The following is a 136650-nucleotide window of genomic DNA, read 5'->3' as shown; positions in this document are numbered from 1 at the left end:
GTATATATATCAGGGGTGGGGAACCCATGCTCCTGGAGGGCCACTGTTCTGCATGTTTAAGGTTTCTCTAACACACCTGAGTCTAACAATTATTAAACCCCTGACAAGCTTCAGCTGCTTGATAACGAGCAGAGCATTATAATCTATATCTATAATTATATCTATCCATCTATCTACAATACATACAACCGAATATACACAGAAAGTGCAAATATTTCATTTCAAACTTCGGATCTATCTTTCTTTCTATCTATCTATCTTATATACAAGTTCCTTAGGCTCTCCTGATGACTTCAGGCACTCTCATGGTCTTTTACTGCCTCGACTTTAAAATTACAAGTTCCCACCACCAAATTGTTTGTTTTGTGTTGTTGTTTCTTTTGCGCACATGCAGCAATCCAGGCAAAACATGAAAACATATTTGTGATCAAACACAGGCCATCCATGACCCGTCAGCCATTTGGCGTTCAATTTTCTTTTCTTTGTTTCTCTGTCGATATCCTCATCCCCTGCCTCTTTCCTCTTCTCGCCCCCGGGAGCATTTAGTTTATCTTAACTTTTGACTTTACTTTACTAACGTTAGCTAACTCCCCCCTCTTTAGTAATTTAGTTAAATCTGAACTTTAATTACTTTACTTTACTAACATTAGCTAACTCCCTCTTCTTTAGTCATTTAGTTTAATCTGTATGTTTTACTTTACTTTACTAATGTTAGCTAACTCCCTTCTCTTTAGTTATTTAGTTTAATCTGAACTTTTGACTTTACTAACATTAGTTAACTCCCTCTTCTTTAGTCATTTAGTTTAATCTGAATGTTTTACTTTACTTTACTAACATTAGCTAACTCCCTTCTCTTTAGTTATTTAGTTTAATCTGAACTTTTGACTTCACTAACATTAGGTAACTCCCTCCTCTTTAGTCATTTAGATTAATCTGTACTTTTGACTTTACTTTACTAATGTTAGCTAACTCCCTCCTCTCTCAGTCTATTTTCCTGCTTCGGCTCCATTCTTCGTCTTCTTATTTGTGTTTTCCGTTTTTCTGTTTCCCTTTGTTTCCATGGTTTTTCTTGTAGCATTACAGCACAACATTTATGGGAAATGTAGGAAGTTACGCAACAGGGATAAATGACAGAGAACAGAGCCTTGTATCATGCTTGTAATGCCACATATTCTACATTACTGGCCAAACTGGCTAGTAAGTTGTTAGATAGATAGATAGATAAATAGATAGATAGATAGATAGATAGATAGATAGATAGATAGATAGATAGATAGATAGATAGATAGATAGATAGATAGATAGATAGATAGATAGATAGATAGATAGATAGATAGATAGATAGTAATAATAAGTCACTTTGAATAATGTGAGTTTATTCCCTGAGCGTTGTTCAGCGTTGCTGTGAAGCGTTGTACAGTCAGTTATTAACAACCGGCAAAATTAATTTTACCCGCATTTGGCGGGTTAGTGGGTGTTAATTTAGAATCCTGACTATCACTGATCAGCTGTACACTGGCGATCTAAACCCATTCAGAGTGTTATGTGACCTCCAGAGTCTCCTCAATGGAAAGACGGCGAGTGAATGGCCATTTCAGAGGGCGTGGACTGAAACTCTTCAGGAGGCCGCTCTACAGGCCACTTATAGGCGTGTTTCCATTAGCTCCATTAGCTCCAAACAGAGTGTTTCCAGGGTGTGTGGATCCCTGAGTATGTTACGGCTTTCTTACTCAGTCTACTGACATATATGGTGTCAAGGTTAGGGAGCTTCAGCCCGATGATACGCTGGGTTGCCTTCACCACCCTGTGCAGGTCCTTGCACTCAGCAGTTGGCATACCAAAGAGTTATGCAGTTGGTTAGGATGCTCTCAGTGACAGACCTGTAAAAGTATAGTCTCTGTTGAGCCCTTTTGACCAAGCATAAGGTGTTGGAGGTCCAGTCAAGCTTGTCTGATATGTTGACTCCGATGAACTCCACACGTCCCACTGCTTCTCTGCGTAAGTGGAGGGGGAGGTGTTCAGTTCCCTTTGTCCTCCTGAAGTCAATGATCACCTCTTTTGCCTTAGAGGTGTTAAGGACAAGGTTGTTGTCCCCACGCCACTCAGTCAGATGTTTCACCTCATGCCTGTACACTGTTCCTTCATTGTCTGAAATCAGTCCGCCCACTGTGGTGTCATCTGCAAACGTCATTATGGAGTTTGAATTGTGGATGGGGTTCCTGTGTTCAGGATGAGTGTGCAGTGCGGAGGAGGTGTGGTTACCTGTTCTCAGAATCGGAATCAGAATCAGAATACTTTAATTATCCCAGGGGTACAACAACATATTTAACAACAACAATATTATACAGATAACATATATTTGTAAAAACAGAAATATAAAATTATATATATATATATAGACTATGTGGGCACATGGATGTAACCCATATGCATATATATATATATATATATATATATATATATATATATATATATATTTATATATAACTACATATATATAAAATATAAAATTTACAATGGAAATATATTTAGATCAAAATGACTGTAATAATGTGCAAAGTACTGTAAAAATGTGCAAAGTACCGTAAAAATGTGCAAAGAACAGATTGTTTATGATTGAATCCATATTACAGAGAGGGCGTGACAGGCTCTCCTAGGGATGCATTGTATAGTTTAATGACCACAGGCAGGAAAGATTTTTGGTGGCGCTCTGTGGTGCGTCTGGGTGCGAGGAGTCTTCTGCTGAAGGTGCTCCTCTGCTGGGCCAGTGTGTCGTACATAGGGTGGGAGACATTGTCCAAGATAGACCGGAGCCTGGACAGCATCCTCCTCTCAGACACGGTCGTCAGGGTGTCCAGCTCCTCCCCCACGACATCATCGGCCCTCCTGATCAGTTTATTTAGTCAGTTGGTGTCTGCGACCTTCAGTCCACTGCCCCAACATGTGACAGTGAAGAAGATCGCTCTGGCCACAACAGACTCATAAAACATCCACAGCATCGTCCGGCAGATGTTAAAGTACCTCAGCCTCCTCAGGAAAAAGAGTTGACTTCGGCCCTATTTGTAGACAACCTCTATGTTTCTAGTCCAGTTTAACTTATTATTAGTCCACCCCCAGGTTATACTCCTCCACAGTGTCCACAGGGACCCCCTGAATGGAGACAGGGGTCACAGGTGTTTTCACCCTCCTCAGATCCACTACGAGCTGCTTTGTTTTAGTCACGTTGAGCTGCAGATGATTCAGCTCACCCCAAATGACAAAGTTGCCCACAACAGTCATGTATTAACTTTCATCCCCCTTTACGATGCAGCCAACTATTGCTGAGTCATCAGAAAACTTCTGAAGGTGGCAGGACTCAATAGTTGAAGTCTGAGGTGAAGAGGGTGAAGAGAAAGGGAGCAAGGACAGTCCCCTGTTGGGCCCCAGTGTTGCTGACCACTCTATCAGACACACAGTTCTTTAGGCGTACATATTGTGGTCTGCTCATCAGGTAATCCAAAATCCAGGACACGATGGGGGGTTCCACCTGCATCGCAGCCATCTTCTCACCCAGTAGAGCCGGACGGATGGTGTTGAATGCACTGGAGACGTCAAAGAACATGACTCTCACAGTGCTCGCAGGCTTGTCTAGATGACTGTAGACTCTGTTCAGCAGGTAGGTGATGCAGTCCTCAACTCCCAGGCGGGGCTGGTAAGCAAACTGTAGTGGATCAGTGTAGGGCCTGACCATAGGCTTTAGCTGCTCCAGGATGAGTCTCTCCATGGTCTTCATGATGTGGGACGTCAGGGCCACCGGTCTGTAGTCCTGAGGGCCACTGGGATGCGGCGTCTTCGGTACAGGCACGAGGCAGGGTGTCTTCCACACCACAGGGACTCTCTGGAAGTGAAGGCTCAGGCTGAAGACTTGACTTAGTACTCCACACAGATGGGGGGCACAGGCTTTAAGTACCCTGGGAAACACACCATCGGGGCCTGCAGCTTTGCCGGAGTGGAGTCTCGTCAGCTGTCTTCTCACCAGGTCAGGCCTGAAGTGGGGGAGGGCTGAGATCTTCAGGTTGTGGAGGACATAATGTAGAGCAGGGGGGAGTGGAATAGGTAGGTGTGAATTGAGATGGTGAGGGGTAGTCAAGGGGTCTGTAGGGAGGAGGAGTGGGGGGGATGTAAAGTGGCATTAGTTAAAGGGCAGGCAGCAGCACAGTCATGTGGGGGATGGGCCGCACTATCAAACCTATTGAAAAATAGGTTCAGTTCATTGGCCTGGTCCACACGGTCCTCCAATCCTGTGCTACCAGTCTTCTGGCAAAATTTATGTAGTCCGTGTTGCATTCAGTGAGCCCATCCATGTCCTCCTCGTGCGGCTTACAAAGTGCAGGCCAGTCATTCACCTCAAGATGGTGGATGGTGGTGTGTATGATGCTGCAGGCAGATGTCGGTCGAGGGAGGGATGTACAGAACAACAGTGATGACATGGGGGATCTCTCTACAGTATGGACCAACGGCCAGCAGTTGTGGAATCCAGCCATGGAGATGTTTTGGTCCGTGATGTCCATTTGCAGCCATGACTCCGTGAAACCCATCAGACTGTACTCACGGTACTTCGGGTGGCTCCGCGTTATCGGCATTAGTTCATCCATTTTGTTGAAGAGAGACCTTACATTTGCCATCACAACAGAACCTAGGGAGACACGGCTTTAATCTTCTCCTCTCCATAAGCCCCTCCCATCTTGATCCTCCTCTATTGCCCCAATGTTGCTTCCCACCTCTGCATCCCCGGTGTGTTTTTCTCCAGAGTTTGGGTGGAATTGCAGCTGGTTTGGCCGCTATGCTGGTCAGAATTAGCGTGAGCAGCTGTTCTCCAGAGTAAACAAAGGCAGCGTGTCCCGGTGATAAAAACAGCACGAAAAAAACCCACAAAAACTAGCGAAAGTAACCTCTTGTAGAGGGCAGAACTTCACAGAAGTTAGGGGGAACAAACAAAACAAACAAAAGAGAATAAAAGTCAGGAAAGATTAAAGCCAACTCAAAGGCTGGAGTAGTAACAGGCAGCATGCCTGTCTGTCTGTGAGAGCACAGACTGTTCAGCGCAGAACCCAGGCTCAGAGTGTTCAGTGGTTCAACTGGTTGAATGTAGTAGAGCTCCATCATAGATTTTTTTTAATCGTCAATACCGAGATACAGTTTTGTGGCTGCATCTTGCACAGCTGTGGTGCTATATTTGACAACGCAATCGTCAAATCCTCTTCTGTGGTAACTACCACTGCCGTAGATGTTTCCAGACACATTTTCCCGTGAAGACACAAACACACACTCACACACACACACACACACAAACCCAAACACACACACGCACGCACACACACGCGCACACACACACACGCGCACACACACACACACACACACGCGCGCGCACACACACACACACACACACACACACACACACACACACACACACACACACACACACACACACACACACACACACTCACACACACACACACAACCTCAAAGTGAAAATAAAACTAGTGTTGCTGTTGTGGCTGATAAAGGTTATATTTTTTGGTACCACTTAAGGGAACTCAAAAAGGAAATATATTTTTAAAAAGTGAATACTTTACCAGATGCCTGTACTCCTTTGATTAAACAAGTCAGCCTTTCAAGATTTAAACTCTGTTAAATCTAACCTTGACTCCAAACAGGACATCTGAGAGTGGAAAATGGTTATTCCAGAATAAATTACTTACTTGTGGTGACTCAGCTGATAATGATACAAGTGATCCTGGATTACAAGTGTAAGTGTGACTTAGAAACCATCTTGCGATCGAATCACACAAACCGCATTGCCATATTGGGCCAGGGGCATAAAATGGACCCTTCCCTACTTCTACTCCCCCATAGACAGACATAATAAACACCACTTATTTTTTATTAAACCTCCTGTGTGTGGCTTCGACAGTTGTTTCTGGGTCCTCATAGCTGCTAAGGGGAATCCCCAAAGAAATTTAAGTCAAAAGCATCTGGACTTGGTTGTTGTTCACCTCTCATCCAAGAGGCTTCATCAGTTCATGTACGCATCTGACCAGGCTGGTACTGGTCCAACTAACTGGCGTGGACATCCAGGTATTTAACCTTTCACAAGGCCGAAGATGTCACTGGAACCCTTTGTGCTCCAAGTGCCAACGGCCGTCGTTGGAGTGACAGTCGTTGATGAGAAGTTGGTTTCGACTTTGTTAGTGCTCTATTGAGTCTTAACGATGTCACAGGAGGCCCTTTGGGGACAAGTTAGATTGTTGAATCTCTTGGTAAGAGTTTGTAAATATCAGATAAATATCAGAGATGCGATTATAATCCACTTTTAATGGATAAAGCCTTGGCCCGGACAAGAGGTCCTCAGGTGGTCCCCAACTATCATGGGGCGTTTCGACCCTTAACCACAACACCCTCAAGTTGGCGAGTCCGCAGTGACTGGCCAGGTCACTGCGCCTCTCATCCAGGCTTCCAGCTATTGTCCTCTCTCTTATGCCAGCCAACAGGAGGCTCTCTCTGCCGCTTCACCCAGCCTACGAATGGCTGTTTTCCTCAAGTAGCCTCTCAGTCCCACCTTTGTCAGCAGGTTCCACACTGATTGTGCTGGAAATCCTCGACACCCCACTTCCACTGTCATCAGCCATGTTGTCCACTCCTTGTCCCGGCAGTCCCGGACAAGCTTCTGGTACTTGCTCTTCTTTTGCTCTGCCGCTTCCTCACATCCCTCCTCCCACGGGACCGTTAATTCCACCAGGATGATCTTCTTTCCCTCCGGAGACCAAATAACTATGTCTGGTCTCAGAGTGGTTGACAGTACCACTTCTGGGAAGTGGAGCTTGCGCCCCAAGTCGACCTCCATCTTCCATTCTTGGGCCGACTGTAGGAGGTTTTGCTTGGTTTGGCCTTGGCCGACAGATCTGTTGCCCTCTTTTACAAAGGCGATGTTACTCAGCTGTGGTCTTCTCTTGGCTGGGTATTTCTTCCTCCTCTCTTGCTCCAAGATGTCTGCGAGCAGTGCCAACACCTTGTCATGGCGCCACCTATATCTCCCCTGGGTCAATGCTGTTTTGCACCCTGAAAGAATATGCGCCATGGTTCCTTTACCGCCACACAACCCACACAGTGGGTCCTCCCTCATTCCCCACCTGTGCAAATTGACTGGGATCGGTAAGGTGTCGTACACTGCTCGGAGCAGAAACGAGATCCGAAAAGGCTCCAGCCTCCAGAGTTCACTCCACGTAATGGTCCTCTTGGGGAGGTCCCACCTTGTCCAGGCACCTTGAGATGCGAGCTCGATGGATTTAGCCCTTCTTTTTTCCTCCTCAAGGTTTCGGACTTCGTCCTGGATCATTGTTATTTTCTCCCTTGGAGTGGACTTTGACCACTGCTGGAAGTGTAATGTTCCTGGGCCCTGTCTACCAGTGCAGGGGTTACCAATGGCTTCCTTGGTCCTGAGAGAAGCTTCTGCCTGGTGAACTGCAGTGCTGGCGGCCCACTTCCATCCGGATCTTGTTTGGATTCCAGCTTCCCTGATTAGTTGATCTTGGGAGTCCCTATATGTCAGGGAAAGCCTACACTTGGCCACTTTGAACTCCTCCACAACAGAGGAAAGGGGGAGCTGGAGCTGACCCGACCTTATGTAGAGCCCCACAGAAGTAAAGCTTGGGGGTATTCCCAACCATCTACGAAGGTGCTTGTTGAATTTCCTCTCCATCCCTTCAACTGCTGTTAAAGGCACTTCATACACAGTGAGAAGCCACATAAGTCTTTGGAGCAGGCCGTGTTGGTAGATCCAGCACTTGTACTTTCCAGGCAGACCAGACTTGTCAATCCTCTTCAACCACTCTTCAACTTCTTTTTCGGTGCTGGAGATGCTGTTCTTGTCTGTCAAGGAATCATCATACCAATTTCCAAGGCATTTGATAGGGTTTCCCTGGATGTTTGGGATCTCTTCCCCTTGAACAAGAAGCTTGAACCGTTCAGTTGTTTTGCCCTTCTGGATCACCAAACTCCTTGATTTCTTGGGCTTGGGCTCATCTTCGCTCAAGTAGCCATACGGTCCAATTCCGCCAGGATCCATCTTGCTTGCACGTGAGTTGTTGTTATCACGGTAAGGTCATCCATGAACGCCCTGATTGCCGGCTGTTGACTTCCTGCTGCAGTCTTTGGTCCTCTTGACTTTGTAACTGCTGCAGAGATGATCAGGTTCATTCCCATGACAAACAAGATGGGAGAGATGGTACACCCCGTTACTATTCCCTTTTCCACTGGCTGCCACTTTGTTGTAAACGTGGAAGATTGGAATTGTAGCTTGATGTCTCCCAGGTAGTTGGTGATCATTCCCTGGATGTGACGAGGGATGTGGTAACGGTCCATGGCAACTTGAATCAAGTTGTGGGGAATCAACCCATAGGCATTCGCAAAGTCAAGCCATACAACTGTAAGGTTGCCTTTCTTCTCTTTTGCTTCTTGGATAAGTCGGCTGAGGACCCCTGTGTGCTCCAGGCACCCGGAGAACCCTTCGATGTCGCCCTTCTGAATCGAGGTGTCAACATATCCGTTGCGAGTCATGTAGGAGCTCATTCTTCTGGCCAGTACGGAAAAGAAGATTTTTCCCTCTAAACTGAGTAAGGAAATAGTTCGGAACTGACTGATCTGTGTGGATCCTCGTTCTTTTGGTACAAAGCACCCCTCTGCCCTTCTCCAGCTTGTTGGAATGGCTCCTTTGGACCAGATTACCCGCATAAGCTTCCACAGCCTTCGGAGGAGCTTGGGGCATTTCTTGTATACTTTGTAGGGTATACTGCAAGAGATGAAAGGGCAGCATTGTAAATTGGAGATAAGTGGTGTCTCAGACCTCCTCCTCTGTTTAGCGATGGTTTCTCTATTTTTTCATAGATGGCTTCTTTTACTCCTCTTTCAAACCATCTGTCCTCTCTGTCCAGGATGTGGAAATTGTTGTCATCAAAGGAGTGGGCTTTCTCCTTGAGATGTAAGTGGACAGCGGAGTCCAGGCCTGAGGAGTTAGCTCTCCTGTGTTGGACCATGCGTTTATGCAGTGGTTGTTTTATTTCTCCAATGTAGAGATTTTTGCCAGATTGCATTTGTGGGTGTGGGTGTGTGGTACAGAACATCACACAACCACAAAAGCAATCTGGTTTATGCCATCCAATTGCTAATATTGCCAGTCACATGAAACATCTATATACTCTAATAGGCACACGAAATATTCAGAGTTTCCATTAAGGTTTCAGTAATATTTTGGAGAATATTAATGACAGGTTTCCATTAACATATTGGAAAAATGTGACTTAAAAATAATAAGAAATTTAAATTTTTAAAAAGTCTATATTATTCATGTGTCAACAAACATTACTCATGTAAACAAACTAGAGAGGCAGCGATTGTTACATTGTGGTTTAATACAGATACCAATATTTGAAATAACAATTCTGCCCGGAGCCATTACCAATGTTATTGGTAATTTTGAAAATTGATTTTTATTCCCCCCTTTTGTGCCAGGGAAACAAAGAAATCTTTATTCTAAAAAATATATAATAGATAATAATTATAACAATAACTGTTTTAAAGCAATTCAGTCTTTCATTACACTACATTTGAAATAACACAAATTAAATCATACAAACAACTTTAACATAACCTTTGTTGACATGTAGGGGAAAATAACTGCTTCAAAAGCCCTTTTAACTGTTCAACACAACATTTAGGGACACCAGGGTCCAAATCAAACTTCTGAAATTTGGAATTTTCTAAAGTGGGGTGACCCTTTTTTACATTTGGATTTTTAGCCCTTAACATACAGCATAAGATCAGACAACTGATAAACAGAAATACCTTAAAACATGAAAAGGCTTACCCTGACACATGCCAGCAGCACATGCAGAGTACTTTTAGCTAGTACTTTGGTACTTAGCAGCTTTTAACTAATTATTCCGCCTCCTCGGAGAGCCTTTTAGGCACTTCATGATATTCATTGATGTAAATGTAGGATGTACGGTGTATGTAAAATATATTCCTCTGATATCTTACAAATTAAAAATAAGTGTTTTTCTTTAAATGTGGAAATGTTATCAGAATGAGTCTTAATTGGCTGAAACCAGGGAACAAGACATTATGATGCAAATGTATTTATGTTGGACCATATCAGGTGTGCTTGAATGGCAGGTGTGCTTAAATGTGATTATTCAGTCATGTGAATATCCAGAGGTATTTCTGTGCAATAATTAGATTTTTCCTGGTTTGGAGGATGCAACCCCCCAAGCGTTTGGCCAGTTAAATAATTTCTTAGTAATAAAAAAGACTCTTTCAACATGTCAAAACAATTCAGTAACCAGGTTTCCCCCACAGAGGAGGTTGAGACCACTTTAATAGTTGTATGGTATTTATCACAGGAAGTGTCACAGAATATGACATGCTTTTGTAATAGGCTGTCATCTGTTTTTATCTCTGTTCTGTTTTTTTAAGGTAAAATGATTAAATTATGTTTTCACTATTTATTATTTCTTTTCTTACCAGTGTCACAACTGAAACCTTAGAATGCAAGTAGCTCAAACTACAGTATTTCAGGGGTCAATGGAATAAATGTCATGGACAATCAGTCTGTTTCCATTCATTGTGTTATGTCTGATTAATTGAATTCATTCAGCCAATGATAAAATTATGCAGCTCTACCTTGCCTTTTCCAGACAGAAGTCTTGACAACGAATGAGTAGATAATAAAACACCACAGGATATGAACTACTGTACACTAAATATGCAAAGTGGATATAAATAACACAGACACATATCAGATGAATCTGATACAATGGACTTAAAGTCCTCTTCCAGCACAGCGCGGTGACCACAGAAAAAGAATAAGAGTAGAACCGGCATTTACATTAAAATCAACATAGCAGGATAGGCAGAATGGCGGCTAATACAGTACAGCCATTGCAAAGAATTATGACTGTTGTAATGAACTTCTGCATAAACTTCCTATAAACCAAGCTGTGACCTCACTGAGGTAAGGTTTTAGGACAAATGAGCAGTATGGTACAATACAATACAAGGAGAGGTGTATTTTGTTGACTATGTCCATTGCCTTGCTGACAAATTGAAGATTTCTGGATTTAATTTCTTAGCCTATTTCTATTTGTAAGGCATCAAGAAAACGGAGTTCTCAAATAGTGAGTGTGACAGATGTTACTGCCATTGAAGTGTTGTAACTGTAACAACTAACAACAATTGTAATTTTCTTCTGAACTAGTCAAGCGACCACAGCAAACAGCTCAATGTCCGTTCTTCTCTCATACTATTTCTATGGCTGAGAATTTTCTGATTGGTTTGGAAAATGGGAATGTTTAATCAGTGCATGCTCAGCCAAGTAGCTTAGGAAATTATATGCTTATATTAGCAAGGTGACATTATGCACCGAATGCCTGTGAGACTTGGATTATGTTTACACAGGATCTATTTCAGTCAAGGACTTTTAAATGTTCTTTTCAGTGCAGGGTTGTATTACGGATTCTGTGTATTTAAGGATTGTCTACAGCACATTAAAAGTTTTCTGGTATTTTGTTGAACTAAACCTGCCATGAAGTTTTTATTATTTTAGTTGTTTGTCAGGGCCTCTTTCTAACGCTTACCTTACATGAAGAGATATAATTATGATACACATAATATCAAGATATTCCACCATTATTTCCAAAAGAGCTGGAGTATCTGGAGCCTACTCCAGTCACCCTTGTAAGTTTAATTTTTTGGCCAAACTTTAGTCAAACATTAGAACCTACTGTACTTCATTCTTCCAAGCTGAATAACTTTACAAATATGAAATCATTATTCTTTTTGAACATGAGAGACAAATTCAATCAGTAATCTTTAGGCTTTTTATAGAAAAAAAAGTTGTTGAGTACTTCTTAGCTTTGGATGAATTTATGTGTTGACTTAAAGCAGGGGTGGGGAACCCATGCTTCTAGAGGGCCACTGTCCTGCATGTTTTAGGTTTCTCCTCTAACACACCTTAGTCTTAAGATTATTAAACCCCTGACAAGATTCAGCTGCTTGATAATGAGCAGGTGTGTTAGAGCAGAGATAAACCTAAAACATGCAGAGCAGTGGCCCTCCATGAGCAGGGTTCCCCACCCCTGACTTAAAGGTAAGTGTTTGATTTTAAAGTTCAAACTCAAACAGACCCATGGGAGTTATGCAGAACCATGAGCCAGAGCAGCATCAGTGTAACATGTCCCATGAGGGGGACATTTGCGGGGCAATTTTGTTCAGTGTAGCATGTGTAGCTCATGTAACTGTATGTAATGTAACTGAGGTTCGAGGTTCATGATTTTAGATTTCAGATATTCAGATATCTGTATTTTCTCTACACCACATTTGTAGCACGGAGTACACGACATAAGATAAAACTAAACAAAATACAATGGTACAAAGGTAAATAGTCAGAACAAACTCACAAATGAATAATTTAAAGTAAATAATTTAAAGAGGGGCAGAACATTTCAGAAAGGCACCCAATCCATGTATTATCCTTGGTAAGTTCTGTCTGTAACAACAGTTTAAACACGATGTCTTACTAAGTATTTTGGCAGTTATCTCTTCTCTTTTTTACAATACTTTTAAACCCCCAGGCAGTTGTTATATTACAAAACCTAGTTCCTTTCTAGACCTTTGTATCTTCTTTGTATCTTTTATTCTCAACGGTTACAAACTACTACTGAAATACTTTTCAAACTTAAAGTCCTCTTTAGACTCAAGATTAGACATAAGTCACATTAATGCATAGACTGGAGTTCACACTTTTGCAGGAACTGATGTTTTAACGTCTGCTAAACTGATAGCTTCAGCCTTTTGATATTATCACACCTCTGTTCCGGCCACAGATATGAACAACCACACTCATCTAATATATGCTGGACCTTTGCAGTCAGTGGTAATATGTTCCAGTGATATACAGTTTAAATAACAGTTATAAATCGTACGGCTGAGCTTTGTGTCCTTCCCTTTCAGCAAACTTTAGGTAGCTTTGTCGTGGCTTGTTGCTACCAAAGCAAGTTCCTACACACACAAAATAACTGCAGCATATTCATTAATTTTCTAATTCCCAGGGATACTCATGTATAATGCAAGTATCATTATGATTCACTCATCGCTCATGCCATTGCAAAATAGCTGCATGTGAACATAAATCCTGTGGTGTAAGGCTACATAGCTTCAGATTCGGTCAATTGGCTAAGGTGAATTGGTGGTTAATATGTTAATGATCCTTAATGGGTCTTTGTCTGAAAAGTCTGCACCGTGACATTTATGGTGTCAAAGGACTGTGCTGTGCTTTGCCTTATCGGTGTTATAGGCCGAGTGTTATCTCTTCTCCACATCTATAATGAGATCCTTTGCTGATGAGCCATCTAGCCCTGCGTTACAGTGCACCCGTCTGGGATCTTAACAACTGGCAGCAGGAAAAGATAAAATAACAGATTGAACCCAAAAGGTTGTCGCTCGTGTTTAACAATGGACTTTAACACGCCAGATATAACTTTGTCTTTGAATATGCTGATGACTGTCTGTTTTAGGGATTAATAGTTTAATAGTTGGACGTGCCTTGCCTGCCCAAAAAAGGGCTTCGGTTTCATGTAGCAGGAGGCAAATAAGCATCAAAAATCCCTTTCAGACAGTGGAAAGAACTTGCAAAGACCCCGATCCACGTAAACATGAAGATTAAAATATGTGTGCTATTCCTTCCTTGTTCATACACATTCTAGTTCTGACACTTTTAATGTTTACTGCAGTATGTTTTAGATAGTAACATGGACTGTTTTGGGTCCTGGATTTCTATTTTATTCTAAAGTGTACTGTAATCATTTTAGTAGTTTAATTGTTACTCATCATGTCACATGTCCTCTGCAGTTGAATTTAACCTGAATTAATCACCTGGGACTATAATTCACAGAGGCAAATATTCTTATTAGAAATTTTACATTTACATAATGTATTATACAGCATACATGGATATTGTTACCCCAGATGCCCGCTCACTTATTGAGCTGATAGATCTGCAGACATGTCCCTTATAGCTGCAGGTGCACTTAATTAAAATGTTGTTAGAATTAATTGCTATAATGTGTTTTTAACTGTGGACTGTTGATTAAATAATATAAGAATATTTAGTCTACAGCCAACAACTAAACTCATCGTATTAATTTCCTGATCACGAATTCATGGATGAATGGCGCAGTGGAGCATGGTGAATGGAAAAAGTAAAATACAACATCATAAATCTAAATTTGGACAGCAGCTTTCTCCATAACAGAAACTATAATAAATCATTTAGCAAGATGTATTGTTGTGATATGGGTATTGTGTGATGTGTATTGCATTTCCATATTGGTAGTGCATTCTGGGGTTATGATACTGAAAGCTGTATAGTTATATAGTAGTTTGTTGTCAGTTCATGGTACCTTGGCCTACTAATAATAGAATAACTGGGTTGAGATAGCCTGTTTTACAGGTTGGCTTTCCAGGAACATTTGCATTAACCTAGATAATCCTTGCTTTCTCACCAAGAAATAGCTGTAAAATGAGACCTTACCATGACTCATCACATTTTTGGGGTCATTTGTTTTTGCTAGCTTCAAAAGAACACATATCCCATGAAAGAGGGAGTGGTAATGCAGGATCAGCACTGCCTCTGAGCCTCAGCGTTGGTATCTTTCTTCTTAAAATCTTCACTTCAAAGTTCCACCAGAACTTTAAGGCCGCATCTGACATGCCCCAGCGAAAACATCATAAATATAAACAAGCAACTTATCTCAGAACTTTAATGTGCAATATACATGAATTTGTTGTTGAGCATATCATCAGGGCTCATGTGAATTGATCTTGTGTGTACATGTATTCTCTGGTGTGATTTGTGTGAGGGTGTGCATGAACAATAAAAAGAAGCTGGCCGACTTTAGAAGCATCTTTGGATTTCTTATGCATGCTCTGTACTGTACGTGCTCTACGCCAGCGCATCCCTGCACATCAAAGCAAAGATACTGGAAATGTCACTGAATACAGATGCTAACCGCTATAACCTTGAAGGTCTGCTGATCATTTCAGTTCCTTTGCGTTCATGCTCGATGAAGCATGTCCCCTATTCGTTGTTTCATAAATGAAGAGAATCTGATATGATGTTCTGATTTCCGAGCGAGGTCAGACATGTTTCTGAAAATGCATCAAAGTACATTTATTGATTGCCCTTCAGTATGAAGTATTAAGTATTTGGGGAATCTCTGCGGCAATCTGACGTCTGTCTGACACCCTGAGACAATGAAAAATATGAAAAATGAAAAAGCTTCATGTTCTTTTAAGTGTGAATTCCCATGTCTCTTCCTTGACAACTTTAGATCTTGTCTCGGCTCAACTTGAAGGTCTCTGGTTTGATCCCTCCAACATTTATGTATCACACCAAACTATCCTTTTTTGTTGTTGTTATTGTTTTTTTTTTATTTTACCCCCACACACCTTTATTCACCAGTTAGTGCATACATGTGCTGTATAAACAATATAGACATAATATCAAATACAAATACATATATTTACTAAACATGAGAGAGGGGACACAAAAGTAACAGCGTATGAAAATAAAATAAAAAAGGCACTAAACTTCTAGTTACTTATTATTGGGAGCCTGAATGCTGAAATCATATGTAAGCTCAAGTCATATAATTGTAGACTCTGCTCAATGAACCCATGTTGTGATAAAGACACACATTACATTAAGGAAGTGCAGATTGCACCTATTATTTTTCTCATTGTGTGTACGACAATTACAGACATCTATTTTAAAAAGTAAGAAAATTGTGCAAGTAAAAGCTAAATCTGAATCACAAAGACACAAACATACATAATGTCCTAGTGCAAGTTAAATATAGGGATGCATTTGGCAAATGCTATTTTCAACACATGTAAACTACAGTTATTCTTTAGGATAGTGATTATAGGTATCTTTGTTATATCAATGCAATATCAGCCAAACTATTGCTTCAGTAGAACCACAAGATATGATGTATAAGATTATGAAATTTTGTGCTTTGGTTATTTTGTTAAATAAAAAATAAAAAAATAGAATATACTATAATAAAAACTGTAATAAATGTATTTGAATAAAATGCCCTGTGTGCTGTAACTTCTTTGTCATCAAACGTCACTTGCCATGATATACGTAGCTATGGGTAGAAATGTAAACATTTGTATTCTCATTTATAAGCGCACTGCCAGCTATTTTTTTCTATGAAATAGTGCACACTTGAAATACATGAAACATGACTTCCACTTGTTTACTTATTATAAAACTAGTTTTTTTAAATTCAGATTATGAAATGAACGATCCACGGCTCATGGCTAGTCCTCAAAGGGTTTTAATTGAAGAGTGTAACTGCTTCAAAATTAATTATTTTGAAGGTTAATGTTGAAACAGGAAGATATGATAATTTTGTTCTGTTGTGAATCTTACAAAGAGATTATTATGTCTTATTGAAGAGTTTGATCTCCTTTCCTTATTAACCATAATGGAAGACAGCCAAATTAGGTCACTGGAGAGGGCTTATGCAACTTTTTTTTCAAACCAGCTGTAGCATCTGTTCTTCATTGATGAGGCATACCTCATTCTAGAGAGGCACACACCAATTTTCATGCCAGTGGAAGTAGCTGTGAATTGTTGTTGGTTGCTTTTCTTTCCAAGTAATCTAAATAATTAAAAGGTCACTTGTTGGTTTATCTTTGTACTGAACAGTGCTCTGTTTTTGGAAATAAAAATAATAAACACCCCTCTCTTTATACAGACGCATCAATGTCTGAATGTTTTCCTTCGTTTTTTCAGTAAATCAATTTATTATTCGGACATAAAATCACGTCTGAGAATAATAATAAAAATGCTTTTGCAAATTTCCCCTGACTTATTTTAAACATGTCCATAATCTTTAACACATGCAGATCCCAGATTGTTTGTATAACTTAGTGTCAGCTAGCGTATACACAGAACTCTTTAAAGTTGAATCGTCTTTACTTAGAAGTAAAGAAAGTCGTATATTTCCAGACTAATGAAAACTGTGAACACAGTTGCTTGTTTGACATGTTCTCATTGAGGAGGGGTTTCTCAGGTGGAACAAATTGAATTTTGTTTATGCTCCGTTGGTGTGAGTGGGTGGTATAACACTCTCTGCCCAATGGACTAGAAAGACAATTTCAAAGGGAGATGCAATCATCTAATTTATGCAAAACTCTGCTCTCTGTCCAATCACCACGATGCTGGTTCCTAATCCTTCAAGAGCAATCAACTGATAGCTGACTTCACACCCTACTTGTTAACTTCATGTTCATCAAACCCTTCCTCTGGATTGTTTTCTGCTGCAGTTTCTCCACCATGTGGCAACAGAATAAACTGCAGAATCTTGAACACACCATTCAAACGATCCTCGTGATTTTGTATAAAGAGTCAGTTCATTTTGTATTGGCTAATGCCTGTTTTTTTTTTTTAATCTTTCTCTCCTTCTCTCATCTTACACTATTTAAGAATGTAAACTTATCATAATTAACTTATTTTCAAAGGGACACATGTCCATTTTCAGGTTCATACTTGTATTTTGATTTTCTAGAGGAACATGTTTAAATGCTTTAATGTTCAAAATTATGTTTCTCATACAGTCTGTCTGAATATACACTAACCCAGATTATCGGCCCCTTGAATGCCCAATAATTCCCGCAAATGTCCATTATTACTGGGAGATATCAGCAGTTCACTGCGATGTTCGCCCTGTCCCGATAATTGTCAAAACGCACACTCGGGGGGTGGGGGGCGACACGCACCTCCGCTACACGTGAATGCCAGTGAATACAGGTATATACCTGGTATATATCTGTATTCACCCTCTGTCTGAAATGCTGTTTTATCGCCTGTCTCTTTAAGACCACTTCCTGAAAAAGCCCAGTCTGCTCTGACTTGTCAGAGTTAATGGGTCTATACTGTAACAGCACTGTAGCTGCACTTTATACCTAAATATAGTATAGTTGTGACATAACAACTGTACAGAAGTCGTGACAGCTCATTTAAAAGGCACAGTTTCTGTGCACTGCAGATACCGTATATAAATTCTCCTTGGCTGCAACAACGGTGCAGAGACGCTGAGAAGTGGAAGACCCTGAAACACTATCCAATCAGGAACTTAAACCAGAAAACAATGCTTCCATTTCCATTATGTGATTCACAAATCAATTCACTCACCACAATCAGATCACAGAGCAATAATGGTTTTATTTGGATCCAGGGGTTTTCAACATCCAGTCAGTGGTATGGTGTACATTACATCACAGGGTTTCAACCAACCACATACTCCTTAACAAACAGCATCACTAGACAAACAATTAAAGAGAAGGTAAACAATGTGACGACAACTCACACTCCCGTCCCCACGACATGACAGTCTGCTCACTTACTGTGATGTCCTTTTTGAATATTAACCCATTGTCTTCTCATGAAAGCAGATAATTAGTGTAACTCATTTCAGCATACATTCCAGGAAAGAAAACGTCTGTGTTACATCACATGAAGGGAGAAAGAGAGTGCACCAAGTGCCTTATAACCTCTGCAAGAAGAGGGTCCATATCAGTCCTGCTGCTTCCAACAATACTGCAATGAGGGGAAGGATCAAAATGACAAATTATGGCTCAACTACAGCACAGGCAGTTCACACAGAAAACAAAAAAAGTTAGAGAAATATTCTGAGATGATTCCACTGAACTTCACCAGTAGATCGTGTGTACAGTAGTTTCTATAACTTCTATTCTTCAGTGATCAAACACAGACGAGCATTTTATGAGAGGAACATATTTACACAATGTATTCATTGCGGTGGTTTGATGACTGAGTATCAATAGAAAGTAAAGATAAAAAAGCAACATCAGTTTATAATAAACATGACAACTAATAGACAACATATTACAGTAAAAAAGGAAATATAAAAGTCCAATAAAAATTGATGTTGTGCACAAAAGGCACTCAAATTTTCTGCTTCACTTACAAGTGTCTATAAATAAAAAACAAAACAGTCTGGTTAAATATAATGATGATAAATTCACCTTTTGAAATTGTGTGCTTTCTTCGTATTTCAGTAAACGTATGCTTTTTTTTTGTAACATTATTGTCATAGATTTCAACACAGCAAAACTGTAATCAGGACAGACAAAGAGAACGATATGAATAAGCTCAGTGATAGTAATATTAGTTCCAGATCATAATGCCCACAGAAAGGAGATGGTATCCACTGGGTCGTCACAAGAAGAAGCAATACCAGCAGGAACCAGCAGAGGACGTGACTGAACTGTCTGACTTTAAATGCTGTACTGCCTTTTTCTGGCTCTCCGTTCTAAATCAATCCATTGACATCAAGCGATTATATTTAATTTATATGTACTTCAGTAAGACTGCAGAATATACAGACTGTCTGCAGAGTTGACAGTGTAACTAGGGCCTGGTTTACATGCTAATATTTAAGTTGATTTTTACTCAGTTAAGCTCACTCGGTTTTCTTTCTCTTTTTTTTTAACAACTGCAACAAGCAGCTTAATTCATCATTCCTAATCCCCATAAATGTTAAGGCCCATTTAGAATATTGAATTAATTTGTGCGTTTACCAAGAAAAGGCACCACATAAAGCCATTGTTTAATTTGCCGCAGAATATGAGTCAGACATCACAGCGCAAAACATGCAGAACTAAGCAGGCTCTTTGGGATGCGGATAACAAGTCTCCAGACTAGAGCTGTCAGAATGACAAGCGGTACAGTAGATATAGAAACACTGAAATATTCTCTATTTAGTTTTGGAAATAGTCTACAGTCAGAGCATAACTGTATCTATCAACAAGGGTAAGAAAATGGCAGAAGGGAAGGAAAATGTGATAGCTGTGATTACAGAATGTCACAGCATCTACTTCCCAGCTTCCCCTGGGTCAGTTTCACCTTCTAAATTTAAAAAAAAAGGAACCGTTATGCAACATTAAAAATCACCCAAAATCAGACCTAAAGTGGCAACAGCTCAAGTGTTAGGAACTGAGTGTGAAAATGTGTCAAAAACACGCAGAAGACATGTATTTAGGCTTTGTTGTCCGTTCAACAGCAATCCGTTTACTACAGTACAATTACCAAATGCACTCAAATCACACAGTACAAGGTACCTTTTTTTACCTCTATTTTGCACGGATAAAGAGTATGTTTGTAGTTTACTGAAGATGATAAAAAGGTGGTTTATGGTCTTTCCTCACGGCCAACCCTTTGCCTTTTTTTGTAATAGCCTGTACAAGATTAACACTTAAAAAATTACTAGTTATATATTATGTACAGGTTGACCACAGGATTTCTACATTAGTTTATGAATTGGTTAAGTGTGCCCACAGTCCAACCATAGATGATGGTGGAGGGTGCTTTGCTTTTTTATGATCTGATAATTATTAGACTTCAGAAATCATCTTCATGCCAGGATGCTTTTTATCTTCAGCAGTAAATGCGATGACTTCAGGTACAACATCTAGAGTACCACACACATGGCAGATATAAATATAATATGGTTGGATCCCCATGTATTACTTTGTCAAATATTTGGATATTTGAAATTCGATTTTTTTTTTATGAACTAATATTTTATGCTTACAATGACCATATGTGAAAATCCTGCATCATTACAAATCTGTCAATGATGAAAATCTTTCCTTATTTTCTCCAAACCCCACATGCAGAAGTATATAATGTCACTAAGTTGTTACTTTGCTGAACATCCACTGTATTATAGTACAAACAGAAAGCATGGCGACTTCAAGTAATTTTCTATGTACAGCCAAAAGGCCCGCAACCTAAATGGTAACCAAACATGGTACCTAGCCTGAATGTTTACACCTGTCCAGATGTGTTTCATACACATCAGCAAGAGTGACTGAAACATCAGCTGGACAACATGTGCTGAGTGGAAACTAATACTAAGTGTCACACAAGTATTGCTTCACTTGCATTAAACGCATGAAACGAGAACACGGCCAAAGATTCTTTTGTTGAAACTGAGGTAAAACTGAAATTGTACGTATTCTTATGCACATTTTCTTTAGTTAAATCAAGTTTCAAAGAGAATTGAGCTTCACACCTCTACAGCTTCCTCTGCCGCTTTATCACCCTGGTAACATATTGTAGGCTCGCTTCAAGAACTTCCTGCACATGAATTAAGTCAGGCAGAAAACAGAGAGGGGAATATCCATATCTGCTTTTCACACATCAGCACTCATTTCCATAAACCTTCTCCTCACTTGGAAAGCTTTACCTCCTTTTCACCTGACAGATTCCACCTTTGCTACATGGTACCAGACTTATCTCCAGAATCACTCGATGTATTCATATTAGAACCTGCAGCTGTACTGTTACTTGGAAACATCTTCTCAGTGGGAGTTACAGCAGGGCTGCCGACCCCTGAAGAGCTGGAGCTGCTCGAGCGGTGCTGGGTTGGAGGAGGGCGCACCGGCCTCATGGGTGGAGGGCGTAGCTGAGCCCCAGTCAGCCGGGAAGAGAGAGCGGGTTTAAAGGTGGTCATCATCTCAGAGGTGGAGCTGCTGCTGCGGCGCATGGCCGCATCCGGGTCACGGATCATAATGGTATGCAGAGGACTGCCGGGCTCAGAGCTAACTGGGTTCTTCATGGGCTCCAGGGTGTCCAAGACCACGTCAGGAGCCTGTTTAACAGTGTTCTGTCGCTCCAGCTCACGGAGCTCATGGAGCGCTGTAGTCATGGTCTTCTCTATGTCCTGGTAGAGGAGAGATGAAAATGAGCACAACAGTACGATCAAAACTAACAGCCAGGACAGTGAGGCATCTAGCATTTAAAAATGACACTTAAGACTACACCCATGTGTTTGCAAGTGTTAGCTTCTTAACTATAATTTACACTTGTTTTTAATGTTAATTAATGTACATTGTCCCTTTTTCAAATAAATAAATAACTTGGTGACTGGAATGGTATAAAAAACAACCTAAAACATCTTTTTTAAAACACAGCAACATGGTTTGCAAAAAGTACAGGTGATATGAATTCAAATATGCAAAACAATTGGTACAGTAGTGTTTCTATTTGGATACTTAATCACTTACACCATTTTGTTTGATAACTTTTGAGATTTAAGATGAAGTGTAATTATGGGGTTTTCAACACTCACTGTTTGTGTTCAATATGCTGTGCTGAATACCACTTTGAAATGACCCATTGGAACCCGAAGGAAATCGAAACCCAAGAATCAGTTTGGGTCAAGTTGCTGAACATTAGAGGTTTTGATTACGTTTGGATCTGATGACTAAAGCCATTAGCTGAACCTTCAGTGCCTAATATTCAGTTCCAGGCCACTGTGTCCTTGAGATATGTCTATCTGCCAGCTGCGGTCTGGCCCTGACATTCATTCTAGGTGCCAGCTGCTGCTCTCAGATTGACAGCTACATCGGGAGCTCTGGCTCTGTTCTAACCAAACCTTCCAAATCCTCCTATATGCTTTAATTGCCTGAGACTTTATAGCATGTCTAGTAGTGAGACCACAGTGTCATCAAACAGACATCTAAAGAGACAACTTTTATTTCTTGGTAACATGTTTGATTTATTTTCACATCAGTTTTGATATAAGGTAAGTCCCACTTACCTCAGCCAGAGCTTCAGTCTCCAGTGATTTGTGGTCCCCGAGGCTGCTGTGACGAGTAGCGCCCTGCACCGGTCTAAGAGGGTGGCCCTCAGGATAGGCCTTCCTGTCCAGGTAGTTGATGCTTCCTGCACTGCCAAAGGTACCAATGCGCCTCTTTTCTGGGCTCTCAATACGGCTCTTGCTGATAGACACCTTGTGCGGGCTGCTGGGACAGGCTGCAGCCCGAGGCGGAGTGTCAGGCACTCTGGTTGGGCTGTGGGTGTCTGCACCACTTCTACGTCGTGGGATTGCAGCTCCATCGGATCGTAGCCTTACCCTGCAGAGTGGGATCAGATCGGACCAACAGTCAAACAGGAGAACTCCTCAGTAGCACTACACACAACGTTTAAAACAAGACAATTGTAACCACCTCCCCATGACTCCTCCAAAGTTGTAGTCAGGTGATTGTTCACATGGTGACGGGGCATCATTTTTGGATGAACCCTTATCATCCAGCAATGGTCCACTGCTTGCTTCACTATCTGCTTTCTGGCTGAGGTTATCTGAGAAAGCATCATCCCTGAAAGAGCAGAGGCACTGGTGGTGAGCACAAGATACACACATGAAGCACTTGTATACCTGAATATTCAGTGTAACTTTGTCCAACCAAATAGTTTATCGAATGTTATCAGAATTACAATACCCACAATAAACAGCAGCTACTACAATGCATTATGCTGTTACTCACAGGTCTTGTACTACAATGTACTGATGCGGGATGAGGCCATCGACTCCATTGTGGCGGCCCTCCCACCAGTCTTCAGATGCTCTGTGATACAGAAGCAGAGAGGCTCCTTTTTTGAAGGACAGCTCCCTTGGACTGCGTCCCACATAGTCAAACTTAGCAATAGCCTCGATCTGTTCAACTTCTGAAAACATAAGTAGACATCATCAAAAAGCTTAACCAACTGCTTAATATATATATATATATATATATATATATATATATATATATATATATATATATATATATATATATATATATATATATATATATGGGGAGGTGGTAACTTTATATTGTGAAAATAAAGTCTAATTGCCTGAGACAGCATGTCTAATAGTGAGACCACAGTGTCTTCAATTCCAGATCTTATTAAGTACATATAGCACTAAAAACATAATAATAATAATGATGATAATAATAATAATAATAATAATAATAATAATAATAATAATAATAATAATAATAATAATAATAATGAAAATAATAATAATAATAGAGTAATCAAGAGATCTTGGAATATGTGCTTTTAATTTTTACTTTTCTGCATTTTCTGCATTTACGAAATACGATACGATATATCAGCTCCGATATTGACTAATTAGCTTGATCGGATATTAATATCATACACAGCAATACAGTTTCAGGGATCTAGTCACTTCAATTTTATGTTTGCAACACTGGTTAGGGTTTTATATATATTTTAGAATATCTGTTTGCAGTGCACTTTACCTGGAAGTGTTGTTTGTTTCTTTTTGCTGCTAATGTACACTTTGTTATTTTGTTAATAAATAATTAATTCATCATTTCATTTATCTGTGTTAATTTGTTACCTTTTTTAACAAGGCTAAATGTTTATGTCAAGCCTGATGCCTTCACTCACATGGCGAGGTATACGGTTCATTCATTCAACAGAAGTATTGGATGGATATCAGGTATTGGCCGATACGCTCACACACCAGGTATCGGTATCTGATTGGATTGGAAAAAACTGGATCGGTGCATCTCTAAGCCATACTACAGAATTACAAAGCTGAAATTATGACAAACGTGTGTGTGGAGAAATAATTTACCAATAGTTTGTGAACTAGTAATTGCATGACAAACAGTCACCACTGTTTAAACATGTTATATGGAAAATAACTAGGTCGCAAAAAGTAATTATACAAGACGATTTTTGCCTAAGAAAACCTACAGTAAATTTCAGCGTACCAGCCAGCAGGGGTCAGTCAGAGTTAACTGTAGCAGCAATCAGCTCTCACCAAGAAAAACCCACTTTTGCACCCCTCTGATTTTATTTTGAAAAACAAACCCAAGGGGTGCAAAGATGTGAAAGAGAACGGCATAGTTGTGCTAGTCCCATAGTTGTGCGTGAATAAGGATAAAAGCTGTTTTGAAATCACAATTCTGAAAAAAGGTACAGTATGGTTGTTTTGTTCTTAGTCTGATGCTAACTCGTTTTTCTTCCATGAAAACTGAACCGTAGCCAGAGGATGCCAACTGAACCGGGTACAGAAACTACAGTGCAACACGAGAGCCCATAATGTCAAAAAAAGACTCTCAACATTAAATCCAGCAGGAGCAAAACATGGTTACCATGGTTCGACATCACACTATATACTTCATAGACCTGTCTATTCTTCACACATGGCACAGGAGATATTATTTTGTGTATTACCCGTGTTTTGGCTTTTGTGCCTGGCCCAGTTATGCATTCAAAACTCAGAGGAGAATTGGGGAAATACTGCACAAAGGAGAAAGTCTCAGGAGAATTGCTGACTAACACTGAACAAAGAGCAAGCAGGGGAGGAGGGAGAGGGAGAAGGAGAGGGACACACACACACACACACACACGCACGCACACACGCGCGCACGCACGCACGCACGCACGCACACACACACACACGCACACACAGACAGACAGACAGATCAAAGGGGCAGTGCTGCATGCCAGCACTGTTTACTCAGCTTCAAACAATACATAATCCTTTGCAATCATAAGCTATTGCAGCGCAAACCTTACTCACCTCTCAGTGGAAAAGCACTTAATAAAAAAAGTCAGTCTGTGTGGCTTTCTTATCCACAAGGACTAAAGTCATATTATTCATATTCCCATATGAAATTATTGTAATGCTACTTGCCAAGATGTTAAATTCTGTTTTCCCCCTTCTTTTTCAATATTTGCATGCAAAGTTAACATAATACTACTAACATGTTTCCCAAGCTCTGATACACAAGCAGGACCCACATGGTTCACATGGCTACTAACAGTAAAAACAATACATCAGAAAAATGTCCCACATGAACAAACAAGATTAAGAGCCTTGCTAGTGGCTCCATGAGGCTTTATTTTGGCACAGCAGAGCTTTGAGCTAAAGGATAAGGTCAGCATGCTAGTATGCTCCCAATGACAATGATAACATGTTTAGCAGATTTAATGTTTCATGTTCACCATCTTAGTTAAGTTTGTTCACTACAGAGACTAATGGGTATGTTATACGTTTTACAGTACAGGTATTTGGTCAAAAAGAAAGTATTGGGAATATTACAAATCTAACCTCATGATGGCACTAGAGGAAAAGTCAGGGAATCACCAAGGATTTTACAGTTTATCAAGAGGGGAACATTAATATCTGTACCAAATGTCATCACACTCCATTCAATAGTAATTGATTTCAGCCTGGATCAGACCGACCATCATTGCCATCCCTGGGGACATACTGTACCTGGGTAATAACAAGAAAAACCTTAAAAAAAATAGATGAAAAATGATGTACTGACCTTCATCACTGGTGTGTGGTTCAGTTCCATTGTCAGCCTCATCAATAGTGCCTGGCTCACTGTGTGGGCTGTCACTGTGAGAGTAAATGGAAAAGTTACATCTCTGTGTAGATACTAGAACATGTCAAATATTGAATTCATGAAGATACAATAAAATCACACAGTCTTTCCTTTTAAACTCATGACAAATGGAACTGTTGTCTCAACATAATTATACTTTTGTCACATGTTCACCATCAGTACTCACCAGTACTCCTCTCCCCCGGTCATGCACTTTTCATACACTGGGCCGTCCAGCTCACGTTGATTGGGAAAGATAAGTTCATTGTGGATGATGATGGTCTTGATGACCTCATTAACATGTGCCTGGCACGCTACGGGATCCTGTCCGTCTGGAATGGGCATCAAGGTTGGACCAAAGCAGATTGCCAAATTGTATGGATCCATCATATTCTCGTCACTGTACTGGGACAGACTGAGGGACAGAACAGGGCAGCATTGTGTGTTTGAGCAATCACATTTGGAGAGACATGGCTACATTCCTGTTTTATCTTCTTTAAACTTACAGACAAATGTGTGAGCAAACAGCAACTGTATACATCCAGAAGACCAAGAACAACATTATTATTTATTTGGAGTCATGTTTCTGGCCTCCTGGTCCAATATCGACCCTCCTCTTATCTCTGTTTATAGTCTCCACCAACTCCTGAGAGAAATATCTGGCTCTTTAGGTGCTAAATGCTCCACTATGTCAATCAGGTAGTTAATACATTTGTTATTTGTGACTGACACTTGCATAGTGCTGGTTTTTAGAGGTTCAAAGCTACATCTTCCCTTTTTCGACAAACCAAAACCGTCTGAAGTTTCCTCCCACGCCCACTTCAAGCACAACAACAACAACAACAACAATGGTGGACTACAACACATTCGTGCTGCTCGTCTTGAATACAATGGATGATTTAATTTGAGAAGAAAGGTAATTATCGTTTTGATTTTTATTAACCATGAATGTAGGTTGGAAGTTAAAGTTGCCTTACCTAGCACAGACTACCTTTAATTGATCACACTACAGTTATAATTAACGATCCATTTATGTATTTATGATTCATGTCTTTACAGGCAACGGCAGAATCAAATGAGTGTAGCTGGAGCTGTGTTCAATGAAAACTGCCATTTGCTTTCTGAGTTGTTAATATTTCTTTGATTTTCTGAAAGGAACTGTGTTTAATTATTGTGCATAACTGAATAAACATCAACTTAAACAGTGTTTCTCTGTTGATCAAGCATACTAAAGAAGACATGTCTCTTTAGAAAAGTTGTTAATATTGCCAAAAACAACAATGAATTATATCAATTCTAAATTCACAACATTTTTTAAGGCAAGCAAGAAGTGGTGCCTGTTCTAGGCCAGTAAAGAGTTGGTGCCGCTCTGGAACCAGTTTTCCTAAACGAGAGTCGGTTCTTTGGCTGTGGAAACAGGAAGAACTGGTTCAAGATTGGGCACCAGCTCTGAACCGGCCCTCAAAATGTCTTGGTCGAAAAGGGGTAATTGAGATGAAGGGAATTGAGGTGATAATTCTCTGTTGGTTCATTTCTATTTTTGACCCTTTTCACATTAATTGATCAATCCCCATAATGCATGAAGAAAAACATGTAGCAGACACATCTCGTAAAGAGTCAGAGTCTGGCTTCAGCTGAATTTAGTTTTTAAATGTTGTGTTACACACTTAATTGCACATGTTAGTTAGATATTTGCTTAAAAAAGCACCGATCGGCCACCCCCTCAAACAAATAGACATAGCCGGCACTTGCCACAAGTCCTAATCAGTCCTCGCACGTTATCAACAAGCTGAGTAAAAGCAGTAAAGCCACAGCTGGAACAGCTCCAACAATGAGAGGGGGGGGGGTTATAGAAGAGCAGAGTAAAACCTAGGGTATGAAATCAAATTCTTTGTTCTGCAGGCAAACCCAGTAAAAGGAGCATTAATAACTTCCATTATAAGAGGACAGGTATACTACTTCAACGAGGCATGAGTTTCAGAGCCCATAAATAACTCCTAAAACACTGCAGACAGATGTAGCAATAAATAGCAGGTGTTTTTTTCTCAAAATATTTTTTGTCTTCTCACCTGACTGTACTTTAGCTATTCTGCTCGTTCAATATGGATTTTCCCCAATAGAATTCCACATTTATGTGTGAGTTAAGTTTAAGATTCAATCAGTCTGTGCAAAGAATAAACTCATTCACATGCTCTTCTGTACACACCAGTACCTGTGGGCTAGAATACAATGATTATCAGCGCAAACTCACTGATTAAGAAAAGCAAAAAGGTATCTCATGACGATTATGATGGTGCGGGAAAGAGTCACAGTAATCTGCTGGATGTGATGCGCTCTCTCAGCTCCAGACTCCAGCTCTGAAACACAAAGGACAGAGACAGACAGGTGTAACAACAGTGGTTTACACCGCTATAAAAGGAGACAAATCTAGCTTTTAAAGTTTTATATATGTGGACATCAAGCCTTTAATGGCAATGTCCACTGAAATATAATATATGGCAGACATTAGCAAGGATAATTGGACAAAGTGAGCAAAAGCAGAAGGCAGAGATTCTGAAAACTGTTATATGACACTTTAATAGATGCCCCCTCCTGCCTTTCATAGACCCCTAAGGCACACTAAGTGATCAAACTATTACTGTAGAAACAGCGGGGAAATGACTCTGTGGTGAACTCGCACACGGCAAACTGATGAGGCCTACACTCTCCTCTTCCTACTGGCTTTCTGTTTAATATCAGGCAGAGAGCCCTGGTCTTGAGATTGCTTCCATGTGCTGCATTGCATGCCTTTCCCTTCAGTAAGGCTAAGTCCCTAAGAAACCGCAAGGTGCATTTTCTCTTCTATTCCTCCAGTCCACACTCGACTGCCATGGCTTTGAATATTGCCTGTTGTGCGTGACTCACTGATAGTAGAGATGAAGTCCAGGAAGCGTTCCTTTGGGAAGATGGGGTTCTCCAGTCCTCTGAAGTACAGCTTTAGCACCCCTGCCACTGAGTTGATATCATGCTCATTCTGGTCGTCAATCAGAGGATCTTCACCTGATTGAGAAAAATGGGCTTTTAGTGGTGACATTTGATGGTTTTAGCCTCTTTAAACGTCCTTTATTGTTAAAAAGTGAGCTTTTCACGTATTTTGATTATAAAGCAGGTTAAGGTGCTTTATAAATACCATGAAAGTATCAAAATATGTACAGTTGTGATGTCACAACTATGCTAACTTCTAACCAATAAGTGCAGAGTGGGCTTTTAAGGGAGATGGGCTTAAAGTGACCCTAAACGGAGCATTTCAGACAGACAGTACACACAAATGATGTGGGTTTTTTTTAACCTTAAGCATGTAAACATGTTCGAGTAGAAATGCAAAATACAATGATTAACCTGAATTTAAGCAAAATATGTCCCCTTTAAGTATTTTTTGACTGACATTAAAAAAGGGGAATATAATGCCATCTGTCTTTGACTCACCTCTCTCAAAAGAGTTCTTAATATCATTGACTTCCACCTGTGATCCCGGCACACGGAATATGCCTTGCTGCTGCAAGCCTGAAAGAAATACAATCCAGAATTTGGGGTTACGATTTAGAGCTAGGCTAGCTACCATTATCTCCAAACCCCAGTGCCAGCTTCATGAAAGCCCATTGGAAACACATAACACAGAGCAGGAAATGTAATCTAGTCATAAAGGGAGATGCGTATTTTTCCATGAGAGGGCCCCTCAGTGAGGCTGCAGCATATGGTTTCAGTTAGAGGGCTCCTAATCAGTTTTCTGGAGTTTCATTAGGTCCAGATCCAGGGGAAAGGCCTGCAGGCTACAGCAATGAGCTGAAGACAGATGTGAAGGTAGACAGGGAGGAGCTATAAAGAGGGTATGGGGGTGGTGGCTGAACTGACTAAACCAAGACCAATGGGACTTTTAAAACTCTCTATGTGTGATCTATTGTTGTGAGCTTGTCAAATTACTGGCAGGCAGCTGAGCACCTCAGAGACTCGGGGTGCAGAGGAGAGCAGGTCAGTCTCTGTACCTACGGCTATTTGTGAAAATAGATTGCCTCGTCCAATAGCTGCTGTCACTACTGATGAAGTTGAAGGAGTCTTCAAAGGACTTCATAGTCTGCTCCCTTTTTCTGCCCTCTCACTCAGAGGCACTAGTTGCAGTAACACGATACGAGACTCACCGTACAGATTGATGTATCTGATACAGCTTTCGACAACAAGTGGGATTGGTTGTCCTGAATCCTGGAATCAAATGATTTAAAAAATAAATAAATACAGACAAGGCAAGCAAAAAAAAGAGCAAAAAAGAATATAGAACTAAAAGAGTAAGTAATACGAAGTTATTTTTGTAACACCATTAATTAGGAACTAAATTTCTCTCTCATCAATACATACAAATAACAATTTATTTCTCATGAGCATTTGAAAAAAACATTGCCAAAAATGCAAGCTCTTATTAACCTGTTCACCTGTTGTTATAGAATACAAACAGTTGTGGAAACTAGCAGCATGCAAGTGTAGCCCAAGCAGTAGCCAGTATATTTCTTAAAGTCTAAAAGTTTAAGCGCCCTTGTGCCATGACCTATACTCTTCAACAACAGAGGTACCTGAATGCGGGTACGGGCATTTCTTCTTCCTCTGGAAAAGAAAGCCGCAAAGCACAGAGTAGCAGAGGAAGAGAGGGCAGAGAAGCACAAAGTTAGAAAAGCTCAAATGACGAATGACCCCTCTGGAGGTTAGAGAAGGCTTAGCAGAGCGACTGCTATGAAAGCTACAGAGATGCAGTTAAGGGTTGGGTTGGCCGTATCCTGCCTCTCAGGCACGAAAGAGTGACTGGATTTAGAAATAAAGCCAGAGATGGTGAATTGTTCTGGAGGGGAATAAAGAGACAGCTGAATGCCGCTCTGTCTGCACCAGCAGAACATCGAATGGGAGGAGGAGGAGGAGGATTAGAGGTTAAACAGAAGCGTTATATCATGATCAAGGGCAGCTGGAAGAGGGAGGAACAGAAGGCCAGAAAGAGGAACAGAATGAGAGCAAAGGCTCTAGCTGCCTTCCTCTCCTGCACCAAAGGAGCTGCTCAGTCATATACCACTACCACCAGAGGTACCTTGATGAAGGTCTCCATATTGCCGTTAAACAGCTTATGGTTATACATGGAGCGTGGCCTAGGCTTCCGCATTTTCTGTGGTTTAGGGGGAAGGGTGGGCGGCCTGTGAAATGATGGACAAAGGGTACAAAAACACCATATTCTGTGAAAACTGTAGAACCAAACTTGGAGGTTCAAAAGCAGGTATGAGAAAACAGTCGCTAACACTAAGTAGTACAAAAACCCAAAGTTCATTTAAGATATCTTTTATCACTGATGCCTGATCGAAATTGGCCTTTTAATTGCGAACGAGGGGTTGATTTTACAAAACTCTAGGTGTGGAAACACTTATTGACACAGCACAAATTATGAACAAAATAACCTACCACGTGTTGTTGTCAGACAGAAAAGTTCAGCATTAAAATGTCAATCCAAAGATATCATATATTGATACAGGTTGGAACATACATGACTCCTCACTGAAAAGACAATTACATTTCCTATGTCACACCTAATAATAAGAAATAATATTAAAATGCAAAAATGTGATGTAAAGTTTTCTCCAACGTTATAATATATATATAAAATAAAGCATGTAAACCCTAGGTGGGGTCAAAAGTCACTTCAATATTTATGACAAGCCTTTATGAAAGTAAACGACTAGAGCTATATGTCATATGTGCAAGGATGTCATTTTTGGAAAGGACAACAGGAACTGCAAAACCATGGCCACTACTAGTTTTCACAGATCTAACATTAATAGACAGTGCCTGTTATTCATTGACTGCAATGTTGCTATCCAATGCAGTCAAATACCATAATTTATGACAGAATTTTTTCCCCCCATATTTTTTCACAATTTTTAAATATATATATTTCTGTTTGGATGTTCAACTGACATGCTTTTTTTCTTTCCTCTTTAATATTCAAACAATCTGAAAACATGCTATAAGCAGATGCTTTGAGGCTGAAAGGCGAATGACATCATACCTTGTAGTTCCACACTCAGCCCTTTCCCCTGTGGAAAACAAAAACACAAGAGGGACATGTTATATCTTTGTGGTACATATTATACAGACTCCAGTGTCCACCATCACTGAAGGGTTTGATGAGACACAACATGACTATTGAGAGAGATGAATGGAACAGTGCTAACGCCATTCATTGGACAGAGCTATTGAGCAGTCGTCGCCTAAACCACGGGGGACCCAGAGGACCCTGTGGGGTCGCAGAGCAAAGAAAAGGGGGGTTGTGGCAGCAGGGTGTATATGTTGAAGGATGTCTGTGCTGGTTCACTGAGCCTTTTGTTATTGGTTTCCAACAACACATGCACATGTTGTAGGAATATGTATAGAAAAAACACAGTCTGCAAAGTAATTATCAAACTTGGTTATACTCTTTTGGACTAATTTCAGAATACGTCAACGTTTATGTTTCCACTGATTGCACACATCCTTTGGTCAGTTAATTCAGAGACGACCCAGCCTTTCATTGTGTGTGTCTTTGTCTGCCATTGACTGGATTATAAACTGGAAGGCAGTCAATGTACCAAAAAATCTTAACTCCATCTAACAACGGACAGAAAGAGCAAAGGCTAGCCCATTTCTCAACACATCATTCTAGCAGATAGCACATTGTATCAGGAGCATTCATGTGAAGAAACTACAGCACATATGCCCAGACACCATTCCTCTGAGTGATAGCCTCTGTCTGTCTACCTCTGACAACCAACCTCAAAATTACAGAGTTTATCAAGCAAAGAGTCTACGATGACTTTCCCCTAATTTCATAACAAAAAGTCCCTCAATGATAAAGGGATGTGTATTCTATAAACATAAAAGGAGTCAAGTACGAATTCACTGAACAAGGACATTTGTGACTCCTTATCTGGGAAACAAGGCCTCAGAGATATAACAACACCATCTTGTGTGGTGCCAGTGCTTGGCATTATGTTTTAGTCAATACACGCAGCAAGATATAAACGCCATGTGGCAGTCACCAGTCTCATCTTGTTCCCTCTGTCATGCTCACAAACAACACCAACACAAACACGCTACTTTGGGTGTGTAGCGATGAGCTAATGAGCAGGACGAAACCCTGATTGATCACCTGAATAATTAAAAGAGGGTGGTACCTGGATGCGGCATATGCCGTGTTCAAACACCCTTTCAGCTGATCCAGCATGGACATAAAAAACAGACCTGTCTGGAGATTGATATGAACTAATATGTGAGTGTATAATAAGTGCAAAAAAATGTAGTTGGTAGTTTGCCACATAGGGAATAGCACAGCTCCTTGAGGTTTTTAAAACTCAACAAAGCAGATTAAATGATTAAGTAAATACTTGAATGAATTAATATATAAATACAACGTGTGAAATGTAGAAATATTCATGCGTGCATGGCCTCAGCTGTCTGTGCCTGATGCCCTTTTCTATAAGGTGAACCCCTGATGCAGGAGCAGCTGCAGAAATGGGCCTGGGTCTGGTCCCACTGATTGATTGGGCGTAAACTGTTCACGGCTGAGGTGACAAGAGGACCCCTGGGGAAGGGAGGGGCCGAGGGAAGCCTGTCTTTTACAGCCTGGAAATGGAAATCCTCCCTGAGGCTTTACCATATAGAGACTAACCGGATAATACTTTAACCAATGAAGATAAGTAGAAAGTGGAATGCATACCTCAAAGTAGATGGTCTGCCTTTGGTTTGAATATCATTTGAATATCCACTCTAATGTCCTCTTTACTTTCTGCTTCCCTAAGAAACAGTTGTCCTGTAGCCTCCTATACCTCGTTCTCTGCTGTTTATTAGATAAGAACTGCACCATTATAACCAAACTACTGGCATCAAATATCGTCGTTTTGGCCCCCTAAGTTCGGATGAAAATGGGTAAAAAATGTATAACCCTAAATGACTTTACGCAGCTGTGGTGGGATTCAGTGGGTCACAGATGAAGATATGTAAAGAGAAAAGACTCCTTACCTTCACCCAGTGTCTGCTTCAGTAAGTCATGCTTGGCCTGCAGCTTAATGATGAGGTTACTGCCATTTAGGTATTCCTTGAATTTCTACAAAGACAGGCAACAATGAGCAAGCGGCAGCACTAATCCAGTGTAACATGAGCCCAGTCAAACTGTTCAGTGTCGCTCAAATCAGCACAAATTCAATCTGTTCTAGTTTTAATTTAATTTCTGTTTGCAGAGCATGTGGAAATGAAGACTGATGGGCTCGATTTTGAAAAGCTGCACAAAGAGTTCATAGTAGGCCGGCCAACAGTCATTGACAGTTTGGAAGGACAGATGTATCAAAATTGACATACTCACCGAAAAGTAGAACATTTCCGTTTCCTGTTGGTTTGCCCTCCTCTTGGCTACATTCAGCTTGCTCATGTAGGACTCAGAGGCTACAGACTTAATGGATTCAGTGGAGCGGCTGTGTTGGAAGGCATCGGACACGTCAAAGTCCTCTACCGTCAACATGTCCTGCAGCGTTTGCATGGTGGCATCCAAGGTCTTTCTCACCTGCACCGACGGGGAGAAAATGACAAATGAAGCATCAGATTTTACTTTTTCGTGGCTATTTTATTCCAAGCCTGGATGGAACCAAAGTAATTGATGACATTTTCAAGAGTGTGAGTAATTTACAGCACTAGCATGTTGATATCAAAGACAAATTGACGCCTTAACAATAAATGACCTTGAATTACACTGAAATGACATCAAGCAGCATCGGAGTTTGAGCCCAGAGCAACCCGCAAGGCATGAAAATGATGAGCGTCTGGCAAAGACACAAATTGTATGTTATATTAATGAAGGAGGGTTTTTTGTTTAGAGTTGAGATTGATAAAGCTAATTTTCCAGTAATGGCAGGGCTCGTCCATTATCCTCCATAGCACAAGACAAGGGGGTACAGGGAAGATGCAGAGCCATTGCACAGGAGAGTCTTACAAGCCCTGGTTATTATAACCTCCATTTGCACTTTTGTATCTGTGGCTCTTAATGAGGAACTCTTTTCTTCATCACAAAAATGACATTTTTCACTTATAACTTCATAAAATACATAACAACGGCAACGTGACAATCTTAATATATTCTCGCCTCCTGCAGAGCAAGGGTTGTTGGAGAGTAATTGCAATGAGAACAGATGGTGATGTGGCCCTCCTACTTGGCTCTGGGGAAAATGAGGCTTTCTGTTTTTGGGGGGTTGGGCTGAAGGTTGTGGTGGTGGTGGAGGAGGGGCCACTGGACAGGCACAGGACCTTCATAACTCCTCACCTCCTCGTTCTCAATCTTTAGCGTAGCTAACCGAGACTGCAGTTGGTGGTAACGCATCAGGAGTTCAGTCTGGACAGGCTGCTGGGCGCTCACCTGGCACACCTGAGGAGACGAAGGAGGACACATGGCTTACAACAGACTAATAGATCCATCTGAAGCTTTAAAGTGATTCTTACCTTTTTTGCATGTCTCACAGGGATTCCCTCCAAAGTCCCACCCTCTCCCCCCTGCCTGACCTCTGACGCTCCCCAGACATGCACTGAGAGAAATGCTACTTTTGAGTGCCATAGAAAGTCAGAAGTTTTGGACCTCCAACTAGGCAAAGTGCACTTAAAAGCCTGTCAAAGTAGAACCTTCTTCTAGCAAATTCGGCGGAGAGCCTTCGAAACTTCGGACTTCCCATTGCACTCAAACACAACATAAGCAGTGCAAGTGAAACAGAGAAATGGATAACAGGCTCTGCAAATTATTTAATTTGAACCGAATAAAAGGATTGGTTTTATTTTATCAGAAAAATATGAAAATTGAATATTAATGAGTTTTAGGACCTGGTGGATTTATTTTAGATTCACATTTACATTCAGGAGCATTTTAAGATTACAAAAAGAATGTAAAAATGCCAGAAAGGTAAGACTTGCTTTAAGAGTTACTTTGTAAAAAACAATTAAATTAAAATAAATTCTCAAAAGATGTCAGCTTTAAGTGTAATCTTAAGGGATCTAAATCTGCAGCATTTAAAGCATCTCACCTCATCTCCCATGTGTGGCAGGTAATCAAAGCGCATTGGAGGGCAGAACACCTGGTTATGCATATCCATGATCTTGTGCTTGTCACTGCGGGAATCCAGGTTGTCTACCGCATTCTCTATAATATCCAGTCCCTCGTGGCGTGATGTCTCCAAGTTGTACTCGGCGGATAAGTAGGTCCTGAGGGTGCGTGCCAAGCTAGCATGGTAGCCCAGGTCACAGCACTGCAGAGATAAAATGTCATATCAATAACCAGGAAACACTCTCTAAACGCAATAGTAGATGGAAGTTCAAAATACAATCTGAAATCATTCGGATTCATTCTAACACTAAGTCAGTTTCACCTCTGAGCGTGCTCTGTTGCACCTGAAACCACAGCAACAGTGATGTCATGGTGTATTGACCACGCCCCGAAATACACTTCTACATCACTGCAGCAACACGGAAAGTTATGCCACTAGACACTTTTCAACTGGTGTTAAGTTGCTCTTTAATTTGAAAAATCAATATAAATGTATCAGAGAATGTGGAAGGGAATGAGCACATTTATGTTAGAAAGTCTTTTAGTTTGAGTATCTTACGAAATATTCAGGCCTATTTAATGGACTAAATCCAAAGTAACATCCTGCTACGGGTTACCCTTCAAAAATAGAAGTTCACAGAATTACAGGAGAAAACGCGGTAGGCCAACAGGGATAATTACAGAGCCCTGTCATACGGAGCTGGATGAAGTAACCTAATTAAGCAGAGGATGGTAGTGAGGAGGTTTCGAGGGAGCTTGAGGCAGCTGACAATTCTGTAAACACTCTTTATCACTGAGGAAGTAGACTCTTTACTTGCACAGGCCTCATTGCACCACTCGGTCAAAGTGGCTCAATAGGCTAAAGACTAAAGGAAGCCAATTGGCTTTAAAAACAAAACAAAAAAACAAGCAAACTGAGTGAGAACAAATTCATATCTGCAGCAGCCTGGAAGAAGCAGATGACTGGAAAAAAGATTAGATACACTCTTCAATCCAAATACTATTGACTGGTTTTATGCTTTTATATTCTCATCTGTCTCATTAGAGCTGCTGTGCAAACATACTGTAGGGACATATAACTGCAATTTATTATTTGCAAATATTTCTAATTTATTTCAGAACACATTCAGTTTAAAATGCTTTAATCTGAATAAATAGTTGTAATGCACAACCATGTACTTAATTATTGTTGTAACCCTTCCCTCCCCTGTATGCTATAGCTAACGATCTGTTAAATAACTTAAATGTTTCCATCGTGCTGTCACTACTGACCGACTTTATTCCTAAAGGTCTAGGCAGCATAGAATCAACTCCACATGTTGTTCAGAATTACAATTCAACAGTTAAAAGTCACTGATGCTGACTGACAAAGCTGACTTCTTTCTTTTGTTAGCGTCTGGTTCGATGTGTGTGGTGTACAGTTACACTGACAAGACAAACGGACCCTTCTTCCCCCTCTGCCCTGCTTGTGGCGGGCCAAACCATTCAAGCTCACAATCCCATTCCCTGCAGCTCAGCAGGACTTGGGATGACATGGACCTTTCAGTTTAAAGACACTGGATCCATCAAAGAGGCAGGGAATCATGAATCGGGTTCTCAGTATGTCCAGCTACCAACAATATATCAACATCACACTGCATATAACAGACACTAACTCTTCGTGCTATTTCAACAGAAAGTGTTAAAAATAATGTAATGTTCATTATATTATATAAATCTCACTAAAACTATATCTATCATGCCTGACCTGGAAAAATGTACATCTATCACTGTGACTAATGAAGTGCCGTATGGTGGTCTGGCCTCAAGCTAAAATGTGACAGCCAGGCCATTAGCACAGAGAGAAGGGGGAAAACAGGCATATGGAAGGGCTGTGATAGTTAACACCAGTGATAGAAACCGTTATCTTTATATTTAAGTTTTTTGTTTGATATCCACAACCACAAAGCCCACATTCACTGCCATCTGTCACTTAAACACTGGCCTTCAAAGTATGACTTCACTAGGAATGATTTAACCTTGGTTTTTGCTTGACAGTCAATAACAAAACTAAATCATCAAAGCAAAGCCCTGTCTCCTACAAATCACGTTGCTATACAACAACAATGTATTATCAATTATGTTTCGAGGCAAACATATTTTGTCCTGAATTACATTTGTCTTTATCTTATCACAAAAATGTCTCTAATCTAGATAACTCTAAATAGTCAATAAGTCCATAAAAGTCTGTGTAGAGAGGAGGTCTGGTTGGATGAGTGGGTCAAACTAACACAGATCACCCAGGAGATTGCTGTTCATGTCCCGTGTTTGAAGAAAAGCATTGAATGTTGTATGGAACATAGCCTACCTACTTGCAAAACGTTACTTGACTTTCGTGACACTTGTTTTATTACAAAGCATGATCTTTCTCTAAACCTAAAACATATCATTTTTGTTTGAATTTACAACATTGACCATGGCAAGTGTTTCACAACCTGTTGTTGGAAAAAAAAACTTTTCCTCTAAACGTAAATGAGAATTCAGTTTTGCTATATGGGAACTGAATTTCTAGGTGACAGGGTTGAGATAAAGTATGCAACACCGTATAACACAAGAAAAAACATGGAAAATACAATTGTACACTTTTCTAAAGACCTAACTTGCAAGCACAACTACCTAATCCAAATAACACAAACTAACAAGAACAAACTGCACATTAGTTCTGAAACCAAAACCTTCAGTGAAGATAAGGAAAAGGGGGGGCTGTTAATAGTAGCTGCCCATTTGTGTTGGCTGTGTGTGTGTGTGTGTGTGTGTGTGTGTGTGTGTGTGTGTGTGTGTGTGTGTGTGTGTGTGTGTGTGTGTGTGTGTGTGTGTGTGTGTGTGTGTGTGTGTGTGTGTGTGTGTGTGTGTGCATTGCGTAATAGTGGAACTGGACAATAAAAACAATTACATTTTTAATGACAATGAGATGAAAAAACAAATCAAGTCTCGAGTCTCACAACCCTAAGGAGGGAGCTGTGTGCATATCTTAAAAGAACAGATACAGAATGTTTTGGATGATTTTGTCTAAAATGATCAATTAAAGGCTTCCTCATCTCAGTGTTCATCTGTTTGTCTGCAGGGGGACTGGTAGCAGGTCACCCAGGACTGAGAGCCCGGTGCCAACCACATTAACTGCTTTCATGCCTGCATAAACACAGCCCCTGCTCACCAGCTGACTTTGACTGGCTTCCAACCTTAGTGGCTTAGTGGTTTGTTAAACAACTTATTCCAGTCAGGGTTGCAGGGAAAATAGGAATATAATTGTAGGTGATAATGAAGGGAATATTATAGTGTCAGTATGCTGCATCCTCTACTCTGACCCATAAAAGGAGAGATCACAAAAGGACAGACAATAGACAATAGCGAGAGAGTGAGTGTGAGTGTGTCTTGGGTCATGTTTTGTACTTGGTGACAGAGACAGACATATACAATGACATATTGTGTTTTTTAAAAGCAAAGGTCCCAAAAGCAGCATCAAAGAAAACAAGAGAACGAGGACGAGACAGAGGAGTCAACACTGATGGTGTCCCTTGGAATAATCAGTCAAAAAATATCTTTCTGTAGCTGTGTGATGCTGCAGATCGCTGAACTAATATCCATGTCAACAGCAGTCAGTCAGCAGCCTATCCGTGTTAAATTTGTTGTGCAGGGATTAATAATGAAAAAATGATGACAAGTACATTCATTGGGGCCAACAGAGCAGCTTGAAAACAAACAGCTAACAGGCTGAGAGTGAATCACGCTCAGGAACAGATGGTAAAAAAAAGCGACAGTGCTGCAGAGTTAAATCAACATCAGAAATCCCAGCTGAGAGATGTAAACAAACACATGTGCCTAGCGCATACTTACATCAATCATATCAGAGACGTCATGGATGTAATATTTTGCCACAACTGCATTTGTTGCTGCCAGGTTCAACAAATAGTCGTTCCGGGCTTTTGTGCATTTCAGCTTATTCTCTGAGTACTTGGCTTGCCTCTGGGGAGGAGAGAAGGGAGAGAGAGCAGATGAAGAGAAAAACCATCAGTGCAGGGAAATCAAGCATTTGTGGGGGAGGGGGGGTCTGAATGTGTGCTCAGGCAGCTGCAGCTTTGGGACCATCAGACAGGTAGAGATGGAAGGGGAAGTTTGGAGAAGCGGTCTGTAGAGAAGCTGCCTCTAGATAGTTACATGTTAAGTGGCACAGCCAGGCATTTAGTCATTATTCCTCTCTTAAGTACCCGAGGCTGCAGAGTGTGGAGGATCACAAAGAGGCACTTAAAGAGGCTCTGGTGTTAGTAAGTGGTGTGGCTAAAATGTGTTTATTTTGTATATACTGTATGTCTATGTATGAAGGGTTCAACGGCTTAGTAAAATGCTGCATTCAAGGAGCAGTTTTACTTTAGTGGGAATACTGTTATTTACATTTATATAAGATGCTGGGGCCAGCTTAGCATTTAGACTGGAAACATGGGAAAGCAGCAGGCTTGGCTCAGTCCAAAACAAACTAAATCTGTATACCTGCAACAAAAAAGTTAACTAATTATACACATTCTATCTCATTTGTTGTTATACTTTTGGAGAGGGCCAGCTGTTTCCCAGTTTCAAGTCTTTATGCTAGGCTAAGCTAACCAACCTTTGGCTTCAGCTGGCCTTCATTATTAACAGTACAGCAGGCATGAAAACGGGATTTATGTTTTTATCTAACTCTCAGCAAGAAAGCAAAACAGTGTACTTCCCAAAAATTACTAACTATTAAAATGTCACTTAAAGAGTATTTACACAGCCAGTTTGTTTGAAGTCTTCCTGCCTCTTTGTGTTCAATCATACAAGCTCGATTTACATAGGCTATCTGTGAGCCTGTGTCCCCAATGTGAATTCAGAAAAATATAGACACTTATATTTATAATCAGTGCAGGGAAGAATATATACAAAACAGCATTTTCCATTAAGTGACATTTGTACTGAAAAAAAGAGTGATTTTTCTCTTGTGGTTCGCAGTATTGAAAAAGCAGTTTCACTTTAACAACTCAATGATTCAGACATGGCTCAGAGAGGCATTACTGCTGTTTGTACAAATACAACAAAAGCATCATAATTCTAAAGCAGAGACAGTTTTCCCATTATTTAAATAGTCTGTTTGTACATTTGACTACACGTGGACATTTTATTTCCAATTTCACAAAGCAATTATGATGTGAATTTCAGCTGTGGGTTATAGGAAAAAGGGATTAAGTTTTATTTCTTCCTCTTCCTCCTCCAACCTGTTGGCAAGCAGAGTAATGAGAGTAAAAGCTTAGAAACAAAAAGCAAGGAAGACAATTCATTCACGCTGCGTTATAAACAGTGCTGAGTGCCTGAGCCAATGCAGCATCTCTGAGGACACCAGCCTGCAGGAGGGAGAAATACTGTCGTCCTAACAGACTTTTGATTTCCTGCACCTGAGAGATGATGGGAGTTTCAATTGTATGAAGAAATTCCAGAAAATGATCCAGAATAAGAAATACATTGTGCTCCAGAGAGCACCAGCCCTACACTGCAAGTAGAAATCAGCATAAGTTGGAAAGAGAGTTTGGATATTATATATTATTGCCTGTCTGATGGTATATCCCTCCCCTGCCCTCTCCAAGAACAACTAGAGCTTGTTCTCCATTTACAGAATTAATCTCTTCAAATCTCTGCATCCAGCTTTGAGGAGCAGCTGCGTAAACTGCACTGAACATTATTCTTAAGTCATCTTTCAAGTCCATATAGTAAACTTTCAGCAGACATGGAGCAACATCATCATTCACTTAGAGTACAATTTATTATTATTACTATAAGCAACCCCTTTCATATTGCATATTAAATACATTGTTATTATCAAAATACTGATTATAGCAGCTTTAAATGTCTAAACTGACCTAAATACCCAATAGATGCTTCAGGATTTTTTGCACGAAAACCAAAGCTGAATCGCAGTACATATGTGCTGTATGTAAACAAGCACAACACTATACATACTTCTTACTCACCTTCTCTTTCATTTTCTCAATTTTCCTGACGAAGCTGCGTCTTGGTTGGCGGTCCTCGTGGCGCAGGAGATTAACGTTGAGATCCCCAGACTTGCTGAACTGCTTCTCCTCCTGCTTCTCGGCATCTTTCAGCTTGCTCTCTGCACTGATGCTCTCAGTGTGGTACATGTGGTATGTTTTCATCACCTGAATGAGCATTCAAAAGATTGACCATTAACGTCTCACATTTTACAATATACAATAGCCTCTTATAATAATCCATCCATCATTCATCCATCATCTATAACCACTTGTCCCTAATGGGGTAGGGGCGGGATGGAGCCGATCCCAGCTGACCTTATAATAATTAACAATTAATAATTAAACACTGGAATTGGATTGGTACTTTAAATATAACCATAATAAATAACCAAAGTCCAGGTATTGGAATCAGGACTTAAATGTTGAATTGGTGCATTCCTAGATAAGTTGATAGACAAAACAATGTACCTGCAACTTTTTCATTGTTTCAGTCATTTTTAAAGGAAAAATGCTGGTTTCTGCTTCTCAGATGTGAAATTTTCTAATAGCCCTATATGAAAACAAATTAAATTTATTTGGGTTTTGGCCAGTCGGTCAGACAAAACAAGAAAATTTAAAGACATCACAGTGGACTCCGAAGGTTGTCAGATTGATTAATCAATAATGCTGACAATTGTTGCAGTGCTATATAAAACGACACAAGATGATGCAGGGGTTGTTGTCTGAAATCTACAGTGGAAAGGCATCATTAGTACTTTTGGTCAGCTAGCCATAAATATGCAGAGGTGGCCACTGTTTTAAAAGGACATGTAAACGAGCCATGGTTCAGTTTGACAACTGACATGGATACCACCACTCACAGAAATATTACGGTGGATCAGCTTGAGAAGTGATATAGATGGTTAAATAAGCCTCTTTGTAGGCCAGACGCTCATACACTCATTCACACACACAAGAACCCACACCCACAGGCTTACAACAGCATTACTATTATGTTGACATTGCCATATTCCCGGCTAGACCCAACTAACAATAAGCATATATAAGGTAAATATCATATTCCCTAAGGTCCTCGATGTCATTTCCTTCAAAAATCTGGTTTGATTTGAGCTTTTTCATGGCAAATCAATTTGTCCGTCGATGCAGTGGTATCACAGATGTCATCACATGTGCAATAATTTTAGTGAATCCAAGGGTTGTGTGTGGTTTAGCCTTGTCAAATCTTCACCCCCTCATCCCATCCCCTCCTCACTGTGACTTTCCCAGCCTCTACGTAACTTTTACAATAACTCTTCATCCCTTAATTTCAAGATCTTTTGTGCAGTTACCTCTTCACTTTGATCTCTACTTAGAAACTTTTGATCACACACACACACACACACACACACACACACACACACACACACACACACACACACACACACACACACACACACACACACACACACACACACACACACACACACACACACACACACACACACACACACACACACACACACACACACACACACACACACACACACACACACACACACACACACACACACACACACACACACACACACACACACACACACACACACACACACACACACACACACACAAAACCGTCGTTAGACAAGACAGAAGCATCCTGCGTCTTTAACCCGTCCCAGATGCTCATTGAGAGAGTGTCTCCTTTTGGAAGCCCATTCTTAAGGCTTGTAAAGGAACGTCCAGATGTGAGCCGCATCTTCAAACAGCTCGAGCATTCAGAATTTTCTATGAACACCTCAGGATGTTCGACAGCCAACATAAACAGTCATTTATTTGTTTCCTGTGATCAAGTAAGTAATGCACACTTGGTGCTGAACTGAAGCAGTGGGGTTCCTTTTATCTCTATCACTTGCAGCTATAACCTTCCACTGACCTCTAACCCTGGGATAGTAATATTTACCAGTGCTGCCACTTGAAGAGGCTCTATTTATTCCCATCTGTTTGCTGTGTGAATAAATAGTACTCCTCTCCAGGCAGTGCAGGAACTCTTAGAAAAACAATGACAATGGAGTGACAAAAAGCTGCAAGGCAAAACACCTGAAAGTGACATAAATAGATAGAATAAAAGTCACTAGTCTATTCTCAGAGTGACAAAGTTTGACATTGATGCTACTTCACTAAGAGAGAAACTAGGCAAACAAGCCCCTGTTCCTCCCTGGGCTGTCAAACACTTTCTTTCAAAACTGCTCTGAAAAAGTGCTACATTTCCAGCCAACTTTGAACCATCTGACTACAGGACCTGCAGTTAAAGACGCAAGCTAATTTGCAGGAAGACTGAGTTTCAGCCATGTTTACAGGAGATGTGTGTATAGTCGAGTCCTCTGATGACAGCCTAGGGCTATTTAGCTAATTCAGTCTTTGAGCTGGTGGAAGAAACCAGCAGGGAAAAAATGGCTGGAATTTTTCATAATGAACAAGAGGCGAGAAGTAGATACTTCTTTTCAACATACATCTAAATGTGATAGGGATTTAAGTTTAGATTTAACCAACCACAACATCCCTGGTTTGACTCTGACTGGGGACCTCTGTTGCACTCGAGTCCTAATAGACTCCTTTCAAAATGTTCTACTTTCTGCCACACTTGAAAGGCATTTGTAACAATATCATGGTAAAAAAGACAAAAATTAGATTTGTCCAAGCATATGGTGGGTAATGAATGAGCAAGGACAAAAATAAATAAATAGTAAAATCTTTATTATATCAGTCAGTAAAATAAGGTAATAAATAAACAGAAGCAAGAGCAACTTGATTAGATATGATATCAAATTATGTTATGGACATATTTTTTATGAGTGTTAAAATAGACCAATCATGCATAAAATAGATATTTTCTTTATATATATATAAATTATATATATATATATACACGCACATATATATATATATATATATATATATATATATATATATATATATAAAAGCAATATTTATTTTTTTAAATCTGATTAATTAATTTGGATTTTTTTTTTCAAATATGCAGCAGCTATGATATTTTGATATTTCTTTTTCAGCACTAAGAAGCTGTGAGTAAATGTTGTAAAATACGACTAAGAAAAAAATGAATGAACTACAAAAGAGTTAATGAATGAATGAAAGAATGAAAGGAACCATCACCCAGGCCAGAAGAGAGATTGTCAGTGTTGTTAACAAAAAAATAACCGTGTATGAGACTGAAGAGCAGACATGAGACACAAGGTGGTGGATCAGAAAGATAAGATAAGCTTTATTGATCCCAGTGGGGATATTAAGTCAGCGCAGCAGGAAATTAAAATAGCTTCAAGCTAAGAAAACTGGATTTCACAGAGATATGTTACTGAAAGCAGGAAGTGACATATTTTCTGGCCTTTGCTCCTATTTCTTATTTCATGTTTGGTATTTGCTAAGCCACAGCAATGACAACAGGATCTTCACTCTTAATAATATTCTTCTGCAGCGTCATACTTTAAACAATAGCTTCAGCCTACAGTCTTACCTCTTACTGAGCAGCCAGGTATCCAAATATGATTTCAGTTTTCTCTCAGCAAAAATTGTTTCGTTGGCAGCCAGTGAAAACGGTTAGAAAATACCACAGGGCAACTATCATGTGGCCACGCTATTGATTTAGCTATTTCTGTACAATCAAATACTAACAAAATTGCAGCCATGAAAACAATAGTTGTTTTCTTCTCCAATAGACAGTGTTAATGGTGTTAAGATGCTCATTTGTGAAATTCCTATGCCTGCCTGTTCATTGTCAAACTCTGTCATATTTATAATGGAAACTGGAAAATCCTTTCATACGAAAAATGCTTACTTTGTTGGTAATTACAGTTGGCCCCAAACAGCTTCACAATGGCAGCATTACGAGAAGAATATATAAAAAATGTGATTGCTGAGCCTTTCCAAAATTTAAAAAAAGCAAGGTACGATGTAAAGAAATATCAGAAGGGCTGATCTCCCTCAAGCATGGTCACGATGTGATGGATAGTTAGAGAAAGAAAAGTGAAAATGTATGTGTTTTAAAGCCCCTGAACACAGGTGCTTCAATGATTCAATGATTCAATGATTAGACCTCTGCTTGGGTTGAAGGTGGGCGGGGCTTTGAAGAGAATTTGATGGAGATTCATGAGGTTATAAAAGTCCGTATACCAATAAGAATGATAAAGGTGTACTTTGTCCCACCCGAACAGGTGAAACAAAGCTAACAAGAGACTCAGGAAGATGTCAATCATTCACAGTAGACACACCCACACAGTCCTGAGAAAAGGTCTAATCAACTAGTTAACTGGAAACACCTGTGTGGGTGTTCAGGGGGTTTAATGTCTAGCATGAAATTGTACAATTTCATAGTAAGTGAAGGCAGGATAACCGTCTAATTGGGCCAGCAGACCAACCGCTGTTAGCAGCGTCACATTTACAGCAGCAGCCTATTTACATCCAGCCCGCCAATGTCGCCAAAGACACGGATATTGTAACACTCAAAAAAAAGCAAGTAGAAGTGCTTTCGTTAGTGGGTCATATGATCAATCACCATTGTTTTAACTCACTCTTTGATAGATAGTAACTAAAAGGACAATTAAATAGATGAAAATCTTTTAATCAATTTAAAATGAATATGAATATACTGAACAAACATGCACTTTTGATTATCACTTGCTCTCCATGACACTGATCTATTACAGCATCCAAATGTACAGATGGCAAGATGGGGGAGAGGTGCCAGAGCTGCCCTTTGGTACTTTGACTTTCATCACATTGCACAGATGAATAAGTCATACAGTACACGACAGATCTGCTATCTCTTCTGTTTCACCTCGGGGGGCAGAAGATTGCTGAAGTTGCCTGGAGCTCATCCAGTTTTTGGGCACTAAGCCTCTCTCAAAGAGAACTCATCCCAGAGCGCTCAGTGCAGCACCAGAACAGTATGTCCTAATCCCTGTCATACGTTTCATCTATCTGCAGGAAATCCCATTATTAACAATTCAGTTATTCAGTTCTTACCAATTATTGTATATAAATACAATGTAACTGTAAACAGTTGTAGAAATACTTGAGAAAAAAGTAAAAAGAATTTGCAGATAGCATAATGTTAATTACAAAAATGAACAAGTAACTATGGGAAATTATTGCTTATATTACCTGACTGATGTAACAACACAGTGTAATATGCTGTCACCCCATTAAAAATATGACTATAAAAATGTGGTCTTGGGAGACATACTGCCTTTCATACTGCTGTCTAATTGTGTTATACTGATTTTTGAAAAACAAACATCACTTGGCTGTAAGTTACGACAGGAAACATCCAAACATACATCCATTAAGTATCTTTTTTATGTTAAAACGTATGGGATGCCTAAGAGTTGGTTGCTGAAAAAAAGAAAGAAAAAGAAGAAGCAATTTTTTCTGTGCGGGAACTGACAGAAAAACAGCTTCTTTTTATAGAAGTGAATAATATGGATTATATTTTTCACAAGCAGCAAATCAAAATGAAGCAGAAGAGTCTTTTCAACACAACAAGATAAAGATTACATCGGTATACCAGTGGAGAAACCTTTCATTATAATAACTCTCTACTAAAAGAGAAAAGCAAGTGGTGATACAACAACATCAACAACAACAACAAAGCAACTAATATGGAACAGGTGACCTACAATGAATGAGTGCGTCCATTGTTATGGAAACAAGACAACAACACATCATGCAATCTGCTTATTACAGTTTTTCTCAATCGCTAAAACACTAAACCCTGTTGTCTGAACCAATTTCTCTGTTGCCTGAACCCACTGATTGAATCAATCACTCTTTTGGCAAAACCATGAGCACTTTTCACCTGTTTGGACACAACTTACCAACACATTTTCATTGTGATGCACCTGTGCTGCATAATGGTGAGCACAGGTGGCAAAAGTCAAACACAATTAAAGCACGGTTGTCACTACTTGAACACAACAACTCAAAATTGATCACACTTGTGGCTAATGATGTGAGGGAATATATAAAGCCAGTTCAGAGAGCAGAGAAATCTGAGAGGAAGAGTTCGTGTGAGAGGAGGTCGAGGTGGTCGAGGTGGTCAAGGTGGTCGAGGTGGTCAGCGAAGACAAAGAACAGTAATATCTGATGTTCTTGTTGTTTATTTCCATGGTATGAGCATGAGGGAGGCCGGACAAAGGGTACAACCAAACATCGGTAAATTCACTGTGTCCACCATAATCCGAAGATTTAGAGAAGAGAACAGGTAATTATCTTTTTTGACATTATAGTAAAGTATGTAAATGTTGAGAGCAAATTACTGTATGACATATTACAGCATATACTGTACAACAGTATACTGTAAGTGAATATATGTTTCAGTACATCACTGTGCCGATGTACTGTAGTATTGTAATGGAGGGTTAGTCTAACTGTCTGTAGGCCTAGTTTTCCATGTATATTTTTTGTAACTGCATGTTCTCTTTTTGTAGAATTGAAAGACTGCCACATGGGGGTGGGAGGACAGGTGGCACATGTACACAAGTGGCAAATGCATACGATTACTGTTTGTTTTGTACAAGTGTACAAGTGCTAAATGCAAATGTTTTTTGTTTTGAAACATGCATTCAGCATCATATCCTGAGCATTGTGTTTTCTATTTTTCTATGTAGTGTTTAGTGACTGCTCAGTAGTGTTTTTAATTTTGATTGACTTGGGGCACGATTTGACAACAAATTTGACAAACTGTTTTGAGGTGAAAGTTTGGTTTTGCAAGAAGAGTCTGAGGTTTTGTGAATGTAGCTTGAAAATTGGGGATTGTGTTCACAGTTTAGAGAAAAGGAGAGAAGCTTTCAAGAAATGTGTCTTAGCAATCGAGAAAAACTGTAATTCTCCTAAAATGCTCCCTATCTTTCTCTACAAAAGTTATGCAAACAGTCTTTACAGTCATGGATTAAGGCAGGAAGGTATTTCACAGGCCTCCACAGAGACAACCAGTGATAAGAAGAAGAGAAGAGAAGAGAAGAGAAGAGAAGAGAAGAGAAGAGAAGAGAAGAGAAGAGAAGAGAAGAGAAGAGAAGAGAAGAGAAGAGAAAAGGAAGAGAAGAGAAGAGAAAAAAGAGAAGAGAAGAGAAGAGAAAAAAAGAGAAGAGAAAAGAAGAGAAGAACCACCAGATATGAAAGCGATTTAAGCCCAGAAACATTTCCCACTCTTTCTCTCACTTATCATCTTCAATCATCATCACAACCCCAATTGTGCTAAGCAGGTAGACAATAAATACATAATATCTTTATAATACAACATTAGTTTTGAAATGTTTTTTTTTCTCATGAGCTTCTTCTCTTAATATAACAAAATACAATTCAAGAGTACCACAAATTACATCCTCCAAAATGACCATGAGGTTGAATCAACACTTTTGGACACCTCACCTTTTGACCTTTGGACAAAAACTGAACATTATAACCTTTATGGAGGTAAGATTTATTTCATGGCTGTTGCATTTGACAGCATTAGTTATAGCAGTTGTACAGCCGAGATGACCTGTATTAGCTTTACTTGCTGTGCACACCTGGGCAAAGTCTAATCGTTTGAAAGAAAAGGACACTTTCATTCAAGAGAGGAAAACACAAGTTGTTCAGATGCACAAATAAGAAAGCAAGGTCATAAAAGAGAGTAAGTAGAGAACTTGAAATAAAATGAAACACAGAGAGAAGAAACAGAATAGGATGAGCTCAGTCATGAGATCATAGATATTAAAAAAACAGATGCAACATTACACGATAACGAATTGGATAACTCTAACGCCATCATTCCTGGGTGTCGCTTACATTTGCCACCTATGGGCAGAAACAATCTTATCATCTGTGCAGAATCTAATGCTTTACCGAGAAGACCAGAGAGACCAGGAAGGCTTGCATCATTTTCCACACATCAATACAGAGTAAGTGAGAGATTTAATTTTTTAATATATACTGCAAGTATACTAAACTACAAGATGTTAGTGAACCATGCTAGGCAACTTTACCATTACTAATGTTTCTATGTAACAGCTGCGTTACGAGTCATAATTACATTAATTTTATTGTTAGCTCTCAACAGCATTAGTTAAACACATAAGTTACAACATATAGTTTTATTGGTAATAAACTATATTTATGTTTTGGTAGAACAATACAATGAACGTCACGTCTAAGGTTTAATATCTAGACAAGGTGTTGGGCATCGATCTGTAGGAGACAGTGTATTACTTACAGTGTAGAGTTCATTTGTCACCTTCACCAGCTCCTCGTGCATCTGGATCCCAATGTCCTTGCTCTGAAACACAACAAGAGGAAATAACAGTGGTGAGACAAAAAATAATGTTTGAGCCTTCAGCTGTGACATGTTGGAAAAAACTGAGTCAGCTATCCTGACATTATGACTTTGGTGAGTCGTAGTGAAGTATCTCGATAACTATTGGATGGACAGCCGTCACAGTTGCTACAGATATTCAAGGGCATCAGAGAACGAATCCTAATGACACTGTTGATTCCCTTTTCGTCTAGCGCCACTATTCAGGTTAGAATTCCCACTTGTCCTACACTTCAGTTCGTACCTCTTAAATTAATAACACATTCTCGAATGCTCAACAAAAGATAAACCTTGTCTATTTAGGCATTTATTCTCTGGTGTGATGTGAGTATTACAGTGCCAGATGTCTCTTCGACTAAAAGCACAGACATTTATCGAGCAAAAAACTACAGTTCCTCAAATGTCCACTTGAGGCTGGCTCCAAAAGTGAGTCAATCCCCTTAGATCCACTTGTTAGAATACTGAAAGTTACACCACAACATGTTTACAGCCTGGTACAAACCGTGTTGGTCTCTATAGCAAATTTCCCCATTCATGAAAACTGTGCAACTTTGCATTTAATTTCCTGTGATTATTGCATTATTATCGAACCTTGTATTTAGATTTTTGAACTGCCTTTTGAAAAGTCTCTTTTTTTGGCCTTTCCGTGCCTTTATTCTGATAGGACAGCTGGAGGTTGACAGGGAAATAATAGAGAGAGTGGGCAACATGCAGCAATGGGCTGGAGTTGAACCCGGGCCACTGCAGTGACTGAGAGCGTGCTCACACTATCCTTTTGGCCGCGGCCAAAACCGGTTTTTCAGCTAAAGTCTAGTACCTTTAAGTAGTGTGAGCGCACCCGCTCCGCGCTCAACTGGGGCCAGCTGGGCCGCCACGGCCCGCTTGAAAGAGGTGGGCTTTAGCGGAGCCGTTTGCACATGTACGAGCACGAGCGTGCGCACGTGTACGAGCACGAGCACGAGCCCTACGGCAGTAGCGTTATGTCATGTAAATAGAAGGACGGACCATGCGCGGACATTTAACAACAACAACAATGGCGGTGAAAGGTTCACGTTGTGTTTACTGCAGATTTGGTCGGATGAAAATATTCAAAAACAGTCGACAAGACGCACAAAAACTCCGAGGTCTATGGAAAGATTTGTAAACAAAGCCACACACACGCGATCAATGAGTGTGACGTGTTACGGCGTGATGGCGTATGGACAGCAAGAAGCATTGGGCCGTGGCCCAGGTAGTGTGAGTACAAACGGGGCTGGGGCGCGGGGGGAGAGGGAGGGGGGACAAGTACCCTAAAGTCCGGGTCGTGGTCCGGGAGGACAGTGTGATCACGCCCTAACTTAGCCTCTGTATATGAGGCCCAGAAAAGTCTCATTTTCACCAATTACTGTGCATGTGTGCATGTGTGAAGTGTGTCAAAGTGTGAAGACAATGTGTGACATTCTGTGAACAAAAAAAAACACTGTCTAATTAGGTTTCACTCTGCTCTACAAAGATAAATAAGAATCTAAAATGAATCTAGAGGAACAACGAGCCATATATTCCCAGTTTCATATCTCATTTTAACAGTGAAGAGATTGCTAGTCATCATTTTCTTTCTGCCACGAATTGAATATGTTTTGTTTGGAAAAAAAACTGTCAGCGCTTCGGAGAACACCTCATAAAGCTGCACAGGTTTTAATACACATGCATCTGTACCCTTTTATAGCTATCTCATCGCGCAGCATGTCTAGTGATCAAAAACATGGGAAACACCTGGACTGGAGTGAGAAATAAATGACAGAGTGAATCTTATAGCGTTGGTGTGTGGGGAGAGAAACATTAAGCCTTTATTTGAAGACTTTGAGGTGTGAAAATGCACAGACAGCACCAGCACCCCTCAGTGTGATCTGTGATGGTCTGACACATTCACAGAAACACCTCTCCACAGATCTATAGGAATTTGTTATGTTATAGAAAGGGTGATACAACAACCAATGTCTCTATAATGTGACTATAATGAATTAGTCTTCCAGCTTCAGCAGTCCAAATTCCATGTTATAGCATATTCTATCAGAGCGTGGGTCAGTGGGTCGTCACTGCAGCAAGAAGTTGGCTTTTGTTATTTTCTGTTTGCTTGAAGATGTCACCATAGCTACAGTATGAGAATATACCATTTGTTTATATTGTAGTTTTATCTCTGCTGGGTGAAATAATACAAGCAGCAGAGAACAAGGGACTCGGAGTGTCTGTAGCGAGTGCAAGGCCATCGGTTACTGACTGTAAAATGTTCTATAACGCTTTATAATTAACCAATTTGTGGACTGCTGTTGTTAGCATGCCCAGGGAACGACTGTAATGGCCTGTAGCAGCACTTTCTACCAATTGTTGTATACTTACGGGGCTTAATTCTATTCTATACTTTGTCTTGTGGGTTGCTTTCATGCTAAGGGACGGTGGCGCTATGGTTAAGCTACAGATTAGAAAAGACGTCACTGCTGGCGCGTTGGCTGTTAAAAAAAGGAGAACTGTGTTTAAGGAAGTGGGCAGTGAACGCATCATGGGGACAAACGCAGACAGACCAGTGGTGTCAGAAGTCCTGATGGCTCCTTTAAGGACAGTGTGAGTGCGCCCTAAGCAGAGTTCCTGAATTTCTGTGGATAGAGAATTTTGATACTTTCACAGTATTTATATAGCCCCTAGCCTTGCTTCTTAATAACTTTTTACAATATGGGAAATTAAAAAAAATAGGCTACCCCAGACAAAAAAGTCCTCTGAAACATTTATATTTTTATTTGGGAGCAAGTAACTGCAATACATTTTAGTGGCTACAGACTACAGTTTCTCACAATGGGTTGTTGTTATGAGTGAAACATGTTAATTTGAAACACACTACATCTTGTCAAAACAAAAGTCATATCTTAAGGGTGTTCGCAGGTGATGGACGGGAAAGTTAAAATTCTGTCGAAGTGAAAAGGTCGATAAAATTAAGGCCATGTTCATGACTGAAACAATGACACTGTGGGTTGGAGATGCATGCAGCTAATTAGGTTGGATGGGTGGGTTACTGGTCAGCAGCTAACAATAGCTGATGCTTCGCATGCTGCATAGCCTTATAAAGGGTGGAGTGTTCTTTTAAATCTAAAGACACTTCTTTGTACATGTCAACAAGAAACTAATACTGATGCACCCAAAATGGTGCATCACAGTGACTCAGCAAGATGCATAAGGGTAATTTCACATATGAATCATTAAAAGTATCATTTTCAATATAATTAGCAATATAACAAGGAGTAGCTGTGTTGAAAGAAAACCTCACTGCACCTTAATTGACAAATGACTAACAAAACAGTGATAGGGCAAGTATTCATGCAATTCACTGCGATACACATGTTTGTCCACACCCTGCTCGGCTAACTGTGCTTGAAAAAACTTGCTACTGGTGAGTCAGAGGCTTAACTATGCCACAAAGAGGGAAAAACTTATCAAACAGTCAGCAGTTCTTTACTAGACTAGAATATAAAATGTAAATATAAAAAAAACCTTAGTAATACAGGAGGGATTTGTTGTTTTTACTTTGTTTGTATTTTGAGAGCAGGGATTAATTCCTACTGAAACAAGCATTTGATTTAATGTGATGAATGGGGAATATCCTCAGGGGCTCCAGCAGCTGGTGAATGGCATCTGTATGCATCAGTGGCTCTGAAGTGAGACAGACTGCAGCATGTACTGCAGAGGCTCCGGGAGAGCAGGGAGGGTTCAACCAGCGAGTGAACCACTGTGATGCAACCACTGTAAGAGCTGTGGCGGGTCCTATTGTAACAGCCCTTATAGAAATGTCCTGCTTGTATACATTCTGTTTGCTCTTTGAAAGGCAAAAAGTAACAATTTCTGTACATTTGCACATTTACTTGAGACAAAAATGGAATACCATACACCATCTATACATGTAAATACAAGATATCATTAATGTGATACATTCCTATGGTAAGTCACAGCTTTGTATGCTAACCAAGCCCTAGATCAACAGCTTTTTGTCCTTGATCACCATGTCATGTCCAAACAGTAGGGGTGGAATGGTTTACCGAAAAAATCTGTCCCGTTCAGTACGCATGTCACCGCTCAGTACACGTGTGTACTGTTTGGTTTATGAGGTGCAGCGTAGCGTAAGCCTTCATGACCGCTGTCCTCTCTCGTATCCATCTCAGTACTACGTCTCAGCGTGTCAAATCCCGGCGTGCCGGGAGAACTGAAAAACCGTGACCCCAAAACCGTGATATGAACCGAACAGTGGATTTTGTGAACCGTTCCACCCCTACCAAACAGTCAATCATCAAAAGCTCTTTCATTCATTTTCAGAGTTCCATGACATTTTTGATGCATTATTTATTGGCTTCCAATATGTCTACCAGCAAACAGCAGCAGAGCCATCTATTCATACCTTCAAACATAAAAAAAGTACGCAACAGCACCTGGCTTAAAAATCACTGAGTGTTTCTCCTTTTTCAAATCAGAGTAATATCTGAATAGAGCCTAGTAAGCAGAGTGCAGTTCACCTACAGGAAGGCCTGCAAGGTGAAAACAGGGTTCTGATGTTTGGATAATACCTCAGTCATCTCTGCTATGTGCTGACAGTGAGCCAGATTTTGCTCACACTTGCAGGGTGTTGGGTGAGGGGTTCTCAGTTTCACTTTCCCCTGTGTGTTGTTTTGATTGCACTGCAGGCCAGACAAAACTCATACACCTTATACTAAATTCATGTGTGCTGAGATAGAGCTCAATGCACCACGTTTCTTTGAGCTATCAACAGCTATCATCATTTTCCTAGGGCCAAAAAAAGTAGAGAAGTGGCTTTCAACATGACAAGGCCTGACGCTGAGGCCCCAAAGTTTACAAGTTTTCTCAGCAAATCACTCAGATTTTGTAATCTGACATTTAGTGTACTGGTGATAAAAGAGTGGCAGTAATCAAAGAGGCAAGTTCGATAGTCTCACTGACCTTCTTGAACAGGCGTATGATGTCCTCGCTGATCTGTGCCAAGCGGACGATGACATTGTTGGTGTATATGTCACTGAGGGTTGCATGGTCACGGCTCTCTCGCCTCGTCTGGTTCAGCACAAGGTACCAGCAGTTGACTGAGGACAGCAGATGCTGGTCTTTCCTGAAAAAAAAACCCCAAAAAAAGGAAAAACAGATACTGTTATAACATAAACAAGTGGTAATGTATTCAATAATGGTCATTTGCTTTACATTTTCATTTTTGGTAAATGGACTTTCCCAGTCTTCTTACCACTCAAAATGCTTTACAGTATAGTCCATGTTCACCCATTCATGCATACATTCATACATTATTGGCAGATGCTTCCATGCAAGGTTCCACCTGGATCTAATCATTCATTTATTAATCGCACAGCCTTCGGGAAACATTTGAGGTTCAGTGACTTGCCCAAGGACACTTCATTATGCGGACTGGAGAAGCCAGGGCTCCAATCAGCAATCTTGTGATTAGTGGACGACCGGGTCTACCTTCTGAGCCACAGCCGCCTGTTTAACTTAGCATAACTCCAGTTTAAACAGGACTAAAGCATAGGCTATACTCCAATATAACTTCCTTGTCTGCAGATCTGTCCCGGTTTGTGTACAGTTTCCGTGGTCCCTTTTTTTAATGCAGATGAATGGCTTGGACCCTAACAAACATGGCCGGATGGACCACGCGGACAGTTTAATTTTGGTTTAAGAGTCAACAGCCACACAACAACTGTTAAGCTATACTTAGGCATAACAGTGCTTTGAGCTTATGGTTTAACCCAGGTATTGGAGAAAGTCAATTTCTATCTAATGGTGGCGCCAGATGAAATGAAAGGTGATCACCAAAGTATAACAATTCGTCCTATGGGTGATGAACGTGGTATGATGTTCAATTCCATCATAACCCATCTAATAGTTGTTGAGGCATTCACTAAAAACCACAAATGACTACCCCATGGTGGTGCTGGTGGAAAAGTTCGGGGATTACCAACGTCAGACCATAAATGTCTCTCCCAAACATCATGGTTGTTGAGATATTTCGCTCTATATCAAAGTGATGGACCGACTGTCCAACTAGCCGACATTGCCAACGCAATAGCCATCCCGACAAAAATATAATGAATGCTACGGTTTGGTCAGGCCTCAGCTTGTTGTACATGCATAATGCTGGTGACCATAATGATCCGGTGAGTCATGGGCCCTGATTGCTGCATAATCAGTTTGAACTGTCTCCGCCTCAGGTGATTTCAAATAGAAAGACCAAGGCAAATAGACATCGAACCAGACGCACACAATCCCTTCAAACCCATACCCTTGTCTGGACCCTATCTGAGCATTAATCAATCAACCAACCCTGAGGAGGAGACGAAGAGACAGAGGGGGAAATGAGAGCAATAGAAGGAGAGAGCCAGAGCAGGGTGGGGGATAGGGTTTCACCATGCGTCAGAAAAAAAGAGATGAGCAGCACGAACATCAAAGAGCTCTCCTTCAGAGAGCTTCCACAATGCTAATCATATCTAATGAGGTTGATATCTAGCTACTTCAGAGTGCTTTCCCCATTATTCCTTTGCTTAACTCTGCCCCTAAACGCACTTACATCAGGCTAACAGGACACAAACACCTGCATTGTTCTCAGGACAGCAGTGCGAGGGCAGAAAACAGGATGGCATCTGTAGAAAGTGTCATCTATCCATTTTTTTTTTATCTTGGGCCCGCGTCTTCAACATTAGATTGAGTCCTGTGATGCACTTCAGCAAGTCAATTTATTTGCTAATACAGAAACATAATGGCCATTAGAAAGATACAACTAAAATCCACCTATAAAACCACGCCAGTTTTCAGTCTTTCAATCAAGAGATATTAATAAAATGATTAAAATTAACATTCATTAGCTGTATCAAAAGTAGATGAACCTCCACTGACTAAACAAGGAAGGGGTCAGCTTTTAGGTTTTACTAATAACACAGGATCTGATGTAGAGCATATTCTCCTTTGTTCCTCTGGGATGGCCTATTTCTACGATGTCTCCATTCCTCACTTTGTACCAGTTCTGCTTGACTGACCTATCTGCCTGTAGGGGACGCAGCTCCTCGGTGTATAATTGCAGTTTGCAGTTGAGAGGTTTAGAGAGCAAGCACCTCGACTCTCTGCTAATCCCTAAAAGTGGTCAGCGATGCTTCATCACATCCCTCAGCACAACCAGACTCCCATTTTAGTCCCTTCTTTATCCTCCGTAGCTTTCAGATAAATCCTTGGCCCTCATCTGTTGGTTGAAAGTGCTTGTGGACCTGTAGTCTCCAATGTAATACCGTTGCTAAATCTGCTCACTCTTTCCTTTAAGATTATTAGGTTTTATTTGACAGGAGAATCAGGTTATTTACTTTTCATGCCACACTGATAATTTTTGAATTTATAGGCAAATGTATCTAATTATTTAATCTACAGATATGTATATACAGAAAAACATAAAGAATCAAACAGAATTAAGGGTCTATAGACATGCTAGCGCCTCTGTTAGACACAGATGCTTTGAGCTAAATGCTAACACCGGCATGCTAACATGCTCACAATAAAGATGCTAACATGCTGATGTTGATCAGGTAGTATAATGTTTATTATGTGCCCCAATCTTAATTTAACGTGTTAGAAAGCTAACATTTGCTGATTAACAGTAAACACAATGCAGCTGGGGATGATGGCATCGTCAGCCATTTTGAAGACCAGCAAATACCCACCATTTGGTCATAAACCAAAGAGGCAGACACATTAAAATTTTAAAAACAGAATGAAAAGTCACAATAAATATCAAAACTTAATCCGAGGGCATGAATGTACCAAATGTAAATGACTATCGATCATGAAATTGTAGAGACATTGAGTTAAAAATCACAAATGTCAACCTCATGGTGGTGCTAAGGAAAAAGTCAGTGGATAACAAAGCAATTACGATGTCTGTGAAACTTTCATGGCAATGAATGCATTTAATAGCTGTTGAGATATTTCAGTCTGAACTAAAGTGGGGAATTGGACAGAAAAAAAAACAGTTAAAAAATGTGGCCAGGTACATATTCTTAATGCTCAGGGTTAAACCCTTAAAGAGAGAAACAGACAATGGACACAAGATCTCTCTCCCAAGTTGATGTGCATATTTCACAGGAATTAGCAGCTAAAGGTCAGTAATTAGGCCTGTGTAACAGGAGCAGCATCTCTGGGAGTATTTTTCACAGTACTAATTCTAGCTCCTCAACTTTTTTTCTGGGAAAGAGGCACTATTTTTCGTACTAATGCAGATGCCTTTCTATACCAAAGGATCGACTTCTGCGAGTATTCATCTCTGCTGTGCACCCACTTCTCCTTGCTGATTTCCTGTAAATGGCTGAGTATCAGTCGAGAGCCTGCAGGTCAATTAACCTAGAAGGCTTTGAAAAAGGGTTGGTTTTGGATGGCTCCATGCCCTCGGTATTTATACACAGGATATCATTAACATGCAGAAGGCAAACAATGAGCTCTGAGAGTCTCTAGAGAAATGAGAAGGAAGAGGAGGAGAGACGAGTGCAGCTTTCTGGCATCCTATTACATCTGTCTCCTCCTGTCTCCATGGTTTTTACGAGTTCTGCACTGCATTGCTGTCTCTATGAGCTAGACACGTACATCCAGTTTAATCTGTGAAGGCATGGAGGAGCGTGAAGAAGATCAAACTCAGAGACAGTGGAAGTGAAACGAGAAACAAAGGAAGAGTTTATGGTTAGAGTATATTGCAATAATCCTTTGAATCAAGGATAAACTGATGGCAAGCTGTCTCCATAATGTGCATACCCTGAACAAGTAAGCAGTATATAGAACAGCGCATGTGCTTTAGTCATGGCTGCAGTGGATGCACCATCTAATCACCCAGGGCCTATGATGTGTCGGAGCCAGGATTTCCAGAAGGAAGTGTGTATTTATCAAACCAGGACTCGGCTCTGTGAAGGCCTTTAATCCCCTCCACACTGCCTGCCTGCTGCTTATCAATGAAACAGCCAAGGAAAGGGAGAAGGAGCCAAACAACAAAAGACAAGGGGCATGTGGGCACATGGAGCCAGCTCTGCCATTCAAATTCGTTTTGCCCCGTTTTCAAGCAGGGCTTCAGTACTTCAATATGCTATAGCACTGAACTGCACGTCATTTAGCAAGTTTTTCTTTTCTTTTCTTTTGTGAGTGGACACGTTGCCAACATTTGATGCACAGCTGCACAGACACGGGGACCAGAGCAGAGTAGAGCAGCATCAATGAAGGGTTTGACAAGATCTGAAAAACACACTGTAAACCAGCTAATCTGTAGAGAGGAAAAGTCCCTCCCCTTCCTGTGGACCACCATGGGACTTTATTTCAGAAAAAAATATGTATTATAGGGAACAAAGAGAGACAAATAATTTTGAATTGTGCCATGAATCATACACATTTGATGTTTGTTCTACTTTAAAAAACATAATTTTGCAAGTCAACAAAGCCACAGTTTGACATTAAGCTTTTAAAATATGTAATAAGAAAGGCTACACACCCCAAAGCCGCAAGTGATGTCTCACTGAAGTTAGGATACCTGATGTTTGCGTTTGTGTTTTTCATTACTGGATGTAACGTTAATCATAGGAGAAACTAGTTTTGCTCGTTCTCTCATTTCCTGGTTGACAAAAAGACTTACTGGATAAAACACATCAGGTAAAATAATGTTACATGTATTGTGGAACACAACTAAGTTAGCTAGCTTGTGAGCAAGCTGAGGTATTGTGCAAGACAAGGGATGTAGTTCACCGAGCGGTTCACTGAACGGATTTACACAGTAGAACTACATCAAAGCTACGATGGAATGTGACTTTATTCACTTGAAGACATCATATTTGTAATTCATGGCACAATTCAAACGGGATGAAATTCGTCTCTCCCCATTCATGTTTCTTCTAAAATAAGGTCCCATGGGGTTCACCAGAAGCGGAGGGACTTTGTCTTTCTATTGATATTGTACATGCTGACTTCACCAGCTGGACTTCTCAACCTGACAAGAGGAGGGAATGGACTGCTGCATTTAGACAAACCAAGCCTAAAGAGATCTAGCCTAGCTTAACCTTTGACCCTTTGACCCAAATTAATTAATTGCATCAAATGTGTACCAGACACAAGCTGCATCACACATAACTGTTCTTAAAAGAAACTAGATGCTAGAATATCCATTGATACATTTTCTAAACTGTGCCCTGCTGACCATGAAATGTGGGGAGACATTTCTTGAGAAATGAGACTTGCAAATGAGAAAAAGCAGATTCAAAACTAAAATAACTCACTTAGATAGAGCTGGCGCTGTGAAGATACCAAACAATGTTCTACCCCAGTTCCTCTTAAAACAATTGTTTGGACATACACAAAGAGATTAACACACACCAATTTTGACATCACTACAAGCCCTGTCTTATCTCTCCCAGACAGGTTATTCTCCATATCAATATTGCACATGTTACCTTTTTAATGGTGCTGTTACGTCTGAATATGTCTGTGTGAAGGACAGATGATAGCTATCCACTCTAATTTGATGGGGTACATTATAAATCCCATTCATGATATGTCTGCTCCATAATTATAATCAAGTTAGCTGTTGTCTCTCTGTAACTGTAAACCATTAAAAGAAAGGAAGTGGTGCACTATCTGGCCCAGCAACTGTAGCAGGAGCAGATCAGTAACCCTTCAGTGTGCCTTTTCACTGTGGCAAATGAGGTAAAATGGAAGAGCAAAATTATCCTTTGTCGGGATGCTGTGGTGCAGCTGTAGCTGCAGTAGCTGTAAATCACTGTGGCATTCAGCCTGCTAATGAATCTGCGCTGGGAGGGTTCAGCCACTCGACGGTAGGCTGGGATGCAGCACATATGGAGGTCTATCCTGGTCAACATGACTATATTTTACTGCTCTGTTTTGATGTCCCTCAAAAAAATAAAGGTATAACTAGGCATAAGACACTAGGCTGACCCTAAAGTACTCCTCGGTAGAACCACGGTGGATGGATTACTGAATGAGCCCAACTGGGCACAGGCCCAAAGAGACGCAAAATGACTACAAAGACAAAATAAAACACTATAAAGGGACAACAAAATGGCCACAAAGAGTCTCAAAATGACTAAAAAGAGACACAAAGCAACCCCATAGAGACACAAAATGTCCACAGTGTACATTTTCTCATAATCTTCCCATGAGCACAGAGTTTACATAACTTTTACTGCAATGAATTACAGTCACATGCATGTTTGCCTGGAAATGGTTAGCTGAAATACAGAGTCAGAGATAACAAAGATAAACTAAAAGTGTGTTCACAAAATAAAGAGACTTAAGGCTCCAAAATGTTTTTCTGTGTTTGTGACAGTATATACTGCATGGTTGGGCTTTTGCCGGCAAAGTGCTTTTTATTAGACAAACAAGTGTTTTCTTACTTTGGCCCATTTGGTGTTTTGGTGGCTCGCCACGAACTTAACGGCAATAAAGTACGACGAAGGGAACAGTTCCAGGGCTTGTCACAACTGATTACCAGGATTTGTGGTCGCCCTGCCTGCTCAGACCAAAACTTGCTTTGGATAAATTACTGTTAGTTTGAATGTAATGTACCCTGTATATGCTTTAAGCAGTAAAAAGTAAAACATGTTTTCATGTTTTAAAACATGTGTCACAACACATGAAAGAGTGCGCAGTATGAATGACACTGTCAATATGACTGAATAATACATCCTTTAGATGTGTCAAGCATGGGTAGCAGCCTCCCACCAACATCCTCTGTGATCTGTGACTGTTTTAGATTGGTTCTTTAGCTCATAAATTTTAACCGTGATACATTTTGCTGTTTAAAATGAGGCACAGGGGGTTGCATAAAAAGACCATGTATTAAAAGTGTTATACATCGTTGTGTATCTACGTGAGTGTGTGTGTGTGTGTGTGTGTGTGTGTGCGCGTGTGTGTGTGTGTGTGTGTGTGTGTGTGTGTGTGTGTGTGTGTGTGTCTGTGTGTGTGTTTGTGTGTGTATCTGCAAAGAGACACTTTAGATTAGGTGTTTTTTTAACACCTGTCCCTCGCTGTGTGAATAAGATCAACTGTACAGTCCAAAGGTTAAGCCACTGTGGTGTGCAGCAGCAGCAGCAGCAAAGTTCTGTCTACCATCAGCCAAGTCTTAAACACCACAGTGCACGTCTCCTCTAACACATCTGGATTCAATTATCCAGTCAAATCCTCATCCACTACATACACACACACACACACACACACACACACACACACACACACACACACACACACACACACACACACACACACACACACACACACACACACACACACACACACACACACACACACACACACACACACACACACACACACAAGCACACACACACACACACACACACACACACACACAAACAAAACTTTCTGCTGCTTAACATACATATTGTATGTGTTGACATGATCTCATTCTATGTCAAGAGTGCCCATGAGTCCAAAATATGCTACTCAAATAAAAGCACTTTTTTTGCAATTTTTTTTGCAAATATGGAAACAATCAATCGACAGAGACACTTGTGTAAGAAAGTCATGCTTACATTGTCCAAACTGCTTAGACAGTGTGTATGTGGATACACTTTGCATGTTTTGCGTAATGTTGCAGCACTATATGTGCACATGCAGCAATATGCATTACTGCCCTATTAAATGTGTTGTCATTTCCTGTATTTACCGAACAACATGATGAGATTTTGTTGGTTTTATTTTACATTACTTTAGTACAGTTTATGCATTTACTGTATTTTATGTATTAGTAAAAACCAAACAAAATACAGGAATATCTGTGTTTTGGTTTTATTGGAGCAAGATAGAAATAACTTGCTGTGCAGCAGATCAGTGAGCATTTGAAAGTTAGACATCTTCATATTACACATTTCAAGATTCAAAATATGAAAATGTTAGGAATTTCAGTCCTGCTGTTTCCATTTGCAGGAATCAGAGCTGGGCTTAGAGTACATTCATATATGTTGGTGTAGATTCATTTTCTGAGGTCTGCTGCCAGATCACAGCGGGGCTCGTGTCCCGTTTCCAAACTGAGCTAAACTTGCCTACTTGCCCGAGGTGCTTGATTTTGGGAGCGGCTGCGCTTCATTTCATGCCCTGCGTGAGTCATGTACTAATGTGTTAGTGGTGGTTACTGTGCAGACAATCCCCATTTTTTTTCACCAGTGTACATTCCAGTGTTTCCAGAGCTGCAAATGTAAATGGGTCAAGGCTACCGGTGAGCTGATTTTGATCTAATGACATTCAATGACCTTCCTTATTCATCGTTTCCTTCACTTCTAAGTGAATCTTTTTATGCTTTTTGCTTTGCCTTTTCTACTTTGTCACTGGTTTTCAGACTACAGTTTTTCTTTCATTAAAATAGTACATGTTACATTATTAAAAGGTCCCATATTGTTCCTCGGCTGCAATGACGGTGCAGAGATGCAGAGAATGCCGATGTTGAAGACCCAGAAACACTGACCAATCAGAGCAGAGCAAAAAAGGGCATTTATGTAAAGTTGGGGGGAGGGAGATACTTCCATCTTGCTGACGTTAACTGACGTATAATGAATTAGAAACATTAGCACCACTGCCAGAAACTAGGCCGAGATTTTTTTCCAGGATCGGGGGGGAACAGGAGTAATTCTTTTAATTTCCCATGTCTCTAGGAGAGATTACACCGGCTTCGCGAGTAAAGTCCAGGCAGCCAGCGTTTATGATCTATGATTTAAACTGATATTCAACACAGTAACAAGCTCATAGACTGTAAAACACTGACCCTCACAGCCCAAATCCTCCTGAAGCTCCAAATGTTCTCATTTGTCCAGGTCATCGTTATCCTCAAAGCAATTTCAGTCAAAACCAACTGGACTTTGTTATTTGTCTAGGAAGACGTTTCACTTCTCATCCAAGAGGCTTCATCAGTTCATGTACACATCTGACCAGGCTGGGACTGGTCGTAGATAGCAGGCTGTATTGCAAGTCATTGTCCAAGTGCAGCTTTAATTAGCATAACAGAGCTAACGTTAACACTAGGGATGCAAATTATCGAGTAATTCATTAAACGTTAGTTGTTTCATCTTATCGATCATCGATGAACTATTAATTGATAAGCGGCAATTCCTCTGAGAAGCTGAATTTCCCTCTGAATAGGTTAACTGTATAGACATTTTAAATTAAATTCCATTACTAGGCAAAAGCCTTGGTCCTTGTTAACTTCCTGTCAGCTGATGTCGTTCACATTCACTGCAACAGGAATCAAATCATTTAGAATGTTTATGTTTACAACTTTGAAAAGGTCTATATGTAACATGAAATGCTGTCTTCCTTATGATATCAAGAAAAAATGCAAACCGTATTCCTTAATCACTCACTTGAGGGCAGGGAATAACATTTTGGTAGCATATCAAACATATTCTGAATAGAAAATATCCAAATATTACGAAGGCTACTTAACATAAAAATTGGAACCTCCATTGGAACATTCCAACATTGGAAACATTAAAAGCAGCAGCAGCATAAAAAAATCATTCCTGAATAGAAGAATACAATCAGGGCTCCACACTAACTTTTTTCACTAGGAGCACTGTGGCCCCAAACTGAAAATTTAAGGGGCGCAACCAGAGATTTTATGAGCACACATCGTAAATTACAATGTGCTGTTTCAAATTCAGTGTCACATTTTTATTGTGCTCTTTTGAAAATGCAAGACAGAAGTTACACCGACAGCACCATCGCTGTCATGACAGAACAATATAAAAAACAACATACATTCAGAATATGTGGTGTGACGAGACGATACACGATATTAAGTCCACGAGAACGAGAAGCAACGACAATTTAACACTAAACTCTACACTAAAATTTCAATATGTTCTTTACAGGGGCTATTTTAGCAGAGAGCTGTGGTGGTGCTGCAGGTGTCCTTGTATAGTACTTGTGTTAGCCCCAGTGTAGCCTACCGTTCTCACGGAGATAAGAAATTACCCCCTCCCCCGGACCCAGTCTAGCCGTCTAAAAGGACCCCGCCTGTCAACATACGGCACCGCTCCACACAGAGAGAGACAAGAAGGCTCATCTTACAGAACATATACGTTTCCATTTTATTAAGTAGATCAACTCACGACCAAGTTTTCTCCCGCTGTATATGTGTTTTAAACATGTGAACTGTATCTACACTGTGACTGTATATGTGCTTTAAACATATGCACCATATCTACAGACTGATCAGCTGAGCAGTCTGTGTGTCACCTGCTGCCTCCCTTGCTGCGCTGGGCAGAGAAATAAAGTCAATGAATCAGTTAAACACAGTTGAGTTCTTCCAATAGAGCTGACATGAAAACTATTTTGGTTTAGTAAATGTTTGCTGTCTGTCGGCAGCTCGTCACATACGGAGGCTTCAGGTCCTTCAGGTGCAACACTGTGATTAGAACTTGTTGCCTGATGTTAAAGAAACTGCGGGAGCTTACGTCTTGAAGTGGCTCCATTACTGCACTCCATTTTGGCCTCTTCATCCTGTCAGTGTACCGCTTCTGATTTGTCCGCGTTTGTCGTTGTTGTCTGAGCCCTGCTTCACACTCACATGGACTGGAGGGGAATTACATGTTCAAAACGCAATTACTTGCAATTTATTTATTTTAATCAAGTAATTTCTTATCGATAATTAATCGATAATCGACTGTAAAACACAGTTGTGTTCCTTAACAACACGGTGTGTTCCTAAACCATCTGTTTGTACAGTTGATCGACGAGAAAACCATCTCAAACCATCTGGGGCAAGCCAGAAAGTCAGTGAAGGTGTCATTTTTTAAAACGATGTTACATTCTGCTCGCCCATTGTTAATGAAAACTTATATATATATGTAAAAAGTTACACACAATCTTTAAATGCAGTACAAAGAAAAAAATCTTTTATCGTTTTCAAGTGTACTTCTATGCAGTAATTCTGTTAAATGAAATTGCATAAATTAGTATAGTATGCTTTAGCACTTTAATCCCTGTTAGTTGACAACATTTTAGTGTCTTTTGGTGTTAGCCGTCTGTCTACAAGGGTTCATCTAGCCCACAATCAAGCAACTTGTACAAAATAACACTGCATGATGCCTGAATATTTTTACTAAAAGGTCTTTGATAAATTACACAGATTTTAATTTAAAAACCACCTCCACAGGTTTCTGTCTGATGCAGAGCTTGTCAAAAGTCTGCCATATTTGTACATAATGGTGCCAATTAAACATAATGAAGCATAAAGCTTCACTCAAAGCCTTCTTCTATAAAGTTAAGTGCTAGATTACAGCACCACGAGTGCATTAGATTTGTTATGTTCAGCCCTCAACAGTCTTCAACAGCTTTAATGAACTGCATCCTCATTACTGTATCAGAACCAGCTGACCTTTAAAGATGTAATAATAGATATTCCCTTACAGTACATAATTATATTGGAGTATTTTGTTGTATATTTCTGCACTGCAATCAAACAAGGCACTGTGATTAGCAGCAGGGCTGGGTCTTATAGCCGGGTTATAAATAGTGAAGTCTTTGGATGGGGATACAGTCACTTAGCTTACAGATCCCTGTGGTCTGGGTACATGTGGAAAGGAAAAAGGGACAGTAGCTTTACAAAAATATATTTAAACTGAACAGAAATTAGTTGAATTTAAGCAAAAATCATTAAGGAAAGTAAATGTGAAAATGCAGCTTATTTCAAACAATAGCACACAAACAAGGGCGTAAATGAGGATGACAGACAAATATACCCCTCAGTTTTCTAAAATTCAAATGTCATCTTAAGGTTCAGTTGTTGAAATCCAGATGAGATTAAAAAAAAATGTTGATTGATATATTGCTGAGTTGCTTTCAATTATGAGTGCGCTTACAGCAATACGCTTGAGGTGAGTCATTTGTGGACTTTATTTTGCTCTGGATTCTGAGAGAAAGCCTGCAGGCGCTACCCAGGGCAGAAGCGCAAACTCCTCTGTGCTTTTTTTCAGGTTAAAAAAGCCCAACCTAATCTGTGTTTTTTTACACTGTTTAAAAACATACACATACACTTGAACATTAATCAAAAACTAAATATATGCGTCAGAAAAGGACAGTGATCTTTTAGTGAAGATGCACAGAGGAGAGGATGCAAATGAGGTCAGCAGTTCTGTCTTTTCATAGACAACTATTCATTTGGAAAGCATAGATAAAGATATGTAAAGGAACCAACGCCCTTGCACACCACCACTCAGATGCACAAATAATATACTTGCAACACTGCTCTTGCATCTCAAGTCTGCAGGGAGGGAAACTCACTTGAACTGTTGGTGTTCCCTGGAGCTGCGGATCTTGGAGGAGAACCTCTCGGCCAGTTTATCTAAGCTGCGGGAATATTCCAGTTCAATCTCTGCTTTGCGGCGGAAGAACTCCTGTAGGTCCTGCAGCAGCTGTATACGAGACTCCGACTGTTGCTCCAAGCATTTGAACTGCTCCACCAGCTGGTTACGTATCTCTGTTTCATCAAAAACACCAAAGAAAAATGATATGAGTCAAGTGTCCAATGTCACCACAGTGCAGAACATGCCCTGGTCAAAAACAGCATGTCATGATCATGTCATGAAGTGTAATACAAAACTATTTGGCCTAAAGGGGCATTTACTCCTGTTTCTATTTTCCACACACCCATTTCAAGTTGTAGGATGGTTTTCTACACTGACACTTGACACTGAGACTGTGCAGGGTTTTTTTTAACATTGTTTAACTAAAGGAAAATATGTTTAGATTAATTAATCGCACACTTGCAGCCAAAATGCAAAAAAATGATTTCATAATTTACTAACGTTTCACATGTCGAACCCTGAAGAAGACTTTCAAGACAAAACGTTAAATTAGACTATCTTTCCTCACACCTGTACTATCAACGTCATCAGCAGCTCTCCAACACTGGTGTGTTTCCCCCTCTCTCTCACCTAATAGACTGATTAATCAGCCAATACAAGTAACAACAGTAGGTTTTCCTCAAAATCTGAAATAGTGACTCAGCGTGCAATAAAAACTGTGTAATGACTTCTGTAGCATATATGCCAATCTTCAGAGAAATGCTGCTGATGGAGAAATAATTAATTGAAATAACATATTTGTACACCTTTACGATTCTGAAATTCCAATGTTAAATTCTCCCAGGGTCTTTTAAGGCTAATTCAGTCATCAAAGAGCATATCAAAGAAGGACACCTCCAGTCTGGATAAACTGATCCGCATGAAACTGCTGGACATTATGGACAATGGCAGCCACCCCCTGCACACCGTCATCAGCACCAAGAGAAGCTCAGTTAAAGGCTGCTCCTGCCAAAGTGTAGGACCAACATGCTCAAGAACTCCTTTGTCCCTGAGGACATCATCCTCTACAAGTCCTCTCTCGGGGGCAGGAGGAAATAAATAGGACAGAAGGAGTGGGAGCCACTCACTGTGTAATTAATAACCTACTCTTACACACCTGGACACTTATGTTCTTTTTTTTTTGTTCAATGACTTTATCCACCACTTAAGTGCAATAATTTAATCTTACTGCTCATCTCTGTCATACACAGTCACATATTTTATCTTATACATTATATTTACTCTACATTTAACTTATCTGATTTCATTTTTCGTGAACTTTATTTTACCTGTATTCTTACATCTACTTCATATATATCTAACTAAGAGTTTATTATTTACTGATTATTGTATTTTTCATATATATACTTTCTGTATTTAGTTAGCTAGAGTATATTGGTTATCTTATACTGTATTTTTTTATACCTCCGTTGTGTTTTTGTAAGATGCTGGAAATTAAATTTCCTTGCGGGAGTCATGGCAAAGGGATCAATAAAGAGAAGTCTGAGTTCAAGCTAAGCAGGCATACTCAATCAATTATCTATAATATCTAATCATCTATTATATACAGCATATAACAATTGTTTGCAATTAATAATCATCAAACATTAATCTAAGCTATTTCATAACTCCATCAGAGCAGCAGAAACATAAAGCGTTAAGCCGAGAGTGAGAATGACCAGTGAGGCTCCATGCCAAGCTAGAAGGTAACCGGTGTATGTATTATGTACCATAGCAAACTGACCACATTTCAACTTAAATGAGAAGAACCGGTTTCTCACAAAGTGCATTAACAACAAAATAAAAATAGGAATCCAGTCTAGCAGGTCTATACTGTGGTGCAAGTAGAAGAATATCTGATGCTGGCAGGCAGACTACAGATCCTTCAAGGCAGTAGGAACCCACGAGAGAGACCTGATTCCTCTTTGTAGCGCTGTCATCAGCAGCGATGATGCCGAGGCTCAGGAACAGAGAAAGGCCTATTTTGCAGAACAGAAACACAACCTGATGGAAGAAGTTAGCGCAAACAGGATGAGCGGTGTCACTCTTTAAGAGGAAGGAAAGCTCCAGAACTAATGAGCATCTTTTATTTAAAACCAAAATCTTGTTTGATCGTCTCATATTAAAGACGTTTTATCGTCACATTCAAACTATTTTTCTCAGGGTAGTTCCCGAGTCAAGTCTAGCAGTTGAATTAAATGGTTAGAATTCATGATTACAGCGCATCCAGCAGTGGTTCCATCACGGCGCTTGTAAGCGTTTGGTGTTTCTCTTGAGGTCTTTAGGAATTCTTTAGTGTGATGACAACATTAAAGTGTGGTTTCTTAAGGAAATGTTGAATTCCTTCGTTAAACGCAATGAATTCCAACAGGAATACACAATTAATCACATTATGTAATGCACAGGATTTATATGGCCAGCTACGTCCAGCTTTTCCTCTACTTACATGAACTTTTACTACTGTATTGCTGTCTTTAAAAGGTCTGCCAGGTAAATCACTTGAGAGCAGCTGTGGGAAAATGAACTTTCTAAATGTAAGTCACTGCATGTTCTAACAACCTTGATGAGTCATTGCAGGGTATAACACTAAATAAAAAGACTGAGGATGGATTTTATACATGACCAAGCCATGTCACTGCCAGGCAGAAAAACTGCTGACTGAATGGTGAAACCACTGCAGGACACAGACTGTGTTTTTTCATGATGTTGAGGGTGTAATTTGGTCAGCCAAGCCCTCCTCGTGGATATATGCAGGCTCCAACTGCTGAGGAAGCTCACCATTTGAACCGAAACAGCGATGTTGTGGGGGCGAGCTTTTTCTCTCCCTGTGATGTTGTGCCGCCTGGCCTCAGCCTCGAGCAGCATGCTTCACTCTGTGGTTAACCAATGTCCCAGCCCTCCCCTTCATCCTAAAGGCCTCCCTCTGCCTCCCAGCTCTGAGGGCTTAAAGCTCAGTTTTTAGTGGGTGCCTCGCACCAGAGCTCAGAGCAAAATACTACTTGTTACTATTCTTACTGCTGCTTCAGTCCAGACAGGAATGTTTTGCTCTTCCAAACATGCAGCTATGTTCCCTGTTTGCAGTGGGTTTTTTGTTTTTTTTAAACGGTGCCAAAGCAGGCTAACCAAGAGAAATGCCCCAGGAAACTGTGACAGTGATGTGCGTGAGTGACAGTGGGGACTTTTGAAAACAGTCTTTCACAAAAAGGAACTCTGAACCAGCAGCCGCAGCTTAGCATTTGACTGATGAGTTTGGAAAAATAGGTCACGCACACCAGTAGTGTGCCTTTCCCTCTCAGAAACCATGAGCAACTGGAGAATTATTCCCTAAGTATTCCCAGCTCTTTGAGTGGCTTCAATGGCTGTGGTTTATACAAAAAGAGGGACCCCTCTCTGTGTGGTTCTTTCTGATCTGTGAGCAGAATGTGAATGTAGACGTGCAGTAAAAGTGACAATGATTGTTCATCTTTTTAAACACCACCAACAGAAGACCTGTGCACTATTATTACATGCCTTGAATAAATAAATAAATCTTTCTGATGCATAATTGTCTCTTGCTACCAAGTGCAGAAATAAAAAGACCAGCATTTATAGCATATAAAACACTCTGGAGTAGTTTGATACGTAGTACTGCTTTCAAGAATGATTACTGGTTCAAACCACCAACAAATCAAGTTTTTGTTTTTAAAGCTGTTGGAAGGATTCATGTTTTATATTAGAGACCTTTTGTTTTCTATAATATCTGCATAATACATAATCTCAGGATAAATGTCTTGAACTACACCCAACACCTCATACTGTACCTCCCTTTTTTTCTGACATGAACATATGAAACTAGGCTTTGAACCCACAGATGCATGTGTAAAGATGCTCAACATGGATGCCCCACATTCAGTTTAGCTGCTCTGGTTTTCTTGGTTTTAAAACAACAATAAATTAATTAGACTGCTCCAGATATGTCTTTTAATAAAATTACAGTTTATGGGATGAAAAAAACACTGCCGTCAATGTATTAAAGGTCCCATGTTGCAAAAATATTCCCAGTTCTTTTTTATTATAAAGCAGGTCAAGGAGCTATGGTAATACTGTGAAAGTATAAAAAATGCTCAATCCACAGATAAATGCACACAGCCTGTATTCAGAAACAGGCGCCAAAACGGAGTGTTTTAGACAGAGAGTGAGTTGTTCTCATACACAGACAGTATGAAAAAAATAATTTTGAACATTAAAGCATGTAAACATTTTTGGGCAAACCTTACCAAAAGCACAATTCCTCCAATTCAAAGTGAGCAAGTTTAACCTTGAATGGTGTTGCTCGATTAATCAGGCAGCTATTATCTGCGGCAGACTTGTGTGTTGCCTCTCAGTCTTTCTATTTAGAAATGAAGCCATCTGCTTATTTTCTTTCACTTTTTTGAGAAGGGAGGTGGGGGGTTATCTTCAGACAAAAAGGCAGAAAGAGAAAAGGGGGAGGGGGGATGGGGGTTTGACTGGAGCAGCTGAAATATGGTCAAATTCTTGTGGGAAATAAAGGCCAAAAGATAGTTTTGTGCTTCAAAGCTTTACAACAACTGAGCCAATAATTGAAGGAACTTGTGACAGCATGGTATAATTACATTTTTGCTTTTGTAATTGCGAGTAATACGGAGTTCTTGTTACCAGTAGAGTTACATTCAATGAAATGTAGTCCTTTTTTTGTGTTACGCAAACCTTGTTTTTCTGTTTCTTTCACTTACTCGTTTTCATGACTAAAAACAGCTTCTGAGCTGTCAGCTGTAATATAAAGTCCACTACATTTCCTTCTCTAAACCTCCCAATAAAGTTTAGCAAAAGCAAAAATAAATCACAAAAGCTGCATTAATCCAACAACATATCTAATCAGTGGCTTACCGTAACACTAAACTAGAGATGGAGCCGCATTATTGTACTTCTCAGATCTATTGGAATCAAAGGTTTTTTTTTCTTTTGAACCAAAGTTGTCTGCAGATAACTTTGGTTCAGCCAAGAACAGACTATTCAGAACAGACTGTTCTGCAGGCTGGTGAATTACTGGCCCTCATTTACTGTATATGACATATTATGAGAGCAGAAGGTCATGATGGACATTCTCGACCTCGGGTCAATACATCGTTGTTTTAAAGAGCCCTACCCCTTCCACTGGGCACCTGCTCCACAATATAATTACCCCTGCACTGTTTAAGGACAGGAATTGAAAGCGCAGTGAACACTTGTCTGCTCACAGGAAACCCTCTGAAAACAATAGTAGGATGTTGGAGATTCCTGAACTTCGACCCTCACAGACAAAACCCTGTATTGGCAGCTGTGTAACAGCGCAGTATGGTGATGTTTCTAACAAAGGGTGAATGAACTGAAATCTGTCTTCTAGAAAAGGGTCTATAAACAGTTACACCAAATGACAGCCTCCATCTCAATTCTCATGTACAATGAATGTATAAAGAAAACTGGTTACTGGACGAATACGCCCCAAATGTTTTTTAAGGCTTCCATAGGTATTTGTGTTTTTGTGCCTATTGAGCGTTCACAGTACAGAGACTTCCTGCGGCTGCATTGGCTGACATGAGTTAACTGTTGTGTTGTGCTTAGAACTTAAAGCAAATATTACCTTACTGGCATGTAGCACAGCACTTAGTAGAGAATTTAAACATGAACAACTCCGCTTTCCTCCAAAGTCCCATTTTATCTGGACGGAATAAAATGATGGTCAGATTTTTATATGAAATATATGAGAATTGAATATTGATTCTTTTACATTTTAGTGTGCCATCCATCTTTTAAGAGCATTTTAAGATTACAAAAGACAAGTCTAAAAATGGCATAGAGGTAAGAATTGCTTCAAATATATTCTATATATTGATAATTCTGGAAAAAAATGAAAAAGAGTGATTCTGACCAATGGCAGAGGAACACTCTCCTGCTTGAGGAGAGAAACAGAGGCAGTGTGCATGCGTGTTTGGAAGATACAGATGGACATCAAAGAAGTGCATTATGCTGTAGGTGTAGTTTGAGAGGTATCTATAGACTTTTGAAATCATTTGTTACTCAACTGTTGTTTCATCATGTTGATATCAAACATTTGGCGTGATGTCAAGCTCATTTATATCTGGCCATTTTGTGGAAGACTGAATGTTGTAATTGTTATGGGTCTGAGTAATCTTTCATGTTAGGGTTGTTTTGGCAATACAAGTTTGTAAAACATTCATTAAAAGGACTATAGCTATAGTTTTATGGAAGGCATAAAACCTTTGTCAGGAGGTCTGAAGGGTATGGTTGTCTCACTATTCCGAGGATTGGTGATCATAAGTATGAGAAATGTTTTATTCAGATATGGATTTGTAGGTAATGACGTTTTTTGTTTAGCTGATTTTTGTTCGCTTCTTTGTTGGCAGAATGGTCAGGAACAGAAAGACAGACAAGGGAAGTGTGCCACCAGACATTATGCTCTTGGCTGTGAGGAAGGTCAAAATACAAAAGGGCCTTAATGACTATTATAAAGATGGTGTATATTTTATAAACAGAATATTTGAGATTGGGTTTTTTACTGAAAACTATTAGGACAACTAATTGTAGTGGGGTTGGTTGTAACAATGTGTCTTTGATGATTAATAACTTGAATGAAAGAGATACCCATTTCAACCGAAGATGTAAAAGTTTGACAACTGACCCTGGTCTCCCCTACAGCCTCTGTAGATTTTTTTTTAATCTTCATGGGGTGAGTGTTTGTTGCTCAAAACATTTCTACAAGTTCTTTTCTTCAGCAGAACTCACAAGATACTGTACGTAATGTTTTATTTTTTGTTTCCCTCAGATAAAAATTCAGCTCCGTGCAAAAGATTGTCAACAACTTCCCCAACAGCTGTAAACAGATGTAAAACTGATCCAAACTAAAAAGGGATTTTGACATTTCCTCAGCACTTACTGTATCACCTCTGATGTACTACGGACACATTTATGGGCTGAGAACAAGACATTACTTTTGTTATCTTGTGAAAATTAAACCTACGCCTCCTCCTCCTCCTGTGGTCAGTTCAGGACACCAGTGGTGATGCACTGGTGCAGTATTTTACTGCAAGTCTGCTGTTTAGGAGGACCATGTGACGTTCTGACGCAATGAAGTCAAGATAAAATTGGAGTGCAGTAAATGAGAGGGATTTTCTGCAGAGCATCACGAAAGCAGAAGGGGAAGCCAGGCTGTGCAGGACAGCAGGTTGCCAGAGGAGGAGCAAGAAAGATGGATAATTCACTGCAGGGCAAGAAGGTTAAGATATTATCTCAAATATAGAGGGTTTGACGGTACATGTGGCTTATACATCCATGTTAAGCATGCATGTAAGTTATTCAATGAATCAATAAAAGCACAGATTCCACTTTGTGTTTTTGGATGTTGGTGCAGTGAGTGCGTGTGGAGGAAAGCACGACATGTAACCGTGTAATGGGGATAAATTATAAATCATAACCAGCCTCAGAAACATTAAACACTTTGAACGTCCTTGGGCGTCCACATCACCATGCGGTAAGACACACACGCGCGCACACACACACACACACACACACACACACACACACACACACACACACACACACACACACACACACACACACACACACACACACACACACACACACACACACACACACACACACACACACACACACACACACACGCCAAATTTCACTAACCTAATCCCCAACTCAGCTCTGCAGTGTCTGGGCTCTACACTGCAGAGCCAAATTCACATGAAAAGCAGACAAATGCAACACTTATCCAGACCTTTATTCACTCTCTCTGTCCCTCACACCTCATAATACAAGTTCCAGTCGTTGAACTAATCCCCCATTTCTCTGTTCTTTTTCTAAAATCCCCTAATGATTAATGCAATTTGGATTCACGAAGGGACGCTCCTGATGTCACTGCAGGTTCCCCCTCTGTCTGTCCGTCCCTATCTTGCCTACTCCCTTATTAGCCCAGGCTGCTGCAGCACATGTACTTAGAGATAAGACAACAGAAGCTGAGACCAATCAATGGCTAAGCAGAGGTGAGCCAACAAAGCATCCTGCAGCAAGATGTCAGCTGTCAGTCTCTGGGTCGTCCCTCACTTTTAATCCTCCCTCCTAATTATTTGCTGGTTTATTGGATTTTCCACTGGACTAAAAATCAATCAAATGAGCTTGTCTAGTGCAATAATTTCACTAACTTCGTACTGGAAACTAACACTAGATAGGCAACTTTTTTTTTTGTCATCTTAAACTATCTGTGATAATAACCTTTATGATAAACAGCTTATTTAAGCCTCCCAAACTGCAATTAACCTTAAACCGCACTGATTTGAACACTCAACTCCTGGTGACAATAAAATGAGCATAATGATCAATTGTCGTTATGTTTCACAGTGCAAGGAAAGGAAAATCATCCCAGACTTCCTTATCGCTGGCTGGCATTGATTTCCTCTCTGGTGCCTGTATCATCACGTCAGCACGTTATAGCTTCAAGGAAGCACAAGCATATAAGATACAAGCTGAAACACGCCCTTTCAGAGTTTAGCTGTCCATCATTTGCTGTATCCAGGAACCAGCTCTGCAGGACCAGGCTGAGAGGTGTCTCCATGGCAACACAGGCGTGCACCAGTCTCTGGAGAGCAGCTTATTGGAGGAGAGGTGGACTCTGATGGATGTGGACAGGTGGCAGCATTGAGTGAGGATGCACGTGCAGATGCATGCACTGAGACATGAGTATACATTTGTGAAGTTGATAAGGTAACCACCAATCAAAGCTATCAAAACTAATTTGACTATTTCCTTCTGAACACTGATTGCATCAAATTAAAGAAAGATACCCACACCGCATGGTAGAAATGCACTGGAAGTTTTAAATGGCTCAATTTATCTTAGATTTAGCTTTTCTAAAGTAGTAGAGTGTGTGGGCCTCTGAACCAAGATCAACTCAAGCACGGTTCTTCACAGGCTCTAAGTAGGTGAAACTGAGAGCAGAGTGCAGTTGAAAAAAGACAGAGAGAGAGAGAGAGAAATATCCTGTGTTGAGTCACAACCAAAGGACCCCCTTAAATTCTGCATATTCTAGAGACGCCATACACTGCATTTACTGTAAACTGTAAACTAGAAATTAACCTTTGGGTTTTGGACTATTGGTCAGACCAAACAAGCAATTTAAGGATTTTTTCCCCCGCTATTTTCTGACATTTTACAGACTAAAAAAAATCATCATTAGTTGCAGTTATACAGTTAATATATAACAACAGTTGTGTGCTAATTTTGAGCCTGTGCCATATAAGCTTCTATTTCTACCATCAGTAGTGGGTGAGAGGGAATTGTGAGCTGCAAATAGGTACATTCTTTAATTATCTAAAGTCTATAGTGGGACCTGTGCTTCACCGGTACATAATAAAGTTAATTTCACTGGTCCCAAGCCTGCACCAGAAGACCTTAACTAATTACTTCATCACATTTTTCAAACTCTCATTGCAGAGTTATTTTTGCACAACTGCCCTGTTTCCTCCGTTTCTACGGTTACAATCTTTCAGCAGGAAGTTAGTTTTTTAATTCTTTTTTTGTATCAATCATTGATTCATCTCAGCATGGATACTTGTTGAACAATAAAGCCAAATAATGTTATAATTTTCCTATAATTTTTGATTTCTCAATTTGCTCTTTTTTCTCCATTTGGATTTTCTATGGTGGTAAAAAAAAAACATGCTAGGTCACTCAGTCACTGACACTGACAAACTTCATTGTCTTTGACTCTCACTGAATCTTTTCAGATTAAAACTTTTGTTGAATCGTTATAAACTAGATAACAGTTATAAATTGTGCTTTTAGAAATAAAAACTACAAATGGTCGGAATTAATTTAAACTCCTGTCCTGTCAAATAGTTTGTATATATGAAAGAATCATCCATTCATTAAATCCGAGGGAACATTTAATGCATGTTTGGTTTGTCAGATGGAGCAATCATTCTTAGATTTAAATTAAATTGCAGCCCTGTAACTAGGTTTTAGTCCCCCAGCAAACAGCAGTGCATTATTGGACTTGTAATACAATCATGGCGTTGACAGCTACACTTCTCTAGACAGTGGAGACTCAAATTATTTCAGCATCCACGACTGTATGAAACGAAAAGTGAAATTGTGCACTGACTGGCACCAAATAACCAAGTAAATTGAACTGTTTTTCTACTTAAATGAACCTTTGTCTACTTCATCAATGCCAGCACACAAACCGGGAAAAAAAGAAATTCTGTGACTGTGTTAAATGATAATCTACGCCTGGCAGATCACCCATTTCATGAAAGGCTGATTATCTTGTGAAACGGACAGAACGATGTCTCAATTTATCAAGTGGCAGCTGCGTTCGTTATGGAGACCAGAGCAGAGTCAGCAAAGTTGAGAGAATTCTGATGCACAACTATATCGGCTATGATTAGGGGTGTCACAAATTAAATTCTAAATTAAAACATTTATCAAAATTAGCTTTCAATTTCAATTATTGAAATCAAAAGCAGGATCAGCGATTTTAAAAAATGATTTCATCTTACCATGTGGCCTTTGTCATATCACACTTGACACCATGAACCCCTTTTTTGAGAAGAATTTGAAAATGTGAATGACAGTTGCCACAAAACCAACTGTCTACCAATGGTATAGCTGAGCATGATGATAGCTCTTTTTCTTTAAGAGTTACAGTCACAGGTAATCTCTTGTCATCTTTGTCAAACTTCATTAATATATTGTTCTTCTTTGATGGACACAAATGAAGAGCGGCTAAGATACTGTATCTGGCAGACCTGTTGGCTATAATAATACTATGAAAAATACACATTTTTAGGTATATGAGTGGATTGATATCACTCTTATGTCTTATTGATATCACTCTTATGTCTATAGTATAAAGCTACCACCAGCAGCTGCCTAACTTAGCTGCTTAGCATTAAGACGGGAAAAGGGGGAAAACAGCTAGCAAGAAACAGTCTGACACATAGGTTCCCCGTAAAACAGCAATTGACGTTTTTTCACTTCATTTTTGTCGGGTTGAAACGAGAAATAATAGGATGCTGGTAGGCCAGAGCTGAGCTAGCTACCGCTTGATTTAAAGCTTTCTACTTAGCATATACCCACAAGAACTGTATCAATCTTCTCATCTAATTATTGGCAAAATCTGAATGAGAATCACTTCCTGAAATGTCAAAATTCACAGTATATTAATAGAATAAAATCATGCAATCTAAACTGCGTCATCAACAGAACAACATCCCTGTTCGTTTGACTAGTCTCTGCCACACAAACAAACCCACCCAAAATGTATTGGACCGCAGAATAAACAAGCTGTTCCACTAAAGACTAATCCATCTAAAAGCCAGAAGATGATTTTTCTTAAATGTTCTTTCAGTCACCTGCAGGTTTGCCAAACAAGCTGCCGCTGAGTCAGTGTGACCGATTCTTGCCCAACTCCCAACATGTCTAAGCCAGCTTCATGCTGCTCAGCCGGATCTTGATAGCCAACTTACCAAATCACACCATGATGGTAACAAGCTTCAGCATCAACTGACCAACACATTATAGGAAACATTAATATCATATACCGCAAGTTATTTAGGCCAATGTTCGCTGGGTTTCAGGCAGCTGCTATATTTTATATTACATTTTTAAATATCTGTCTGCAGTACACTTTACATGGAAGTGTTATTTTTTTTTTCTGCTGCTAATATACACTTTGTTATTTGTTAATAAGTAATATTAAGTACATTTATATCTGTGTTCATTCGTTACCTTTTTTTAACAAGGCTAAATGTTTATGTCAAACCTGATGCCTTCACTCACATGGCGAGGTACAGCAGTACCATTCAACAGCAGTATCGCCCGATACGCTTAGCCCAGGTATCGGTATCTGATTGGATCGGTGCATCTGTAGTTTTTTCACTACTCCTACAACTTTTGAGCAGTCATCACAAAATGTTGTACAAAACATCTCTGGACAAAGCTGAAAATAGTGACTTTTTCATGTTTTTTAGGTTATATACAGTTTTACTTTAGCTAGCCCTCAAAGTATGCTCAAATGCTGTGGGCAGGGTTTATATTACAAAAAATGTCGTAATTCCTGATCGCTTTTCTGCTATTGCAACCACAGCTGCCTGCAAAGAAGACATGATATATCACCAAACCACACACATAAAAAGGTGTGTGATCACAAAACTTGATTTGAATTTGCGAATAACACACTTTTCACCCTGCAGAAATTGGGGGAAAAAACTTTATGCAGAGCCCTGTGACATACAGTCCTTTTTTTTAAATGTATGTTGATTCAGTTACTTTCAGGATTTTTTTAGGTCTGCTAGGGAGGTTAAACTTGTTTTGAGGTAGTCAGAAAGGGACCAGCAGAGACTAGCAACAAAACTAAAAACTGAACCTTGAGGAGCAAAAAACAGCTCCCTTTTCAGTATCGCCTCAAGTGTGTGTGTGTGTGTGTGTGTGTGTGTGTGTGTGTGTGTGTGTGTGTGTGTGTGTGTGTGTGTGTGTGTGTGTGTGTGTGTGTGTGTGTGTGTGTGTGTGTGTGTGTGTGTGTGTATTGTACATGTGTATTCCTTGAATGGATGGACATTATTACGTACACTGGAGGACGCTGAAAATATTCAAAGAGCCGTTTCCTGCGTTCATTTTCCTGATCAGAGCAGTTGCTGTATAGTCTGAAGAAAAAAAGAAGGACAAAGTCTTGTGTAATTTACATCGCATCAGAATTGTGCCTCCTCTCAAGCACAATTAATGTATTTGTGTGTCTGTATGCGTGTCTTTGTGTATTGGTGTCAGTGTGGCTAACGACTGCCGTGGTCGTGCAACAGTGGTTACATCTAGAGAAAGACTACCATCAAACTAATCCAACGAGTTAAGGCACCGATGATGCTTCTCAGTCAGCTTGTTCACTTATGATCACTGGACTTTTATGGCATCCAGTTTTATATCATAAAGACTGATGGTTCAGTTCATCCTCCTCCTACTGACATGGACGTATAAGATTATACTGAAGTTATATTTCAGCCTCAGAACCTGCCCTGGAGCATAAATGTCAAACAGCTGCTGATGGTTGTGCCCCGAAACCAACACTTCACAAGCTGCCTATTAAACTGGCAAACAGGAGGAGCTGCCGTCCAGCAACCACATGATGGTAAGCTATAAAACAGAGTTTGAGCTCCTCGGTTCAGCCCCACTCTTGTCAGTGTATGACTCCTCTCTATTGGCATGCTAATGCAGGATCTGCTAGCTGAACAGCTTGAATAAAGTGAACACCATCTCCCAAGGTCTTTCCGAGACCTCTGCTTTGGCAGCAATCCTCAAGGGTCATCAGGAATTCATTAATAGCCGTGGGTTAAGAGAAGTTTGTTACACTGCAAAACAGGAATTAAAGTCTATACATTTAAGGAAATATTTCGTCATAGCGAATGTTTGGGTAGCGTGTCTTCTTTGTTGTTAAAACTACTGCTGAAACCAAATTATTTTCTTTATTAGCCCTCATACATAATAAAGCAACCCTGTGATCTTGTTATGACCCGATCAATGACACACTGATGATTTGACCCCCTCTGACATGCACACATTAACCATAAAGCAATAACTCAGAGTAAGACAGGTGCAATTTCCAATCTGAATTTCATTACACTGCGCTTACTGCCTGCTTTGATTCATAACATTGTCATTGTTGTGAGTTGGTGGATGTCTAGAGCAGAGCCCTCCGTGTCTCTAGGCAATGCAACACACCAGCTGTGAATGAGACACAAGCAGCATTCTCCATAAATTAACATTTACTTCGTCCTTGCACATTTCAAGCAAGGGACCCATCTAATGCAAAGAGGGAACACACTGGGCCTGGCTCTATGAAACAAGAGTAATTCTCCCATGGCTCAGTTGGTTCCAAGATGAATTATTGATGCCTGAATTATGGAAAAAATAGCCTGGAGTAAAGTGGTAGGCAGCAGAATAAAAAACTAGACATGCAATTTTCTGAATGACCAGCACATGCCACAAGACAAAACTGGCACAGAGAGTGTAGTAGGTGAGAATCAGTCAGAATACAACCACTCATATTGTGAGCATCCAAAGGTCTGGACTGGTGCATGACTGGCAAGATGGTCAGCTGAAGCCTAAGGCGTAACATTAGTGAATCCGCTGAGAGTGAGAGTGCTAGTAACATGACTGAACCCCAGCTCCTAACTAGTCTACTCTGCTAGTAAGTAAAGTATGTCCCCCTTCATTGTGACACCACACAGCAGAATAAACTGTTACTTCATGCATCTTGTGATTGTTTATTTGGGTGGCCTGTATTCCGTAGGCGGCTGCTTGCATGGACTTTGAATCTTGTTTTTATTTATTTATTTTGTTTTGTTTTTTCACAAATCTTGACATCAATCTGGATCGACGTGTTCATCATAAATGCAGCCAAGTAATTGTATTGGTCTGAACCTCCGGGTGACCCCACGTCTAACACAATGCTGAGACAAACATATTGACAAATAATTAGGATTCTGAAATACTCTGTAAGTAAAATCCAGAATCCGCTCTTAAGTGTGGAAAAAGGAGTGGATAGAGAGTGTTAGAGAGTGTTTGATCCATGTTGCCAGAGGAGAGCAGTCAAGAGAAAACAGACAAGAGGCAGAACGTGAGCAGTGTGTGATCAGCTCTGTGGATTAAAACTAAACCGCCCTGACATCACAAACCACTGAAAAATGAATGTATTAAATGCATGCAATCTATTGTAAAACACTTGATCAACATCTCTAACCGCACCAGCCACAGTAAGCCAAACACAGGCTCCTCGAAATGTAAAAGAATGAGGTGTAACACAGCAGTGAGTTCTTCATCCTGCACTGATTTTCAACACAGGGATCCATTTACCCGGCAATAAAGCTGTACAACCACGATCCTAACCACATTATGACAAATGAAAATTCAGTGCACAGAAACCCCCTCTGGCTGTAGTTGGATTCATTTAAAAAAATCTTTGCACACGGAAGAGAGAGAAAATAATAATAATTAAAAACAACACATGGGTCCATTCCTCGCACTCTGATGCTCTTGTCATTGGATTGACTGTCACGGTTTACCTGTCATCATCTGTGGGGAGAATCTGCCAACGCTCGCGGTTTCAACGCTATATATTAGAGATGGATTGCAATATATTACATGAATAAAAAGCTAAGCACAAATACAGAGGTTCTTGGTCAGCGGACTGCCTCTGCAGAGACAATGCACACAGAGCGGACACAGACATCACATTCACACCGCACCTTTCACTTGGGTCTCATAGTCCGCTATGATCTCCTTATCCTTCTTGTATTTCGTAGAAGACATCGTTCCTCTGCTGTTTTCTCTTTCCTTCTTTTCTTTATGGTGATACCCTGTAGGTCGAGGACTGTCTCGGGTCTGAGGTGATGATCCCGGACTTTCAACGTTTGTGCAGCGCGTTCCTCCTTTTCTTCTCTAGTGGCCGTGCATTGAAGAGAAAATCTTAATTGTACACACAGTTTACATAAACCTCATCGCTGCATGGACGATACACAAGCAAGCAGTCCAATGTTGCATTCTTCTCTTTTTCCTCTTCGGGGTTTTTCACTCTGGCAGCGGAACCGAGTCCTCCTCCTCCTCCTCCTCCTCCTCCTTCTCCAGTCAAGTCAGACGCTTCAGCAGGAAAAAAAAGACACAAGCGAGCTCAAAACCGCGATAACAGCATGATGAAGAGAGCGGAGCGGACGCTTGAAGGGGTTTCAAGCAGTTAAGTCCCTGTTGTAGCTCCTGTGGCCAGAAATAAACAGACGTGCGTGTACGAGCGGCGAGAGAGGCAGACAACCATCCGCACACTGACAAATTGCGCTGCAGGGGAACAGGAATTTAAAAGATCGTCACGTGAGGAGCCTCCTCGTATTGTCAACCAGCCTCCCCATTTTCCTCCGCCCTCATACACACACACACACACACACACACACACACACACACACTCACACACACACACACACACACACACACACACACACACACACACAGAAATGTCATTTATGTCTTTCAAATTTATTATGACCACCCTTTATCTTACATCGGCCAACAGACATCCTCATCCTCATCCTCATCCTCATCCTCATCAACCAACACCAGTGACCTGCCTGTCTGATAACAATCATATCCATGTTTTCTGGAGATAAAAATAGACCTATACTTCCCCCCCTTTAGACTCCATTGCCATGGAAACCACACACGTTTACCTCTGCATTACTTTCACCCTACTGTTTAGCAGATGTGTCACATCTCAGCAGCAGAGGCTGGGAGGGATAATCTCTGACATGCTTCTTCCTCACACACCCAGAGCAGAGACTTTGTGCAGTGAGAGGCCTGTTGGTTAAATGGCTCAGGCATGACACACACCAGCACCAACACCGCCACTAATGCTTTGATGTTAGGGCGCTGCTGTGTAAATGTGCACAAACCATTATCTTTTGAAAGGGAAATGATCCTTTGCACCGCCCTGTTGTGTTGCAAGCAGGTGTATCGCCATAGCCTTGTTTCACCCATTGTTTACTCCACCTCTCTTTCTCTGATATGATACTATATGATACAATTCAATGCAACACCGTAATTTGATACTCATACAATGTGATATGATATGATACAATACAATATGTTACGATACAATATGTTACGATACAATATGTTACGATACAATATGTTACGATACAATATGTTACGTTACAATACGATACGTTAGGATGTGATACGCTACGATATGATACGCTACGATATGATACGCTACGAAATGATTCGCTACGATATGATTCGCTACGATATGATACGCTACCATATGATACGCTACCATATGATACGCTACCATATGATACTTTACAATACGATATGTTACGATATGATACGTTACGATATGATACGCTACAATATGATGCTTTACAATACGATACGTTACGATATGACACGTTACGATATGACACGTTACGATATGACACGTTATGATATGACACGTTACGATATGACACGTTACGATATGACACGTTACGATATGATACTTTACAATATGATGCGTTACAATACGTTACGATACAATACGTTACGATACATTGCGATACGTTGCGATACTCTTGCAAAGCAATATGATACGATACAATGCGTTAGGAAACGATGCGTTATGATGCGTAAGGATGCAATGTGATACGATACGATAAGTTACGATACAATACGTTACGATAATATACGATATGTTACGATATGTTACTATACGTTACGATGCGATGCGTTACGATGCGATACGTTACGATGCGATGCGTTACGATGCGATACGTTACGATGCGATACGTTACGATGCGATACGTTACGATGTGATACGTTATGATGCGATACGTGCAATACGTGCAATACGTGCAATACGATGCGATACGATGCGATACATATGTTACGCTACGATACAATATGATATGTTACATTATGATACTACGATACTCATACAATGCGATATGATACAATATATAGATTTAAATATAGGGAAGTCTGTCTTGGAATCAAATGCTTCACACAAAGGAATACAACTTCTCAGCCTATGAACTGTTCTAAAATACTGTGAAATATGGAAAGAACACATGCATGAAAATCTGTGATCATAATACTCTAAAATATTGTAGAAAAGGAATGCAAAACTTCTTAGATTTGATTTAAAATTAATACATTTTTTTGTTTTTAAATTACTTAAACTTCTACACCTGGCAAAAAAAATATTTGAATTCATATCATGAAGAAAAGCAGCTTTTCAAAGCCTTGTAGTGGCAGAGATTGCGTGTTTCCTGATGGATAACTGCCATCTAGGTGCTTCGCCATGTTTTTACCAGTCCATGGAACTCAGTTTGTTGTATTTAGCCTTAGCGTTTCTAGTGTTGGGCAGTTGACTTACAATGAGGTGAATCAAACCAGCAAACCTCCACATCATAGCTGCACCACACAGGCCACAAATGTTCTCAATAATGGCTTATAATTTATCTTAACTAAAGATATCTTTACTAAAGATAAGATAAAAACACTAACAGTGTCATGGGCGTGGCGGACGTGGGGTACACGGGGACATGTCCCCCACACTTTTTACAGCCATTAAAATCACTTAATTCATTTTTAACATGTTGAAACATGTTTTTTCGAGCCTCCTCTAAAGCATCATGAGTAGGCCCCTAAACTTGATACGCGCTAAAAACGCTTTGCGCTGGCCATTCCATTCATTTCCTATGGTATAGGCGGTAGCGCCAAATGTAGCAGCAGCGCCCAAGGTAGCGGTGTGCACCACTTTGCCAATGAGATAGAAGTTTTGAATGTGACGTTTATGTTTCCTAGGCAACCAGAGAGTGGCATCAAGCTGGTGTGAAAGTTGGAGGAAAAACATATTGTTTGTGTAAGAGTTTCCTATTTAACGTCTATTTAACGTTACTTTAAAGTCGTATCACGATCTCGGAAGGAAACGTAATGACACACCAGGTTTATGAGTAGGCAGTTTATGGTTGTAATAATGCTTACGGGGATCATAAAGTTAGTGTAATACGATTTACACCAAACTTTGTGCAAAATTCTATTTTCGAGTAAATCTGTGATGAAAGTGGGATAGTTTTGTTTCACACGAATTATGCGTCATGCTGCACACAATTCATCAGCCAGTGATATTGGATCCATCATCCGTCAATCAAACGTCTGAGACATACACACACCGAGCTCGATAATGACCGATCATATTCATTTTCCTAACTCGGATAAACTTGTACAGCAACTTGTGGAAACTTGTAGAAGGAGCCGCAACAAACCGGACAAACGGCCATTTCTGAACACCTTTAAATAGGAGTGGCTATGTGACTCCAACCTATCGCTTTGTTGCATATCTAATACCAAACATCAATATGCAATCAATTAATCCCTTTTCACTCCAATTTCATCTTGGTGCTGATGATTTTAAACAGGAATGGTGTTTAACAGAACTTTTGTTGTTCAGTGTTTTCATTTGGCGCTTAATTATGAGGCTACTCACCTTGTACTGTAGATGCCCCAGGGTCATTCTATGTCAACTCAACCAGAGTTTGGCAGCTTTAGAGTTCAGCTTTTGACTTTGATAGTACATCATTTTTAAAGAGTTAAGTCGGTTTCCTGGTGCTGTTTGTGTTTGTGTGGTTCTTTAGCTGCTAAGGAGAGGTGCAATTGAATGCGAGAGGATGATAAATCACTGCCATTACAAACCCTATATACGGGTTGCTTTTTCCCCTAGATTTTGTCTGTACTGTTGTTTAAACATCTCCTTTAGTTTTACATGGTGTGGACATGACAGAATGACTTCTATGTTCCTAAAAAGGACCTGTCCATGAGGCACATTACTGTAGAATGTCATGTTAGTATGCAGCCAGCAACACCACTGTAAATGACAATGTAATATGAAATATAAAGACATTACATTGCACAAATGAGGTGGAACCATTTGCTTGTCACCCCGGAGGGGGGGGCTAATTGAACAATTACAGAGATGAGGGAGATGTCTACAGTGTTTCTCTCACTCCAAGACTAATCCATTCAAACTAATGTAGGCTTTCTCTTGTTTTTCCACCAGTAATGACTTAAAATCAGGTTGGAATTCCTTTCTAGCCTTGTGATGTACAAAGATATTTTCTGGCAGTTGAACAGAGCATGTACAGCCATCTTTGCAGGAATAAAATCCCCTGAGGAATTTAAAATGGCCTCTTTCAGTGCATGTGTGTCTGTGTCTGTGTTCAGAGAGTCTAGATATGAGAGAGAGACAGTAAAAGGGCGAATGTCTTCCTGTGTTATGTATCTTACTGCATCACATTGTCTTTTGTATCTTTGCGGTTCCACTGTTGGGACTAAGCTGTGTTTGTCAAGTTTTATGTATCACCTACACGTCTGAGGAGCAGAGCCCTGACAGAGCAGACACATCCGCTGTGACAGAGAGGCCTGCTGGAGGGCCAGAAGGACAGCAGGGTGGACTCTGCTTTTGTTTGTGTTTACCACAGAGGAGTCAGCTGAGGTAACCTTTCCACTGTCCCTTCATCCCTCCCACCATCCCTCTGTTCCTCAACCCTACCTCTCTCATCAGGCATCTCAGGGGGAAGCCTGGGAAACTGTGACTTCACTGTTTTTATGGCACAAAGATCCATTGTGAGATCTTTTTACTATTCCTTTCAATAGAACAAGAGTGGGAATTGCTCGTCTCCATGCCCAACAAGTGAAAAAATGCTCTCCTAGGGTATAGTCCGGGCCTGAATGCTGTGATAGATAATAAATTATAAGTGTTAATGCATGCAAAAAAAAAATTTGGCAGGTAAGAAATCTCTCAGTGAATCTGTAAATGCATAGATAATTGATAATTTTGCACAGTAACAAATGGATTTGTAAATATAATGAATTTCTAAGTTTTGATTTGTCAGAAATTTCATTACTTTGTTGGTTTTTAAAGATCATTTATTTCATGTTGATTCATTCATTTGATAGTAGAAAGTGAAAGAAAACTTAGAGGCGTCTTCTTACGGAGGTCGTCAGATGACCCAAACTAAGCCTGTTACAGGCATCTCAGACCTCTTGGTCACCATCATACTGTAAATTGCCTCCTAATACTTCTGATTGCTTACATGTTGAATAATAAATAAAAAATTGACAACGATTGACAAAAATAAAAGTGACAACGTGGGCCCCGAAACAAACTGACTTTATGTAAATACATATTAATATCTACAGTATAGGTAATACCTCACTTGCATCTGAAAATGTCTGTAGTGCACACAGTCAGCTATGTTGAGAAAAAACACATTGAATGTGCTCAACTAAGAGTGATTATCAAAGCTGCAGGAAAGAAGACAGCAGATAAGCCTTTAGGGCTGCTTTGTTCAAATATTTCCCTTCCACTTCATCCAGATGAAACTTTGCACAGACATGTGTTTGTTCTCTTATCACTCATAATTGCGCATCATTGAATTTAAAAGATCTTTGCCCTGTGGGAGTTCTAGGTAGCATGTGATGTAACAGGTTTCCCTGTTTTGACTCTCCAGGAGTGCCACCCAGCACGGATCCTTAAGAGAATAATCTGCAGGAAATGTTTCAGTGTGGGGAATATGAGTGTAGGTGTGTAACTAGTGTGCAAAACTTTTTGCCTAGATGTTGTGTTGAGTCAGGGTCGACAGCAATCGACTGCCTTCTACAGTCACTCAACATTGGAGTTTGGTGTATTTTGGAATCAACATTTCTTCATTTTAGCTTCTCTCCTTAAACAGACTGTATGATAAATGTGTAGAATTTGAAATACAAACTTCTGCAGAATGCATCCCGTACATACTGTAAATGTGTACCATTTATGTAGATTTTAGCAGGCTGCTTATCATTCTTAAAGTCTCCCTCCACTCAAAAAATATATTTTTCTTCAGTTAAATGTTTGAACCTCACTCGGCAAAATGATGTACAGTATGTGCAGGTTGACATTTTCACATTTATCTTCTGAAAATGGGAAGTTCCTCTTCTCATTGGAATTCACATTTTAAGGGGTGGACCTAAAAGCATGATTTGTGACATCACAACTAGTTTGATAGTCAATGTGATGTAAAACGTGAAGCACACTGAGAAAAGGTTTGCAGTCAAATCGAAAGCATCTAGTGTCCAGCAGGAAAACTTATGAAATGAACCAGCTTTGCATATTTATATATTGTGGAACTTTTTTAATGAAGTAGAATGAGTAGATGCATTTTTAAGGATTTTAGTGTGGGAATCATACTCTCTGCATATAAAAAACATATTTCGTTTGTTTGTTTTGTTCATGTCTTAATACATGTCTGGAGGAGGTCTTTAAAGTTTATAAAGTAATAATAAAATAGTACTTCCAAAGTATGAATTTGGAAGTACTATTTTATTTCCTGCTATATTTTAGAAATTATAGCTTAATTATAAATGCAACAAACTCAACTGCCCGTCAGCTGCACTGATAAATTGATTTGCCACATCATAAAAATGGCTTCAAATGTTTTTTATGGTTCCCATCTGGCACATTATTTATTAAAGGCTCTGAAAATCAGATGCAAACCACTGACAATCCCCATTGTAGTCTGATATGTACAGTATATATTGATGCTGAGTTATACTATCGTCAACCAATCAATCAATCAATCAATCATGCTGAGAAACAGATATCTACATCATATGCTGTTTTCTTGCCTGACAAGTAGGCTCATATCTCTGCAAATGTTACTTGAGTACTTTAGTGCTAACAAGTAATACCACTGAGAGGAGGATCTGAGCATTTACACCAGACTGCTTTGATGATATTTACTCAGTCTTGCACTTGTCCTTTCTCTTCATTGCATGTTTTTGCAGCTAAATTACATGTGAGGATAGAAGCATCACCTCATGTCTACCTGCATGGATAACACCTGAATTACACACAAGTCAAACATGACTGTCTGTTTGATCTTCTGTCAAAGCAGCAAACCCTGGAGCTGCACCACTCTTTACTCTGAGTTTCTTTTCACTCTCATCCACTATTTGTTTTTCTGTTTGTAAAGGATAAGCAAATGTGTATTGCTAATGTGTTATAAGGTCATTAAGTTGGCAAAAGTTTGAAGTGTACTGGAGTGTGCAACACTGGCCATCTGTTGTGCAGGACTTTTTGTTCCATGACATGAACACACGCCCACGTGCCTCTCAGACTTCACACTTAGTAATCAGTTGGAAAGAATGAAGTTGACCTATAACAAAAAGTTAGAAAAACAACAAAACATTAAGAAACATACTATGTAGTGCGGAGAGACATCTAACAAGCTATGATATTTTTCTGTCAAAAGAATTTAAGAGTTATCCTTTAATCCTAATTAAGTGCTTTTAACTTGTCTTAACCGCAGGGTATTAGAAAACAGGGAAGTATAAAAAGAGCAGCTCTTTATTTTCTCCCACAGGTGTTTGCTAATAGATAGAGAATTATCTTACTAAGTTAATTCTGTTACTTCTACTGCTCAGTAGTTAAATTAATCACACAAGGAAATGTAACACAGAGGGGAAGCCAGTCATTCTTCACTCTACATAGACATCATTAATCATAAATCAGGAAAGGAGATTATAGGCGACTTTAAAGGACTAAGGTGCCTGGGAGAGACTAATGTTTTTCATTTAAAAAATCAAAGTATTTGGCTATGGCTACGATTGTATGTCACAAAAATCCTAAATCTAGCCATTTGCCTTGTGTTTAATTGAAGTGACTGCTCATTGAAGATACAGTAAATGAAGACTATATCCTACTTAATGACTGAGCTCACTGAACAACTATTTAGAAAATTGTTTGTCAACCCAATGTCCATACAAGGAATTTCAACAACTATTGAATGTGGATAACAGCCCATAATAACAGATGAAAATGGGACAAAAAATAAATAAATTATCATTTTTATTCCTTCCCTATTTCTCTATTCTTTCCCACTGTATCTCCCGGGGTTGTTTTGATTTTGCTTTCTCTCGGTGGAAAGAATAATGTAGAAGGCCTATCTCTGTGACTCTCCTTCTTTATTGTTTGTTAGTATAATGTTTGTAGGGTTAGGGTTTTGTTCATCGTTCTCCCACTAAGATCAGAAAATAATATCATGGCGCCCTCTGTCGATCACTTATGGGAAAGCTGTACCCGGAAGTAGTAGTCAGTGAAGATGAATGAAAACCATGGTGAAAACACATGATCAGATAAGTCAGCAGGCACAAACTGGATTTCCTGTTTGGGCTCCTGGCTTTTATACCAAAGTTTTTAAAATGTATAATATTAATAATAATAATCTAAATTAGAATTCAAGCACCACCATTTCAACAAATTTTAACATTTCATTTAACATTTTAACAATGGTGGCCAGAGAGTTATTAAAAACAAGACCTAAATTTAACCGTTTCTTAATTTGTAGGCGTATAAGCAATTAATTAATTGTTGTGTTTACTGTAAGGCAGCGGCAAACAGAAAAGTCTTCAGTCTTGATTTCAAAAGAGCTGAGATTTGCAGCAGACCTTCAATTTTCTGGAATTTTTTTACAGATATATTGTACATCAAGAGTAGAGTAAAAGTCCTTATTGTCATTGTGGCAGAGCAACAACGAGATTGGAGATGCAACTCTGCTTGGTGTGGACAAGAATTAAAATTTAAGACACAATTTAGAAATTTTAAAACACAAGAACACAACAGACAGAAATGTGTAAACACAGGACAACACACAACATAACTCTGTTAATAAGTGCTAAAAGTCCTTTAGAATAAATATTAATATATATATATATATAAATATATATATATATATATATATGTGTGTGTGTGTGTGTGTGTGTGTGTATGTATATGGATGGTGTATAAAAGGACTATTTACAAAAGAATGAAAATGTATAAATATATTGCACAGGTATGAGAGAGTGAGACTGATGTGATGTGATGGTGTGGGAAGATGTGAGGCAGTCAGGGCTTGTTAGGGTTCAATGTACTGATGGCCGTGGGGGAAAAAACTGTCTCTGAGTCTGGAGGTGCGGACCTGGGCAGACCTGTAGCGCCTGCCGGAGGGCAGCAGCTGAAACTGGTGGTGGCCAGGATGTGAGGGGTCCCTGATAACTTTTGACGCTCTACAGAGGTGGTGGGAGGTGGTGATGTCCTCCATTGAGGGCAGAGAACAGCCAATGATCTTTTGAGCTGCCTTCACTACTCTCTGCAGAGCTTTCTTGTCCACAGCTGAGCAGCCAGCGTACCAGACAGTGATGTTGTAGGTCAGAACACTCGATGGCTGCCCGGTAAAAGGCCATCAGTAGCCTCTTCTCCAGGTTGTTCCTCCTGAGTAGGAAGTGGAGTCTCTTCTGTGCCCTTTTAACTGTTGCACTTGTATTTTCAGACCAGGAGAGGTCGTCTAAGATTATAGTCCCCAGGAACCTGAAGGTGTGAACCCTCTCCACACAGGCCCCTCTAATGTAGATCGGAACCGGCCCTGTGATGTGTTTCCTCTTGAAATCGATAATGATTTCCTTTGTTTTTGTGGTGTTCAGTGAGAGGTTGTTCACTGAACACCACGCTGTCAGCCTGTGGATCTCATCCCTGTAGGCAGACTTGTCGCCACCTGAGATGAGTCCAATGATGGTCGGTGAGTCGGTATGCAATCGTGTGTGTACACAGCCTTGTGGTGCCCAAGTGCTGAGTGTGGTGGTGGAGGAGAGGTGTGGGCGAATTTTAACGGTGTGTGAACGGTTGGTGAGAAAGTCTTGAATCCAGGTGCAGATAGGGGAGGAGAGCCCTTAGGCGCGGAGTTTGCTTGTGAAAGTATCTGGAATGATGGTATTAATGATGGTAAATCTGAATTTAAGGATAAAAAGATGCCAATATTTGCCTATGACATATTGTTTGTGCATTAAAAATATAAAGATGATTGTACAATGGACATTCTACCCCATTTTCAATGGTTTCCATGACTATTTTGTGTTGTGGAAATTCTTTAATTTTGCCAGATTAACCCCTTCAGACTGGCATTTTTTTGGCTGGGCAAATTCTGACTCCACTCTAACATAAAAACAAAGTGGAAATTTTTTTGGGGGTAACTCATGTTTTATTAGTATTTTTTTATGTCCATTCCATTGGACGCCAGGATAAGATGGGCGTAAAATGTCATAAAAACTTAAAATCATAAAAATCAGGCTGAGTTTTTCTACATAGCAATCAATCAGGTATGACCTAAAGATCTTGAACTGGATGTTTGCATGGTTTTGAGGCTGTGTACAATTCTGAACATGCACATTAACTTGAAAGGTGTATCACAACCTGAGTAGGTAACAGCAGTACCGGCGTCTCAGTACATGGAGCCTCTTGACATTTTCATCACTTCCATAGCAAGGTGGAGACCCATTAGGGTTCTGATCTCTCCTGAACTTGTCAGTTTGAAACTTCGTGTACTACTTTGCATGGCATAAACATTTGTGTTGTCGGCCATCCAATAGAAGATCTCTTGTGATATTGGGAATATTCATAGGGTCTCATGGGATGATCCTCACGAATTGCAGGATTCTCAAAAGAAGGGTCCATGATTGTAGTTAATGGCCTGTGGCCTATAAAGTGATGGTTTCCGCTCAGGTGCTGTTTGGATGCACTAGGGGTGTTTCTTATTCTCTTTCTATGATAGTACACCACCTATTGAGCCTCATGGCAATTGCAGACCAGATTTAACTGTGCATATGTCATACCCCCAAAGCGCCGCCATTTTTGTTTGGCAACTTAGCCCCTTTACCAGTCTTGGTTAGTGTCATCTCCTCCTGTCCTCCTCTGTCATATCTGTCTCCTCTATTTCAATCTCATCTGCCACATCAAGTTTTTGCATATAACCTCTTCACTGTCCCTCCCTGAAACTCATAATAGAACAATCACATTTTAACTCATTTTATTTATTCTTACTCTTGAACTCTTATGCATTCCATTTAAATCGTACAACACAACACCAGTTTCACTGGATGCATGAGCATTGCAGAACGGCTGCGATGCGTGTCCGCTCCTAGCTCCGCCATCCGTCAACACCCACAAGATGTCACAAATTCACACATAATCACGGAATATAACAGGATGTAGTTTCTATAAAGACAACCACAAAACTATTTTCACCCAGAGGAGTAGTAGGAAATAAAAATAATGTAAAGGGTCAATGATTATATTGAGATTTTGGCCCTCCACAATCAGCATCTCTTCAATCATGATGTCATCGGGGTGAAATGAACCTGATGACTAATGACTTCTGGCCTGTTGACTTAAGGCCTGTCTCTTCCCATTATGATGTTTTCCAGGTGTAGTATGGTGAAATATTCGAATATCATCCACAAAATCTAAATTGTATAACCCTGAACTGTGACACTATACTTTTCCTATGAAAAGCTTAGAGGTATTTTGTTTCTATATATTCTGACAAAAAAAGAGTGAGTGTTAGCTAAACCGCCCAACTTCTGATGTCCACTGCAATGGAAATCAAACTTTGAAAAAAATCCTATAAAGTAATGATATGATATATGTTAAAAATAACTTTAAATATTATCACTTGTAACATTTAAAATTAAACTGACATAAAGTTTGTTGGCCAGCATGAACATATATTTACATTTTGGATGAAAATGGGCACTTTCTCTTCCCTTTCTGCAGTGGCTTCAGCATGCTTGTCTGATGTCTGTCACTCTCTCTGAGTGTGCTCAAAGTCATGACTTGGTTGTGATTGGAAAATCAAAAATTAACTGTTGCACTTGTATTTTCAGACCAGGAGAGGTCGTCTAAGATTATAGTCCCCAGGAACCTGAAGGTGTGAACCCTCTCCACACAGGCCCCTCTAATGTAGATCGGAACCGGCCCTGTGATGTGTTTCCTCTTGAAATCGATAATGATTTCCTTTGTTTTTGTGGTGTTCAGTGAGAGGTTGTTCACTGAACACCACGCTGTCAGCCTGTGGATCTCATCCCTGTAGGCAGACTTGTCGCCACCTGAGATGAGTCCAATGATGGTCGGTGAGTCGGTGTGCAATCGTGTGTGTACACAGCCTTGTGGTGCCCAAGTGCTGAGTGTGGTGGTGGAGGAGAGGTGTGGGCGAATTTTAACGGTGTGTGAACGGTTGGTGAGAAAGTCTTGAATCCAGGTGCAGATAGGGGAGGAGAGCCCTTAGGCGCGGAGTTTGCTTGTGAAAGTATCTGGAATGATGGTATTAATGATGGTAAATCTGAATTTAAGGATAAAAAGATGCCAATATTTGCCTATGACATATTGTTTGTGCATTAAAAATATAAAGATGATTGTACAATGGACATTCTACCCCATTTTCAATGGTTTCCATGACTATTTTGTGTTGTGGAAATTCTTTAATTTTGCCAGATTAACCCCTTCAGACTGGCATTTTTTTTGGCTGGGCAAATTCTGACTCCACTCTAACATAAAAACAAAGTGGAAATTTTTAACTTTGATTAACTTGAAAGGTGTATCACAACCCGAGTAGGTAACAGCAGTAACGGCGTCTCAGTACATGGAGCCTCTTGACATTTTCATCACTTCCATAGCAAGGTGGAGACCCATTAGGGTCCTCATTACTTTATAATCCTATAAAGTAATGATATGATATATGTTAAAAATAACTTTAAATATTATCACTTGTAACATTTAAAATTAAACTGACATAAAGTTTGTTGGCCAGCATGAACATATATTTACATTTTGGATGAAAATGGGCACTTTCTCTTCCCTTTCTGCAGTGGCTTCAGCATGCTTGTCTGATGTCTGTCACTCTCTCTGAGTGTGCTCAAAGTCATGACTTGGTTGTGATTGGAAAATCAGGATCAAATCAGCACCCAGCATTGCTGACATTGTTCAATTATATAGTATTTATTGGTTAAGAGACAGAAAAATGTCATGACGACTCCAATGGACACAGGGTCCGAAGGGGTTTAATTTTGGAGCTTTTATTCTGGAGGATAGCCACCGGAAGTCTCGTGGTTGTTGCTGCTGAGTGAAATCCTGTCGTTACCTCGTGTTTGGCAGGTTGGTCTGACTTCTAAGGTTACTATAATAACTAACTCGCATAGTATTTCCATCAGCTGCTACAGTTCATATAGTGGGTTTAACATACAAACATGTGTTACGGCGTGGCAGCGGTTTAATATCAAATCGGTTTCTGTGGCAACGCTTGCTTGTTTCCGGAACAACTTTTTAGCTCCTTAAAGCTAACGTTAGCCACTTCACCGGTAACGTTGCTTCTCCAGTAATAATGACACACGTTTATCAGTGTGTAACAGTATTTAATGCTTACTTATGACAACATGATAGTACTCAATATATCTTTATAACGCCGTGTTCCCCTCGCAAATGACTCTTCGTGCCAGGGCATGGCACACACACACAAGTGCAGTATTGACAGCTTCCAATACCTCTCTCCCTTTACAGGTGTTACATGTGAGCCTCGAAGCTTGGCACCAGCGGTGATACATATCCGACAGTTATACCACTGTGTCTAGTGAGGTGCAGCCCACAGGTACAGCATGTCCTCCCAGGAAGAGCTGGCTGCAGAGCCGGGCCCATCCACCTCTTCTTTTTCCTCCACCGAGAAAAATGATGATGCCACTGCTGCGGGCGTCATCACTGTCACCATAGGAGCAACCGTGCCCTCAGGGTTTGAGCACACTGCCACAGAAGAGGTCAAGGAGAAAATTGGAGTTGATGCAAAAATCTGCAAAGACGGTGGGCGTATATACTTTCCAATAACCACTGACAAGCTTTTTCAGGTAGGGAAACCTGGAGCCAATGCATGCCTTGGCCTTCCAAGGTTATTCTCACTGTCAAATTGCATGATACACACAGAACATTCGAAGACCCACAGTTTAATTTGAAGGTGAAAAAAGATTTACAGAAAACGTGTATCAAAAACATGTTTATCAGTCTGTCTGTCAATTCATTGAATTCCCCACTCTAGGTCCATCTTCTGAGGTCTGTGGACAACCTGTTTGTTGTGGTTGAGGAATATGATCATTACCAGTTCAAAGAATCAAAGGTATCTTACAGCCAGTGTTATTCTGTTATAGCTGATGATAAGCACTTTGTCGTCCAGGGTAATAAACACCTGTGTTTTGTGCAGAATGAGACCTTGGCGGAGCTAATGGTGCTTGCCTCCAAACTCCCCTGGACTAATGCCTTAGAGGTTTGGAAACTAAATCGCACCCTTAAAAAGAAGAAAGGCTACCGGAAAGGAGGAAATAGCACCAAAGTGAAACCTAATAGTGAGACCACCGATACAGCTGTGGATGACACAGAGCAGCAGGATCTACCTCAGGCAGCGTCTGCTGATGCAAGCCAGATGAAGGTGGAGAGCATTGGTGACGCAGAGACCAGCACACAGGTCACAGAGGAGGCAGCACCAGAGGCCAAAGTCATCAAGTTTCGTGTGACATGCAACAGGGCTGGTGACAACCACAGCTTCTCCTCTAACGAGGCAGCCAGAGACTTTGGTGGGGCTGTGCAAGAATTCTTCCAGTGGAAAGCAGACATGACAAAGTTCGACATAGAGGTAGTTATGCTTGTTCAGACCGGACTGCACAAAGTGAATAACATCACACTGGCCAAAAACAACTCTGCCTGTTAAGATAAAATTTGCAAGTCATAACCTAATGTTTAGATAACAGAGTTACAAAAGAAAAAATAACAACTCAGTTAAGTAACATTTTCCATGAAGATAAGCTGTTGGCATTATGTGACAGTTGAAACAGGCTTAGTTGTATCAAATGACGGAGATTATGTGTATGTTCCATTATCATTTGAAAAGGAATTCACACAGTGACATTTTGTGTAGGAGTAACTGCTCGGTAGAAGTTGCTAGTGTGTGTGTAGAATTTAGTTCTGCGTAACCTGATTTTTAAATGCGTGTTTGCATACATGTTGAAGTAATTAGTCAATTCTATATGTGTTTGCTTTACACGTTTGAGTTTCGTAAAGATAATAGACCACTAAGAAATGACCTGCATCAATCTGGTTGCTGGCCAATTTTGTGATGATTGTTTCCGTTCCGTAGAATATACAAATGAGCATGTAAAATGTACATTAATGATTGATTTCTAAATCATGCACTGTTTGTTCCTGTTCTGTAGGTGTTACTTAATATACACAATGAAGAGGTGGTGATCGGCATTGCACTCACAGAAGAGAGTCTGCACAGGAGAACCATCAGTCACTTTGGACCCACTACTCTGCGCTCTACCTTGTGCTATGGCATGCTCAGGTAATTCTACAACACACTTAATTTGTTGTATTCTAATGTATCAGTGATTTTTATAAGGATATAGTTGAACTTCTGAATTTGTGTTTTGTTATGTGTATTATTACTGTACATTATCATCACAAAGTAAAGGTTGTGTTGATATCATAATGTTCTATATATCAGGTATGATCACCTTGCACAGCTGCCAAGGTTAAGTAACAGGAAGGAGGAAGCAAAATGACAAAAACACTGGCATGCTCTCGCCTACAGTAACAGCAGACTTGAATCTGAACAAATAGACACGTGAAAAAGGTGACAAGATAAGGGACGCACACTAAATTCTCTGACCAATGTTTTATAACTTGATTGATTGAGAACTTTGTCTTTATGTGTACTTATGCAAAGTAAAGTTTGCCAAATGACAGAGAGAATAAAAGGATCAATACATTTACACTGATAATGGAACATTTCCTTTGATGGGGCTGTGCAACACTTTTTCCATCAGAAAGAAGACGTGACTGAGTGTCTGCTTGGACTGAATACAGGCATATCCAATACCATCATGCTAGCCAAGAACAACTCATCTTCTGTTGAAATAACTATGCAAGTCATACCTTTAGTATTGATTTTAAGGTGTAACATAATAGACAATAGAGTTTTATTTTTTAGTAGTAATAAGTAACAGGTTCCATGCAGGTAACCATGTAAATGAATGTTAAAATGCAGTTTTTTAAGTTTTTTTCTTTTTCAGCGGTTTATTCAGTATATGATCCAAAAATAAATAACAATAATTAGCAATTACGCAGGTCATTTGTTGAACATTTTGTGTACATTCCAGATGAGTACAATGAGAGCAGGTATATACAAATTATACTGTAATGCAGTGCACAAAAAAATAACTGTTACTATACTATAACTATTACTATAACTATAACTAATGTTCCAGTTTTAATCGGCTCTTAATGAAGTGACTGTTGTTGTGTCTGAAGTGTTTAAAGCATCAGATACAGGTGTGTGTGTGAAATCCCATACAGAAGTGTTGTTCATTAACTGAACCACTCTGTGTTTATGAGTCATGTTTAGCATTCTGGCAGGTTAAAACTGTTTCTGCTGGTGCTATATGGTGCCAATGTTTTGTTGTTGTTTTTCTAGTTATTTATTCCTCCTGTTTTAAAGTCATTATACTTCCTTTGAATGAGCACAAGTTCAATCATACAAATTTATGAAACTACCTTTAATGTATCCTTCTTTCACGTGAAAAATAGCTGCTTTAAAAAGCCCTTTTAGCTGCTCTACAACTAACGTTACCTACTCAGTGACAGTTTTTTTTCAACACTTACAGCCAACAAAAACATTTGTAAAACATAAATTAAATGTTAATATAAATGCCATTACAAATTCAATATTAATATATTATCCTGGGTTTATAAGGCTGAGCATGCTCACAGGGATAGCATCCAAACTCCATATACATACAGTAACGTTAGCTTGTGAATGTGTGTGGCCACAACGTTGTAGATATTGGAGGGAGAGTTTAGGCTTCTAAACGCCACGTCCCCCACAACAGAGAAAGGCTGGTCGTCTAATGAAGAACTCCCTCACCTTGTTAGTAATCCCTTTAGCTCTGGTGCTGTCCGTAGGGAATTTTATCCCTTTCTCAAATGTGGTAGGTATAGAGAACTGAGTTGCTGGTGGCGGTTTATGTCGCTTTGACCTCCTACGTCATACATCATGTCAGTGCCAGGCTTCTTCATGACTGGACACTAGAAATGTTTGTGTACAGTAAATCTGCAGGGCAGCAGGCCTTTAGGATGTCAGTCAGGACCAGAAACATGTTGCGGGCACCTGAGAAGAACAGCAGAATTGTTGAATGCTGTATTGACATGATGTTTCTCTGGTGATGTATTCATACTCTCTTGTCTGTTTACAGGCTGTGTAAACCACAGGCATCAGATATAATACTTGATCCAATGTGCGGAACTGGAGCTATACCATTGGAGGTGAGACATAACAGAACTACAGACTTTAAGAGTGTCAAATGATCAGGTAAACTTTTTTTTTAAATTGTGAATTATGTTTTTCTTCACCAGGGGGCCATTGAATTTAACAGTTCATTCTATATCGCCGGTGACAACTATGACATGGCAGTTAGTCGCACAGTCAATAATATATGTCACATCCAGAAACAGAGGGCAGCCAAGGGCAGGTGAGAGCTAGATTATTATACACATTTGAGTAGTTTGCGATCTTCATCATGATTTTGATTTTGATTCCTTTTTGGATCTTTTCAAACAGTGCATGTGGATTGCCCATTGACACAGTGCGCTGGGATCTGTGCAATTTACCTGTAAGGACCGGCTCCATTGACGTTATCATCACTGACATGCCCTTTGGGAAGAGGTACCATAATAACAGTTGTGTACTGTACATGGTTGATCAAAAAATATATAGGAATGATGCTGAGTAACTCAATGTTTTAATAGTTTAAATGTCCCAGCCCCAAGGTCTAAGCTAATTCTTAGGTAACCACAGTGTTTAAGTTTTTTGTTGAAAAGTTGGATTTTATCTTTCAGCACATTCAAACTAACCATGAAGTGAAATTTTCCGTTGTTTTCCTAAAGAATGGGTTCTAGGAAGAAGAACTGGGAACTGTACCCCTCCTGTCTAAGAGAAATGGCCCGTGTGTGCACACCAGGCTCAGGAAAGGCTGTCTTGTTGACACAGGACAAGAAATGCTTTGCCAAGGTAATGCTCAGGCATATAACAGAGATTTCCGTCACGATATTACATAATTTTCCCAGGAAAACAAGATCCTGTTTCATTACAGCTTCCAAATGAATCACAGTGCAAGTGCTGTCCTGCCGCCACCTTCCTGATAACAGTCCATACAGAAGCTGTCGTTTGCTTAATCCAAATGTTAATCCGGATGTACGCCTGTTGGCTGCCTACCACCACTTATCTGGATACAACTGCCTTTCCTTATTATAGCCTTAGTATTCATTAAGCATTATCTAACTCACACCATTAAACAAATGGCAGAATGAACAATGACAAACCCCTAAACCTATGTTCCACCACAAAAGATGGTTAAGTGGGTGTATCAACAAACACTAAGGCAACATACTTAATGGGGTCTACGAAATGCTCCAGTTTTCAATTTATGTCACGCAACATGCTCGATAGGTGCTCTTTTCAATCAGTGATGAATGAAGTAGAGATGGAACCTTTTTCCAATGCCAAGCTAATAATGATATGTATTGTTGTGGTACAAAATTGTATTAATTTACTGGGGTGGGACCTGCTCAGCAGTACAATACATTGATGTAATTATTAACTGTTGTTGGGGGCCCAGAGCTAGATGCAACTGATGCTCCATCATTTGCGTTGAGTGAACACGTGTTCCTAGTACAGTAGGACGACACAATATAAAAGTGTTCCACCCGAGAATAATTTCATTTGTTTTTGTCTCCACCCTTTTATAATCGATGGTTTAGCTTTTTTTCATCGTTCCGTGAGCTTGAGAGGGAGGTGTGTTAAGATTAAACAAAATAATACACTGTGTGTACAAGACTAGCAACCAACCTGTTCCCATTGAAGACATTATATAGACACCATAGAAGGGCACTCTGAGCATAGACCTCCACAAAGGTCATGCCTTATCTTGCAATGTCAACGAAAGTAAAAAGTAATTTGTGCATCTGCCCTGTGATTCGGATCTGCTCCAAAATTTAGTGGTTTCTTCTTTGGCCTATGCTACGCCGTTCTACCAAGTTTCATGAAAAAAGGGCCAGTAGTTTTCCCATAATCCGGCTGACAAACAGACAAACGGAGGTCAATATAAGAACACATTCCAAAAGTGAAGAAAACAAAAGACACATTCCTCACTTATTACTTAAAGGTGAAAGGCTCCCTGAGAAAAACCCTAAGGATGTGCACTGACACAACTCTGCCTGTCAACATTATACTTTAATCACACCTCTTAAGGTGGTTAGTTTTTGCCTAGTTACCAGTCATGGGTCATGAGGTGTAGAATGAAGATTTGTTCTTTACGCATAAATGAGACATACTGATGATGGTTATAACCACTCATTAGGACAAGATGTCTACAGCCCTGCACAGCGGTGCTTTGAGCTAAATGCAAACATGCTGACGATAAGCAGGTCATGTGTTGATCACATTCACCAGCTTTGTTTAGCATATTAGCATGCTAACATTTGTTACTTAGCACTAAAGACAGTACAGCTGAGGCTGATGGAGACATTAGTTTTGCGTGTATTTGACTGTAAACCAAAGAATTTGGAAAATTATAATTTTGACCAGATAGTGGCGTTAGAGGGGAAACGTCAGAGGACGAACAAAGACCGTAGAATCGAATCTGGGACAATGAAGAGCTGTAAGAAATAGTGTCAATCCATCTAATATAGTGGGTGTTTAGATATTTTAGTCTTTTAGTGGACTGACAGACTGATATTGCCATCCCCAGAATCATTCTGCTAGCAAGGTGTATCTATGAAGGTGATGATGTTGTTTTTGTATCTTCATCAAAAAAATAACGGTACGCTTTGAAAACAATATATAAGATGGTCAATAAGATTTAGAAAGTTTTGGGGGTGAAGGGTTGCAAAAGTTTTACTCTGTTTCATTCAATGACACTTTTGACCATTGACCAATGTTGTTTATGGACTTTTCATAATTTTGTCAAACTCAAGTGATAATTTATATTATATAGTGAAATGCTGTTCTATTGTGAAATGGGGGGGAAAAACAGTGCCGTTAGTGGTTTTCCCCTACTACAATCCATCAGTTGTGATCATGTGCAAATGCTAGTGTTTTTTATATATTTATGCAGTTCTCCATTAAGTTTAAACAACCTAATGTTCTGCTTAAAAGGATGCATGCAGACTCGATTTATCTTGTAATAATCTCTAAATAATCACTCCACAGTTTGAGTGATGCACCATTTAACTCTTGAGTCATGGAAAAAGACTTCAACCAGCTGTATTTGTCTTAGTCCAGAGATCTTGTTTTACACAAAACAAATGTCTCATTTGTTAGCTTGCCCTTACAAGATTTATGTTATCTGCAGGCTGTCTCCCGGATGGAAGGACTGTGGAGGAAGCAGCACACTGTTTGGGTCAATGTGGGAGGTTTACATGCTGGAGTCTACCTCCTCAAGCGGACCGCAGCCGTGTTTGGCCAAACTCCGGAGGATGTCTATGAATCACGAGCAACTGTTAATGCAAAGGGGGATGAGAAGGTTGTGAAGGAGCTCTCTTAATTCACATCCTGCATTTAAGTTCTGAATTTAAATTTGAGATCATGTAGGATCGAAATTATTTATATTTTCTTTATCAATGTAAGTTTTTTTCAGGTTCTCTGGTCAAGCTTGCAAAGCATTTTAAGTGTAGCAATTCTGTATTGTATTTAATGTGATAAAGAGAAAAGCTATGTTCAGCAGCAAATTTGAGGTTCTCACGCTGCTGGACTGAGGAAGTTCATTTGTAAAATTGCTGCCAAATTTTGTTTCAGTGCTCACCTTATACCTGCTGTATCTATTTTACAGGAACTGCACATTTTGCCATATTGTTTTGATTAATAAAGATTCAAACAAAATGTCAGTTGGTGTAAATGTTCATCAAATAATAGCTGTTTGTGGTTTGTCAGTGACAAATCTACCAAGAAATTAAAAACTAACCCTGAGTAGAATAGAATGGTATAATTTTATCAAACTTTTAAAAGATAAAATGTGTACAATATATAATATAACAATAATAAATTAATAATATTAATAATGAAAGAATCATTTTATATATGACCTGCTTGAAAAGGAATTTGGTCAAAGCCATTGTGTGTGTGCCCCCCCCCCCCCCCCCCCCCCCCCCTCATTTGACCTGTGAGCCAGCACGTCTTTCTCTACTCTGTCCTTCATTTCTTCATATTTGACGTGCTACTATGGCGCATAACAGGATGGGACATATGGATGTAATATCAGCTAATGTTCAGTCAAACAGGAAGTGTATGACTCAAACTGACAGTAATAACTTGATGTGGGCGTGACATTTTGCATGTAGGTCTTTACTTACTTAAAGTAGTGCCTAACCCTAAACCCCTAAGGCATTTTTCCCAAACAGGGAAAATGCAGTAGCTTTGTTTAGCAGTAAATGCCATAACTAATGAAACAAATAAATAATTACACAGTAGGATCTGATGTGAAGTTGATGTAGATTTAAATCTCTATAGTAGGTTTACACTGCAGGTAACACGGGAGAAAAATCAGTTTTTTTCTTATTAACTAACTTACTAAATATAGATTTGTCTAACTTTTCGAGGTCACCTTTCTATTCTGGAATAAGCACGAGGAGCTGAAGAGTCTGTAAAATAAATATCGTTGTATTCCCTTTAGTCAATTAAAGTCGCAGGTAGATCGTGATGACAGGCATGCCGTCGTTTTTTTCAGTCAAGTCAGGGTGCATTATGTTATGAGAATGACGTAAGTGTGGGCTTTTATAAAGCCACGTGAGAGCTGCGAGACTTCATTGACTCGCGCAGCGGGGAAGCAAACACACGAGATGATTTGGACCGTTTTCCTGCTTGTCCAAGCTGCCCTGCTTTATTTCATCCTCACACACAGATCGAGGTGAGTTACTATTTAGTTCAATTATACTGTCATGACCAGTGCACATGTTACGAATACGTAACATTTGCCAGAACAAGTTAAGTGCATGAAACAATCCTTTTTGACACCGACCATGATATGCTGTTGTCAACTATTTTCTTGTAATATCTGTTTGTTTGTTTTTCCTGTCAATTGTGTTGTGATGGCGATACTTCTAGAGTGTGTGCAGGTGATAACACTGGTGGTTACAATAATAATAATAACAATAATTGCATAATATTAAATCCTAGGCCTTTTCAATTACCTCAAGCAAACTCATTATTTTATTATTATAGTAGGTTGTTACTGCTATAAGAAATGTGGTTAAACTAGTCAGTGTTATATTTAGAAGTCTCCCTTTTGGGAATCTGTACACTTCACTGTTTTTTGTTTTCATTTGAGACAATTGCAAATGATTCTGTGATGTAATAGTATTTTCAACTAATCCCTGGTATTGTTATGTTGACCTTTACCTCTATAACCATAATCTCATGATAAAAAGGTTAGTCATACCAACACAGACTGCACTGTGTGTTCACTGACACCAAATACTAATGTGGCAGACAACAAATGCATGTGTCAAATAAGCTAGAATCATTGTGTTGGTTATTGTCCAGGACTGTGTGTTTAGTTGTGTCCCCGCCTTCAATACCATCATGTCGGATAAGATAAGCCGCTTGAAAGCAAAAACTTTTTGAATACACGAAATCAGTTTAATTTTTATTTTCATTTTTGTTTTCTGTTAGGTCCAAGAACGACCCGCCTCTAGACAAAGGAGTGATCCCATGGTTAGGCCACGCACTTGAGTTCGGAAAAGATGCTGCCAAGTTCTTGAATCGAATGAAGCAGAAACACGGTGACATTTTCACAGTAAGTAGAAGAAACCTAAAGATGCTGTACATCTGATGCAACAATCTCACCTCTGTAGATAGTCAAATGTTCATTTTTATTAGGACTTCATATTAGTGTGTACGGTCAGCTTCAAAGTCTAAAGAAAGCTCAGAAAAATGTAATATTTACAATTCTGGGCAGACTCCCTCTGCTAAAGAAGTTAATGTGATACAATCAAAAACTCAAGATCAGCTACGAAATGTTCCTTTTTATATAAATGGTCTTTTTATATATAGCTCTACTGCACTTCATCAGAAATCAAATAAGCTGAATTGGGTTTGCTTTAAAATTTTCAAAATAGTTGAGATATAAGATAATTACAACAAATTGTTGAGGTATAAGGTGTTAATACCGTGTTTACTGGATATTATAATATGATTAACACTCAGAAATGTATGCAAAAGAAATAGCTGTATGCATCTCATACATTTTCACAATGATGGTACAGGTGCGTGTTGCTGGACGTTATGTGACGGTGCTGCTGGATCCGCACTCATACAACACAGTCATCAATGACTCTGATTCCCTGGACTTTACTCGCTATGCTCAGGTGCTCATGGAGAGGATCTTCAACCTGCAGCTACCGCATCACCAGCTGATTAAAACAAAAGCGATGATGAAAAAGTACGACCTCATTACTTTATACTCCAAACTAAAAAACTTGTTCTGTATATTTTCATTTTCATTTTATGTAAATGTTGAAGTGAAAATTCTTTGTGCATGAATAGCATCACTGTGGATATTTCTGGGGAAAATCCCTGTCCTGTCTTTGGAAATCTATGTTTAGGTGTCTTGTTTTGTTATTGCATCTCTTCTAGTGAGATACTGGCAGGCATCAAAGAAAAGTTTTAAGGTATTTTCAGGTTTAAAAGATGGGCACTTACATCCTACAAGTTGGTAAAACCTACCTTATACTGTATATAAAACTGATGTTACATTCTCTCAGGGAAAATAAGGCAACAAGGTCAACACGTAGCATTGATAATGTATATCATGTCAACACCATCAATCAGTGTGACATGATTTACAAGAGATTTTCTTTCATGGTACAGCAGTAAACCTTTTTAATTACATCGTTGCCAACGTTTTGTGTCCGCAGGCACTTCATGGGAATGAATTTGTCAGCCCTGAACAGCGCCATGAACAGACACCTGCAGGCCTTGCTGAAAGCTGAGATGCCTCAGAACCAGAAAGACTGGAAAGAGGAGGGACTTTTCCACCTCTCTTACAGCTTGCTCTTCAAGTAAGTGCCCCCCCCCCCACACACACACACACACACACACAGACACACACACCCTTAACTGTATTAAAAGAAGCATTGGTGTCAAAAGTCATCAGCTAAACAGTTTACAAAGCAGTCAACCCTCTGGTCCTCTGTTAGTAAACACAGCAAGAAAAAATGTGGGGTGACTACACTCTTTCAGACGAATGTTCGAGGTCACCTTTCCGGTTGAGGGTTTTGGCAGAATCAAAATGTAGCAGTCTTACACGATATGAAGTATCACCAGTAAACAGAGGAAAGAGTAGATGTGATCTGGAATGTGAAACAGCCTATGATAGTTATGTTTCCTGTGACCCTGTCGACATCCACCATGACTGAGATGCTGCACCTTGTGTGGGCCAGTGGAGAAATACCAGGTGAAAGGAGATCGCTTGTTTACTTTCAAACGGAAAAACTGCGTTCGTCAGTTATCTTTCCATCAACCGGATAGTCCTGCAAATTCCCACACTTATTGTATCTCTCCTTTCTCTGCAGGGCGGGGTACCTGACGCTGTTCGGAGGAGAACAGAACAACAACAGCACCGATCCCTCAAGCGTCTATGGGGAGTACAAAAAGTTTGATGGTCTCTTAACCAAAATGGCAAGAGGCACACTAAAGCCAGGTAGTGAAGACACCATTACAATTCAATTCTTCAAAGCGTTGTGTTCCCACTAATATCGGTTCGTCAGCGGGTCGGCAGTAATCTGACTGCCATGTGTGATGCACATGAAGCGTAGATTCAGATCATCTGCATTACAGTGTATGAATCATGTGAAGACGCAGCATGTGCTCTCACTGTTTACATTTATCACTCACATGCTTTGACATCACCGATGGATGTTCCTTCAGATTTGTTTTGCAGTTGCCATGCCGAAAATTTCACTCTCTAATTTGCTTACATAGCGTCTAGGAGCCTTTCCAAATTCATCATCACAGTCCTCTGCAGACTGTGATCTAACTTGTACCAGTATCTCACTGCACACGCCCAATTCCCCCTAGGCCTTGTCTTTCTTTATGTGCTGCTTGTTTAGAATAGCATTTGTTCCACTCATACTACACAGGAAAGTCAGCAAATTACAATATCCAGTGAACCCCCTCCTGTCATGCCTGTCATACCTGAAATAATGTTCCTCTCCCACCTCAAAAGTATCTGTTTAAGTATGTCCCCTTTCATCACATTGAGCTCAACAGTTTATGTTTTGCCTGTGACTCACTCACTTTGTGATGTTTATATGTGTGACAGAGGAGAAGAGGACATCCCAGAATGTTCGTCAGAGACTGTGGGAACTTCTGGCTCCAGCAGGTCTGACGGAGGACACGGGGTCGAGCCCTTGGATTCACGCCTACAGGCAGCTCATGCAGGAGGAGGGGGCTGATGAAGAGACGCAGAAGAGAGCTCTGCTGATGCAACTCTGGGCCACACAGGTGAGTCAGATGTTGGGAAAGAAAGGAAAAAAAGAAAAGAAAGCACGCCTTTATTAGTTTACACACACAGGCCCGAAATACACACATGCACAAGATCTATATACACGGATTAAATGGAGAGATGTCAGAGCGAGAGAGCTGCCCCATGGAAAACACCCAGAGCTTGTTGGGGTGCGTTGCTCAAGGGCAACTCGCCCAGGAGGTGAACTGGCACCTCTCCAGCCACCAGTCCTCACTCCATACTTCATCCGTACAGGAAAGAAAGAGTTTTCTGCGCTGCAAGATGAACTCAATCCCCCTCTGTCTTTGTGGTGTCCCCTGTAGTGCAAAGTACATTTACTCAACTACTGTTGAAGTACTTTACATGAGTATGTCAAGTATCTGCTTCTCTATACTTCTACTCTATGATTCAGATTTAGATTTTACCCTAAAACAAAATGTGATAAGCTTGTAAAATATAACACATTTGCCTCTTTAAACAGCTCAAATGGTCTCAATAAATAATAGTTGTAAGTCCAAATACATTTTTAAAAAAAATCATACAAGTATTTGCACCCTAACTTTCTCATGACCTGTCAGATTCATCTAGGGCGAAACTACCTAACTGTATATAAAGTAGTTCAAACTAACCCTACCTTGACCAGCTACAACAGCAAAGTACATCTTATACATTTGCATCAGTATTAACAATTAAATAATTTATTATCCTGTAATATATCAGTCACAGGGGTTCTTTTTCTTCAGAGCAATGTACTTTTATACTACATTTTGCTGATGATACTTTTGTACTTTTACTTAAGTATTTCCTCCACCACTTCGCAGTACTCCTCTTTAGCACATGAGTGCACTGTTCACTTCTGCGCTCACAGCCGTTAAAGCTGCTTCAGGAAAGGGCTTTAGGAATATTACTAGAGGACTGTTATGGAGCACAGTTTCTTGAGACTACTTTTTAGGGTGTTGGACTTAAAGAGGCTGTATTTTGTCATGACTATTGACTAATGACTAAAGGAATTTATTTATATTTTTCTCTGTCACTTTTGTACACAGTTTGCAGTGACTCTCTTGAAAAACCTTTCAACTGGTTTGTCAGATGTTTAAAGGGAACGTTATGCAGCAGTGTGAATTTACCTGCATCTCTTTCCATGGTAAAGGACATTATTGTTATTTCTACATTTACAAAACAGACAGCAGGTACTTGGTCTTGACTTCTTAATAACTGGACGTGTTATTGACTCACACAGCCTTGCCTACAGCCCTGCTGGAGGGGTTTATTGCATCAAAGCAGTTAATCCAATATTCAACATTTGCCTTACCCTGCTTACTCGTTCCTTTTTTTTTGCACTTGTCATCTTGGTTTATTTTTATTTTATTACAAGTTTAAGTCATAACTTTTAGTTGTCTCTAAATCACATTTTTTAATTCCTGAAACTTTAGTGAAAGAAATTAAATGTATTTGCGTGACATACAGAGGATTTGTTGGACAGTTATTGCGGTTATGACATACAGTAGTGTAATGTCAGTCTTTATAGTATTATTAAGTTCAAACAGTGATATATTTCTGTGTCCAGGGAAGCTTTCCCTCACTCAGGTCTGTGATACGTGCCGAATGTTTGGATAATGTCATCTTCTTGTGATGCATGCTTTGATGGATACACAAGTTCTATTCCTCAAAAGCAGTGATTAATTACACTTTCTGGTGTATTTGCAGTGACTCAAGAGACAATTCTGTGGCAATTTATTCACTATTGCAGTATTTTATGTGTCTGTTCCTCGCAGTCAGTGCAGCAGTTTGCCATAAAACTGAATAGCTTCATAGCTTGTCCTGCCCTTGGATGCAGGCAGATGGCAGGTTTCCAATCGCTTTCCTTATTAAGTAAACCATTACCGTGCTGAGCTTTGCCAGGAGTGAGACTAACCAGAGTATGGCTCCTCTCATCCCAGACACATGAAAGGAAGCTTTTCTTATCAGCACCACATATCCATTAGACTTTTTATTTAAGTGAATTTAACTTGAATTCAAATGTTTGCTTTGTTGCAACTCTAACAAAAGACATAAGTGAGAACTATGGGTGTCATGTGATTTTCTTATTTGCTATTACCAAATAACCACCTGCGTTGTCACTATGCAACGCCAGAGTGAGAGCGACAGCCCTATCGTTGTCGTCATGTGAGTCTTTGTTTGGTTTTTTTCAGGGTAATGTAGGTCCTGCTGCATTTTGGCTGCTGGGCTACTTATTGACAAATCCTGATGCTCTGACTGCGGTGAAGAGGGAGTTCGGAGGGATCTCACCGATGGAAACCTCAGAGACCTCATTATTGGACAGACCTGTGAACACCCCTGTGTTTGGTGAGGGCTTGATCCTAGACCTTGTGTAAACAGAGAGGCATTTATTGGTAGTAGGTTGTTCCTGTGGTCAGTAAGAGGAGGAATGAACTAAAGTCTGGATAAACATTTCAAGAAATCTGTAATAATTTGCATCATGTAGTGAAAAAAAATCACAAATTAGTGCAACAAAATTATATTTGAGATAAAAGGCTACAGCTTAAAGAAAACATGGCCATGGTGTAGGAAACACATTAGAACAGATTAGTAACAAAATGTCATAAAAGGTAGAGAAATGTTGCAGATGAGGAAAAACACTGCAGTTGTTATTAACAACATTTCTTTGTGCCCCTTCCCAGATAGCGTCTTAGAAGAGACACTTAGGCTCACTGCTGCGCCCTTCATCACCAGAGAGGTTGTGCAGGAAAAGACCCTCCATATGGCTGATGGCCAAGAGTATCTGCTAAGGAAAGGAGACAGGGTGTGTTTGTTCCCCTTCAGCAGCCCTCAAATGGACCCTGAGATTCACCAGGAGCCAGAGGTTTGTTGTCCTTTGAAAATCTTTTTAAGTTTTGGGAAAGGTCCTAAGAAAAGTCTACGTCAGATTCGTGGTATGCTCTTAAACAGTAGAATTGTTTGCATCTCTGTTCTTATTATGATTATTCCTATTGTTGAAGCGTGTGCCAGTTGATCTTAATTAACATAGGTAAACGCCCTGCTGATCCCCATAACAGGGCGTGAGACTGCAGGGCCGAGTGCACAACACAGAACTTCAAAAGATTTGAGAGAATTTAGTCAAGAATGTCCAAACAGAAGTCTAAAGAGGGTGAAGCACCAGATTCCAAACGTTAACATTTTTTTTTTAAATCAACCTCAAACAAGCTGTAATGTTTAGCACTGTCTCATTCTTTGCAAATTAATCTACATGGTCCTGGAAGATGTGTTCCCTCCTCAGGGCTAAATCTGCAACATCGTGGAGCAGTAGTAAATATAGAATTGTGCGAGTAGGCCGAGGTGTAGACTACGCCTACAGTACTCGCTGTATCAAAACCTTCCTGTGCTGCCAACAGGAGTAGTAGTAATTGTCTATGGGACTACTTGGAGGCAGAGTTAAGTGTAATTAGCATAGTTGTTTGTGTAAGGTGGAATCAACGCCTACCAGGGCTGACCCTGTATCACCCAGAGAGAGGTCAACCAGAGCCGTGGACTGTTGAGGGATTAGCCGAGCACGGGGAAGAGAAACACTGCTAATAGGCGTGGGAAGAACATTGCAGTTAGGCTGCATCAAGAAACTCTGTCCACCAGAAATTAAACAAACATTGAACTTTATGATCAAGCTAAATTTCATTAAGAAATCTGTCCCTTTTAATCGGGTGCATCTCTAAATGTGTTTCCTCTCCAGAAATACAAGTACGATCGCTTCCTGAATGAAGATGGATCAGTGAAGAGAGATTTTTATAAAGGAGGGAGGCGGCTGAAATATTACACCATGCCATGGGGCGCAGGGACCAACGGCTGTGTGGGAAAGCAGTTTGCCATCGATACCATCAGACAGTGAGTGTCCTAGAAGAAGTGTACCATGTAACTTCAGATCCGTTTCAAAAGGCTCCACACTGGAGGACTTTGTCGCCTTTAATTCATGCTTTAATGTACTCAATTCGTGTTTCATCTGTGTTTACTTTTTAGGTTTGTTTACATGTTGCTGACTAACTGCGATTTGGAGCTGTGTGACCCAAATGCTCAGATGCCGGAGGTAAATGCCAGTCGTTATGGATTTGGCATGCTACAACCAGCGGGGGACTTGCTCGTCCGATACAAACCTAGGAACGCACACTAGGACTTTAAGAACAAGCACATATCTTTTATGCACATTTCAACTTATGAACATTGTTTATAGTGTCAATATGCCATTTGTACTTTTGTATTCCATATTTATACAGTATATAATTATTTTTTTATTTATCAATAAATGTAAATAATACATTGTGTAAAATATTGTGTGTCGGATTTCTTTTTTCTGGATGATTGGTGGGTGCATTACAGTTTGTGCTGCGCCCTGCATCATTATTTTGTGAGTGAAACTAATAAGACGTTGACATTTGTCTTCACAAGGTGTCATTTTTAGTAGCTGTAAAGAGTTCAACTTTGGAGCAGCGGTTCTGTATGTTAAATAGAGAGCAGGAGCATAATGAGGGGACTGCCTGTTCTGTAAACAGAGCCAGCCACACATCTGTCACACTAACACATGCCCGCTGTTTGCAGAGGGAAGCAGAGTGGAAAGTTTAGATTTATTTGGCGTTTAGAGAGCAACTGATCACTTACTAGCTGGAGCAGATCTAGTGTGGACCACTGTAGTCCAGTGCAGGATTTGCGAAGGAATAAGAAAGAACATGCACTTATTTTTACACACATTTTACATCATGTTTATGCAATGAAAAAGAAACATGCAAAGCTGGGGCACAATTATGGACAAAATCAACCCCAATGAATTAGGCTTGGGTCGAAATGTTTTTCCTCAGTGTTGAGTCCTTTTGTGCGGATTAACTGTTTCTCACTGAGCCTGATTCTGTGCCTATTGTCTCTACCAAGACTGATTATAATATTACACAGACTTCTATCATATATTGTATTTTTCACCACTTTCCTATTCAGTAAGCATTCACAAGCTCACATCCAGGGAATGCTAAGATCACTATGATATTCCTACGAGGCCTGCATCAAATATTTATATACAGTATGTTGAATGTGAGGTATTTTTTCATCCTCTGTCCCCATGACGATATGGTGTGTTTAGTGGCATTTGTTAACTGCATTAATACTGAATTTGGAACTCATTTAAAGTATATTCTTCTTGTGATGTCTACTCTTTCTTACTATTTTATTCTTCTATCTACCTGCCCGGGTAATTTGCTAAAACCCTGTACATTGCATCTTTGTTCTATATAAGGTTAAGGTTAATGTTCTTTGTGCAGTGACCTAGCCGATAACCTAAAACTTAACATGTTCTATAATAATCCTCATAGAATAGCAGTTGTTGCTGTAATAGTTGTGGATATTTAGTAACTTAAGTTCTGGCCAAGGATGTGAGTTCATATAATACTGTTTGCTGACCTATAACTCTGCTTCACAGAGCAACAAAAAAAAAACACAAGGTAAGTGCACCGAGCTCTGGCTCTCTGGCTCTGTGAGGGTTAAACTCACACAGGCTCCAGCCGCTGGAGGAGCCTGAGTAAAATCAGCTCCTTGCAAGATCCCGTTCACAGTCACAGGCGCCGGTCAGCATTCACACTGTGAGCAGGTAGAGGAGAAGTATTGTTGGATACTTTCAAGAGTCTACTTGTTGATTCGTCCACTGATGAGGGGTTGACAGGGCGGACTGGGCTTTGGTAATGTCTGTGTAAAACAATTATATTTTCCAACATGTCGCCACGTAGCTCATGATGCCTCCATCAGCTCCCTGCAGAGCACTGGAGACCTGCACGGACATCACACGTTTCTACGCGTTTACTCCTGAAATGTTGCTGATGTCCTTCCACGACGTGAATCGGGATAAACGGGAAACACGTATGTATCATATTTCTATATTGAGGTTATGTCAGGTTATTTTTACATCTTGCAGGGTTTTTAGCCCGCTTGGTTTCACTTTGATATATTATGCCCTGTCTCTGTTTGGTGAAGCTGATCATTAAAATATGCATTACTTTGATTTCAAGCTCATGTATTCATATATTTCGCCTAAAATGCAGTTGTGTTGTATGACTCAGATATGCGCAAAATAATGTAGTTGTTATTGCACGGTTGCCTCAGTTAAAATTAACTTTATAAATGGCTGTAGTTGAAACTCGCCGTGAGTAAACACCGAGACTACAAACTGGTCTCAGGGGTTGGTATAATGTGTAAGGGCTCTTAATCAAAGTTGATAATCGGTGTTAGTATTAGTCCAGCTTAATATCCCCCTAGAGAACATTTGAGCAACACATTCACATTTGTGGTTCACAACTATTGCCGCCTTTGAATCGGGATTGATCGCTGTCCCATCCGAGCTGAGACGTTTCAGCACCAGAGCCTGCGGACAGCGACAGACAGACAGCGGTCCGTAGAGTGACAGACAGGCGTTTTCCAGCACCGGACAGCGCTCACACAAGCAGAGTCCAGTTTATCATTGGGCCCCGCTTCTCCACCCCCACCCCTCCACCCCTCTACCGCCTCCCTTGTCAGCAAGAAAAGCGGCTGTGCCTCTTAAAGCTGATTAAAATATCTATTTGGTGCTCTGATGAGTGGATAAACCACCTGACATTGCTACTGTAGGACACCGGCACTGTCTGCTCAACTGCGCCCTAAATAATTTCCTTATTATTATTTTTTTTATTACAGCCAAAAAAAGTGAGGAGGGACCCTGATGCGGGCATCTACAGGACCATGTCTTCTTAATCAGCCGGACTGTATCTTCCAGTCTTTTCAAGTGACAAAGTGAATTGAGTGAAGATGATCAAAGCGGCGACTCGGTCGAACAACTCGCTGCCACCGGACACCATGGACATCATCCGCAGCAAGACCCACACCCGCCGGGTGAGACTCAACGTCGGGGGCCTGCTCCACGAAGTCCTGTGGCGGACGCTGGATAGGCTGCCCCGCACGAGACTGGGCAAACTGAGAGACTGCAACACCCACGACTCCATCATCGAGATATGCGACGACTACAGTTTGGATACCAACGAGTACTTTTTCGACAGACACCCCGGAGCCTTCACCTCCATTCTCAACTTCTACCGCACCGGGAAGTTGCACATGATGGAGGAAATGTGCGCCCTCTCGTTCAGTCAAGAGCTGGACTTCTGGGGCATCGACGAGATCTACTTGGAGTCCTGCTGCCAGGCCAGGTACCACCAGAAAAAGGAGCAGATGAACGAAGAGCTGAAAAGAGAGGCCGAGAACATGAGGGACAGGGACGGAGAGGAGTTTACAACCACGTGTTGTGCCGAAAAGAGGAGGAAGCTCTGGGACCTCTTGGAGAAGCCAAGCTCATCATTTGCTGCTAAGGTAAAATCCAACACAATCAGCTACACAACCAGGGCAGACCCAGTGAATGTAGTAGGTAACCTGAGAGACACTGGAATACAGCCAATACGTTTTTTAAAAGTTTTTCCCTTTAAGAAGTGTGTGTGTGTGTGTGTGTGGGGGGGGGGGGGGGGGGGTTGCTGAGTAGAGTTTGCACCTAATAAATAAGGTTTAATATAAATATAAAAATAGTGGGTGGGGGGAGAGGGGGGGGTGGTGCTTGAGAAGTTGTTTAACATCCTGAGGCTCTATGAGATGGGCTTGATATGATGCCTGACTTTCTTTTAACCTGAACCGGTGCTTTTAATCTGTCACTTCCAGCAGCTGGAGGAAGAAAGGATGAGAGATAGATGCAGAAATAGATGCTCTCGTACTCAGAGGTGAACGTCAAAGCTGTCTGCAAACTTTAGTTTGTTCATCAGTATGACTTTGGAAACTTCTGGTTTCTCCAAATAAATAAATAATCTTATTTGGGTTAACTATCCCGAGACTGTTACTGTTTTTTCTGGCCAGCGCCCTTTCCATGGATGAAAACATAACAGCCTTCATTGTCTCCGTTTATTGGTTTCAGTCAGATACTTGTTCCTGGGCCAGTGATGTCTACACGTTGGTCTCTTGGGGTAATTATTGAACGTTTGTTTTTTCATTGGCAACACCAGAGAGAATGAAAAGACTGAGACCTATTTAATCCATAGCACAACTGCAAGAAACGTAACTACACAGAATATATATTTTTACAGGCTCATACTCTGGGAATAAGAATCTTTCACCTTGCTGGAACAATGGATAATGTCGCATTAACAGCATTTTTAAGTGCTCTGACTTAAAGATGTGACTGGGTCAATATTCACTTAAAATGTTAAATAACTACCAAATTGCATTTAACCAATACGACAACTGTTTGGGGAACCTCCACATTAGGTGACGTTGCCGTTTTCAGTCGCTCTACATGTACCAGAGAGAGTGCATAAAATAAATCAACGATGTGCTACACTTCCTGCTAACATGTCAAACTGTCATGGGTGTATCAGTTTAACATGAATATAGAATATATTAAAGGAATATAGTATAGAATATGTAAAGTATGGTCAAATCATTACTCTAAGACATTTCAAACACCTCATTGAACCGAAGAGCCTGCATAATGAATTCAGTGCAGCTAGAACCTGCCTCATCTCTGACCTTGAATTACTGTAGCTCTTTTTCTTAAATATTCTATTTCATTGCCTAAGGACATGCCCCGTAATGCCCCTATGTTCTTTCATTAACCACACAGACAAAGCATTGCCCTACAACGGGTCCTTTGGTATTCATGCCAACTGGCAGATCTCCTGGCATGAGACGAAAGCAGTCTGTTTTCCAGAGTTTTACTGGTCTTTCCTGTCAAATTTTAATGTTAAAGCCTCTTCCATACAGTTTTATCTGTTAAACAAATCCTATTTCCACAAAGAATAACATTGCTGAAGCTATTTATCCTCATTTTATGTCTGGTTGGCCTTATATATAAGATTGTGATATAGTCTAAAATGGCAGAAAGATAAGCCCCGCCTTAAAGGCTTTTATTATTGTCAATTATTGTATTTAATAATTCACATTTTTTGAGTTTGATAAAAACTGCTTTATTGCATCTAAAAACTGATATTGATGCTGATATTAAATCCACCCACATTATGAGTCACAATGAGGTCCCTCAAGGATCTACTCTGGGTCCTCTATTATTGCCAGTGTAAATTAATAACATATTTTACTAATTTTCATGCACATGACACCATCTTGTGTCCAGAAGTTGTTGTTTAAATGTTACACTAAATGTTATTTGTTTACACAAACACATGCTGCTGATATTCCCCTTCTTGCTATCCAAACATGTAATGGGAATAAAATGTAACATATTTAACAAAAAAAACGGGAACTTGGTTGGGTGTGTTCTCTTTCAAATTGAGTCGAGAGATTAGATATTTGAATTGGTGAGCGTAAAGTTATTTGTACTTAGTGAAATTGCTCATTCTACCCTCAACTGACATGATATGGTTTACACAGGTGATGCAGATAAAACATTCATTAACGTAAGAGACATATGACAATGTTTATCTGACATAAGATAATACATTTTACCTTTAAGGGTTTCCCCTGAAAATGTTCACAATTTAATTGCTTTTATAAACAAGAACAGATAGGAGTCCTCGTTTATAAAGCAATTAAATCCTGTACCAGTTCACAGAGCCTGCAACCAGACACAGAGGAGCCACTATTTTGCATCTCATGAATATAACTAATTATAAAGGTTTTAAGAGTAGATTAGTGTATGATATTATATCTTGTTGGGTGATCTTAACATGTTAATCACTGACTTCTGATTGTTCCTGAATGCTTACATTGTGTTTGAAAAGGATCTTTCATTTTGCTCTTCTCAGGTTTCTTCTCTTCCATAGACACTACATGAGCAAATATATCTGCTGCTGGTCACACACAAATTATGGTCTGGTGCACGACCAAATAACAATACTATTTTTTTAATGTAACCATTTATACTTTGCAAATTCATAATAGGCTGAAGACATGGTCAATGGCACAATCATGAATGAATAGTTAGCTCCATTTTTGCATTCATGCAATATTTTGTAAATCTCTTTAACACCAGCTTAAATAGAAATCCTGTCAAGCACAATGTCCACCTCATGAAGTGCCTCTAAGTACTTTATATACATTTTAGCATTGACTCATGGCTCTCCTTCACTGTGGCTGCGTCATTCAGCTTTAAATTCCTTAACAAGCCAACAGAGAAATAGAAATACAATTTATGTCCTTCTCCCATGGTTATACAAGTGTGAAAGCTCTTGTCCTCAGCCAAACCCACCAGAGCTGCACAGCATTTACAATCAAGGGGCCCAGAAACTTTTGAATGACAGAAACGCTAGAGAAAAAGCTGTTGTTCGACAAACATGGTAATTTCCTCATGGTTTATTTCCCCCACATGAGACAGAAAGCAACAGGAAAAAAATACAAGTTGAGGTTAAATGTCAGCCATTAAAAGCAGACTTGTTTTTGAGGCTTAATTGAAGGGTTGCATCAGTGAAATGGCTTGTTCCCAAACACATATTCTGCCTCATTTATTTTTCAGTGCTGAGATGAAATTTTAATTGCACATTAATAACGCTTGACTTAATGCCGGAGAGAAGGTGTGATCCAGAATATCAACAGCTCCAGATGTCACCTCATCCTCAAGCATTGCCAATTATAACTCCTTCAAAAATACACACAGGCACCAGCACCGTTTTTCGAGCAATGGAGAAGGACACCATGTGTGCAGCACTTGATACTTTGTCCTGCTTGGAAGTGTTGAGGTGTTACTGAATAGTTTTAGACCCACTTGAGTCTGCATTTACACCAGGGGTCTGCCCACTAAATTATAAAGCACAACAGTATGGACTCCTGGAAACTCAAGGGAAAATTGTAGGTGAGGTAATCATTTCATCAATAAAAGATAAGCTCCTGTTAATACAGAACAGTATGCGCTGAATGCCCATGTTGTCATTTGAGTGAAACCAGTCTATGTAATGCAGCATGCCTAAGCGGGCCTCTGTTGCTCAACTCTCCCTAAGGTGCAGCTCAGTCTCGGAGGGATCATAGCCAACCTATAAACCACACTCCCAGGGGTTTGGCATTACAACTGCCATTGCTGTAAACTCTGAAAGTGTCTTTATTTATTATTTATCCAAGGCCCTGAAAACCTGTTTCTTTAATCAGCCTCCTGTAAGTGATGGAGTTATACATACAGGGACAGGGACTTTTTTTTCACAAGTGTGGTTAGTTTCGTCCATGCTCGTCTCACTGGTTTTTAGAAAGGGTTGGGTTCTGATGGAAAAAGGTTATGTCATGCACCACGCACTAATCAGGATGGAGCAGTTGTGAGGTTGTTATGTTAAAAGATCGCTATCAACCTGCTGAAATAGTTTAAATATTAACTGTTGATTGTTACCTGTACTTTAAGGATCTATATCAAAGCGCCATTTTTTTCACTGGAGTCTGTATGAATTAGCATTGGTTGGCATTTGTTTTTTTGTTTTTTTAGATTAATGATCAATATATCTAGGAGTCACAACACACATATGCACGAATGCACACAAACAAACAATATTTGATTGATAATCCATTGCTGGCCATATTACAACACCCTCCGTGGTGTTGTAATATGGAAAATAGAAATGACTACTAACCCATATTGTGAAGTCAACTACAAAGCTTTGAAATATGCAGTAGCTGGTAATTTGACTGATCATATAACCTATGAACAGAAAAATTATCAGGTTCTGATTGTTTTACTCACTTTTTCTATTTTCTTTTCTTTTACACTTCTACACTCTGGGAATTTGAATTCCTGTCTCTTAAAAGCCTTGCAGCATTCTTCGGTCCAGAAGAGGATACTGAGCTATAAAAACTGACACTTAGTTATTTTGCCTTGGCAGAGGCTGTTTGAACTAATTGCACGGAAACTTCTCCTCTCAGCGAGCCAGAGACAGCCATGACTAGAGGCAGTAAACTGCACTTCTTACCACACATCAGATACGCCCGGTTGACTTCACTGTGAGCGCTTTGCTTTGTTGTTTGTGAAGATTACTCTGTGCACCCTGGCTATGGCTTCGTGTGGGGATACGTTACCTGCTGCATGTTCACCCAACGCACATTCTGGCAGACAACTTTTTGTAAGAATGGGAGGCAATCGATGGCAAGCACATTGAGATGTAAGGTAAGCTGGGTTCAGTGAGGACACACCCTGACCAGCCATTAGAGAGGAACTAAGACGTGTGACTTCCCACGGACCACTGCCTGCTGATAGCTCTGCATGAGGGCCGAGTGCAGTCATTCATGCTAACCTCCGGCACGGTGTCACGGGAAGTGCATTGGGACCAGAGGAGGCTCAGCAGTACAGTCACTATAATTTCATGCTCTTTGTTATCATTTTCAGCAGGGGCTCTGAGTAATGGAGCTGAGAGTTTTCCCTGTTTCCTTGTGTTTCTGTCTCCCCTTCCCTTACCGCTCCAACTTTCTCTCAGTATTTGTGTGCAAATAGCCAGGTACGGGGCTACTCAACAGAGTGTATTTTATGAGTTGCTTTCAAGGGTTGTTGCTGGGTGACAGCAACTCTTCCTTTGTGCTTACAGTAGGTGAGTTTTTGAATATTCATAAATCAATGGCATAGTTTCCCAGCCGCCAGAATGATTGCAGTGCCATATATCCCCAAACGGGCTTACACAGAGTCGCAGGAACTGTTTGGCAGACTGACGGAGGGGACCAAAGCCTCTTCTTTGCACTCTTATCACCTCATCTTCCCGGTTTCTGTTTTCTTCTATTGTACTTCCTCCTCTCATTATTGAAGTCCAAGTAACCTAATCAGCATGTAAGCCTTCATTATATACAACTCTATAAATATATTTGTTCAATCCATCTAAATGCATAGAGATAAAAGCTATCCTCAGTTACCATAACATTTTTCGAACATGTAACAAGTAGTGAAAAAAACAAGTGTAATAAATTAAATGAACAGTAAACATATAGCAGCTTTTCAATATACAAAGTCTCATAAACAACATTAAGAAATATTACATGTCTAAAAAAATCAGTATAGACTTATAAGGTCCTACCACTTCACGAGCAACTATCCCAATGCTATTATGTACAACCCAAATCAATCATCCTGGATAAAAAATGCATGTTTAGTAGCTCATGAAAAAACAATTTAATCATTTCTAGGTTAAATATACACAATTTCTTTTACCACAATTTGCCTGTTGATGTCATTTACAGCCACAGATGTAAAGGTTGGCACGTTTATGGGATTTGGTTGGAAGAGCAAAGCAGGCTTTCCTGTTTTCTCTTGTCCTAAGCTTCATTTCATGATATCTATCTTTAGCGCAATCTTCTTTCTAGGGCTGAAGGTCTTCACTGTGCAATCACCACCCCACAGACTTTAATGAATCTCTGTTCTAAACTGAGAGAGAAATTAACATTATTGAGCCAAAATGTGCTTTTGATGCTGTTTGATCAGCGTTTGGAAACACACAGATGGAAATTCACCAAAGGAAGTAACGCGTCCCATCAGAGTGGCTGCTAATCGATCGAGAAAATCTACCCAACTGCAGAGGATTAAATTGTTTGTGTATTGGCGAGAGTGTGTTCCACGTGAGTCATATTCGCTAAGCCGAAATGATTCCTCCAAGACTTCAGAGACTTCTGCGTGGCACTGGAGCAAGTTTTGTATACATTTGACAACTGGACCTTTGGATGCGTCTTACTTTTTCATTACGCTCCTACTGAAAAGAATCTTACTATTTGACAATGTATTGAGATTTAGAATCAATGTGCGATTGTGGGATACAAGCAGAAGCTTTACCCAGGCACTTCTCTCCCCTTTTCTTAGAAATTAGCAATGAATGCTGTTTTACCAGCATAGACAGACTACTCACTTTGCCTGTAAGATACTGTCTTCTCCTTCATGACCTCTTTTGTGTTTGACTAATTATGTGACTACATAAATGGCCTCATGTGCAGGTTGGCTATACATTATTTAATTCCTTCTGTGTGGCAAATTTCTTGACAGGTTTTGAACATTGTAGAGAGAGACTATAATCAATATTTTTATATTAGCAATGGTTCAGATCATGATCAAGTGTATGTAGAGCTCTACGGAACATTTTAGCATCTTTCAGCTCTTTGTTTGGATTTTCTATTCCACAACTTTGCCATTTTGATTCAATCTCACGGCTCTCATCAGCCTTGTTTGTTAGATCACAGCAGCAGAAGCTGTTTTCAGTTCTGATAAACCAACTGGACTCTACCTGCTTAGCACCAAACAGCAGGCGGACAAAGTTAGCCGGTGAACATAGTGGAGCATTTAACAGCTAAAGAGACAGATATTTCCCTTAGGAGTTGGTGGAGACCAAAAACAGAGCTAATCTTTCATTCATCAGGTGGACAGAAACATGACTCCAACTGAATGATAATGTTGCTTTATGTCTGCTGGAAGGGTAGGTTGCCAACTATTTGCTAAGAAGTTTGTGTTTAGTGTAATATTGTTGTGTTTACAGCTGCTTTACACTAAATCAATTATCAGGGTCCATATTAATGGAATTGTAAAGATACTCACTCACTCACTCATCTTCAACCGCTTATCCGGGGGTCGGATTGCGGGGGCAGCAGCTCCAGCAGGGGACCCCAAACCTCCCTTTCCCGGGCCACATTAACCACCTCTAACTGAGGGATCCCGAGGCGTTCCCAGGCCAGTGTGGAGATATAATCTCTCCATCTAGTCCTGGGTCTTCCCCGAGGCCTCCTCCCAGATGCATGGCCTCCCTAGGGAGGTGTTCCAGGGGGCATCCTTACTAGATGCCCAAACCACCTCAACTGGCTCTTTTCAACGCAAAGGAGCAGTGGCTCTACTCCGAGTTCCTCGTCGATGGCTGAACTTCTCACCCTATCTCTAAGGGAGACTCCAGCCACCCTCCTGAGAAAACCCATTTCGGCCGCTTGTACCCGACCTCGTTCTTTCGGTCATGAAATTGTAAAGATAAATTTTGAAAATATTATTATATTATTATTATCATATTATATTATTTCTGAATTATTTTAAGTGGATAGAAATAACAAATGACACAAAATAATACATCAATCCTTTTGTCAGATTGTGGATGTCTCCTCTCCATTAGTTGTTGAGCATATGGCTTCAGGAAGAGGTACGCAACTGCACCCCTTCCATTGTCCTGCAGTTTCCATGGAGAGAGGTGATCTAGAGTTCTACATTAGCTTATCACACAAGCCAGCTGGGGCAACACAGTATGCTACACAGCCACACAAAGACTCCCTCTCTCTCTGTTTGAGACACCTATAAAATCGTGCCTTATCTGACTTTTCTGATATCCCTCGCACATTGTGTGCAACGGGCTTTGAGGCTGTAGACACAGACGCTGACATTTAAAAAGGTGAGAGGTCAATCGCGACAGGGCAGAGAAGTGACTACTTTGCTGCAGAACTTCATTCATTATTCAGACTGGCCTGTCAGAAAGAGAACATCACTCCAGAGTGGTGTGGGGCTGAGTGGTCACCTGCAGAGTTAAGCAGAAGTTTCCAGAGCGCTAGATATTAGAACCCAAAGTTTTTGCGTGCTAACACGACTTCTTAAGCTACAGTTGCACACCACACAAAGGTTTTCATCACTCAATTGGCAGACTGAGACTGTAAAGGTCAGTTTCCCGCCTCCCGTACAGGAATGATAGGCCAGCTGAATAATGTAATGAAGTTCTGTAGTCCGTCTAATACATTTTCTGATATTTTATCTCGAGCCTCAATCTATCTATACATCTCAAAACTTTCAAAGATTTTTTTTTCCTTTACATGACATTGCTTTCTGATGATGCCTCTTGGCTTCTCATCCAGATTGAAGTGCTATACTTCTACTACTTCTACAACTACTTCTCTTCCACTGGTGACAGCAGAACAAAAAGCTGCCTTCGTGATTTAAACCTCATCCAGGGTCACTTAGCTGTCAAGCACATAGTAACATCATCACAGTGTAACTGAGGAAGTTTAGAGCTTTATCCTTTTGTTTGACTACAGTACCAGAGCTTAACTGATTTTCCTTTACTTACATTCACTGCTAGTCTTTTCAACCATGACGTTCTCTGGTCATATGAGATGGTTGAAGGAGAAAGCTCAGTCATCTTTACAGTAAAGGTAGCTGTGCCTGGGAGAGTAGATTGCAGTGTTATAATTAGTAATGCAAGCTATATTGAAGCAACTTTCTACCAAGAACACTGCGGCATAGAACGTTTCCAAAAATATATATTTCTGAATGTCTGAGCATGGTTTATTCTCAGGGAAAGAAAGTACAACAAAATATAGGGTAATTACAGTTCCACTGCGATGGTTTAATGAGGAGCATCTATTTAATCTTTCCCCTATAGGCGTTCTCTTTGTTTTAGATGGGACTGGTCACATGATACCAAAGAGTAGATAAGGTTCAGCACACATATTTACATATTTTAATCAGTCTGTTTCTAACTTTTAGGTGAATTAGCTTATTGCTGTGTGTGCAGAGGAGTGCTTTGTTAAAAGAAAGTGAAGAAGAAAGTCTTCTGGGACTTAGGACAAGATGCTAAAACAACATTTTTTCATGCACTGGTCAATTTTGCTATTTTCCTTCAATAACATGTCTCCTACTGAAAAGAAAACATTTAAAATACACATTTAAGTGTTCATTTTACTATACTTTGTCTATTTGCATCTGTTGATTTCCCCTGAATTCACTAAAAGGTATCAGTGGATAATGCCTCATTTACATATTTAACACTCAATTTTATAAAATATCTAATACAAAATAATAATTATGTGTTTGCTTTAATAATTGTCTAGTTCATTTTTTTAACCTATTCATGTGTAGTGTCTTACAAAATATATGAAATTTTACAATATGTAAAGGCTGTTAAAAGCCAGAAATCTCCACTTAGTAGCACCTACATACAAACCTTTCAGTATTCTGAAGGATTTTACAGAGGTTTTTTTCAAACCACAATAAGACAGCATGTAGACATAAAAAACAACATCAACATTTTCCTGAATTAATAATATAGTAATGTTTGAAGTTCCTCTTCTCTATGACGGCAGTAGGACATCCATGTGTGCTCTGCTGCTCACAGTGGTTGCCAGACTAAAGCAACAGTAATTAACTGAACTTGATACAGAACCCAACACCTGAAAGCTCCACGGACGGTCAACAACAGGGTTCAATTAGCATAAGATCCCCTCCAGTCTCACTGTCGAGCATCGTCTACCATGGTAGACAGGCTAAATTAAACAAAGCGTCAGGTTACACTTGTGAGCATATCACCTTGCATCGTTTGGGATGCTGCTGCCACATTTACAGTGGAGATGAAATTAGAGAATATAATACTTGATTTATTCTGAAATATTGTTATTTTTTATTGTTCAGAATTTGATAAAATATCCACTGTGGCTATACTACTGCTGTACTAGCATTTTTTTTAAATAACCAAGGAACTTCAACGAAAACCTTTATTTTGTGAAAAAGACAATAAACAAAATTAGAGAACTCTGACAACTCCTGCTGCAGAAAACATCAAACCACAACACTTCCTCCTCCGTACATATTAAAAAAAAAAAAAAAAACTTGCTAGTACAGCAGTGATATATCTACAGCGGATATTCTATCAAATTCTGAACATTAAAAAAAAACAGTATTTCAGAATAAATCAAGTATTACTACTTTGTTCTCTAATGTTGGTAGGTATAACAGAACAGTAAACATTAGTTTCCGATGGGTTTATCTGCCTGAGACTAATTTCTAAATGAACTGATATAAATGAAAAGAGATAAACAAAGGCTGTGCACGTTTTATGACTGAGTAAAAATGTCAGCAGAAATAGACAGATGAGAGAAATAGCCATTGTTCTGCAGACATGTCTCACGCAATAGCCTCTGCTCTTTAGCAAATAGACTGATAACGAAAAGCAAACACGGGAGCTATGTTGAAATCCCGTCATCTGCAGTTCTCGTTTTACAGCACACATTCAGAGTGAGATGTGTGTCACAAGTAGAAGAATTAGGTTTAGATCCAGTTTGCGTGACTTTCCACATTTCAGAAATATATTTCACAAAGTGTGAGGAGGTTGAGTTCATCAAGCCCCCGCGCAAAGCTTGGGATGCTTTGTTTTCTAAGGAAAGTCCCAGTGTGGTTTGAAGAGATAATGCAGCTCTTGAGGTCAGATTGGTTTGAGAGGGAGTTGAGAGGTCCCCACCTTTAATGATCATGACAGATTAAAAAAAACAACCTCTCCTTCACTTTGTTATGACCTTCTCACCTTCCTGCTCACCTATGTGGATCAAAAAAAGAGCAGCTGTTGCATTAGGGCATTACCAGAAGGGAGGCAGCGTGTCTGTCTACTGGGAGAGAAACAGCCATGAGGAGCTCAGTTCGATTCCTGGATCAATTTGTCCGCCTACTCTGTTTAATTCTTATGCAACAGAATAACTCAAACCAAAAACAATCAATAATCACCGAACACAAATAAACCCTGAAGATAAGAGTATGTTTATTTTATTTTATATACTGTTGTTTCTCTGTTTAATTCATTTTGATGAAAAACAAGAAGCCCAGCATGAATTTAAATAGGAAACTCTTTTGAACAACTTCTATCTCCAGAGAGGCTGTGGTGATTTTTTTCTTAATGGTGTTTACACATAGAGATTTAGAAGGACAATGCGGGAGAGGTATGGTTGTTAATACAAGGTGTTACAGCCTGTAAGGAGTGATGAAGCCACCTCAGTGTGACATCCAACACAGTCCCACCAGATTTCCTACCTTAGCACGGTAATGGCGCTCCTCTCCCAAGAGGCCTCTATAAATAAATATGCTGTCACACATACACATACACACACACACACACACACACACAACACACACACACACACACACACACACACACCTGTGTGCAGATAACATTTTCTCATCCTTTCCACAGCTTTCGGTCAAACACGTTTTCTTTTTAGCCATTATTTTCCCATAAAACACTTGCACACATGCAAACACACACACACGTCCTTAAATAGACACATTGATGTTGTGATTTTGTTGATTATTTGTGGCAGGCTGGAACCTTTTCACTGGACTACATCCAACAGCTATTTCTTTTCTATATCAGAAGAGGGTACTGCAAAGGTTCTTTTTTATACACAAGGAGACTGGAAGAGGGAGTGCGTGAGAAAGAGAGGTTTAGTGTTAGATAGACTGGCACTTAACTGATTGGTGTGATAGCAGATAGCATCTGTGGTGATGATGACAGATGTTGTAGTTTTCCAGTGAACTCGGTGCTCCTCAGTAGATGGAAGTACTGCCACATAATTCAATATTCATGTGTAAAGGTAAGCACAGAGATACAAGTTACTTAAAGGAACTGTTAAATATTTTTGAAAAAAACATTTATTTGCTTTTTTTCAAACAGTTTAGGTAAGAAGACACCAATTGCACCTTTGTACGGTGAATATGTAAGCTGCAGCTAGTTAGCTTAGCTAAGCATAAAGACAGGAAACAGGGACAAAGCTAAGCTGGCTTCGTTTGGAGGTTCTTGTCTACCAACATCTCTAAAGCTCACTAATTTACACATTTTAGGGTATTTGTTGAATACTTACAAGAATACTTTACAAGAAGTAAAGTCAGGTCTAGTTTATTCAAGTCCGGTCAAGATCCTCGAGGGACTCAATATGAGATGCTAACTCAGATCGTGCTCAGATTTGCAGCAGGTTCTTTTTAGTGCCTTCGCCCTTTTCATATTCCTCCAAGGTGCTTTTGTTTTACCAGAAATTAACTTTCAAAAATGTAAATATAATTTGCTGTTTTATGTTGGGGTTTTTTTTTTGTTTGTTTGTTTTTGTGGGGGACTTTTTCTTGGCCACTTTCTCAAGTGACTGCTGTTTGACCAAGAAACAGAAATAAATACAAGCTCATAACCACTCGTAAAACTGCAACTAGTACTGATTACACAAATGTGTTCATTAGTAAGCTTGACTTGGAGATAATTACAGGTAACAGGTCGGTTCTGGGACTTAGCTTTGTGGGTGTCGGTGTGTGCAGGCTCGCTGGACCCCTGCAAGACTCTGGTGCAGGTGCTAGCTTCATACTGAGTTGTGAGTGGTATTGATCTTCTCATCTAACTCTCTGCAAGAAAGGAAATAACCTTGTTTTTCAAAAACTCAAACTATTTATTCAAATAACAATTAGCCAGCTGTTGCATGTGTGCACTTCATCCAGAAGTAGGGGGTTGTTTATTTTACCTCAAGGCTGCTGTAATTGATACCTAATGGGTATTTAATTTACAATTGATGGGACAGAAAAAAAAGACCTCTGAAGAATCTCAGAAACCCAGCAACGATTTTTCAAAGAAAACCCACTGATGTACCGAAGAGTAGATAGTAAGAGGAGTTTATAGACCAACAGAGGCTGCGCTGCTGTGCACTAAGCATCTGCAAACTTCACTGCAGGTATTGAGAGTAAAATGGAATGAGAGTCTACTGTAAGTTTGAAAACAAATAGGACAACAGATGCAGTGGCAGGCCTGTCATTCACCTATGCAGTGATGTGGACATTCAAGTGAGACGGGTGAGAAGTCAGCTTAAAATATGTAGAATTCAGTGTGAACACATGGTGATGTGAGAGAGGATCAAAGGACACATCCTTGTGGTATCTGTATGATAATGCTGGTGGTAATTATGCAAGACTCTTGCGGTGTGCTGACTGAGGAGGAACTAATGTTCATTTGGTGTAATTACATCCAGGAGTGGTGCTTTGGGTAGCAGTGTACTGTTGAAGAGCCATACGAGACTTAGCAGATCACCTTCGTGGTACATGACTCCGTTTGCCAGGATGATGTCACGGAGGAAGTCCCTTAGGAGCAGCTGAAAGCAGTACACCTCCTCAGGTAGCTCACCTGAGACCATGTGGTCATGCGGCACATGTTTCTCATGAAAAAGGGATCCCAGAAAGGTCCATTTATCTGATTTCAAAATGCTGCCCTTAGTATGCTGCACTGCGTTATACTAACCGCTGTAGCTGATCATCTGGCAGTGCAGGGTGGGAGGATTGTGTGCGTTTCAATCAGTATCCCACTAATCTCCATGCAGGCAGCAATCGCAGGAGTCCCTGTTCCCCGTACTACCAGAGCATCAACCTACTCACTGCTCTCATTGCTCTCTCTCTTTCTCTCTACCAGACATAGACAGAGATAATATATAGGCATGTTGGTTTTACAGTATGTAGGCCAAGCAGGAGAGGAGATTATGTGGGTCACAAATCTAAGATTGGGAAATTATGGAAGGTGAGTGGCTAAAGCTGTGGGTTTAAAGCTCATAACTGTTTTAAATTCATCATCTGGCTGCCTCATTTCGTCACTCAAATCACCTCAGACAGCTCCATCTCCCACGAGAACAGAAGCTGAGAGTGGATGGGTCCTATGTAAACTGAGCAGCATGATGTAAATTGAAAGGGTTAGTGATCTTCGGGAAACTTGGCTCCCTTGCCGTTACATTAACACACATATGGTTCCAGATGACACTCTCTAAGGGCAGTCTCATCTGGGACACTAAAGTCTCACTGGGCGAGTGTCGAGGCTGAGGAGAGTGAGTCAATGAATCGTGATGGACAGGTGAATTGATTCTTTAATTGATCGTTCGCTAAGCCCTGCCCTCTCACTTACTGTCACACCTATCAAGCTTTCCTTTCTCCTTATAAGATGTAGCTAGCCAACTAATTTAGCTAGAATTCGCTCAATGAATTGATTGGAAATGGAGCGTACTTATGTTCCCCTGGTTCTCTTCCCCAGTGCAATTTCCCTAGGTCAATATTTCAAATCATCTACCTTTAGCTTCAGGCTTACTGATATTACTCTCCTAAATATACTCTCAAAATTTGCAGTTTTCCTGACTTTAAAACTCTACAGCGGTTGAACATATTTGTGCCGTTCAAACTGCATTTGAAACATGTCTCCTTTTATTCTTTAGGGATTTGAACTGTGAAGACAGCCCTTACTATTCTCTTACAATGTTGTTTATGTCAAGAGATGCACATGTCCTGGGAACATAGGACCCTGGGAACATAGCTTCCACACAGTGGGAAAATACTACCCAGTGGAAATTTGAGTTGTGATCATGGCTTTAATGAGTGGCCTTGTGATCACGGTTTTAATGTAACCTGTAAGTCCACAAAACAATGTAGTTGACATTGGAAATGCTCAATTATTAAAATATGTAGGCTAAGGTAGAAAGCCAGACCTGCTAGTTATTGCAGCTTATGTTGGAGCAGATTCCTTCCTCTGACTTTTGGTCTTGTTGTTTTGCATTTTGAAAGGCTAAAAAAAAGAAACCATCCTCCAAACTCCACCATAACTACAGCTCTATGCACACCGCTTCAGCATGTAGAGAAATATGAAAGTTCACAGGCTTGCCACACGGTTTCTACCTGCTGCCATAAAAGAATAACTCAAATAGAAGCTATCTTATGTTATATGTTGTAAATAGGACTTGTAATTAACATTGACAGATATCCTCCCCCTCTATCTAAGTGGTGACGACAACAGCATGTACCAGTCATTTTGATCTTATTATGCCTTTATGTAATACACTTCCTCTTGCGGTTTGCACAGTGGGTTTGTAGAAGGACAGAGCTTTGAGAAAATGAGATGAGAAGGCTGCTCATTAGAGCCTCTTCATCAACCCTCTACCCAGATCAAAATCAGTATTAGACGGAAATCCCAGGGGCTATCCCATGGAAACCTTGGCCCTGTGGATAATGCCAACAACAGCATTGCCAAATCTCTCCGGATTTGCTTTCTAATCTTAGTGTGATCTCTCGCTAGAGTCTAATGCCAAAAAGTGATTACAGGAAATACAGCAATTCTGTTTGTGAATCATATTCACTGTAAACAAAGAGGACACTCAAAGAGAAAGAGATTTGGTCAATTGTTTTATTGCATTGCAAACAGATTTGTTAATTCAACATCTTTTTGCCTTGTGCATAAATGCTTAATATTACAGAGTATGAAGAATGATGATGGGAAACATGCAGGTAGGTGACAAAAGATATGGTCAAGAATATCCACTGGTCTACAAATCAAGGTATGTAGTTCAAATAAGAGAGTTCAACCTCAGACAAAAGATTAAACAGTTTACTTAAACCTTAGTAGAGTTGTCGATACTTTTGGAAGTTTGGTAACTGAGAGATGGTGCAGATGATACAGAGACAGTTGAGGTCCTTGAGCACTGAAAGAGGACGATGAACCTTTAGTGTGCACAGTATGTACATTAGACCGGAAGGTTAACGTTGGTTTGGGAGTGGCCTGTGGAGGAATATAAAATAAAGATTACTTTAGTGATTTAGAGTATAAAATGAGAAGTAATTGCACTGAAATTGTGTGGAAGTGATCATGGAAAGTGAAGGAGCAAATAAACTGAATTGGGAATAACAACAGGAAGTGATGGCCGGTTAAAAGGACATAGAGAATATATACTGCCGGCATGTGTTTGGAGTGTCGCTGCAATGTAGCTGAATGATGAATTAAGCTTGGCTATAAATGTCCCGAGAGGATCTCCAAACTGTGGATGTATCACTTGTTCCCTTCTGAATTGTCTTTTCACTTGCACCCTTCAGTGATATTGAAGAGTTGGGCCAAAGCAACAGAACAGGAAAATATAGTCTGTGCACCATTCAGCCTCTCATTGATACATTAACCAGTACAGTAGTTTGTGGATAGGTCACAAGCAGCATTTGCAGCAGAAGAGGCAGATTAGTGGCCTAGTGGGATGGATAACAGCTGCAAATTAAAATGCCTGATTGAGTTCTTTTCTAAAGGGAAGCACTGTGACTGCATTACCAATGATGGCTCTAACGGAGACAAAACGGGGCCAGTGCCCCTGTAATATTAAGCCTGGACCCCTCTCTTTAAGATTGTTAAGGAAAAAAATAATGAGGATTTAGTGGCCTTGGTTTTAAAGCTATAATGGAGTCATTGGTATCATATGAAACTAGATGACATAAGGCATCTATTGGTTAGCATGTCATGCTAGCTTATCTGGCAGCAAATTAAGTTAGGCTAACTGGCATGGCCATTTTCAAAAGGGTTCCCTTGACCTCTCATCTCAAGATTTTTAAATAGAAATAGGTTCTATGGTACCCATGAGTCTCCCCTTTACAGACATACAAACTTTATTTGAATCCCTATGCATTTTGGCAAAACGTGTGTGTTTGAATATTTCTGCATACTGGGCTCCCTAAACGGTCTTGAAATTATATAAATTTAGTATGACTGGGAAGCTGATAGTAGCCATTTCATTGTAGTGAGACCCCCTTTGAAATTTGTCTTCACTGTATAAAAGGATCTACTGTGACCGGATATTTGGTACCTGTAAAATTGTGTGTGACCACAGCCTGGCCCCTCCATTTGAAATGATCTAGAAACCCAATAGTTGGACAGACAATAAAGTGTTGTTTATTCAACCTAAGGTAAAGCTTGGGCGTAATGGAGACTGAGTGAGGCACTGGAATTTAGATCAGATCAGGTAAACAGAAGATCATCTTAAATGGGCAGTAATGGAGGTAAAACTGTTGTGTTAAGGAGAGAATAATGAGGGTCAGGAGAAGAAGAGGGAGAATAGTTAAGTGTGTTTTAATCTGGGGTCAGAATCTCCATGTATGGCAGTGATTGGCCAGGCCAGCATGCTTGACTGTCGGCCAGTTTACAGCAGGCCTGGATGGATATAGGTAGCGTGTGGAGCATCAAGCACCAGTCTGACATGTGTTTAGCCTGTTTTTCAGTAAGTGTAGCTCTCCACTTGAGCTCCATGCATGGGAAACTAGAGTGAGAGAGCACAGAATTCGAGAAACAAAAGTGTGTTTTTTTAAAAAACAGATTTTGTCTGGCACCGTTGGATCGCACCTATTGAAATCCGATCAGAAGCATCTGTCTTTTTCTCTCTGCCTAATGTCTCAGCTCCAGGACTTGAGGACAGCAGCAGAATTAAACACATCCTTCTATAATTTAGGGTTTTGTTCCACTTGCAAATCATCGTCACCGTCACTCTTGCTTTTTACAACTAGGATGATCGGCCATTCCAGACTGGAAATCAGCCGACTGCTACAGTCGATACTGGCGCTATGCCAGCTGCTAGCGATCTGCAGACATTTCTCATTCCAACAGTATAATGAGGGCAAGATTTAGTCTGGACACAGGGAGCCCATTATAACACAATTACAGCTACTAACCTATATATGATACGTTACCCACATTTGATTTCTTCACATTGACTTTATGATTTTGTCAGCCAATTGCTCCCTAAAACAGAGGTGATCATTTTTGTGTGTGAAAAATGCAATTTCCCTTATGTTTATGAATATACAGTTTGTGTGTGTGTGTGTGTGTGTGTGTGTGTGTGTGTGTGTGTGTGTGTGTGTGTGTGTGTGTGTGTGTGTGTGTGTTTGTGTGTGTGTTTGTGTGTGTGTGTGTGTGTGTGTGTGTGTGTGTGTGTGTGTGTGTGTGTGTGTGTGTGTGTGTGTGTGTGTGTGTGTGTGTGTGTGTGTGTGTTTGTGTGTGTGTGTGTGTGTGTGTGTGTGTGTACGTGTGTCTGTGTGGTCTATAAAACTAACAATTATTTTTTATCCATTAATCTACAGTTGTTTGTTTGTTTGTTTGTTTGTTTGTTTGTTTGTTTGTTTGTTTGTTTTGTTTGTACGTACAGTGCTGCATTGTATCAGCTTTTCTTCCTAGGGTCCACAGTATGCATAGTGATAATATAGAAATCCACATTCACACTACTCATCACAATACACTAACACAACACAACACACTGTAATACACAACTACTGTAATTAAAACAATAACAGTTTGCACCATTTCAAATAACACAAACACAATGAAAATAGACTGGCTACAATTGAATCAATAAAGTCAATAAACAAAAAACAAATCGAAGTCAATATAATGTCAGAAAAAACTTTCTTTTTCTTTAAAAAAAAAAAATTACACAGTACATTCATTTAGCTGATGCTTTTATCCAGAGCGACTTACAATAAGTGCATTCAACCATGAAGATATTACCCAAAAAAGTGCCAGAATCATGCGAGTACATGAAAAAAAATGCTTCAAGTTTAGAATTGTTTTTTTTATTTTTGAATGATTCATGGACCAAGGTGCAGTCTGAGCAGGTGAGTTTTCAGTCTGCGACAGAAGGTTTGTGGGGTTTCTGCCGATAAGACAAATGCCCTTTACAATTTCCTAAAGTTTAAGGGGACACCTTCATCTTTTTTTTGTCTGATCAACAGCCCCAAACCCCAAAACATGTCATTTATCATTGCATTAGACAAAGAAAAGTAGCAAATCCTCACACTTGAGGAACTAGGTAATGTTTGGCATTTGTTCTTGAAAAAAATCCTGAAAGAGGAAATTGATGTTTTTTTCTGTCATAAATGGATTTCTATGTTAATGGAGATGAGACTGAGTGTGGACATCTGTGAAGAAGCAGGCTGTCAAATAAACTTTTAAGTGTTATTTAGAATGAACAGATACTACTCGTGCATTGATTTCTTACAAATCAGAGAGCTGTGCTGAAGCTGAGTGGACTATTTTCTGCATTGTGTGGTATGATCACATGTCCCCTGACCCCTGTTTTTTTTGGTGTCCTGTTTTTTGTGAATGCCTTGCTGCATCTTTTATCCAAATGCAAATTCAAAAAGCCTCACATCACCATGGAAACTATCAGCTGAGCTCTATGCCACGGTACTGCAGTCACCCCCTGAGGAGATCTGCGTACACCCCGTGCTGCTATCTGCCGGTTCATGTGTGTGTTTGTGTGAGAAAGAGAGGGAAATGAAGATGGTGTGAAAGAAGTGGCGAGGGTAAGCCTGTGTTTTCTTTCCTCCTCCATCATTACACCATGACAACTAATCCCACTGCATTCTGCACTGACGGAGCAAGCCCTGTTTTTGATCACCAGTGTGCAAATCCTGGTTCATTCATTCACATGGATCGCATGCAGCTGCCTGGCATTGTTTGCCATATGTTGTGACGGACAGCTGGGCACGGTTTTCTGTCTCATTATAATCTCTGTCCACTCTTATTACATCATGACTGAACGGCCCCGTGGACCCGACATGCGCCACAAATGTCCCATTCTCAGATTTCACTGTAAACACAAGCACAATGTGATGTAGAGTTAGCATGTTCCCATTCTGCCCTCTGGTTAATTTTAGCCTGAATTGAAAGGCTCCATGTCAAAATCAGTTGTAATGAAGGTTTTATTTTTGTATCTCAGGCCTCTAAGCTTAGAGTCATCTTTTAAAGGTTAGATCTCTCTAAATTGTTCTTGTTGTAAATGTCAGACTCTCAGTTTGTTTCTTTCTTGCTTGCTTGCTTGGTAAAGTTGGAGGACATGCAACTGACTGTG

General features: G+C 40.1%; 4 protein-coding genes across 4 annotated transcripts in view; 3 read left to right on the top strand and 1 right to left on the bottom strand.

The window, feature by feature from the left end:
• Nucleotides 1–18353: 18353 nt before the first annotated feature.
• On the bottom strand, nt 18354–83885 carry srgap3 (SLIT-ROBO Rho GTPase activating protein 3). The gene is made up of 22 exons (XM_083939064.1): nt 83556–83885; nt 68192–68387; nt 55811–55973; nt 50738–50800; nt 42472–42657; nt 40328–40456; nt 36435–36656; nt 35687–35788; nt 34736–34933; nt 34396–34480; nt 32408–32435; nt 31439–31541; nt 30510–30570; nt 29800–29877; nt 29239–29373; nt 28586–28691; nt 26522–26749; nt 26275–26348; nt 23461–23641; nt 23143–23292; nt 22734–23049; nt 18354–21854 (listed from the first exon to the last, which is right to left on the bottom strand). The coding sequence occupies exons 1-22, from the start codon at nt 83617–83619 to the stop codon at nt 21408–21410; spliced, it is 3315 nt and encodes a 1104-aa protein (XP_083795190.1). The 5' UTR covers nt 83620–83885; the 3' UTR covers nt 18354–21407.
• A 12909-nt stretch (nt 83886–96794) lies between these two features.
• On the top strand, nt 96795–104582 carry thumpd3 (THUMP domain containing 3). Its single transcript, XM_083938677.1, has 10 exons — nt 96795–96835; nt 97238–97575; nt 97764–97841; nt 97926–98354; nt 98932–99062; nt 100972–101041; nt 101132–101247; nt 101337–101441; nt 101663–101786; nt 104128–104582. The coding sequence occupies exons 2-10, from the start codon at nt 97333–97335 to the stop codon at nt 104317–104319; spliced, it is 1488 nt and encodes a 495-aa protein (XP_083794803.1). The 5' UTR covers nt 96795–96835; nt 97238–97332; the 3' UTR covers nt 104320–104582.
• Nucleotides 104583–105589: 1007 nt separating this feature from the next.
• LOC310965127 (prostacyclin synthase-like) lies at nt 105590–113502 on the top strand. The gene is made up of 10 exons (XM_083938545.1): nt 105590–105678; nt 106443–106566; nt 107036–107211; nt 107687–107830; nt 108344–108471; nt 109093–109274; nt 111468–111621; nt 111957–112138; nt 113000–113151; nt 113284–113502. The coding sequence occupies exons 1-10, from the start codon at nt 105611–105613 to the stop codon at nt 113432–113434; spliced, it is 1461 nt and encodes a 486-aa protein (XP_083794671.1). The 5' UTR covers nt 105590–105610; the 3' UTR covers nt 113435–113502.
• Nucleotides 113503–116082: 2580 nt separating this feature from the next.
• Nucleotides 116083–136650, top strand: part of LOC310965528 (potassium voltage-gated channel subfamily B member 1-like) — a gene marked incomplete at both ends in the record, with an annotated part of 35934 nt that continues 15366 nt past the window's right edge. The window contains one exon of the mRNA XM_083939189.1: nt 116083–116637. Within this exon, the coding sequence (XP_083795315.1) occupies nt 116083–116637 (555 nt within the window). The remainder of the gene's footprint in view (nt 116638–136650) is intronic.

Source organism: Echiichthys vipera (assembly GCF_963691815.1).
Source record: "Echiichthys vipera genome assembly, chromosome: X".
NCBI classification, from domain to species: Eukaryota; Metazoa; Chordata; class Actinopteri; order Perciformes; family Trachinidae; genus Echiichthys; species Echiichthys vipera.
This window is presented reverse-complemented; position numbering and strand designations above follow the sequence as displayed.

Coding starts and splice junctions, on each gene's coding strand:
- thumpd3 (XM_083938677.1), top strand. CDS start 97,333: ATGTCCTCCCAGGAAGAGCTGGCTGCAGAGCCGGGCCCATCCACCTCT. Junction 101,442..101,662: donor GACATGCCCTTTGGGAAGAG/GTACCATAATAA, acceptor GTTTTCCTAAAG/AATGGGTTCTAGGAAGAAGA. Junction 101,787..104,127: donor ACAAGAAATGCTTTGCCAAG/GTAATGCTCAGG, acceptor TGTTATCTGCAG/GCTGTCTCCCGGATGGAAGG.
- srgap3 (XM_083939064.1), bottom strand. CDS start 83,619: ATGTCTTCTACGAAATACAAGAAGGATAAGGAGATCATAGCGGACTAT. Junction 68,388..83,555: donor CTATGAGACCCAAGTGAAAG/GTGCGGTGTGAA, acceptor TTGATGAAACAG/AGATACGTAACCAGCTGGTG. Junction 29,878..30,509: donor CAGATACATCAATCTGTACG/GTGAGTCTCGTA, acceptor TATTTCTTTCAG/GCTTGCAGCAGCAAGGCATA.
- LOC310965127 (XM_083938545.1), top strand. CDS start 105,611: ATGATTTGGACCGTTTTCCTGCTTGTCCAAGCTGCCCTGCTTTATTTC. Junction 107,831..108,343: donor TCTTACAGCTTGCTCTTCAA/GTAAGTGCCCCC, acceptor CTTTCTCTGCAG/GGCGGGGTACCTGACGCTGT. Junction 108,472..109,092: donor AAGAGGCACACTAAAGCCAG/GTAGTGAAGACA, acceptor TATGTGTGACAG/AGGAGAAGAGGACATCCCAG.